The sequence below is a fragment of the Galleria mellonella genome, unplaced genomic scaffold, assembly GCF_026898425.1.
Source record: "Galleria mellonella isolate WM207_F2 unplaced genomic scaffold, CSIRO_AGI_GalMel_v1 utg537, whole genome shotgun sequence".
Taxonomy (NCBI): Eukaryota; Metazoa; Arthropoda; class Insecta; order Lepidoptera; family Pyralidae; genus Galleria; species Galleria mellonella.
In genome coordinates, this window is record NW_026442112.1 from 1,198,739 (window position 1) to 1,320,634 (window position 121,896).

At 32.2% G+C, this 121,896-nt stretch overlaps 4 protein-coding genes across 5 annotated transcripts in view; 1 reads left to right on the forward strand and 3 right to left on the reverse strand.

Moving 5' to 3' along the window:
* Nucleotides 1-5,035, reverse strand: part of LOC113512493 (uncharacterized) — a 9,526-nt gene extending 4,491 nt beyond the window's left edge. Inside the window, exons 1-4 of the mRNA XM_052898793.1 lie at nucleotides 4,616-5,035; nucleotides 3,098-3,244; nucleotides 1,414-1,566; nucleotides 365-527 (exon numbers count right to left, since the gene is read on the reverse strand). Coding sequence (XP_052754753.1) covers nucleotides 365-527; nucleotides 1,414-1,566; nucleotides 3,098-3,244; nucleotides 4,616-4,741 — 589 coding nt within the window. The 5' untranslated portion in view covers nucleotides 4,742-5,035. The remainder of the gene's footprint in view (nucleotides 1-364; nucleotides 528-1,413; nucleotides 1,567-3,097; nucleotides 3,245-4,615) is intronic.
* Nucleotides 5,036-10,767: 5,732 nt separating this feature from the next.
* On the reverse strand, nucleotides 10,768-22,369 carry LOC113512434 (ell-associated factor Eaf). Of its 2 annotated transcripts, XM_052898755.1 has the most exons (10): nucleotides 22,160-22,369; nucleotides 21,017-21,146; nucleotides 19,247-19,339; nucleotides 17,319-17,457; nucleotides 16,476-16,603; nucleotides 15,708-15,828; nucleotides 14,658-14,791; nucleotides 14,581-14,621; nucleotides 13,701-13,809; nucleotides 10,768-13,523 (listed from the first exon to the last, which is right to left on the reverse strand). In XM_052898755.1, exons 2-10 carry the CDS (start codon nucleotides 21,111-21,113, stop codon nucleotides 13,444-13,446), a joined length of 942 nt encoding a protein of 313 aa, XP_052754715.1. In that variant the 5' UTR covers nucleotides 21,114-21,146; nucleotides 22,160-22,369; the 3' UTR covers nucleotides 10,768-13,443. The 2 variants fall into 2 exon arrangements, with proteins under 2 accessions (XP_052754715.1, XP_026752124.2); XM_026896323.3 differs by having other exon boundaries at nucleotides 14,581-14,791.
* Nucleotides 22,370-25,304: 2,935 nt separating this feature from the next.
* LOC113512406 (PIH1 domain-containing protein 1-like) lies at nucleotides 25,305-30,002 on the forward strand. The gene is made up of 5 exons (XM_026896288.3): nucleotides 25,305-25,510; nucleotides 25,910-25,991; nucleotides 26,616-27,196; nucleotides 28,130-28,273; nucleotides 29,424-30,002. The coding sequence occupies exons 1-5, from the start codon at nucleotides 25,442-25,444 to the stop codon at nucleotides 29,454-29,456; spliced, it is 909 nt and encodes a 302-aa protein (XP_026752089.2). The 5' UTR covers nucleotides 25,305-25,441; the 3' UTR covers nucleotides 29,457-30,002.
* Nucleotides 30,003-31,564: 1,562 nt separating this feature from the next.
* On the reverse strand, nucleotides 31,565-118,031 carry LOC113512492 (dnaJ homolog subfamily C member 10-like). Its single transcript, XM_052898805.1, is given in 27 exon segments — nucleotides 31,565-32,380; nucleotides 32,493-32,580; nucleotides 33,536-33,670; nucleotides 34,365-34,489; nucleotides 36,667-36,809; nucleotides 38,410-38,575; nucleotides 39,122-39,231; nucleotides 39,774-39,986; nucleotides 40,518-40,638; nucleotides 41,136-41,330; nucleotides 41,856-42,053; nucleotides 42,982-43,077; nucleotides 43,643-43,755; nucleotides 44,377-44,590; nucleotides 44,894-45,053; nucleotides 51,508-51,716; nucleotides 55,354-55,509; nucleotides 56,991-57,091; nucleotides 58,822-58,990; nucleotides 59,682-59,902; nucleotides 60,777-60,891; nucleotides 62,094-62,217; nucleotides 63,258-63,279; nucleotides 63,282-63,402; nucleotides 64,482-64,701; nucleotides 66,207-66,321; nucleotides 117,566-118,031. Coding segments are annotated over 27 exon segments (4,110 nt in total). The 5' UTR covers nucleotides 117,744-118,031; the 3' UTR covers nucleotides 31,565-32,098.
* Between the last annotated feature and the right edge of the window lie 3,865 nt (nucleotides 118,032-121,896).

Consider the following 121,896-nt stretch of genomic DNA (forward strand, 5'->3'; position numbering starts at 1 on the left):
AGCCTATGATAATAATGGGCAAAGATTTTCACTTTCTATCAGATGGACCATCTACTTTTTACCAATACAAGTTGAATAAAGGAACATAAATAAAAATTTTACATTTAAATTTTGTACTTTTATGTATATATTTTATGTTATTTTATTTCACTTGAATTGTTCAATAGTCATTGTATATTTTTATGTTTCTGATGCAATAAAGAGTTAATAAACTAATTAATTAAAATTGTAAAAAGAACACGCTACATTGCCAGGAATGTGATCAAACATGTGATCACATAAAATCTGCTCAGTAAAAAAAACCTTATAAACAATACAATAAAGTCTAGAAAAGGTTAACAACTTAAACCATCTTAAATCTTACCTCTGGCAACTTTTGTGTAGTAGTTTTGTAAGTTGACGCTTATGTTATTAGTGCTGTTTAAACTTTTGTCATCTGTTATCCACTCTACTGACACTGTGGGCAATGTTGCGAATGCATACGTCTGGATGGATAAACCGTACTCTGTAACATTCAGTAAACTATCCTGGAAATAGATATATTATAAATATATAAATTAATTTTATAGTGAACTTCTCTATGTATTTCTTACTAGAAGCCCATTACAAGATAATATAATAAATTTAAAGAGAAGAGAGAGGTCTAAATATTGATAACAAGAAAAACAACGAGACTCGTTCTGAGGTACCATTCCCTGAACCTTTAAAACAGGTATACTCTAAGATATCTGACATCCAAAATCCGAAATACAAAGCATATTTGTATTACAAACACGTGCTATTTGCGAAATTTATTCTATGGAAAATCGTAAATCACTAGCAGAAAAATTTATAGAAGCAAATATTATCACAGTAGCTTCACAATACATACATATATGCAAACATTTTGTATATTACACAGGAATCTTCAACTGTTTCTCGAAAACAGCTATCTTAATAGTCTTAACACTAGATACAAATACAAACTTGCTAATTGCTTTAAAAAGTTATTATATTAAGTCTTTTACGAATTTATGAGAATGGGCATTAAATGTTGTAATAAGATACCGAAGGCTATTTATTATGTTAATCAATCATGTACGGGGTCTTTTTAAGCTTTTAAACATAGTACATTTAAATAAATGTATGTAAACTTATAATATATGTTAACAGAGATATTAAAAGAGTAACTGTTGAGTTTTTTGCGGGCTCTTCTCAACAAACCTACTAAACCCTGCAGTAGATTAAAAAATAAATGACAATTGAAAAGTGCTTGTAAACAAGTCTATTTGAATAAAGAATATTTTAATTTAGCATTTGATATGTTTTCGAAGCTTTGCTTGCATCATGAGTTACGCACCAGCATATTCTGCGGTGGGTACGGCTCACCCAGCCCCTATCTACGCCTATGAGTATGAAATCAATAAAACTTACAACTTGACAACACAATTTCTCCTCCCCAAATGTTGCATACTGTGAGGTGCCTGTGCCAATAACTGGACTTGTGTCTGATAACATAAGAGCTGTATTCACATCCCAGGAATCGATGCGCAACTTCTTCATCATTTCACTGTGTAAAGCAATTGTCTGGAAACAAATATAAAATTACTAATGATACATATATGGATATGTATCCATCACACCTGTTTCCCATTGAGACAGGCAGAAACAATGATTTGCCAAATCATCATTATCATATCAGCCGTTAACTATCCACTGCTGAACATAAGCCTTCCCCATAAGGGGAGTTTTGGCAATAGTTGCTATGCTTGGCTGGCGAATTGGCAACTGCAGTTAAGCTTTGGAGATGCTTTAAGAGGGACGCTGCAGCCCATCCCTCGCCCTCCCTTAGTCGCCTCTTACGACACCCACGGGATAGGAAATGGTGGTCTATTCTATGCCGGGACTGCATGGCCTTTTGCAAAATGCTTTGATTTAAATATACCTCTTTTGCTTTCTCCATATTCATCAATCTTTGGTCGATATACATACATCTAGTGCGGCCCCTAATGACCATGAAATTCCGAATTTTCAAACAGAATTTCTTGTTTTCTTTCATACCGAAATCACTCAATAAATAGAACTTAACATTTTGTTCATCATAAATCTTGCCATGAAAGTCCAGAGGAACAATTATTTAACATTTTTAATATTCTTAAATGGTATTTATTATGGAATTTATAGAATCAAATGTGTGTAGGCCCTCTGTTTTGTAATTTTTTTTTTCATCCATCCTCTCCAAATCATTATGTTACGAAAATCTTGACAGAAAAGTATGAGAAAGATAGCAATGTAATTACTGTATATGGAAACATAACACCCCAGTTCTCAAGAACAATAACATACATAGATGTCACAGTGTATTCAGTGACGACCATCTGTAGCTTAACACTTTCCATCAAGTAGGATATCAACATATATTAGAAAGTTATAAGTTTTGAAAGGCATATAACTAAACAAAGCCAATTTAGGGTATAAAGTTGGGGACAGGAGTATTTTGCAGTAAGTAGTAGATTATAGATAATGATTTAACACACAGTAGATAGGGGGGAAAGGGATTGTTAGTGATGAAGACTGAGAATCCCATTGCTAGCAATATACCTAACCAGGTCGACCTCCTTGCGGTTCCTCCTGGAAACTATCATGATTAATTCCTGATAAATTCATTATGATGGGCTAACAGGCCTGTTTTCATTCTCATCTATCACCCTTCACTGGTGTTCCACCAGCGTATCCCGTTAGCACAGGCGGGGTTACCATTCCATTTTCACCCATAAAAAAAAACACTGTAGATATTCATTGTTCCCTCTAAAAATCTACATTAGACTAAAAAAAAACAATAATTTTAGAAAAATCTTACTATTACCTAAAGGTTTGTAAAGGTAGTTGTATGTTTGTTACTCAATAATGCTTAAATGGCTGTACAGATTTAAATGAAATTTTATCATATCTTGACTTCACACACAAGATATAAATTTATTATACACTAACTCATACAAACAAAATCATTAGAAACCACTAATAAATCATATAGAGAAAACAATAAGAGGCCTTATGACTAAAGCAATCCTTTCCAGGCTGGCCTTCCACCCCTTTTTAATTATTATATGCAACTCACACTAATGGTCTGGCGCAGTTTGTAGCTAACATCTTCAGCGAGGTTTGTGGCAGCCTCTGCATTGAGTTCAGCCCCCACTTGTTCTGCCATACACAATATAGAGTCTGCACCAACCCCTGCAAATCGGCCTTGAGATGGGCCTGCATCCTGTAAACAAAACCAAGAAATCATAAACATACAGGTAATATTAGAGATGGATCTCTCCAATAAAGTAAACAATAAAAGATAAAAATACATTTAGTGTGAAGTAGATACATACTGGGTATTTTAATTATGTTATAGTTCTAACATGTTTAGCCGAGATTAGTATGCAAATTTATTGTTTAGCAAACTGTAGCTTTACAAAAATAAATATTGCAAATTATATAATGTCAATAATAGTATAATAATAACAAATAATAATATTTAAAAAAATAAATGTCAAAAACTTATTTAAGTATTAGGTAGTTGTAAATGTCAAAAATTTAAATAATATTCAAACAGAGTGTAATAGCTATATAATTATAAGTGTCTTATTAAAATTTGTCATTTAAAAATTCATTAATTTTGTAACAACAAGAGCATAAACAGATATAACAGTAAAGTTACTCCAAAAAGTGATCTCTTACAAATTTTGGTGAAGTTTCCCTTACAATACTTTGTAAAGCTAAAAAGGATCAACAAAGTAAATTTTATAAAATGTTACACACATATAACATTTTATATGTATAAAATTATTTTATACACACAATAACAATAGATTCATATTCCTATACAAAAACTACACAACTGTCGCAAATTAAAAGAAATTAATAGTTATCATAGGAAAGGATAAAAATAATGTTTAATATTGACCATAAATATAAAAATGCATGTAATTCCAAAAATACAAATGGAACAGATAAATGGATACTCTTTATTGTTTCCTCTAAAAGATTACAATAGTATACTTATTATAAATACAAACAATTATAAGAAATGATCACACTGAGAAAACAATGGGCAACCTTATCGCTAAAAGTGATTTCTTCCAGGCAACCTTTGGTTGTAGAGGAGTAGTTATAATTTGATCAGAGGCACAATGCAAACAGTCTTCTTAATTTAAATAAATAATGGATACTGAGCAACTTAATCTTTAGTAAATTATTACGTAGAGCCTTACCTTTAAATGTGAAAAGCTTAGACAGGAAAAAATATGCAATGTATATTTAATGTAGGAAAAAAATTACCTTTATAAAGTTGACTTAATGATTTTGTGTTGAGTTCTATAAATTACCTACATGATATCAACTCACATAGAAGTATGAACCGCCCCTAAGCCTGCTAACCAAAAATCATAGAAATCATAAAATTTTTCATAATGGGCAACTGATCTGCCTTCATTCTCACCTATCATCTCTCACTGGTATCCCATCAGGGTAACATTATATTTTAATCCATTAAAAAGAAGCCTACCCACTGACCTAATTTTAAAGTTACTCTTTCAATAGTGAGTACGGTCAGTTGATGCTTTTATTTGATAATATTTAATTCCCTTACCTTATCATTGAGTGGCGGTGTGTCACACTGGCTGGACCCTCCAGACTCGGAAGCAACAGACTTGTTTCTATCACGCTCTCGAGACGAATTCGACTTTTTATTTTTATTACTCGATGAATTAGACATAACGAGAAACGTGTGACTACAATAACATTTCAAAGGACTAAACAGCAATGCACAAATATTAAATTAAATCTATTATAAAGAAGCAAATATTTTTTCAAACACTGAACAGATATTTTTTGCAAAAAGCACTTTTTTAAGCATTCACCTACGTATAATATATTAAGCTAAAAAAGAACATTAACTTCTTTAATATTAAGTGATTTTTTTGTGTTTATGGGTATTTAAAGAAAGAAAAGCAATTGACGGATAAATTATACAGATTAATGAACTGACCAAATAATAATTTTTAGTGATGTGCCGAGTACTTTACCCCTAATACTAACTCAATGTATTATAATATTCGAATTGGTTTCGAATATCTGTAGTGTTTAAATACTACTCGTGTTTAACATAAGTTTTTCTATTTCTAAACTTTAAATACTTTCCTTAATTTATAAAAAGCATTAATTAGATTACTATGCATATTATATTATCGTCTAAAAGTAAACATAAAAAATCAATAGAAAAAATTCTCAAACACTTATTTAAGTATTCTTTTTGAACGTATACTTAAATTTTTTAATACAAAAACGCACATCACTAATAATCACTACGTGTTTTAAGAGGTAGCACTATTCTTATAAAAGAAAATTGGAAAACATAACTGTGCAACCACTAAGAAGTGTTGCACAGTTTGAAAACATTAAAATCATATTTACTGCGTTATATAATGGTTTATTTAAAATATCAGTATCAGTAGACATCACAAAACACTAACGCCCTTATTCTTAAAAACTAAAATTTCCTACAAACCTGTTTTAACTATTAGAATATTTTGTCACTTTTAAGTCTGAGAATTTAATGTAATAGGCAAAAATAAAACAGTTAAATAATTAAAATAGGTTTATGGAAGATTTAACATTTTTACCAATAAGGGGGAAAGTTAATAGTGTAAATATCTTAAATTAATTTAACTTGTCACATACAGAAATTTTTTTAATGATATGACCCCGGCGTGGTTGTATTTTAAATGTAAAAAGTCAAAATTTTAACGTCAAAACGAATAGCAGTTGTTGCCAGATACGACTTTATTGTCCCCAAGTTTAAACTGATATTTCTCTAAAACAAACTATTATTTATTTAATATATTGTAATATGTTTTTTTTATAACAGAGGCAGGTAAAGAGCATATGGTTCACCTTATGGTAAGTGACTACCGCCGTTCATGAGAACCTGTAACACAGAAGGCATTGCAGGTGTGCTTCCGGTCTTTGAAAAGTATACTCTTTTCTTGAAGGTTATGATGTATCGGTTCGGAAATACTGCTGCTGAAAGCGTGATTCCAAAGCGTGGTTGTGCGTGAAAGAAAGTTCCTTGAAAAACGCATGGATTTGATTGATTGCACTTAGACAATGTAAAATTAGAGGCTATGACGATATAATATACTGAATAAATAAATAAAAAAATGGATATCATAATCGCTTACGGAAAATAAAATTTACTTTTAATAAATATTTTTTCTTTTAGATACTATCATATATACTTTATATTTGATAACGAACTGTCGTATATACTTTATTTTTAATTGTAATAATGTGTACTAAGGGTATAAAAAGTATATGTTCTATGAAACTTGAAATAGCGAACAAGCTGACAAGAATGGAACGATAAACTCTCTGAGTCAATATTTATTTGTTGCTTCTCCTAGTTTCTTTTACTTATTTCTCCAATTTAAGCCCTCGTGTGTTGTTAGAGGATATATGCGAGTCAAGCGGAGGCAAGTTAAAAAGAAGAAAAAAAAATACTTCCATATCTGATGAAGAGCCAGATGCTAAGATGAGTATTAAATTTACTCACTCAAAAAGAGGTCTGTTTAAAGATCAAAATTACCTATATTCTGACACTACTAAAAATGAATATTTTATCCTGTTGTTTCCTATTGAGGGCAACAATGTAAATTTATTGCAAGTCAATTCTATTCTGAGGACTGTACCTGGTGTATTATATATTCGTACTATGGGTCCGCATTCAAAATATGTTTTCGATCAATGAAACAGGCTAACGAATTTTTATTAAATAAAGATTTATTAGAGAAACATAAACTTCAGGCTAGGATACCCAATAATCAGCTGGAATCTCAGGGAGTTATAAGAGCTCCTACTGAAATATCTGAGGAAGATCTTTTAAATAACTTAAAGTCTACTGTAGATATCATCGGTGTTAAACGTTTCAAAAAAAAGAAAGAAGATGGAAGTTTTCATCCTCTTCCTACAGTTTTAGTAACTTTCCTCTCTACGCAGCGACCTGATCACGTAACGTATGATCATATTTGGCTGGATGTGCGTGAATTCATTAGACCTCTACTCCAATGCTTCACTTGTTACAAATTTGGTCATGGAAGCAGTTCCTGCAGAAGAAAGCAAGTTTGTTCCATATGTGCCGGTGCCCATGATTATAGATCCTGTATCAACAAAGAGAATCCTAAATGTGTTAATTGTAATGGACAACATGTAGCAGTATCTAATAGCTGTCCCACTAAATCGATGAAATTGTCTCAAATCAAAGATAAAATTCTAGGCAAAACATCTTATGCATCAGTGACTTCAAAATCGGTTAACTCTGTAATTAATTCAAATACCCCTGTGTCTATTAACAGCTCAACGCAAAATAAATCTCCTCAAAAAAGGGCATTAGTTACTGACATCATTAACTCAGACATTGTACTCAACACAATTACTAAGACTGTTATTGAGCTAGTTAAGAAAGCTCAAACTAATTCTGATACAATTTCATCCAAATTAATTAAGGAAATACTCATATCTAATTTTTCAACATGACCATTACATCTTTAACCCTAGAAAGATACTCTACGTCCGCGAGACGTACGCAGTCGTTAAATATTGTTATTTCTTTTTATCTACAATAAGCAGCGCACTGTCCGTCTCAGTCAACTCAGTTGGCTGTCGGAGCTAACGTTGGATGGTTATGTCGCAGCGGTAAGTGATGTTGGTACCTAGATACAGATATGTCGTACGTCCACGAGACGTATGATTATCTTTTGTGTGACTTTCGCGAGATTGATATTTTTTTTGTTTATATGTTTGAATGTATATTTTTTTATATTTAAGGTACATGTAATATAGCCATAAAATGATTAGTCAGAGAGATATTATTTAATAATATATTATATTATTAAATGAGGAGGAGATTGTGCAATTTTTGATGGGAAATGATGATGATTCTGCCCAAGAAAGTGATAGTGAAGTGGAAAATCAACTGTTCGAACATGATGTTCAAAGTGATACAGAAGACGAGTAGGTCGATGAAGCTGTCAAAGCTACAGATAACCCTTCTAACCAAGTGGAGTCTGTTTAATCGGCATAGTCTACTGTCAATATAATTCTCTCGTTGAACACTCGCATAATTACCCCGCCTCAGCAAACGCTTTGAGGTAAACATAGGTACTGTTGGTCCACTGTCATAGGAATAAGTCACGGAAGGACGTTTTTTTTTAATGGATAATAATGGAATGGTAACCCCGCCTGCGCTAACGGTATACGCTGGCGGGGTAACAGTGAGGGATGATAGGTGAGTATGAAAAAAAGGCAGGTCAGTTAGCCCATCGTGATGAATAAACTTGGAATTCAGCACGATGGTTTCCAGGGGGAACCAAGTGGAGGTCGACCTGCTTGGGTATATTACTAGCAATAGGGCCTTTAGTTTCCATTACTAACAATCCCTTCCCCCCCTACGGAAGGACGTTAGCAATAAATATTATTCGATCAGCTAGGGGACGACTAATAAATGGCCAATGTCGATATTTTATGGCATGCCAAATATATCGTTTGTTAACTCATATGTCATATATTGTCATAATGTACTCATCAAGAATGAAAAGCCATTGAACAGGACAGACTTCATGAAGAAATTGAGCACTGAGCTAATTTCAGCTTAAATGAAAAAAGATTGGAAGTTTCGAACTTGAAAAGGTACTTACGCCACAATATTAAAGAACTGCTACCAGAAAATAGAGTGGATAATAACCCGGAAAGAGAGGAAAAGCCTGCAGCAAAAAAGAAAAGAAATTGTTTGTACTATCCTTCAAGAATATAAAAAAGGTCCAAAATGGAGTGTGTTCTTTGCCAAAAGTCTGTTTGTAGTAATCACAAAAAAGACGTGTGTTATAAATGTACTTAAATTATAAGAGATGGTTGTTCCTGTTATATTAAAGACTGTTTAGCATTTATACCCTCAAAAAGTGCCATTATATTTGTAATTGAAGACTGATAGTCACATAGAAACTTCATATTAAAAAAGTTTAATTATATTTTGTGTACTTTTAAGAGAGTCTTATGTTTATTGTTTTTTCTTTTAATTAATGAATATAATAACTTAATAAATGTTTTATTACTTAGTGCAATACTAATATGTAAGACCCTATAAACAATCAATAAATGCATATATATTAAAATATATGTTAATAACTAGGCGTACGTCTCTGAGACGTATGATTATCTTTACCGCCATACCAAATATGATTATCTTTCTAGGGTTAAAGGAAATTAATATTGTTCATTGGAACTCAAGAAGCTTTCTGTCTAAAATATTTCAATTTAAAAACTTTATTTACAACTTTACATCACATTTTGATATCATTTTACTAAATGAAACTTGGTTTGATTCTAACAAAATCTGTAAATTGTCTGGTTACAATATTGGTTTGAAAAATCTAATGTTTTTCTTGGTAGACAATATTATACTACATTAAGTAGATTGCGGATAGGTCATTGTAAATTTCCTGCACATTTGCGACGTATTAATTTATTGGATAATTCTATCTGTAAATACTGCCAAAACATTTTTTCTCATTTGGATCATATTTTTTTGTTTGTCCTAAATTCTCACTTCAACGGTTACTTTTTTTTTGTCAATGTCAAGATTTATTAAAATGTCAAAATATTCCTACTTCAGTGCAGGATCTACTAAAACATACCATTTTGTATCAAGAAATTTTTAATTATATTACTTCAACAATTGGTGAAATTTAAATATGTAATAGTAACTTATACTTTTCTACTTAACTTACTTTCTTAGTATATTATAATTAATTTATAACTATAATATTTTTTGTAATTTGTCTTGTAATTTTATATTGTTACCTTGTAATTGTTACTTTTTGGCTGATGGCTTTCGTCAAAGTCACAATAAATGAAAAAAAAAAAAAAAAACTCTCTGAGTATAGTCACAGATAATATAATACTATATGATATTATATTATATTGTCTGTGATAGTGATAACCATCGTCTTTAATAATCACAGAATGGAGGGAGGATTGTTAATAAGGGGGTCAAGTAACCCCATTACTAGCATTATACCATCTTAAGTCGACCTCCACGTGTTTCCCCCTGAAAACCATCGTGATTAATTCTAGTTGAATTGGCCAGGATGGGCTAACAGACTAACTTTTATCCTCATCTGTTATCTTTCACTGGTGCCCTTCCAGTGTATACCGACAGTGCAAGCAGGTTTACTATACCATTATCACCTATTAAAAAAATCACAGAATAGGTAGACTGTTCGTCAAATATTTTCCTTCCAAAAGACTAAGATAACACTCTGTAATTTTACTGCATATTTAACCCTTCAAATCGGGGGAAAACAGATTGTTAGTAAATGGATCGACCAGCCCCATTGCTACCAATATATCCCATCAGACTAACCTCCACGCGACTCTCCCTGAAAACCATAGTCGTTAAATCTTCTGGAATTAAACATGATGGGCTTACTGAGCCGCTTTCATCCTCTTGTATCATCTCTCAGTGGTGTTGCCAGCGTATGCCAATAGCGCAGACGGTATTACTACTCCATTCTCACCTATTAAAAAACCCTTCAGCCCGAAACAGCTGCTTAACGACAGAAATCCAAATTGGATAGATGTACTCAACAAACAATTTTTATACATAAATGTGGAAGTATTTCAGTTACTTTGTAAACTCGAAAAACTAACGAATATAATGTAGGTATAGATAACGAAATAAGAATACTGTTTATGTTTCTTACTATACAAATTTATTTAAATCTTCATAAGTAATAATTAAACATATGTATGGTTGCCATAAAAATATAAAACAAACGGTACACGCTTAACTATTATTTATTAAAAACATTTGCATAAAATAAAGACAACTCTGTTTTATTGAGTTTGAGGCACGTTATTATTATTACAATATGTCACTAAGGCATAATCGTAAGTAAATATCTTACTTAAAATCGTGAACAAAATAATGTCAAAAAAAAACATGTGATATTTGTTACTTTTTATTTAATATTATAAAATGTGGCAAGAGTCAAGTGTCACGTGTTATAAAATTATTATATCGTCTTAATTTTATAAGAACAAGGGGTATAGATTGTCAAGTACGTCCGTAAATGGAATGGCGATATATGAAGGAGGAATATAGATAGACTCTGTAACGAGTGTGCAGAATGTACAAGATATATAAGTCAGCGCATTCACTGAGCTGTGTCGAGCACAAAATTGATAAGCTATTTAATAATAATTAGTCCTTAATTTCTTCCTCTATTTAAATCTCTACTAATAATCTACAAACTTACATTGCTTTTGAAAAGTTTTGTCAAGATTTTTAATATCTTTTTAAAGGTTACAAAAAATATAAAAGAAACAATTAGGTAGGTCAACAATTACCAAGTATATTAATGCGGCCATATAAATGCCGGATATATAAGTACTATACGAAATGAAAGCATACGATACACGTGTTTACTACTTCGGATTTTGAATGTTACGTATCAGGTATATATTTTATATGCACATGACCTTGACATCTTGAAGTCTCACAAAATCTTTACACCCAAAAGAGATTAGAGTACAGCGTTTGAAAGCTATCCTTCTAAACTTTTAGGCGCGCATTGCACAATCACTCCCCATTATTAATTTCCATCAATCATGCAGTGTTGCCAGGTCTAATTTGAAAACATTCTAAAAAAATCAGGTAGGTACAGAAAACAAAAATTACATAACATTTCATTGAAAAATAAAATCACACTAGACAATTTATATTGCACATTTTTAATTATGTATAAATATATAAAAATACATATACAGTTTGGAGAATATAAAACAAGATCTGGCAACAATGTTTACGACTTACAAAATGGATAGCAAATCCTATTATCTAATGGACGCCTTACATATACATATTAATGTATGCTTTTTAACGTCAAATGCATACTAAGAATTAAATATGCTGATTGTACTTGGTGCATGTGATAAGTACCATTCTAGGCAACAAAATGAGCATTCTGAAATAAACAAATGACTTGCACCATACATAGGGTTGCCATTTGCAAATCGAAAGATTTAGGAATAACTCAAATTTCCTTATTTCAAAAATCAGGAAACTTGATGGCGAATTTTTACCTTAAAAATACAATAAAATTAAATATACTTACCATGAAAGTAATTAAGAAATTTTATAATCTGGACTATACAAATATCCAGAAAACACCCAATAACTCTCTAAATGTGGATAAATCCAGGGAAACCTGGACAGATGGCAACCCTAGCCTTACAGAAACTTTCATACACTGAGAATTTATTGGCATAACTTTATTCCTCCACAACTAACTATCACTATACATTTACGTTGAGCATTTTAATCATTCCAAGAAGGCCTCTTCGCATTCTAACTTGAAACAATATGAATGTTATCACATTCCAAAGAGAAAGTATAATTGTAAATGGCATACCACAGGCACTGACTTGAATAAAATCAAAATTTATATACATAACAATTACCAATATATTCAGCAGAAGCATAATCAATAAAGTATATACCGTCGAGATTTCCAATCGATCATTATTCCATTTAATCGATCAAAAATAATAAATAATGGACTTAGTCATAGATATAAATATATATATTTCTGCCTAACATTTTATATTTGATTCAATTTAATATTCTTTATTATTTGATAAACATCAATTTTATCCAATATGTGCGGGTATTTAATAAAAGAATAATAGAATATTTCATTAAAGCTAATAAAAGAACAAAAAAAAAAATTTAGTTATGATAGAAAGGCTACAGAAGACTTATTACATTTCAAGAAGTGATTACGAATTTCAGTGTCTAGAATCCAATTAATGAGCCGATTTTAAGAGATTCCAAACTAGAAGATCTCATGCCATTAATAAGTTTATAACCATTGAGTATCTGCGAACATGTTAAATCTTGTATAAAAATAGAAGGAACCATGGAGCCTAGGATGCTGATAAAGTATTTTTTACAAATTTAATGTCAAAAGTGGCCCATTAACTAGAGTTGAGTTACAAGTGACAATTGGTACCAATCTAAATATGTTTACATTACGCAGACTTAATAAAAAACGAGACAACATGACAGTCATCTCATTCATTTTTAAAATATGGGAGATAAACTGATTTTGTTTTTTAGATGTCAAAAATAAACATAACATATCCTTGTTATGGCGTAGCATAAACATATTTATAGATGTTTTTCATTTCCACATATCTACAGGCACTTATATGTTTATAGATTTTTTCTAAAATTAAGAATACCAAATGATCTATATTTCTGCAGTTGAGAATGTCCTCACAGTTAATATATTGGTAGTATAGAAGCGATAGAAGTATAGAACGATACCCAAACCCGAATAAAGAAAGATGTATGTCGTGAGGTCAGTCGGAGTCGCTGCCCGACTCGGAGAGGCAGAGATCATCATTGAGCACGTCGGGTAACGCCTGGTTGCTTACGTTGCCTGCGTCACAATATATCAAATTTAATAACAACATTTTTGTATGCAAATAAAATGTGCAAACAAGCTGATGGATCACCAGATGGAAAATCGTAAAAATGATCTCTAAACATGAATAGCAACATGGATATCAAAAAATGCACTGTGTCACACATGGTACATCTCTCTGATGGTGCTTACCATTGGTATGCGCGTGGTAGGCTCCGGAGTTATCGTCGCTCTCGCTACCGCTGTCGGAGTCACTGTCGCTGTTACTGGACGAACTCGACGAGCTATCCTCTTGCTGTGCCTGCATAAGAAAGAGAATTCATCAATCGACTAATCAATTTCACTTAAATTCAGCACTTCACTTTCATTGAAGGGAATACTAATTGTCATTCATTAATTCAATCGACAATATTTTTTCTTTTGAAAATTGGAAAGTGGTAGGGAAAATGTAAAAGGCCAATTTTTTTTATAATAACCGTAGACGGTCTGCCATATAAAGTTATTAGTACATTACTGCAGCGGCCAGCAACAGGCATTGATGGACGAACGTGAAAATGTGGGCCCAGGCGTAGCCGAGGCATACATACGTGAGTCCATCAATGCCTAGTCGTGGCCAAGGCTTGTATAGTACTTTTCTCAAACAATGCGCGGAAATCAAAAACACAATTTTACTTTTTAAGTTCAATGACGAATAACGAACAATAATAATTTTTCACGCGCCATAATGATCCTTTGTTTAGCTTTCTATTTGCAAGCCAGTTCGAAATTTAAATAAAACCTTTTATTAGTTACCTCCTTGGTAGCCATGTTTCGAAATAAAAGGTCATTCCATTTTTAAATTACAGGACAGATATGAGTTTACATAGTAATTTATCTGGCCGCAAAACACGACAGATATGGATTTTCATACAACTTTTGCCGGCCGCTGCCCGCATGTATCTGGACAGTACGGCAATTTTGATTTATCTCTAAGAAGATTGTCAAAATAATGCTCACATTTCCAAGCATGTTTGAGAAAATATATATGGCAGTCCAATAGCTTTTACGGTATTAGTAAGGACATGTAACGTACCGCTGAGGGCACATGTTCCGGCGGCGGCGCTCGCTCGTACGCGGGCCGCTCGGGCCGCTCGCTGCGCTCGAGCCGCTCGGGCCGCTCGGGCCGCTCGGGCCGCTCCAGCCGCTCGGGCGCCCGCGCGTACCCGTTGTGCGCGGGCGCAGGACTGTCATCCAAGCCGATCATAGGCAACGACGCTAACGTACTGTTACCACCGCCCGACCACCTATATGTTATATAAGATATAAGTAAAAATTATGTCATAACAGTAAATTATATGTCTATGTAAATATGAACTCACTGTGTTTCTGTCGTTTCCGACAATTTCGGCACTAAACGCCCCCTGAAGAAGACTTCTGGATGAAGTCGAAACAATTGTCGGAAACGACAAAAACACAGTGAGTTTATTAATCTACCTTTAATAGACTTTGAAAATAGTAAATAATATGTTATATTAAAATTGCTTTCTCTATCATAAAAATGGCAGAACATATTATATGGATTTTTTTTATTATAAATAAATAGTTCTGGACATATCATATATAAGCACCTCCTAGTCCTAAAGTAAGCTGAGCGTTTGCTATGGGTACTAAAATATTAATAATTGAACCTTATAGAAATTAGTCTGTTTTCGACAATTGATATATAATTTTGATACTGTCAGACTTTGATACGAATAAACTCTTTTAATGCGATACTGCATTTTAGTTTTTTATTTAGTAATTGAAAATGAATGTTAATCCTGTTTGCACTATCGGTATATACTGGCGAAGCACCAGTGAGAGATGAAAGGTGAGAATGAAAGCAGATCAGCCAGTCTCCCATGAAGAATTCAACAAGAATTAAACACAGTAATTTCCAGAGGAAACCATGTGGATATCAACCTGATAGGGCATATTGCTAGCCATGGGAATTTTAAACTTTATTATTAACAATCCCTCTTCTCCCAATCCAAGTGTTTAAAATGGTCAATTTGATACAAACGATGGAGTTAATAATTAAAAATTGTGCTCTTATTATGTTAAATATTCAAAATTAAATTTAAAATATTTCAATTGACAATTGCATCAGTACTATGAGATTATATATGCTAGACTATGGTATGAATACTCTTAATAAGTTTAGCAGCAGTCTATACTCACGGTGCCTGTGGAGGCGACGTTTTCACTCTAGGTGGTGACCTCACCATGTTCTGAGGGGGTTTCTGCATCGGATTTCCATTGAAACGAGATTGACTGTTGGCTTGTGGAGTGCCAGCAGCGCCTGTGTTGATAAATATATACTTAAATAGTATAATTTGAATGATAAACCTACGACCCATTTGGACAAAATTAGGTTTTTTGTCCTAAAAATACATTCTCATTGTTGCATTTTATATTTTTCTTATTATGTCTGCATACACAGTAATTTATTTTTACCTAAGAAGTATTTTATTATATCAGCCATCTCCTATAGACATAAAAATACCATGAACATAATAAGGTATACTATGTCACCCATGATACCCATCATGAGTTACCTTTCCTAAGGACTTAGGTGTTATACCTCTGTACACTGTAATTTCACTGCTATATTTTACCCTTCAAAATACAGTCATGCTTTACAGCAGAAACACAAATGATCAAGCAAACGGCTTTTGTACTGTCTGTAAATTATTATGTAAGGAACCGCGTGTATGTATACACACGCGGTTCTAATAATTCCATTTGTGTTATAAACAATCTCGAAGTATTTCAACCAAAAAAAAATTATGACCAATATTACAGTGTGCATTTAGGTTTAGTAAGTTTATCTTAAAAATACTAATTTAAACCTTGTTTGTTTTTTTATTTTTGTTTTAAAATAAATTAAATTAAATAAAAAATCACAGTGTAGATATGAGTATGCATAAAGTCTGTATGTGGACCAACCTGCATTAGGGTTAGGATTGGCCCGTCGGTTGGTAGTGACGCGCGTCCGCGACGACGAGCGCTGCGTCGTGTTCGTGAAATCCGCCGTGACAGGCGTCAGCGGCCGCGGTTTCAGTGACGACTCTTGCCTGCGAACCGACCACACGTTCAATTAGTGTTATTTACGCAACTACTATTATGTTCCTTTGAAATATTTTTTAGAATGCTAGGAGACGAAACCATCCATTTATTATACTAGTGATTCGACCCAGCTTTGTATAGATAGATAGACGGATAAATAAAAAGATAAATTGGTACTTTATATTAGTTATAATGGACAAATTTTTGGTATCTTGGATTATTTACATTATTGTAATTTTTTAATGTCTTGCTGATAATAAAACTATCTATAGGTGAAAGAATTTTTAAAATTGGTTAAGCAGTTTTTGTGATTATCAAACAAATAATTAAATCTTTTCTTTTTATTAGTATAAAAGTATAAATTATAATTTAATTGTGATATAATATGAGTTTTTTCCACAATGATTATAACGAATTCAAAACTCCACCATGTGTCAACTATCAACATTGACAATACTAATATTAATTCTCAAATTTATCAAAAGTACTATGTTCAAAATAAACAAATAGCTAAGATGAAAAAGTTTCAATATATTTATATATTATTGTCAAATTTTTAATTGATTTATAATTAATATATAAATGGTTAATTAACTTCGAAAATATCAAGTATGGCAAATATAAAAAACCTACTGCTTTGTTTTTAATAACAGTATTTTTGTATAGATTTTATAATAGTTTACATACAGGAAACCTCAGTAGTTGTAGTTGTAGTTGACTCACCTCGTCTTTTTCACTTGAATATTACTTGACAGCTTCTCGAGGGTCATTTCACCCGTAACTCTGTCTATAATGAGCACACATTCCTTAGTATAAGGCCTTTGACTTCCTTTAAATACAGTCTGAGGAACTCCAGCGCCATCTGGAAGCATATACAACAAATTCTTGGCTCATTTTCTAATTTATCATCTGTGGCAGAAATTTAGAGATGTTGGATTTTATATTAAAAGTATAATGAAAGTAGTAATATAAAGGGTATTATGTCTAAAGATTTTCATGACAAGAGACAACAACACGCGAAAGTTGCTTCTAATATCTGATAAGAGTTCATAATTCATGAGCTGCACTGGGCACTTATAATAATAGCAATACCTAATATAGCGATTGGGGGAAGGAATTCTTAGTAATATGGACTACCATTCTAATTACTAGCAATATACCTTCCCCCGACAGGGAACGTCCGATACAAACACATCTATTTGGCCTAAAGTATGTGTACATTACTCTCCTACAAGTCCTACACCTGTATGTAAGTGAAAGTTCAACTTCAAGGACATTTCATAGAATTTCTTACAACAACAGGTGTGCAAGCGCCAGGTAGGCGGTGAATCACAAAGATTTTCAATAGAAGAAAGAACAATAATCTGTTCTCCTTTAACTAAAGGTTGTCTGTACGAGATTGCCCTAGCGATAAGACCGCCTTTTGTACCTTTATGTGTATATTTCAATCTGTATTTATGTTACTGTGTTTCACTTGAATTATTCACTTGTCATTGTATATTTTTATTTATGGTGCAATAAAGAGTTAAATAAATAAAAAATAAATAATGCATAACGATCCTATTTACTCGGCGGCATCCCAAAGGTTCTCACATGCCGACAAAGGACGGTGTTTACCAAGCATGGCTACAATTCAAGCATTTAATATAAATTTGGTGTATAAAAGGGAACTTATTTCTAAATAAATGTTCAAAATGCAGGGGGATTTACTTCGGGCAACGGCAATACCCTCCCTAACTACATCTGTGCGACTCCCCGATCGCACGGGGACGGGGGTCGCACCCGGCAGGCGAAGACCGCAACCTTCCAAACCACTTGTCTTATTTAAGTACCCAAGTAAATTATAAATACAAGTAAATAATCCAGATCATATAATTCATTGTATAAAAAAAAACGAAATTTGACCTCAAACGGGAGAGAGGGAGTGTCAGGTACAAACATATCTATTTGGCCTAAAATTAATAATACATTATTGTCCTAGAGAGTTGCCCATATGGAAAAACTTAAAGTTACTCAGCGAGCTATGGAAAGAGCTATGCTCGGAGTTTCTTTATGTGACAGAATCCGAAAGGATAAGAAAGCTGAAAAGGCAATGGGCTAGTCACATAACTCTAAGAACCGACAACTGATGGAGAAGAAAGGTTTTGACGACCCCGTACAGGCTAACGCAACATAGAACAGCCCACTAGATGAAGTGACTTCGAATGCATTGCAGAGTCGGTGGATGTAGGTGACTCGGGACTATTCTTTATGGCAGTGTATAGGGAAGGTTTATGTTCAACAGTGGACAGATAACGGCCAATATGATGATGCCGATATGTACATTATTGCGTCAGCATCATCAGAGCCATAACAGAAAACTAACTAGAATATTAAGAAAATTCTAGAATAAGGTTATGTACATGTTAAATGATTTTCTTTTATCAACTAATGAAACCATTATCAAATCATTATATAACAAAAAAAAAATAATGAACTAATTTTAGCACCAAGTAATTAATGGCTATTATTTAATAACAATTTATGAAGTCTAATTTTGGTTACATTGGCACGTGCGAGTAATTCGTTTGTTCATTATACTGTGAAGTAGGTTGTGTTAAGTATGTATAATCGCAGTCCTAATGAAAATGCAAGTAGTCTAATGAACTCACCTAAATGCGGCACAGTGACCGTCACTTGATTATTAGTCCCAACTTCCACCGTCGCCATTTTGTTCACATCTACTGATGCAGGTTTGAAATCATCTGAAACAGAACGCAGTACAAATACAGCAATGTTATAAGGTTGCCTTTAAAATGAAACCTCAATTTAATTAAGACGGCACACATCCTATTACCGTGCCGTGTAGTCCCGGCTTAGAATAAGCCACCCCTTCTTTTACCGTGGATGTTGTAAGAGGCGACTAAGAGAGGGCTAGGGATGGGCAGCAACATCCCTCTTAAAACATCTCTAAAGCCTAATTGCGGTTGACAATCCACCTATCAAGTGTGGCAACTACTGGAAGATGCTTATGTTCAGTAGAGGACAGTTATAGGCGGATATGATGATGATGACACTCTAAGACACGCAATATCTGCATTACATTATCATATCTAAATTACATTAAATTGCAGTAATCCATTTCACTAAATAGAGGATTGCATAATATTGGATATTTTATAAACTTATTGTAAATATTATTTCCGCCGATTGGAGGATTTTTTTATCGTCACACGATTAGTCTTTTTCTGAGTATGAGCAAATATGATGGCAAATGTCGCGTGGAGTCGAGCCTCCTTTGAGAATCTATCTTCATAAAATTCTTTCACTGACCAGGTTACTGAAGTCTGGTATTTTGCGCCTCTTCAACTGTGCCACACAATCTGGTAATGTTAATTGCACAGCAAGTTTATTCGGATGATTATCCAACTTAGCTTTATACTTTTGAGATTCCGTTTTTATACTAAATAATAAATATTTCTTTGCTTTAAACATGGTATACAGTGATGTTATAACATGTTTAACAGAATTGATTTGGAAAATTTCATGAACCTCTGATGTAGATTTTTTAAATTTTATTTATATTAGAAGCACTTGCAAAACCCTTCAATGGGAGTGCATTAATCCATATCAATTTAAGGTTTATATTATATATGAGTACTTACTCGATAAATACATTGTCTGGACTAATAATTAGAGGATTAATATTATTTCATTTATGTCATGGTGTTCTTTAATTTATTGAATGACTAATAGACAAATTTATTTGTATCTCTTACTTAGGTAACAATAACACAAAATAAAAATTATACAAAAAAGAATTAAGATAAGCAAGAAAAGGTCATGTGTGTTAATTGCTGACTTCATTCAGTTACAATTAAAACATGTGTGAAACTATAAAAAATAATTGTCAAGTTAATCTTATTTAATCTGCTATTATTTTAATCAAAGTGTAACCACATAGTCCCTGTTGAGTGTAGAAAGTGCATGGTCAATGAATTGAAACAAAGATTGTAATGTAAATTGGAGTCCAATTTTCGCACTAAGCCTTTCATTTGAGCCGTTGTATATGTGAGTCGTAGCTAATACAGCCTGCCGAGCTATGCTTCAAAACACAGAAGCTTTCTAATATCTTTACAGGGTTTAGGAGCAACCACACTATACCGAGGATTTAAGAATGTTGGGGGGGGGGGGGGGGGCACAGCTATATATTCCAGGATTATCACATTGATTAAACAGTTCCTTTCCCGTGGATGTGGGAAGAGAGGACTTAATTATTTAATGATTAAGGAATGGGCAGCAATTTCCCTCTTGAAATACAACCAAAGCCTAACTGTGGTTGCTAAGCATGGTAACTACTGACAAAAGCCCTATAGGCGAGTCCTATATTCAGCAGTGGACACCTAACAACTGTCATAGACTGAAATTTAGATATTACTTACATTTAATCGTGTGATATTGAGAAGTTTTATTGTTTGTAAAACTTGCTCCCAAATTCAGCTCTCTAACATTGTAGTTTAGGCTATAATTGTCCGCCATTGTGGAATTATGCCATAAGTGAGTGTCTGCTTCCTGAAACCAAAGAATATTCATCAAATTCAAGAGAATTAGATAATAGAAATGTAATGAAAAGATAGTGTAGGAAAGACTAGTGATGCCAAGTGTAGCACATTTGGCATCTTTAAAATCCAATATAACAGGGGATAAGGTATAGCCTATCGAATTGATATTTCCTAAAAATAAATTATAATATATGATCAAACAAAGTCATGTTCTCTTTTCTGAAAGATTTCAACTCAAAACAGTATATCTAATACTTATTAAAATATGAGATATAATAGTTTGTCTCAACTGAATAGCATGATCTTTGAAGGTATAATGCTGACTTTCAGATCACTGGAATTCCCTACTATTTATTAACATTTATAATGATAACAGAGATATATTTTATATATAATAATAATATACCAATAAACAAAAATAAATGAATAACTTAAGGAGCATAGAAAAGACTCTTATTTGATAAATGCTACTTCACAAACTCCCTTCATTTTTGTACAAATGACTAGAATTTATTAATGTACTTCTGTGAAACAAAAAGTATCCAATGATAAAATTGTGATTTTTTAATTTTTGGAAATTAAACTATAAGAGTTCGGGGTTGTGGGGCATACTAAATCTAATACAATATGTATGGCAATCAATTATTTAGAGTTACAAACTGATAACTGAAAATAAAATTACTTTAGCTTTTTAGAATAGGTACTATATCTAGAAAATTAATTATGTTCATTAGTGAATAGCTTTAGAATATTAAAATTAGATAATATATTTGTATCATACATTTAATGATATATGCAATCACAGGTACATTCACTACGTACCGTGATTTGTGGTACAGTACAGCTGACTAGTAATCTAAAATTTTTCATCATATCATTAATTCACATGACAGAATTTAAAAACCCCTCCTGAACTATAAAATACCACAAGAAAATACTACCACAAATGTAAACAGCAATGAATATTCGTTAAAAGAAGTATAAACAGATAAAATATGGCAAATTGTACCGTGGAGAACTTACCGTTCTAGGCTACCCGAGGTTATGTGCAGTTTATCCTTTGCAAAAAATTGGCATCGTTGGAACAACTCTCAATTATGCTCCAACAATAATGATTTCATGGAGAAGAATTACAATATTATTTTAATAATGAAATAAAATTAGAGATCGACCATTTTTTACGACCTAGTTCTCATGACGTTTGACGTACTTAATTGGTCCAATAGAGATGTGCAATGATTGCAATATAACGTACAAATCTATTTAGTGTTGTCCATATAACAGAAAGAGTCGATATTTTAATGTCAACCTAGACATAGTACCTGGAACATACCTACTCACCTAGATACAACTTTTTTTTTATCATTGATCTTTTCCATATTATAAGTATTTATTTTAGAGAATATCTTCTCAGTACCGTAAAAAAGAACAAACGTTTAACGATAATTTTTATTTTTTACGTAAAATATCTCTAGATCTCTAGTCTAAATATAGAAAGAAATTAAAAGTAAGCAGTCGTTGATTATTTATAGCAAAATCTGAACATCCCTATTTATACTGAATCCGGGGTGATCTCCTTATAAATCCTACTATAAAAGTCCAAAGGAATGATATTATAAACAGTACGTATTCATTCGTGTCAGTCAGAGTGACTTATTGTCAACCAGACTATTTATTTTCCATTAGGATAAGTGTCTTATAAAGTTGAGCAGTGTGATTATGGGAGTTACAATGGATGATCTAATGGTTAACTGTCTGCTTTATGCAGACAATCCAGTGTTAGTGGCTCCTTCTGAGATAGATATTAATGTTACTTCAGAGTCGGCAATGCACACCGACCGCCCTAGTGTTGCAGGTATCCGTAAACTACAGTAACCATTTATCATCAGACGTGCTATATACACATATAGTGGTAAAAAAGCATAATCTTGTTTTTTGTATTATAAAAACAATAATTTGCAAATTCAAGTTATTATAATGAAAGATGATCGCATGAACCAAGACTTAGGCTTTAAGGCAAGGATTTGAATTTAAACAAAATTAAAGGAGCAATCTTTGAAAGAGAACATTCCAAACTCATATATCATAAAACATACACTTTTTTTTTTTTTTTTTTTTTTATACAATTTAGAATGGCAAGCAAGCTGACGGCCCACCTGATGGAAAGTGGTAACCGTCGCCTATAGACATGAGTAGTACCATAGATATAACAGAGTATACTGTTTCGCCCATGATACCCCCCATGCGTTGCCATTCCTGAGGACTCAGGTGTTATTCCTCTGTACCCAGTAAATTCACGCCATATCCCACTCTTCAAACCGAAACACAGCTATGCAAATACAACTGCTTCACGGTTGAAACACGAATGAAACACACAAATATAAATATACATACATACTTATACAGTATATACTATAATGGCAATCAACAATGATAGAGTTCAAATGTAATGACGATGAAGATGACGAACTGCTTTCACAGTTCCTTCAAAAGATAATCGTAGATTTTTTCTTAAAAGTAAATGTGTTAGACACTTATCTTACGTCGATGGCTAATGTATTCCAGAGTCATGAGGCTTGAATTGTTGAAGGAATTGGAAAGAAAAGCAGTACGATGTAGAGGAATAGAGAGAACAATAGAGTTTGCTAGAGCAAAGTTCGCGTGTATAAAAATCATAGAGATAGTTAAATGTACATATTGATATTGTAGATTTAGTACAAATAAAATTTAGGTAACATAGAAGTAAAGGATGATAGGTGAGATGAAAGTAGGTTAGTTCGTCTATTATGAAGAACTTATCAAGAATAATCACGATTAAAGATGATTAACAAATTAATTTACGGACAGATAACATAACGATGTTTGACTAAAACACATACATAAAAGGTCCAGTCTCAATATAAAATTTACCGTTCCTATTAACCTCTTACCTATTCCTACTTACAAAGAATAATGTTCTTTCAGTCATATAGACGATCCTATTCTATGGGCTAATGTTTACTATTTCTATTAACTCCATATTGCCATCATTATTACTGAAGTTAAAATATTCTAATTTGATATCAGAAAGTACACAAAATCTCGACTTAATTCAATTAGTGTACTTCCAGAAAGTATTACATATCTTAGTAAAGATTTCTAATAAACATACGTTTAATTTTGTTGATTATACCGTATAAAAATAGTATCAGTGCCAACCTATGAAACTTTACATTATTTTGGTGTGAAAGAATAGGAGATTTATTATTCTACTTTTGCCCAATATTCATATATGAAACCAATAATATTAATTTTCTTTACTCCAAATCCCATTCGTGGTTTCGACTCTATTTATATCCCGATGCCTATTCTCCCCATTTTATTATTTCAATGCCGTCATAATACGAATTGAACAAGATTTATTACAGCATTTGATTGATTATATTAATTGAAACATAGATTAAGAATTTAATAGTATTTATTATATTTTTATGGTTAATTAATAGGAATAGACCAATCTGACCCGTGTTTCTTCAAACAAAAAAAGTGTGTATGAAAATTACTCAATTATTTTAATAATATCATGAAATAATGAATAATAAAATAGCAGAAAAATTAAATGAAATTACTAAAAAATTGAACTATTTATCCATTCCTTTTTTAATATTCTTATTCAATTTATTTTAAACACACCACGTGAATATTATGTTTATCATATGTAACAGGAAATTAACGAACTCACCGTGTTTTCCTTTATCTTCCGGAATCTTCGTTTCTAGCACTTTCTTTAGGGTTTTGCGTCACAGAGTCTCGCCCATAGAACATTGTACCTTACGAGGTCTCGCTTTGCGTTGGGCCACAACTTGCTAGCATAGCTGGTGAGGACGTCGGTACGGGCGGGGCTGGGGCGGAGACAACGGTGACACGAGACAATGGTGTTGTCAGAGATGAGTGTGTATCTCGTGTAGTTATCGTTGACTGTAAAACACTTTTATCTTCGCTGCTGCTGTCTTCTATCTTTAAAAATAACGTGAATATTCATTAATGTTATTGTATAACGATACTTACAGATGGTTGCATAGACTTATTTTCCAATTTCCCGATGTAAAGGTAGTGCCATTTATTCAAATACAAATTTTTTTTTTACTCTGTGGGCGACCGACAGTGACAAACCGAAATTTTACTCTCCTTACTCTGTGCTCAAAATTGAAAGATAATCGTAAACGCAATCTTTGAATGTGTTTCTTTGATGTGTTTACATATTTGTCATTGATTATATTTTAAGAAACAAAAATATTATATTCCCATAGAAACTATATAAACAACATGTCTAAAAAATCAATCACTTTGGATATTGATCCGACGATAATGGAGAGAAATATGAAAATCATTAAAGTAAGTCTTTCAATTACAGTTATGCTTTGAGTAAAGTTTATAAGTTAATTGATAATTCTGAAGATATTCTCTGTAGGTTAGTGGATAAACTTATTCGTTTTCAAATATGTAAATAAAATTTACTATGGGTACATTATATTTAAAAAGTATAAACAAATACAATATTTTTTCCATGGTAGTCACGTCATTTTTTTATTCTTAGTATTATAGGTACCTATTTTTCTTAGGAAAAATAGGTATTGTCAAAAACTAAATAAAGTTGGAGTATGGACATTTTCGTTTAAATTTCATTCCTGCTCATATTGGATGCTGCTTTAGCAAGAGTGTCAATGGGTAACTAGATTTATTAAATTATTATTACCTATCAGGAACTGTCATAATAAAACTTGTATCTTGCAGGACAATCCAGTGGAAGAGGAGTTCAATAAACTGCTAGCTTCTGTAGAAACCACCCCATCAAAGCTTGTTAAACCAAGACCAGGTACTTAATAGTTTAAACATGTCTAATATATGTATGTAGGTACTTGCATATTGTAAACTTGAGAAAAAATAATATTTATAACCAGTTTTCAAAAGTAATAGCTTTTTAGTTCACTTATATATTTTGTGTATATCTTTATGCAATCTGGATCATCTTTTTTGTCATGTTAAATTTGTCATGATTCAAGTGACTGTTTTATGGTTGTAGAGAAAAATCTTAAATAATTCTTTGAGTTTTGAACCACATTTAATATCTGTGAAAATGACAACAAAAACAACAATCTTCACTGTCAACAAAATCAAAATTGGGAAAATGGAATGGTATCCTTACCTGCACTATTGATATACACTGCCAAAGCATCAGTGATGGATGAAAGGCTAGCATGGAAACAGGTCAGTTGGCCCATCATGAAGAATTCAATAAGAGGCAACCACAATGGTTTCCAAGAGGAATCCTGTGGAGGTTGACCTGATATGGTACATTGTTAGTAATGGAGCTATTTGACTCCATTACTAACAATCCTTTCCCCCCCCCCCCCTAATGTATGTTCATACTGTGCAGTAAAGTTTAAATAACTACAACTGATCAAGAAAATAATTGAAATGTTATTCTTATATTTTACAGGGTTTTGTGTGAAAACTTATACAAAGCCAGATAACAAGAAAGTTTTTGTGAATATATGTCTGACAGAAGCAATACCATGTCCTAGGGATATCACAAATAATGAGCTTATGCAAATTCTCAGTTCAGATGATCCATCCAGTTATAGAGTACCTATGAGCCTAGGTGAGGGCAGGACTGAGCAGGACAAATCCGGAGCACCGGCTACAGTTTATGATGTTGCTATAAATCCAGAATTCTTCAAGAAAATAGAAAAGGATGATTTATTCCAAACATTTTTCCTCACTGTCGTTTTTGAAGGATTACAAGATAAATACCAGTTTGAAATAGACATAACTAAATACACTATTTTGAAACACAGGAAATCTATAGGTACTCTGCAATCTCACAGGATTCAGATTAGGGATATCAAAACATGTGAAGAGAAAACAAGATCACCCTTGATAGAGGAAATTCAGGATAAGCCAGCAAAAGTTACTGAAGTGAATGTGACAAAAAAGAAAGAAATAGTTTATAGACTAAGAAGGGAACCACCCACAGGAGAAATAGAATATTTATTAGCAGAATTCAGGATACCAGCTTCTGTATGTTATTTGACATTTTTCTATCTTTATGCCAAGTTTATATGGTAGGCAAAAAAAACTGATTGTCAATTGTCTCTATACTTTTGTACATAGTGCCTTTAACTCAAAAACATAACTTTTCAAATGCATAAATATATCTTATTGGAGAGAAATATTTGTTTGAGAAACTGAATTGTATATAGGGATAAATAGAAACATTGTATGTTTTTTATTTAGCTTAACATAATAATAGCTTAGTCTTCAGGAATAGCAAGGCATGAGTGGTATCATAGGTGATACCATATACTCTGTTATGTCCAAGGTGTGGTTCATGTCTATAGGCAATGGTTTTTTTAATAGGTCACATGAAATGGTAAACCTGCCTGTGTTATGGTATATGCTGGTGGAGCAATAGTGACGGATGATACATGAGATGAAAAGGCAGATCAGTTAGTGCCTTGTGGGGAATACACCAGGAATTCGGTACAATGGTTTCAGGGGGGATTACATGGAGATTGACCTGACAGGGTATTTTGACAGGTTATTACTTTCCATCAGCCAGGCTGTCAGCTTGTTTGCCATTCTAAGTTGTATGAAAAGAATTAATTAATTTAGCACTAGGTAAATTGAGAACCTCTTTTTCAAAATTGTTTAAAAAGGTGTTAGTTTGTATAGTCTCTTTATATTTTTAATTATTAAGTTCTAATAAAAATGTAAACAAATAATTAGCCTGATGTACATACAACAGTCTGCTGATGTCCAATAGTTACATGTTTAGATAGATAATTATTTTGTATTAGATAAACATACACAAAGTGAGTAAATAATACAGATAAATAAATAACAAATAAACACAAACATTAGACAGTATTTCTATGATCATTACAAACTTAATAATTCTTTCATTAAGGTCTTATAAAACTCGCATTTTATTATGGATTATCTTTATTACAGATGGAGCTTAAAGATATGAAATTGGAAGTAGGCGAGGACCGTTTAGTTCTGGATTCGAAAGGTGCATTCGATGTGGTCGACTTTTTCTTGCCCTGCAGTGTAGATCAGGATGTTATTGACGCTAAACTCAATAGAAACAACGATGTAAGTAGTTTTAATTTGAGAAGTTGTATCTTATCAATTATGTATTATGTCATTTGTCAAAATTTTGTATATACCACAAAGGCGGCAAACAAGCTTACAGCTAAGTATCACGTGCGCGTTATCGACCCCGAAAAAACCTTAATATACCCATTTTGAAGAACTCCATATTGTAGTCTCTAGAGAAAAACAGGAAGCTCATCACCTCAGCAGGGAGTTCATTTACAATATAATATGTTCGGGGGGAAAGGGATTGTTAGTAATGGAGACTGAGAATCCCATTGCTAGCAATATACCCAACCAGGTCGACCTCCTCGCGGTTCCCCCTGGAAACTATTATGGTTAATTCCTGATGAATTCATCATGATGAGCCTGTTTTCATTTTCATCTATACCATTCACTGGTGCTCCGCCAGCGTATCCTGCTAGCGCAGGTGGGGTTACCATTCCATTTTCACCCATAAAAAAAATATAATATGTTGATTTTTGTCTAATCTATCAAATTTATGAATGAGCATTATCAATTTGTAGTAATTATATATTGGGGCCAGTTCTGAGGCGCCATTTTTCTAAACTTATCTCTAAAATTTTAATTTGATAATTTTGCGAAATTACCTATTTTATGGATCATCAGAAACAAAAATTGTAATTATACTATATACTTGAATACTAATATACTTGAATCTATTTGAAAAATAGTTCATGTTGATCCTTTCCCCGTGTGTGCCCCAGCATAGAATGGGCCATAACTTCCTTTCCCATGAGTGTTGTAAGGGCGAAGGATGGGCTGCAGCGTCCGTCTTTAAACATTACCAAATGTTTTAACTGCGGTTGTTAACCCGCCAGCTAAGCGTGGTAAATACTGGCAAAACTCTTTTTATGGGGAAAGCTTATGTTCAGCAGTGGACAGTTAACGGCTGAAATAATAATAATAATAATAAATTGGTCCTTAAAATAAACATTTTACTGTGATATGATAAATTTTTAGAGAAAATGACGCTTCCCAATCTACCCCAGTGAGACTAATTTATATGTATAACAATAGAAATAGATGATAATGAATGATATGAAATTAAATTTTCTAATATATTGTTAATAAATAAATGTCCCTGTCATAATATGTTTAAGGCATTATTATTTTTTTTGTTTTTCAGATGTTGCTGGTCAAAATGCCTGTTATACATTAGAAATATATAATAAATGTGACCAATCCTTAGCTTCGTTTAACAGACAAGTAAAATCTCATTTTCTTAGTAGTTACTCTTTCCCTTTCTTTATTTCTTTTGTCATTTTACTAGATTCGTCATATTTCCTTATGTGTGCTATGTATATATTTATATGTGTATGTATATGTAGTATACATTATTTGTTATAAGTAGTTTAATAAATAATATGTTCTTGATGTTTTTGTGCATTATAAGTTTTTGTATTTTATGTACGTATAAATTATTTATTCACTCTTGCGCCACCTACCCACTTCTATATGATCTTCTTTTACCACAAGTCGTCTGTAAGAGATTGCTCTAACGATAAGACCGCCTTTTGTACCTTTATGTGTATATTTCAATCTGTACTTCATGTAAATAATTCAAGTGAAATACAGTAGGTATTTCACTTGAATTATTTACATATCATTGTTTATGTTTTCGGTGCAATAAAGAGTTAAATAAATAAATAATTTATATATTATTTTGTAATTTCGTCAATATTTAAAATAAAATACCTATATTGAGTATTATTTTATTTGATATTTAAATCTATTAGAATTGACTAAAAATAGTTAAAAATTTAAACTTTTAAGTTATTGAAGTCGAAATTTTGTGCAATGTTATGGTTCTAGTAAGGAATATGATAAATAATAAGATAAAAAAAAAATAGATATTCTTTGAATAGTTTGAATTCCCAGTCCTTTCCGCAACTGCAGTGGGAAGTGGATGGAAAGGGGGGGACCCTTTCCATCCCAACATAAGTCCCCTATTCCTCTTATTTACCAATTTCCTTTACATATTTCCAATGTTTCCTTCCTTTTTACCGTGGCAGAAACTACCAACAATTGCATTTCCAAAGAGGGTTGACGTCAGGCAGGCGGCCGGTCATAAAATTATAAGCCAAATCTTTTTGTAATATGGATAAAAAATATATTACGCTAACCCCAAATAAATGGGATAAAGATGAAGTTGATTCTTTGAATAGATAGAACTCACGGTCTCTAAGAAATACTTTGAGACATTTCCATATTATCATTTTTTTCTAATATTATAATTTTTTTTATACTATGAAAGTGGCAAACGAGCACCTAGCCCGTCTGATGGTAAACGGCCACTAGCTTATGGGCGCCAGCAACACAACATACTTCACTGGTGCTTCTTCATTCTATTAGTGTTGTATAAGTTGTGATATGGTAACTGAATCAATATAAAACATTTCTAAATAAAAAACAATTTATTAAAAAGCTATGTATATAAAATGATGGTAAGTCTTACACGCAATAATATCACAAAAATATTCTACTATCTACTTATTATGTAGTACAATTTCTAGCATATAAAATAAATTTGTCTACGATAGTCAATATTGAATAAATGCATAAAAAATTATTGAAATTGACAAGAGATTGCTTATAATTTAATAGTTTATCTAAAATTTGATAAAAAATTAATTTATATTTGTGATGATTTTTTTAATTAATGTGATTAATATATAATTAATATTATTTTGTACAACATATGTATAAAATTAAAAATTCAGATACGTTAGTGTCGTTCTTAAAATATCACCAAATAAAGGTATAAATTTTATTAAATTTATAACTTTAATTTTATTTTATTAACATTTAAATTAAATTTAGATTTCTCAATTTGTATGATTTTTTAGTCATTAATGATTTAGCTATTACTGATAAATAATAAGGTAGTAAGTACTTTTTTAAATGTAATAATTAATTTTTATAAGCGTCATAAAGTTAAAATTTTGTTACTTACATATGAATTCTTTTTAAGATTCAAAATAATTATACATATCTAGCCTCATTAGTTACATCAATGTTAGAGAATTGTTCTTTTATTGCCTTATTAGAATTAACATTTAATTTTTTTTTCTTCGTTTATCACTTATTTGTTCTTCTTGTATTTTGATGTAACTAGAATTATCCTCTTCTTAATAATAATGAGTAAATTCTTTGTTAATTAATTAACGATTAATCACTGATTGGTGAGATTATTAAGTTTGACAAGAGCCCTGCAAAGTACATTTGTTAAGCAAAATTTTTATTTGCTTTATTCGATCTGGTAACAGATTCTTTGTTTTTTTTTTTTTAAATATACAGGATTCTCAAACATTACGAGTACCTACGTTGAAAAAAAATGACTGGACTCGAACTCTACCTCGGCTGTGCAAGCCTTCCGTTACTTATTCATTAACATTACGAAATTAGTACTATTTATTTGAGAAACTTAATCTCACGATGCTATCTAAGGGCTTTTTCACATACACAGAGCATACATTTGACGATCCCTATGTAATTGTAGGTATGTAATTGTAGTGGTAGGTATGTTTTGTTAGTAAAGCTAAATGTAAATGCTAGTACTATTGCTAGCAATATAACCAGGTCGACCATCGTGCTAAATTCCAGGTGAATTCACCACGATGGACTGCCCTGCCTTTTCATTCTTACATATCATCCCTCACTGGTGCCCTGCCAGCGTATACTATTAGCACAGGCGGGGTTACCATTCTATTATCATTGATTAGAAAAAATAGCAAGGACTGGATGTCTAAACAAAGGATCTTGAACACCCAAAAGAAATATCACTTGGTAACTTCTTTAACATTAGAACTCATCATGTTTAACATGAAAAGCTTGCCCTCGCACGCCTAGATCGTCCACACCAGCTAGGATATTCTCCTCGTACCTCACCAAGTGTGGTTTGATCTCGTTAATGAGACTTGCGTAGTCTTTAACCTTGAAAGATATTACGCTGCTAAATTGTTGGCGCGCGCTCCTACCGAGGTACAACTTCAAGGAGGGGTAACTCGTAATTTGTTCGTGTTGGCAGACACCGCGTTCCGTTATGCAATTGACTTTGCCCAATTGTACTGCGTTGTCGAGCAACTGTAATTACAATAAAAATAAATTGTTATTTATTGCAAATTTTTATGAAAATGTAAAAAAAAAATACTGACGAATAGAGAATTGAAATCGTGTAAGAAAATCTTATACTCACAATGCCAGTTATCGCGAAATCAGTATACATCTCATAGCACGTGTAACACCGCGGGGAGTGGAAGTATACCAGCCAGGGTTTTCTTTTACTGTAATAAAAAAAAAAAAGATTATAAAAATCTGTTCTACATTCGGTTAAGGTGTTTAGTCACTAAATAACATTGTATACGAAATACTAGGTGGCGCTAGAATCGAGACTTATGGTTTTTGTTGATTATTTTGTGATTAAAGACAATAAAGAGGCAAAATTTCTAAAATGATGAGTGGTTTTTATTATTAGATACTCGTATGAATGTGAAGCAACAGACAACCGTTTTCCTGAACGAATTATAGTACACTTAATTGCAACGCTTCTTGCCAATATTTTTTGCTATTATTCCAAAGTTTTAAAATATAAGAGAATAAAGACAAAAATTATGATAAATTATATCGGTTAAAAAATAGCGATCTAATAATTTGCCTGAAAATGACTAATTAAGAGGTGAAACACGTGCCACAAAATGTGCAGGAACAAAATGGCAGTCGAAGATTGATGGCTAATATGGAAGATTGTGGAACTTCTAGTAGTAATAGTGGTGGTCAATCTTCGAGTGTTGGCAGTTACACATATTTATATGTGTATAATATATATAACACTAGGTTGCGGAATTAAATAATTCTAATCAAATAACCAATACTTTATTAGTTCTGTTCATTGAACGTATTTGAAACATCAAGAACCTTTTTTCTACATAGGTCGTTGATTGCTTAAGCTGTGCAGTTGCTACATCAATTTTAGATCTTTGCTTTGTTCCACCTCATTAATTTTTTTTTTAATTAAGCTGTAATGATGTTAATCTTACTGAATCATTAGTTTCGATATATCTAGCGGAAAGGGAAGTACTTACATCGTAAGGTGTTTAGAGTAGGATCATACTGCAAATAAATTATAAAGGGTAATTTCAAAGGTGAATCAAGTTTGAAACCTAAATATATGTTTTCTACCCTTCGAAAGCAAAACGTTGCTAATATCGCAGTTTATATTATTATCCAGTATTTGCTTACCTGGCAGGATTTAGGTCCTCTGAGATAACATTTCGAGTGAATGTTTGCCAGTTAAGTTTTTCCACCGATTCGTCGATATGGCCCAGCGCCCATTCTAGTATGTAAGGTGCTTCAGATAGATGTTGCAGACTTATTCTGAATAGAAAATTATTTTGTCAATTATCTACTCTTCTTCTAATCTAATTTTATGTATTTAAAACTTTATTGAAATTACGATCATTAATTAGTATTAAGCTTAAAAACAGAATGTCTATGATGTATGTTCATGTCTATAGGCGACGGTTACCACTTATTTGACATTCAAAGTTATATTAAAAAACCGAATCAGGGACAGTTGAAAAATAAAGCAATGTGTTAAACCGCTACATTAAAAAGATTCAATGCTACATTAAAAAGAAAGGACAATTATTATTGGTTATTTTGTTACTTTATATTTTTTCTGTTTTATTGTAAAGTTGTTTTATGATGTCTTCTTGTTACTTGTAAAAAATATTCAATACAATGTAGTATTATTTTTTCATTGGTGAAAATGGTATGGTAACTAACGGTATATGCTTGCGGAGCACCAGTGAAATGTGATAGATGAGAATGAAAACAGGTCAGTTAGTCCATCATGGTGAATTCATCAGCAACTAACCATGATAGTTTCCAGGGAGAACCGCGAGGTCGACCTGGTTAGGTATATTGCTAGCAATGGGATTCTCAGTCTCCATTACTAACAATTCCTTTCCCCCCTACAATGTACTATTGTTGCGAATAAATGGAATTGAAATTGAAAGCCTTAGAAGGACCCTTTAAAAAAACATCAATTAATGATGACGTTGCTTACGTGTAATGTTGCGCTGCTGCCAGTGGATACAACCTTGCGCTCGGCGAGCGAACGTTAGAGCACAGTCCGCTCGCGCCGCGAACGCACCGCAATATACCCACGCGTACAAAGTCCAACGGCCGCAACTACAAGTTTTTTTTTTTTGTAAAGGCAATACATGGAGCCTTATGGAGCTCAATCAACGTACACTATACGAAAATAAAACTAATCCAAAGCACATTTGAATACATTACATCTACGTACTCTTAGTACCAGAGGGACTAAGTCTGACTTTGTACAAAAGTCGCTTGCTTGGCCACCTCTGTCTCATTCGTGTTTCTACCGTAAAGTAGTTGTATTTGCATGTCTGTATTTCGCTTTGAAGGGTGGGATATGGCAGAGAATATACAGGGTACAGAGGAATACTTTGAAGTATTAATAAAGTTATATTACAAAATATTGCATAGTAAAATCTTAAATTATAGAATACAGAGTTCTTAAGAAAAGAATATATATATATATATATATATATATATATATATATATATATATATATATATATATATATATATATATATATATATATATATATATATATATATATATATATATACTTTTTTTAATTGAAGGTCGTAGTCAGTGGCATGCCTTGGGAGAGGTCTTTTTTTATACAATTTACAGGGTGGCCCATAAGTCCTTAGTAATGAAAAAAATTAATTAAAATAAAACTAATTACACTATGAATAATAATATTTTTATTTTTTGTAAATAACGTCGTCCAAATGTAATCCGTTACAGTCACGGCACTCTTGCAAACGCCTTCTGAAATTGTCGATGACTGCGCGGCACGTCACTGCTGAAATGCTTGCCATTTCTCTGCGGATGTTTTCTTTTAGGTCATTAATTGACCGCGGGTTAGAGTCGTACACTTTAGCCTTAAGGTAGCCCCACAAAAAAATCCATTGGAGTCAGATCCGGGCTACGTGGTGGCCAGGAAATGTCTCCTCTCTTAGAGATAACTTTGTTTGGAAAAAGTTGACGGATAACGGGCATAGCAGTATTGGAGGTGGGGGAAGTTGCTCCATCCTGTTGAAACCATGTTCGGGCATTAAAGCCTGGAAAGTTTTGCAATTTTTGTGTGAAAAACTCCTCGATCATGGCCACATATCGCTCCGAAGTAACAGTAACAGCACGCCCTCTGCCGTCCTCAAAAAAGTAAGGCCCTATGATGCCATGGGCTGACATAGCGGCCCAAACTGTAACTTTAGGGCTATGTAAGGGCTTCTGGTGCTTAAGTTTTGGATTAATCGGGCTCCAATAGCGGCAATTTTGTTTACTAACATGTCCGTTAATGTGGAAGTGTGCCTCATCAGAGAACATTATGTTATTGAACGAAGTAAACCGATTAAACATTTCATTAGCATAATTCACTCTCTGAATAGCATCAGTCTCTTTTAATTCTTACACCAACTGAATTTTGTAAGGGTGCATAAGTAAATCTTTCTTCAAAATCCGTTGTAACGATGTCCTGGATACGTTTAATGCACTGGAACGCTTACGAGTTGACTGTGTAGGATTTTCACGAATAGATTGTGCCACTGTGTCGATGTTTTGTTCCATACGTGATATCCTTGGGCGACCCAACCGCGGTTTATCTAACGTCGAACCGGTCTCCTCGAACTTAGCAACCCAATTCTTAATCGTTTGGAGAGCTGGGGTGTCATCAAAGTTGTGTAAACCTTTGTGTTCTCGAAATTTACGCCTCGCAACGGTTGCCGAATTGTTGTTTTGATAAAACTCGCGCACACAAAACGCACGGTCCGCTCCGGTGAAACGCTCCATCGCGACTAAATTCCCAGAAACCGAAGTTACTGCCCCCGCTACCCCTGCACCGCTCACGCGCGCCGTTTTCGTTTAATTCAAATTTTACTTTTCTAAAGATTTTTGGGCCACCCTGTAGAATGGCAAACAAGTTGACGGCCCACCTGATGGAAAGTGGTAACCGTCGCCTATAGACACGAGCAGTACCATGGACATAAGAGTATACTGTTTCGCCCATGATACCCCCCATGCGTTGCCATTCCTGAGGACTCAGATGTTATTCCTCTGTACCCTGTAAATTCACGCCATATCCCACCCTTCAAACCGAAACACAGCCATGCAAATACAATTGCTTCACGGTAGAAACACGAATGGTACCCAAGCAATCGACTTTTGTACAAAGTCTCCCTCTGGTAAAAGTCTATGTCCAGCAATGGTCTGCAGTAGGTTAATTATGCTGAATAATACGTTTTGAAGAAATATACAAGGAGTAATGAAGTACCTTCTGTGCAACAATACGCCATTCGTGTTCTAACTGATCGCATACGCGTCCGCACTGAGCCGGGAAATATGCCACCAGCCAGCTGTGCTCACGACTGGACGCATCCAAGATTTCCAGCGCCTGATGCTCATCTAACTCCAAGTCTATCAAGAACAAAAACTTAGTCATTGTACCCATACAAATTTAACCTTATCTTGAATATCGTTTAATTAAAAACGGGTCACTGTTGAGTCGAGTATTCTGCGGGTTCTTCTCAGTGGATAACATTCCAATCCCAGCAATCGAATCATAAAAAAAAAAAAAAAATTAGATTTAAAAGACCTTGTAAACAAGTCTACAAATCGACTTGTAAATAATTTTTATCTAAAAATAAAGTTAATTTCTATTCTATAGGATATTGACGGTTTATAGGGTTTTTTAGAGTCATTAACATTGTATTACATAGAATTCATTCTATTAAACTAATATTTCAATTTGTTTTTGCGATAATATAACAATGACTACAAGTTTATTTCAAGTAGCTTAAGTCTTAGTAAATACTTCTATTATGCGTGTATCATTGTCCCACAGCAGGCATAGAAATAGATAAATAAGTTTATATGATTAATTTATAACATTAGGTAATACATAGGAATTAAATAGAAATAACTCATACTAGTTTATAAAATGAATAGTTTATTAATAAATTGTATAGGAAATAGAGAAATAAAGAGATTAGCCAGAGCGGCTTTCTTGTCCAGCTCACACGCATTCCGTCTCTCTCGCACTCTCGGAAAAAGGATGTACTTTAATTGTTACGATACTGTCACGCTTGACGAGGTCCAAACGTTAGTCAAGAAATTATCTACCAAAAAGTCTCTCAGTCTACATGGAATCTCTAACAGACTCGTCAAAACTCTGCCCACCTATCTCTTATTACTTTTTGTCGCCATCTTCAATGCAGCACTATCCAAAGCTATATTCTCAGATAGCTGGAAAGAATCAGACTATACAGCCCATATTTACCACCATTGTGGTATAAAAAAAAGACATATTACCCAAATAGTGTATTCAGGGCCTTAGAGTTCGTATTGCGACACGAGACATTTAGATAATATAGAAGCTATTAAAATTCTTTATAATGCTTTCGTACGGAGTAAACTGGAAAATAACGCTATCATCTGGAATCCATATTAAACCAAATATACACAGATGATAGAAAAATTACAGAAAGTTTGTTAGATGGTTGTACTGTAAACAGTATGTGTATCACATAGGTTATTCTCGTATATAACCGAGCATTTTTCTGTTAGGTATAGTGGAATATAATTCCCTAGAGGTAAGGCGACTTGCCTCTCTGCTAGAGTACTTCTTTAATATAATTAGAGTAATAAAGTAAAATACGTCTATCTTGAACTTTATAGGCATGTCTGTCCCAGAATTTAGTAAACATGGTCGTAATCACGTAATATTTGTTCTACCACGCAACAGGACATTCCATGCTGATCAAGCATCACTCACGAGGGCGCTACTTACTACTATCTGCTCAATGAGGTAGTTGCAAGTTCACAAATGGATTTATTTTATTGTAGTGCCATATAGTTTCGCAAAGTGGTAACAAATTACGTAAAATTGCATTTTTAGTGTATTTTTTTATATATTTATTTATATTACCATTAACATATTAGGAAATCAGTAAAGTTTACCAAAAATATGTATGTATATAATAAATTAATATACAAATAAGTAAATAAATATATCTACCATCGCTGTCCATAATCAGCTGTATATACTCCAAAAGGTTGTGCTCGTCAATTTTCCCGCTGTACACGTGTCGCTTGCGGCCCTCCTGCAAGTATACGGTGGGCTGGCTAGGGGCGAATTCGCGGCAGATTTTCTCCGTATCCATGGTACACGACATTATGCCGAACTGAAAGAGAAAATAAATATAAATACGTTGAATATGTTCCACAGCGCCATCTATTCCTAAACTATGAGGAGTTTGTAAATAATTAAAGATTGTACAGAAGATCATGCTTCATTTCACAAGAGAGCGCTTAGATCCAGTGACCCGGGGGTAGTGGCTGCCGTAGTTAAAGCCGGGGCAAAGGGACCCGTCTCGAGGCCACCAACTAACCCTCCCACCAGGAGGGGCAGAAGACCTGTCGCCGTCGTCAGATTGTGTCCCACAAAAAACCGATCAATTCTAACAAAACCAGTTTTTTTTTTTTAATTTAAAATATAGCATACTGAATCAATTTTGATACAAATTTTTATGGGATCCATCTGTAAATTATCTTTTCATATAAAAACAAGACTTTTCCAAATAAGTTAAGAACAGGTGGAGTTATAAAGTAACAATTTAAAAATGGAACTGAATTGAGCATCTCCTTCATTTTGAAGTTGGTTGAAAATGGTTATAAATATTTAAAATTTTAAGATGGTTAACAAACAAAAAAAAAATTATAATACTTACATTCATTTCCTCTGAATTGTCGTAGTGTAAGCTTATACGCGTGAATGTTTGAGCTATATGATCCCATTGGACTTGATACGGTATGACGACTAATATCCAAAAGCCCATTTCTGTCGAAAAAAAAACACATAAAATGACATATATTTTTGCTTGTTTTTAATGGAAGTAAGAGCTATTTTAAATTTAATTTCATTTACATAATTTTTAGATTTTACAGTGTGAAAGTGCTGTTGCTTTACTTAGCTACGTGTCCCTTAATGATTCAACTAATTGTACATTTTGGGTATAAAGTACATGCATATATGCTTTGATGCATGCATCGTACACGTGCACGGAATGGGTTCTGTAACGTTTTGCGACGTTTACTTTTCATCACGGTGACAGCCCTATTAATTATGTTGAGTTGTATAAAAAGGCAGTACATCATCATAACAGCCCTAAACTGTCCACTGCTGAACATAAGCCTCCTTATTTGGAGGTATTTTGCCAGTAGTTGCTAAGCTTAGCAGGCGAATTGGTAACCGCATTTAGGCTTTGTAAAATATTTTAACCCAACTCTCGCCTACCCTTAGTCGCCTCTCACAACACCCATAGGAAAGAAAGTGGTGGCCTATTCTATGCCTCATCTATGTCCTAATTAATTATAACTCACCTCCGTCGAGTATCCGCGTCAAATCAGAAGCCGACAACGTGTGTAGCCTGGTAGCCATTACGGCGTTTCGAATGAAGTTCTGAATGTCCTGTGTATCGGCGGCGCGGTGGTAGGCACCGCCTCGCTTGAGTGCACCCCATACCGCGTCCTCCCGCGGTTCACCCGCCTGTAGTGACGCGCATAGTTCGCCCCATTTGTCGCAGTCGATTTCACCTTGAATATACAAGTTCATATTATCCTATTAGATGATAGATGAAAGACACGTGACAGAAATGCGAATGTCGAAATGGATGTGTAAGGTGACAAGGAATGACAAAATATGAAACGAGTATGTTCCGGGAAGTCTAAAAGTTCCACCAGTAACGGATAAGTTGCGTTAAATTGTTGTTAAGGTTGAAATGGATGGGTGTAAAAAGAAGGGGACGACCGAAGAAAAGGTGGATGGACTGTGTGAAAGATTATATGTATAATAGAGGGACGAGCTTGGAAATCACAGTTGACAGGATTTGTGGGAAAAAAGGACATATAAGTAAATGCAATGATAATGATTATTTATCCTATTAGAGCCTTGACCGATTTCAATGAAGTTGTATATTTGTGTATTTTTGATAACTTGCAACAAACATACACTTATAAGAATTGAAAGCACGAAATATGATTATACATATTTTGAAGTGCTGCCTTAGTTAAACATAAACAGTGTGAATAGATTAATTAATAGATTCCTGCAATAAAACAACTTACCAAAATGCAAATCAGGGAATTCCAATCTCATTTGATTTAACAAAAGTCTATTATGATTTTTGGTAAAGAAATACAACACCCATGGTTTCGATTGACCATTTCGAAGTTTGTTCCTTATTTCCTGCAAGTTAAAATTTAAAATTTATTGTGATTCAGCGATAATATTAATTAAATTAAACCACTATCCCCAAATAATGTGTTGAAAAATAAAAAAGAAAATCGAATATCTGACACTTACGTGACCGCGCGGTTTCAGTTCGTATGTATTTTTTTTATGTATGTTAAGCAATATTTTCACCAATTTTATGTTATTATTATTTTTTAAATTCTAGGTTTGCACATATGTTCGATAGTCTATATTCAAATTTCAAATCATTTGTAGGCTTTTAAAATGGAACTTATTTCAACATCAGTAACTCGAATTACGTTGTTCAATCCAAAATATTTTTTTTCATACTATATTTCATACAATAAACATAGTATAAGGAGGTGTTTTGATCAAACAGCTTGTACTATAACACCTTTGTTATATTTGATGATTGTATTCCAATATATTAAAATTATAATTATGTTTTTTTAAATATTACAAATAGATCAAATTAAGTACAATGATTTTACCTTCAATCTATTCGGGTTTATCGATTCTGTCTTTGGTAGAGCATCTACAATTTCTTTAAGGACATCTTTCTCTTCTGTGCTTTTTATTTCTATAGTATTTTCTTTATACCTATACACAACTGTTGTATACTCATCACTTGTCAGTTTCTCACGTAGGCTATCGTCGTCGATTATGACAAGTGTGACTAGATTTTTCTGTAAACATACATAAGATATAGTGTATAAAACAAGGATGTGTTGTTAACCATAAAACACGGGAACGGCTGGACTAATACAGAAACTTTTTTTATGAAAAGATTTTTTTTTATATCGACAAAAAATAGTGATTATCAATATATATTAATAAAATAGAAAATATATTATAATATTTTCTATTTTATTAATTATTATTATTAGATTTGAAAAGGTTAGGTTAATGTCCCGGTATGGTCCCTTCCTTTCCCGTGGGTGTCATAAGAGGCGACTTATTAATGGTCGAGGGTTCGGCAAACCAAACACTGGTTGGCAACTCGCATACCAAGCGTAGCAACTACTGGAAAAACCCCCCATAGGGCAAGGCCTATGTTCAACAATGGAAGTTGATGGCTGACATGGTGATGATATAAGTTTATACTCAATTCTAAAAGAACAGTACATTTTAGCGGCATCGACACACAATAAAGAAATTCTGTAGTTTCCTACAGAATTTCTTTTACCCTTCAAGATATGTTAATGACGTACCAAATGAAATGCAATCCTGGTTAGCGCATTTCTATCGATCCTGTTAGTGCCCAGCACATAAGCCATTGGTGCATCTTTACTCCTCAGTTGCGAGACAGTGGGTACGTGGACAAGGCTTCTCAGGTATGACATGATGAATTGGTCCAAGGCATCAAGGGTGCGATCACCTCGGTAGTATATATAATTACCGTGTTTACCCTGCAAAAAAAAATTTAATTATAATATATAAATACTTTACAGATTAGACAGCAGCACCTAGTTCCAAGCTGACAACATTTGGCAACCGATAGATTTTAATTAAACATTTTTTAAGTAAATAAATTAAGAATGTTTGTATAGTGCAAGGATTGATTCCGCAACTATAGAATTAGATCACAGATTTTGTTAATAACTCACATAAAGCTAAAAAGAGTGTATATCAAGACATTAACGTAAAGGCCAGATCTCCACTATAGTGTCATATTCAGTTCGCTATTGCACTGCTCTCAATATGGTCAGTAGTTGTAGAAACAGTTCGAGATAGATTGGAACAGGACTGGATTGTAGTGTGAATACACACATTATTTCTCAGATAATTACTAGAACGAGAATGGATTAAGAGTGATCCGAGACTGACTCTGGAGTGTGGATCAGACCTAAGGCTTCAAATCATTATAATAAAAACAGGATTGGTCAAAAACAAATATCTGTGAATTTGTTCTCCATCTTATACACTGTTATATTGTTTTGTACCATTAGTTACTTTGTATGACGATTTGGTGATGAAAACGTTGGTGACACATTTTGCACAATTACCTTATCAAATACCTTAATGAAAAGGTACCCAAGTTTTATTTTTTTAATTATAAAAGAAATATTTTTTAAATTAAATTAGTAACAAATCGAAATTTTTTATTAATGACTTGTTTTTAATTTATGTAGTATAAACAAGATATTATGGACAACAGCAGTCTATCTTATGGTTAGATCAATTGTTTATTTATTGACAGTTACGAATTGATACATATGCACCTTTTAGGTATTGTAATAGGAGAGAGACAAATAGACAAATTAAAAAAATAGGATGATTTTTTATATTTATGTATATTTTCACTAAGTTCTATTGAAATAGACTATAAGTACTTACATTAGGATAAAACAGTAGTGAAGGATAACTGCCTATTCTCATTGAGTTGTAACAGAATGAATTATGGTATTTACAGTTCACGGCCCCGATTTTAACCTGTAAGAAATTAATTATAATTTTATACATAACAGGGATTTATATATTGTGATTAATTTATTTTTTATATGCCAATTATATAATTTAAAATTTCACACACAACAATAATATTAAGCTATCAAATGTGGACTAAATGTACAGGGAGCATTTTAAATTATTTGTATCTTTTTAAGAGAATGTTTTACTAAGGAAACAGATTTTTTTTAAAGAAACATAAGCAGAAAAATAACAATAAAATTTTAACCTTCCATATTAACATAGTACAAATAAATCTATATTTCTTAGGGAAAAATATTCTATTCGAAAAATTGCAGTGTGGTACCAGGATAGAAGTGACCACCACTTGCTGACCCATGAGTGTCGTAAGAGATGATTAAGGGAACTTAATGGTCAAGGGATGAGCGGCAGTGATTCACTTAAAAGATTATCAAAGTTTGTCAGTTAAGAGCTAATATAATAAAAAATTGTAAACATTCTTAGTAAGATGACAATGATTTAGATGTCACCCTGCATAAAATATTAATATATTACTAAATTGTATAATAAAATTATTATATCCACTTACAATACCCTTATATATTTCTGCCAACTTTTTCCAGTGATCAACTAATTTCTGACATGGAGGGCAAAATGGTGAGTAGAAGTTAATGAAGTGAAAGCCTTCATTTAGATAATTATCTGTAACAATATCATAAGTCTCAATATTATAAGGGGCCAGTATCAAGTAAATATATATATGTAAATATGTAGCACATACATATTATATGTAATATAGAAGGGAGACTAATGGAATAATTTCTTGAGTGATAAAGATTACTTTTATTTATGCTTTAATTGGTGCAATATACAGTTAAAAAATAAATTGACTGCTACTTTAGACAGCCTCATGAGAGCTAATTCTGTTCATGAAGTTTGCACCAAATCATACTTAAGTAAAAATTTGATGTACATCTATAAAACTCCTATCAGATGATGTTTATTCATGCTAATCTCTAAAACTGTTAAATTTATTTTATGGAGTTTTATAAATGTATATACTTATCTAATGAATATGTTTATGCAGTGTATACAAATCATATGACTGTCTATTTTTATACTTATATAACAATTCAATTTACTTGAAAAGGTTTGCTAGAAGAAATCTCTTATTAGAGATAAGTTCGACATTTTAAATTAACTGTTATTAATCAATATCTTCATGTATAATGAAGAAATGTGTATTATTTGCTTTAACTTGAGGAATAAAAATAAATTATCCTAGCGACTTATAAAATAAAATGCATATTATAATATACTCACAAAAATTTTGTCCTGATAGTGTATCTACATAAGGACTGTCATGGTATAATCCATTGTAAAACAAATTGTCATACTCAGATTGGGACTGATAGTCATACTTTCTTGTGTACGAAGAGAATGTTCCATAGAGATCATAGTTCCGTCTCTTTTCAGGATCTTTCAAAGTTTCATATGCTTCTGTGATTTTAAGGAATTTTTCTTGCTCTCCTTTATTCTGAACGAAAAAAATAAAATATTTTATTATAATATTTAGGTATATTATGTTAACAAATTGATTTAAAAAGAGCAACAGGCAAGTTTCTTGCCAGTTCTTTTTAACTAGAACTACTTGATGGTAAACTTATCATCTGAGCAGATGATAGTGCAAAAACTTATATATCTAATTAACAAAAAAGTCCTATACAAAATAAATTATATTGATTTTTCTTTTTATTTCTTATATTTACCATGTCAATACATAAAATTATTACTTAACTGAAAAAATATATAAATATAATTAATTTAATTTAGTGCTTACCGAGTTTTTGTCTGGATGAAATTTTATTGCCAGTTTCTTATAGGCTTGTCTAATCTCTTGCGTTGAAGACTGCTTTGAAATTCCTAATATTTGGTAGTAATTTACATCTGTTAGGTTAACTGTTCCCATTATTGCTAAACTTACTAAGAGTAATTTGAACCTGAAATAAAATTACTATTTACATCATGTTTATTTTACTTTAAATCCAGACACTGAAAAAAATTATTATATTATTAAATTCAATATAAATTTTAAAGTAAGGAATTTACTTACATTTTTAAAACACTACTCGGAACGACTGACAATTTCTTATGGGTGTACTTATCTTGGTTGTTTAGTTAACATACAAATTAATTAGGTGACGCTAGAACGTTCAACTTTTTTAATAAAATTAAGTAAGAAGAGATAAGACTGAATAAAAATTGCAGTTCAATGAACTTCAATGTTTATATTTCGCGTAGGTGTCAAACTGTCAAATTTGACAGTCTCCACTTTTTTTTAATATTCGATCATCTTTCTCTAGATGGAGTAGGCAATGATCATTTGACTATACAGACTAGTCTTATTTTGTAAGTTTAGATCCGAAAACGCATTACCATAGACATATAATAATGAAGCAAACAACGCTTAAGTTGAAGATATGGGTAAGATATTTCTCTTTTGTTTGCTTCTATTGTAAAATTAATCTTCACCGTATCAATAAATACCTATACAGTTTTGTTATATTAAGGAAATTTTCAAAAAAAATTCTACCTCTTATTGTAAGGTGATGGGTAAGTTCTGTCGTCACCATATTTTATCCTTAGGGTTTTATAAGAGAGGTAGTCTGGTCTGCGCTATCAGTATATACTGGTACTGGTATATGTATATAATCTGTACAGAGTTGATTGTATAGTACAATAAAATCGAAAATAACTAATGAATAAAGATATATTAACGCTAACGTTTTAGTTCATAAGCATTAAGGTTGCATATAAATCTATCATTAAAATAAAAACATATTTTGTATTGGAATTTTTTAAATAATTTTTACTATCAAAATCCAAATTTTTAGTGAGAACTTAATAATTTACTACATTATATAATATCATCTTATAGTTCATAAGCATAGCATTTTTTATTTATGACTTTGTCACCTTTCGTCAAGCTAAAATTATAAACGATCTTAAGAAAAAATTTGCTTATTGATGTAATCGTGTATCCTAAGTTCGTCCCTGTATTTGTATTACTGTGAGTGTGTTAATAGTTGTGTGAGTTTGGTGTTCCTTTTAGTCCTTCATACTTAGTCTGTTTTAATAACTATTTTTATCTATGTCTCCAATCTTTAAGACATAGATTAGGATAGTACTGGTCACTAAAAAAAACAATGATTCCAATATCTTTGAATCACTTAGTGGCATAGGTTAAGAATAATATAACAATCGTACTTGCAGTCGAACTTACCGTCACAATTTTTTTTTTAATTCCATTATCATCCATAATGGATGATAACCTCGCTTGCGCTAACGGTATACACCGGCGGGGCACCAATGAGGGATGATAGGTGAAATGAAAGGGCAGGTCAGTTAGTCCATCGTGATGAAAACACTTGGAATTAAGCACCAGGGTGAACCACGTGGAGATCGACCTGATAGGGTAAATTGCTAAAAAATAGGATCGGTAGATCGCAATACTAACAATTCTTTCTCCCCGTAAACTAAATTATAACTAAGTGAATCCTTCATAACATCCTGATCATTTATACTAATATTAGTAATAATAATAATGTAATTAATGCTGATGCCTTTACCTAAAGGTTGTCTGGAAGCGATTAACTTTGCGACAAAAGCCGTCTTTTGTGTCACTTCTCATAAAATTTTACCGTATTTATTATTTAAAAAAAATGCAATACGGTGTAAATAAATAAATAAGCATATAATCATGTAGTGATTACTTGCTCTGTGGTAAATAGTTTTAATAAATTACCATAGATTACGATATTTTTTTTCATATGGCACGGCACATATTGTGTTTTTAAAACTTCCTTTTTAACTTCAGTATTTGTATGTTACCCTCTTTGGTTACCCTTTAGACATAGTCTCTCTAATCTGTGATGTTATTTAGATACATAAATGTGATTAGCGAGCGAACGTTGAGGTTGTCTTTAGAGAATAGGAAATAAAATTACTGTTATGGATTAGTTCTGTCTTTTAGTACTGGCGTTGTTTGTGGGAGAAAAATGTGTTTAATCATCAAACGACTGGAAAGCAATCGTGTTATATAAAATTTCAACAAAAAACATTTTTTTTTTATAATATTTAACGTAATTAGATAATTTTAATAGGTATAATATTTGTCAATTCCGATTCTTCAAATAAAAAAAAAAAGAAGAATGCTGGCACAACTATTTTATTGCATAAACAAGAGTGTGATAGAAGTATCCATGCAGACTGCTTTTGTACAAAGTTTTCTTCCTGATATAATGGAGTAGTACTTACTTACCTGTATCTAAAGTTAGACGGGTTTTTGTTTTAATGTGTGATAATGGAAGAGTAACCCTGGCAGAGCTCTAGTCGGATAGATGATAGGCCATTGCGACAAAATCAATATAGCAAGCAAGATTAGATTAGCAGTTTCAACCTCAAACAAAACGTCAAAAAACCTACTTAAATATGTATATAATCACGTAAAACTTGTATCGTACGGTATTGCTATCGCGTAATGACTAAGGAAATAAAATATCAACGGTAAACTGCGAGTTACTCCTAAGTAATTTTATAATTTCTCAGTAAATATTCAAAATAGTCCCTCTATCAGTTCCTTCAAGTCCTTTCCAATGTCATATATATATTATATATATATATAGATATACATACATATATATATATATATATATATATATATATATATATATATATATATATATATATATTGGTCATTTGGAGAGGATGGATGAAAGAAGAATTACGAAAGAGATTTATAGAGCAAGAATGAATGGAGATGTCGGTAGGGGCCGCCCTAGACGGACGTATGTTGAACGAATAGGCGAAGTGCTGAAGAAGGGCCAAATTAAAAGTACCCGTAACCGGCGAGCGTGTATGAAAAGATTGATGAATGTGGAAGAAGCGAAAGAGGTTTGTTTGAATCGAAATATTTGGCGTTCCATTGTTTCTGCCTACCCTAATGGGAGACAGGCGTGACAGATATGTATTATATATATATATATATATATATATATATATATATATATATATATATATATATATATATATATATATATATATATATATATATATATATATGTATGTATGTATTAGTATACTTCAAATATAGATATAATAATTTGTAAATTATGTAAGTACTTATTACTGTTGTTTAAATTTCTGTTTTGGACTATTGCTGCCCACTTGCTACTTTCTATACCATTGTGTTAGATTCACTTAAAAACATCTCTTTTACATAAGTTCACCTTTGGTTACATTGTTTCTAAATTGTTATTATTACTGTAAGTTTCAGTACAATAAAGACCATTATATAATTGAATATTTATCATATTATTTTTGTGTCATATATGTTATGTTTATATATACAAATCCTATAGATACTTTTTTTTCGGGTTTTCAAGGATGACTGGAAGAAATCCCTTTAAGGAATAAGTCTGCTTGTGTACATTTATCTATCGTGTTGAATTCCAGGTGTATTCATCACGATGAGCAACTGACCTGCCTTTTCATTTTCACCTATTCACTGGTGCTCCGCCAGCGTATATTGTTAGCACGGGCGGGGTTACCATTCCATTATTAGCCGGTAAAAAATATTTTGTTAAAAATGAATGTACAAAAGCATATAAATAAATAACACGGACAAAAGTTTACTGGAATCACAAAAAAGCCTAATTCTGAATTTATTTCTACGATAAAATAAAAAGTAATTTGTTTGGTTTTAATACCAGATATCAATAGTTTCATTGCTGTAAAAATATTTGGAAAGAGACGGGTAGCTTAGTTTAAAAAATATACTATCATATCAACTGTTAACTGTTCACTGCTGAATATAGGCTTCCTCCTATTGGGAAAGCTTTGCCAGTAGTTGCCACGTTTGGCAGGCGGATTGGCAATCGCAGTTAGGCTTTGGTGTTGTGTAAAGAAGGACGCTGATGCTTATTTCTCGACTGTTAAGTTCATTTATTCGCTTCTTACGACACTGTAAAGGCCACATGACCCATATGCCGGGATAATGTATATAACTACATATTTTGTAAATGCTAGTTAGAAAGTATATATGGTTAATCGTCAATATACTTAGACTAGGAAAATATACCAAATTTTAGATATTCACATCATTCATCTTTATTATACAAGATATATCAATATTTGACGCTATTCACAGCCTTATTGTATTTTTATAATTACAAACTAACATACTATAGTGATTCAAACGAGGTGTAGCTAAAAAATTGACTTTGGTACAAGAATAGTATTTATCTGTGCTTTAATTGTGTTCGATATTAATTAGAAATAAAGTTACCTCATTTGCATCTTTTTGGTACGGAACCCTAAAAATAGGCTAGGCATTGATTAAGGATAGGATAGTATAATAATACCTATAATAATTAAAGATGGTATTCATAATTTATGATACCAACTATCCAAAATTTCTACGGCTAGGCCTCGTTTGAATTATTTTATTTAACACCGTTTATATTTCATTATAAAAAAATGAATCCCAGATTCAATAGATGTAGGCAGGGTCCGATCTAGGGGCGTATCAGGTGGGCAAATTCCCAGGACGGCAAAACAAGTATATTATTATTATTATATTAAATATATATAAAAGGTACAAAAAATTTATTTTTGCCCAGGATGGCAGAACACATAGATCGGACACTGAATAAAATAATTAATAATAGTTTATTAATGCAATACTCCCCTTACTTATGAAATTTATATACAATTACCTAATTAATATAATTATGGTCTCGACGTAAAAGCCAGGGGGAAAAATTGTTAATAGTGGGGACTGGAAGATCCATTGCTAGTAATGTATTTTTCAGGACTATGTCTTTGTGGTTGCTCTTGGATACCGTCATGGTTAATTCAATGTAAATTACTCACCGTAGGCTAACTGACTTGATTTGATTCTCACCTATCATCCCACACAGTTACCCCGCCAACACAAAACAATAGGCTAGATTATAATTTTTTTCGTCATTAAAAAAGATATAGAACTTTAGACAAGAATTATAATTTCATACCGTTGCATAGACACCCCCATACAAAGATGAATAGTAGATATTAAGGAATCGATTAAAATTGCCACTTAATGCCCCTCCCCGCCACCCCCTAGCTACGGCCATGGCTACGAGTATATACATGATACGAGGTTATGAACCTTTAAATTTACTAACTAAAGATAAAATATGACTAAATATAACGATGATTGGTATAATATTAGTCATACTTGTGGTCAAATATTGAATAAACATGCGATTAGATATATATTTATCAGTAAGTTATCAAATTGCTTTTATATAATAATAATATATTCATATATTTATTTTGTCAGAAAATCTTAATTATGTTATAATTCACAATTTGTTGTGGTATTGTAATTGTTGAATTAAGTACCTAAGTTACACTACAATTAAGTAGAACTAAAAATACAGTAATTATATTGACAAGATTAAGTTTTGGCCTTCGAATTTGCTATCATCAAATATACTTAGATCATATACTTCTAGATGGAGTATAAAGCATCAAAAGAGACTTATAAAAAGTCAGCCAATTATTGACTAATGCGTTCCGTATTTTGTCATAACGAGCGTTCAAATGTCCAAACTCTTATGAAGGCATAATATTAATAAATACTGTAGTAAATGAAAAAAAATAATAATAATGAGTTGCACTATAAAAGTCATAAAAAAACAGTTTTAAAAGTTCGTCATTTTAAAAAAAAATATAGGCTGTTTTGCAGGAAGGCATTCTATCTAGATGTAATTGATCTAAGCACACAAATAATGCTACAGCTATTTTAAATATTACATTTACACGCTTTTTTTAATCGTACGTCTAAGCGTTAGATACGCGATTATCCTTAACACAATGTTTTCTGCAAGTAACACCATTATGTCACTCCAATAGTTACCCGGTGTGAAGCTGAAGATTTGCATAATTGTCACTGGATGTCTGTAATATAAAATTTTAAGATTAATTATAATAATAATAAAACATAATTTAATATACAAAATCCTCGTGTCACGTTGTTTGTTACCAAACTCCTCCGAAACGGCTATACTGATTTTTATGAAATTTTGTGTGCATATTGGGTAGGTCTGAGAATTGGCCAACATCTATTTTTCATAGCCCTCAATGATAAGGATGGCCCACCCTATTTCGCCCATGCCACCCCCATGCGTTGCCATTCCTGAGGATTCAGGTGTTATTCCTCTCTTTAAATATTAAATTTAAAATATCATTCCTTCGGATTTTTATAGTAGGATTTATGTATTTTACAAATTAAATATTAAACTCCATTTACTGAGTTGATTTTGGTATGAACAAGAACACGAAATTGAGTTTAAAAATTTTGAACTTTATTTCATGGTAGACTCCCTGTTTATATCGGAATAAGCTTACCTTATGTGACAGTAATCTTTTGTGGTGGGACAAGGCAGTGGTTTCCTTCCATAAGAGTATAATGCCAGCACCATACTTTCAAACCCGAACCTCATGAATGAGATATAGGACACTTTGTACATTATAGATCCCATATCTTTTAACAATACCAGGTAACCGGAAAATACAATCATAGCGCATGTTGTTACAGCGGCGAAGAACGTGCCGTTCTGAAAAAAGAAACATATTAATTATCACATAATTATTTATTAGTCAATTATTACTTAATGGTCAATTATTACTTGGTAATCATTATTATTTAATAGTCAATTATTACTTGGTAATCAATTATTACTTAATAGTCAATTATTACTTGGTAATCAATTAACACTTAATAGTCAATTATTAATTAATAGTCAATTATCACTTAGTATTAATAGTTTACGTTTAATTATCAGCTAAATACATGAGTATGATACAGTATTTCAGTTTTTATTATAATTTGTTTCACAAAAAAATACCAACTTCAGTTGTCGCAAAACCAGTTAGTTTTATTTCAAAACTAAACTACTGAACCGATTTGATAAAATTTCAAATAAAAAAAGAATTTTTCAATTCGGTTTACAACTGACAGAGTTATGAGGTAACAAATATAAAAAGAAAACATACAAACAAATTGACATCCTCTTTCTTTTTGAAATCGGTTGAAAATACACACATCAAAAAAGTCTAAGCAACACATACAAATTTTAATTTTACAATGTGTTTTCGCGTTAAATCCTATTTTCTTATTTATATTATTTTTTAATGCTTTTTTGATATTAAACAACAATTGTTTTTTATTATTTTACAATAATTACGAGTAAGTACTATATATACGTAGTACAAAGTAAGGTGCCTAATCAACTAAACTTAAACTAAAATTAAATGGTTGTACAAAAATTGCAAAAATCCAAATTTGTTCAAAACTTTTTTCAAATTATTGTTTAAATCATAAAATTTATACAGAATACTAAATTTTTTTTAAGCAAAGAAAACTGTATAAAATTCGAACAAATGCATTCGCTTTTGAATTTATGAAAAAAAATTATACTCGATTTTCTTTTACAACCAGCCAGTATGTCCTCTAGATCAAAAAAGTTTACATAGCTATAACCTACTTGGGAAGAAATGATATAATAATTGATTAATAATTTGAAATCGTAGTTATGTGTTGCTTAAACTTTTTTGAGCAGTGTATATACAGGGTGGAACTAAAATAATTGGAAATGAAAAAAAAAATAGTGTTCTACCAGTAAGACTGATCATTTTACCCAAAGCTATATATGGGTCAAAAAATTACAAAAAATGGCAATGCTAAACACACAGTATACTCTGTTATGTCCTTGGCATTGCTCATGACTATAGGCAACGGCTGCCACTTGTCATTAGGTGGTCCGTCAGCTTGTTTGCCATTCTAAGTAGCATAAAAAAAAGTAACTAGAGATTTCCATGAGAATTTAACACCTAGATGTTCCGTGATACCACTTTTTTACGAGTATAACGATGATTCTATTTCCTATCAGATGGGAATGTCATCTTATCCACCATTACAAGTTACATATCAAATTAGCGTGTTTATTATTATGAATCTACGAACCTAAGTGTAGTTTATTAACATTGTTTGCGTTGCGTGGTAAGTTTACAATGAAACAGGATTGCATGATAACAGTAAGATTTCCTCGTACATAACTAATCAACGTAGTTATGCAGCATAAACCTATTTTTATATTATGCAACATTTTAGTTCATAGATAACTTATTTAATCATTCTTCTCTCTGTCTAAAGACCATAGACCAAATGATTATGGATCGATATGCGTAAATACTAAAAAATCAGAATAGAAATAAATTTTATGTAAGTATGTAAACTTTTTTGCCGTGTGCTCCCAGCATAGAATAAAAGAAAAAAGAAAAAAAAAGAACTACCCCTTTCTTCCCGTTGGGTGTCATAAGAAACAACTAAGGGAACATAATGGTCGAGAGATGGTCAGAAGCGTCCCTAAAACATCATCAATACCATAACTGCGGTTAGCAACTCGCCTGCCAATTATAGCAATTACTGGCAAACCCTCGCCACCGTTACAGGGGAGGCTTACGTTTAGTATTTTAAGCATCTTTGATTAGGCTTTTTTGGAATTTCACTGCCCACTTCCAAATGCAATTGCTGCGAAGTATAGATATTTAACTATTGTTTTTTTTTTAAACAGAAGTTCAAATTTGCACTGTTTGGTGGGTACTATATATTTTATAATAACATTTTTAAGTATTGTTTTTATTTAGCAAATATGATTAATTGCCATACTTCCTATTGGAACTCATTTTGCCATTTTTGTTTGTTTTTTTTTCAATATTGTGATAATGTAAATGCCATATTTACATGAGATTTGTGTAACAATTTGCAATATAAATCGCATTTATAAATGAACAAAGTGTCTAATTATTATACAGGTGGCCCAAAAGTCCTTAGAAAAGTAAAATTTGAATTAAACGAAAACGGCGCGCGTGAGCGGTGCAGGGGAAGCGAGGGCAGTAACTTCGGTTTCTGGGAATTTAGTCGCGATGGAGCGTTTCACCGGAGCGGACCGTGCGTTTTGTGTGCGCGAGTTTTATCAAAACAACAATTCGGCAACCGTTGCGAGGCGTAAATTTCGAGAACACAAAGGTTTACACAACTTTGATGACACCCCAGCTCTCCAAACGATTAAGAATATATATCGACACAGTGGCACAATCTATTCGTGAAAATCCTACACAGTCAACTCGTAAGCGTTCCAGTGCATTAAACGTATCCAGGACATCGTTACAACGGATTTTGAAAAAGATTTACTTAACCCTTACAAAATTCAGTTGGTGCAAGAATTAAAAGAAACTGATGCTATTCAGAGAGTGAATTATGCTAATGAAATGTTTAATCGGTTTATCAATAACATAATGTTCTCTGATGAGGCACACTTCCACATTAACGGACATGTTAGTAAACAAAATTGCCGCTATTGGAGCCCGATTAATCCAAAACTTAAGCACCAGAAGCCCTTACATAGCCTTAAAGTTACAGTTTGGGCCGCTATGTCAGCCCATGGCATCATAGGGCCTTACTTTTTTGAGGACGGCAGAGGGCGTGCTGTTACTGTTACTTCGGAGCGATATGTGGCCATGATCGAGGAGTTTTTCACACAAAAATTGCAAAACTTTCCAGGCTTTAATGCCCGAACATGGTTTCAACAGAATGGAGCAACTTCCCATACCTCCAATACTGCTATGCCCGTTATTCGTCAACTTTTTCCAAACAAAGTTATCTCTAAGAGAGGAGACATTTCCTGGCCACCACGTAGTCCGGATCTGACTCCAATGGATTTTTTTTTGTGGGGCTACCTTAAGGCTAAAGTGTAACGACTCTAACCCGCGGTCAATTAATGACCTAAAAGAAAACATCCGCAGAGAAATGCAAGCATTTCAGCAGTGAAGTGCCGCGCAGTCATCGACAATTTCAGAAGGCGTTTGCAAAGTGCCGTGACTGTAAATTACATTTGGACGACGTTATTTAAAAAAAAATAATTCCCGTTTTTCTAGCTATATTTACAAATAAAAATATTATTCATAGTGTAATTAGTTTTATTTTAATTAATTTTTTTCATTACTAAGGACTTATGGGCCACCCTGTATATAGATTTTAACGGTTCAACCATGCGTCATGAAAATATGCATGCTACATGCATATATTTGATATCGAAAAAGGGAAAGGCAATTTTTATTTCTGTCACGCGGATGACTTGCACAGAGGAGGCAAATCTAGTAATTAAATATTTAAAAAAATGAATACGTTACCACAGGATCGGTGCAGCTACCAATAACGTTGCCAATGCCATCAGATAAAACTGTCACGTTAGACAACACCAGAACAAACATCACGAAACGATAAAACTCAGGAGGCTGCCCAGTCAGAAAGTATGAAGGAATGGAAAAAACAATGCTGTAAAATATCTGAAATAAATGAACAAATGTCATTAATTTAATATATTGTAAATTAATAATAATCATAAATAATTAACAATAATGTCTTCCCATTAACTTAAGCAGAAATAATGGAACGCCAAATGTTTCGATCTTTCGCTTTCTACACACTCATCATACTATTTATTCATACACGCTCACCGGTTTTGTTTATTTTTAATTTGACCTTATTTCAGCACGGCAGGGTAGTTCCAGGGCAGTCCTTACCGACATCTCCATTCATTCATGCTTGATTTATTTCGTAATTTTTCTTTCATACAACTTTACTTAACATTTACTATCTATCCATGCACATTTAACTCTTATTATACTGTCATTATTTATATCGGCTTTACTTATGTATTAAATACATACAATCATAAAGGCTCTTAATGAGTCCGAAAGTAGTTGGGCAAACTCAAAGTTAATACGTAAGTAAAGCCGATATAAATAACTTACTTCATCTCACGGTTTCGCCCGTGGTCGTTTCGAGATATTGAATAGGCTATAACCTTCATTAAGAAACAAGCTACCAAATGCCAATAATGGGGTTGCTAGTCCCCATTAGTAACAATCTTTCTCTCTTTTGGACTATTTTTTTCTAAATAGGTCTAAGTATCACAATGAAATGTTCACTAGGTAGTGTTATAAGAATAGTTATGTAGTAGGTACTAAAGCTCTAATAACACAAATGTAAAAAATCACAATTGTATATAATTTTGATGCAGTTGTTTAGTGTAGTTTTATTTGTACCTACAATATTGTTTTTTTACTTCTATAATTGTTGCTTTTTTCCCTTAACAAAAAACAAAGACTTGAATTTTTGTTCTTACACTTTGTTTCGACCTTTGTATTTTGTTTTATTTTGTATTATTAATTATTATTAAATTTGTATTATTTTCTATTATGTTAGGTATTTGTATAAGAAATCTGTATAGAAAATTTCATATTTCTATAGTAGTATCACTTTGCCTTGATCAGTTAGTCAGTCAGTTATATTATACTAGCAATCCACACACACGATGTTTTTTTTTAAATACTATCTTATTCGCTGATAATGTAGTTTTCTATAGGTGAAAGAATTTTGAAATAAGGTTAGGTATTTTTGTAAATGTTGGGACACTTGATAGGACACGACGAACTTATGAACATTTTAATAGAAGGCGAACATTTAAAATGAAGGAGAGGAACGAGGGACCAAGGCATAGTTATATCAGGCAGATCAAGGAAGAAATTGGTGTCGTGTCGTATCAAGAGATGAAGAGACTTCCTGAAAATCGTAGTGAGTGGCAAGATTTGCACTGACAAGAGTGCAGCTCTTAAATAGGAAATAAAAAAGTATTTCTGAGTATATTCATCACATAAAAACCAATTTTTTCTCTTTATAATATTTGTATAAAAGTATACAGACATTCATAGATGACAGAAAGAAATAGAATATTCTAATTTAATTAAATAAAAATATATATTACCTGCATAGGTATGCCGATGGCCAATGCAGCCGCATAATACGTTTTTAAATTGTACCAATTGTTAAAGTTTTCCTTCTTGAGAACAGCTAATTCTGATGGAACTAAAATAGAACAACAAGTAATAGGTACAACAGTGGTGTAATTAGTTTATGATTATTAGTATACTCATTGTCGTATTGAAAATTTTCCTAGTCCCTTAAGCAATTCGCACATTATGTACTCTCAGACATGTCTTTGCAGTCAAAAGCTCCGCTCGCATCCCACCATAAATACAAATATGAGTATTCTGTAATGTTCATGGATCTCGTGATCATGGAAACCACTTTCCATCAAGTGGGCCATCAGCTTGTTTACTTTTCTGAATTGCATTACAATAATTAAATAAAAAAAAGTTGTATTGTATTGTAAAATCTTTATTGTACACAATTTATATTGGATTAGATTTAGATTTAATATACAATGGCGGATTTATTCCATAAAGGGATCTCTTACAGTTAACCTTTGATAAGCTGAAAGAAAACTGTAGAATTTACAAGGGTAAAAACCGTACAGCTAAAGATTGGTTAGTTATTAGTCATTGACTCTTGTTATATATATATATATATATATGTACGTATTAATTTTATTTATATTTACTCAAGTATAGATATACCTAAAAACTCTAGATTCACATTCTCATACAAAATTATTGCAAAAAGTGTTATGAATTAAAAAGGAAAAAAAGGAGTGATGGTGATCGTAAATATGAAACTCGATGTTTCTAAGAACATTCCGAATACATCGCAATATACTCTATCAAGCCGACCTCCACGCAGTTCCTTCTGGAATCCATCGTGGTTAATTCTTGTGAAATTCATCATGGTGGATCAAATGACCTGCATTCATCTTCACATATCATTTCTCACTGGTGCCCCGTCAACGTATATCGATAGCGCAGATAGGGTTACCACCCCATTTACACTTTTTTTTATTTAATTGAATAAATCCTACACAATACATTTTTGACGCGTAATTTTTTTTTTATTTGTTCGTAAAGGCATTTTAATTGACAACTAGCATAGCTAATTATGACTCAAACAAATTGGCAATAAATACAAAGTAGTTAACATTTTATGCGATTACATAATGTGATTATTAACATACCGACCATATCACATCATAGCAAATACAAATAGGTGAATGTAATGTTCATACATTACTATGTATGTATGAACATGTACATACAATCACTTTATACTCGTCTTGTACAAGTAAATATTGTTTAAAAAAAATTGGTTTAATTCGTAGCGAAACCTGTTCTTTCGATTTAAAAATCGAATTACTGAACACACTCTGAAACAATTTCCGTGAGACTAATCTGAAAGTAATATCCTTTCAGATAAAAAGGTAAATTTCGATATAGGTTTCTAAGTATATACAACCGAATTAAGAATATCCTCCTTTTTTAATGACAGTTTTTTTTAATGAAAATGAAAATTTTATCAAAATAATTTTGACATGATACTATCATCTTAATTTTTTTTATACATATATTGTTAATCTTAGTAATCTGTATCATGTATTTATTCATTCATTTATCTTATTTTTAATTTAATTATATGGTTTAAAAGGATATGTGAATCTTGGTTTATTTTTTTATATCAATGAAGATCGTAATATCTTGTTCAGACAAATTAGAAGAAACACAATCATCAATTTATTTTCAAGTTGTTTGCACTTTGGATATTTTAAACGTTAGATAGTAACTAGCATTGTTTGTTAAATTATAAATACGTATATACAAAAGAATTTGAAAAAATGTAGACGGAAAATTAAATAATCTTCAACTTACATTTGAGCACCGCAGGCATAGCTGAAGTGTAGGCAAGGTATGTCAATGAGGTAAGTATGTAGCCCATGTTGCTCAATGTCTTAGAACCATCGCTACCAGTGTTGTCGAAGAAGAAGCCCAAGAAAATTCCGATCACCAAGTGTATTAATATTCTTAAATGTGTTGTAGTCTGCGGAAAAAAAAAGAATACATACAAATATATTGAAACTACGAAGTTGCAATGATAATTCAACCGTTCGATATTTTAATTACCTACTAGTATTTATAAAAAGGTATCTAAAACTTGTTTCCTTAGATGTCAATGTAAATAAAAAAAAATTAATAATTGAGTCACCCATAAGACAGTCCGCCGGTATTCAACGGCAATATGAATAAATAATCGATTTATTGCTTGTATGTTACGAATTGTTTTAGAGATAAAACATTTATTTTTTATTTTATACTTTATTGGACATACTAATATTACATAAAATGTACTTTGTACAACCTTGCCCCTGTCATAAAAGGTAAGCAAACGTATAAAGGCTAGCTTAACTTTACAAGATTTTTTTTCCAGTAAATCCAAAGTGGAGAAGAGTATCAATGTCAGCGAATACCATTAAAGACTGTTTCTGGGATAATATCAACAAAAATTGTTTAACTTTTCTCTAAGTTATATTAACAGTTTCCCGCGATTTTGCTCGCGTGAATCAGTATATATATTATACTATGCTTTAAGTTAGGATATAGCCTAAGTGTGTACTAAAATTAATTCCAATCGGTTCAGCCATTTAAGCATGACTATACATAAACGTTCCAACATGTTTACAAAATATTAGTAAGATTGAAACAGACTATTATAGTTACCCGCTATAGCTTACCCAGTCTCGATGTTGTTGTAATAAAAATCTCTTGGTAAGTATGAAGAATTTGTAAAGCTCATGAGGAGGACTGAGAATGACGTCAATTTTTTCACCAGAATCCTTTTCAGCTATAGTTGCGTTATTATTACTAGCTGTGGTGTGAACTTTTTCCAATTGACTACATTTCTCTGCTAGCATTTCGTTAAACTTTCCATATTCACCATTGGCTACTTCTAGAACTGAAAATTGAAATATATTTAATTATGTCAATTTCATCATCATCATCATCATCATATTAGCTGTTTACTCTTCACTGTTGAATACGGGTCTCCCCTTGTTGGGGGGCGGGGGTTGCCAATAGTTGCCACGCTTGGTAGGCGGGTTGGCAGCCGCAGTTAGACTTTGGTGATGTTTTAAGAGGAACGCTGCTGCCCATCCCTCGACCTTTAAGTTACCTTAGTCGCCTCTTACGACACCCATGGGAAAGAAAGGAGTACCCAATTCTATGCCAGGATCACACGACGCATTGTAATTTTGATTTTGATTAAAGATTTTGAGCTGTAAAAGGGGGAAGGGATTATTTTCTCTAATGGAAATGATAACCCCATTTGGGCTCTCAATATACACTGGCGAGGCACCAATAAGAGATGATATAAAACCAGGTCAGTTAGCCAATCATGACGAATGCCACAAGAATTAACTATGGTAGTTTTCACAGGGAACTGCGTGGAGATCGACCTAATATATTGCTAGCAATGGAGCTATTAGATCCCGTTATCAACAATTCCTTTCCACAAAGAAGAGATTGTTAGTAATCCTGTCAGGTCGACCTCCATGCGGTTCCTCTTAGAAATCATCGTGGTTAATTCTTTATGAATTCATCGTGATGGTCTAATTTAACTAATTTTATCCTCACCATCATCCCTCAGGGTATCTCGTCAGTATGTATCGTTAGCGCAGCCAGTGCTACCTTTCAAAACTTTTAAATAAATGAATCAATTATCCATTTATATAAACATAGGTATAGTTATAAATTTGATGTTGTGTTTCGTAAAGCTAATAAAAATACCCTTTATTAATCTAATCTAATCAACCATACATCCAGATACATACTATAGTCTGCAGGATTATGGTATTTGGGGCATTGTAGACCCACCGACGCCAGATACGGCACTGTGTTATCACTCGGGCCGCGGAATACACACATGCCTTCTGCTAATATGTAGACCTGTCGTAGTAATACAATAATTTTAATTAACATATATCTTATGAGTGTAATCTTTGCATATATTAATCTCTTAGATTGTATAGATAGAGTGTCTCCATTCGAGTACGAATGCTACGAGAAAAGCGGGTCAACTTTTTCATACAATTTTGCGTGATAAATATGTAGTTATGAGAGATTCCTTTATAACTTCTATATTTATTATGTCTTATAACTTCTGCATCTTTTAATGCGTAAATGCTTATTTTATTTATTAAATAATACATCAAGATACATTATGTGCGTAAGTATATAAAACTGCTAGACAAAAGTTGACCTGTTTTTGTTTAATTCCTTGTTTTAGCGTTTTTGAGACTCGAAGTTTTCGAGCTCTATTTATATAATCTAAGATTAATTTGTATTATAATTAATATTTAGATATAAATTGACAAATCGGTTATATATAAATCGTATAAGTGCTTAATATGAATTATTCCTTGTGATTGCGTTCGCTCTCACTCGATTTTTTGTATAAAACCCTGTATTTCTAAAAATCATACACTAAAAAGCAATTAAGTTTTCAGCATACATTAAATGGGTAGCCACAGAACAAGTAATCCTTTAAAAGACTTAACACGAAGGCGGCCTTATAGTAAAATTTTATACACCCACAGATACACTATTATAATATCACAGTATAAAGAACTCCGTACACTGCGATAATAATACTAGTAGTGTAGTAGTACAACTCTTACTAAGCACTTTATTTCATTAGTTAAAAACTCTATTTAAATAGGTACATGTTACAACTTGTGCATACATATTACTTATCAATTTTTAGCTTTAAATTATCAAACTGAAAATATTGCACTAGTTTTTTATGCAACTTAGAATGGCAAATAAGCTGACGGCCCACCTGATGGAAAGTGGTAAGCGTCGCCTATAGACATGAGCAGTACATTGTTTTAACAGAGTATACTGTTTCGTCCATGACACCCCTCATGCGTTGCCCTTCCTGAGGTCTCAGGTGTTATTCCTCTGTACCCTGTAAATTCACTGCCATTTCCCATCCTTCAAACAGAAACACAGCCATGTAAACACAACTGCTTCACGGTAGAAGCACGAATGGGACTGAGGTACCCAAGCAATCGACTTTTGTACAAAGTCTCCCTCTAGTGAAGTTTGTTTGGGAGTTATGTGTAAAGTGAGTATATCAAAAATCTTACCTGATCGAACATGGAATATATTGATGCCGAAGGCTGATGTATAGTGCACACTACAGTGCGGCCGCTTCGTGCTAGGCTCTTCAACATCTCAACGCATTGTATCGTTGTCAAACTGTCTAAACCTCTATAATCATAAAAAATAAAATTAAATTCTTTAGCTGCCCTGTTTTAATAGCGCAGAGATTTTTTTTTATATAATTTTGACATAGGGTTAGTGTTGCTCATTATGCCTAATAATAATAAACTAATAGATAAACGAGACAGAATATTAATAATAAACAACAAAGATTGTGGTATTAGTGATAGTTATCATCATATTAGCCTTTAACTGTCCACTATTGGACATAAGCCTTCTCCTTAAAGGGCTTAGGAGATGTTTTACGAGAGACGCTGCTGCCCATTCCTCGCTCTCGTTTACTCGATTCTTACGACACCCACGGGAATGGAAGGGATAACCTATTCAATGAGTGACTTAATAAGTGAGAAGTATTTGTGTAAGGTTATATCTACCACAGATGATATTACAGATTTACTAAGAAATAAAAAAAAAAATAATCCTTTTATTTTATCGAGAATACGTAGATTAAAAAAATTTACTTAATCAACTAGGCTGTAGGAACTGCGTTTCCTTTGTCTATATATTTCACAAGAGAGAAAAAAATATATAAAGTTTAATCATGTAGTGTACTTATAAATTTATTTTACTCTGTATCCATTGTAAGTTTTGGAACACAATAAAGTTAATAAAGTTATAATTGATCAGATCTATACCACTGAACCCTCCTGAGTCGCCTGCATTCATCGATTCACTGTTAACACCTTTAAGGTTGTCGATATACATACGAGGAATGGAGAGATTCTAAATAATTAAAAGTTTTATTTTTAAATTCGATAAAAACTCATGCTGAGTTCCCCTTTCTTTTTCCGTGGGTGTCATAAGAGGCGACTAAGGGCATTTAATGGTTGTGGAATGGGCAGCAGCGTTTTTCTCTTAAAACATCAACAAAGCCTAACGGTTGCCAACCTGCTTGCTAAGCGTGGCAACTACTCGTAAATGACCTCTTATGCCTGTGTGCAATAGTGGACAGTCGTTACTGATATGATGACGATAATGACGTGCTGATTTTATTTACCAAGTAAAAAAAAAAGATTATAAATACTAACGTAGTCGGCTCATCCAAAAAATAATTGGTGGATTGTCAATGAGTTCTAATGCTATAGACAACCGTTTCCTTTGTCCCCCTGAGAGGAACCCTGATCTGGTTTGCCTGGTGTGTGATAGTCCCAAGGTTTCTAGGATATCATTAATCTGTGAACAATGTGTAAATACATTAAGTTAAATATAAACAAGAGATCTAACCGGTTTGACATTCCCAATTACCTATCTCATAATTTTGATTATTTTATTTTCATTTGTATAAAGTACCTATAGATTTGAGGTCACAGAGATTATTTATGACTTTTATTTTAAATACATACCTAAATACAGACTTTATGTAATGTCGGAGTAAGATAGATAGATAGTTTATTTGTATAATATCACACAAATAATACCAAACACAAATAGGCATGCACAAAAAGAGAGAAAAAAATACAAGACAAAAATAGATAAAAATGTAACAAAAAAAATTGCCACAGTAACGCAATGGCATAACTCAGTTTATTGCTTCGCGCTCAAAAGAGCAAAATAGTGATTTTCTTTTGTAGCGAATTCTGTAAGAAATGAATGTGTTACTATTAGTTTTTATCCCCAGAAACTCCTGAGAGGATAAATAGGTAGACGGATAACTCATAGAGTCTCTACTAATAGTAATCAGGTTTCAGTATTCTGTATCAAATGTAGTCGCATAGAAATGGTAGCGGAATTGAACAAAATTATTATAATTAACTGACCTATCTCAGGACATTGTAAAAGGCGACTAACGGAATGAAGCATAATATACCAAAACAGGAAAAGGCGAATAAGAAATAAAATCCTAATGCCGCGCTGGTAAGACGAGTTTGTAAAGGGTTTATTTTTATGTTTTATTATTCCACTCCTTGCGCTTACGCAAGCTCTTGGTACGAATAACTAAGCGAATCACTTCATCATTTCTATATGATCAGTTAAGAGTAGAATTCTCCTCCGGCATCTATGACTTCTCGATTATTTTAATATGGAGTTTTCATGCGTAACCGCAGACCTCATCGTCACTTAACATCAGGTGAGAATGCAGTCAAACGTTGAGCTAATCTAATAACAATTGGTAGAGCCGTTAAGGGCTAAAAGTTAATAAACACACTTTCACATTCACAATATTCGTAAGGAGATCATTTATGTTATTTAATGACAAAAGTGGAATCACAACTCATAGTTTGAACCCGAAACTAGTAATTATTTAAACGTACCACAGATTGCTTTATCTTGTCGGTGAGACCGTTACCAAGTTTCATATCGGCCGCGAATTTCATGTGCTCGGCGACTGTAAACAGCGGATCTAGTCTGTCATCTTGCAATATGTAACACGATTTCTTTCTATATTTTTTTAGAGCTTCTGTTGGGTTCTTGTCCTTTCCAAATTCGCATACATGTTCGCCGCCGCGTATCGTACCCGTTACGCCTTTGGTCCTGTAATTAATGATGTACTCGATTGAATTACTTTTGTAAAGGCAAGAGACATTTTGTTAGCACACAATTTTTTTTTTGCTTGCCATCTAGAGATGGTCTCACTTTTAGGTTAGACGAGAGATAATACTTGCGATGAATTTTAGTCCTATCTTAATAAAAGCCATAAAATTGCATGCATATGTGTTATATATATATATATATATATACATACATATATATATATATATATATATATATATATATATATATATATATATATATATATTCGTATGTATGTATAGTACCGCATTCGGGTATTCTGATGTGCGAATAAGCCCTATGGTTGGGCTGGGACTTGGACTGGGAGAGAATGCTTTTAGCATTAAGTGCGTCATGTACACATATATGTACTAATGAATAAATAAATAAATATGTTCATCGTCTGCTCAGTACTTTATACTAAGCATGGGCAATATGGATATGAATCCGATATCTATATATTGGGTTCCACAGAACACTGATGGCGGAAAAAAGTTTATCGCCCATTTCGATATAGTCCATATCGGTCGGATATCTATTTTTGAAAATGTTAAACATCTTGCTATATATTATTCACCCCTATTTTATACTAATAAGTGCCACAAAATCACACGAATTGCAAGTTTCTCGAGCTAGGTTACTCTATGTTATAAGAAACCAGGCGAACGTTTAGAACTCCAACCAAGAATATCAAGACCCGAGCCAATACAGAAGAGTTTGTTTTCTAATTAGGCCCGACAAGGAATAGACTTGAGACTTAATTTATACCTCAGTTTTATACATAGTAATGTGCTCACCTCTGTGCCACGGAAGTTGTTAATCATTTATGATTGTATCTAACGCATTAAAGTGGTGGAGAGGAATTGTTAGTAATGGGGACGTTTATCCACATTGTCAGCAATATACTCTGACAGATCGACCTCCACGTGGTTCTCCTTGGAAAACATAATGATTGATCCTAATGGAATTCATCACGATGGGCTTTTTTGTGCAATTTATAATGGCAAACAAGCTGACGGCCCACCTGACAGAAAGTGGTAACCGTCACTTATAGACATGACCAGTACCATGGTCATAATAGAGTATACTGTTTCGCCCATGATACTCCCCATGCGTAACTAATTGTTCTGCTCATCCTCACCTATTAACTCTCATTGGTGCCTCACTAGCGTATATCGAATGCACATGCGAGGTTACTATTCCATTTATCATCCATTAAGAAAACCCCACCAAAGATAAAAAAAACGCCAGCATTACGTATTAAAATTGTGTACAATTGTTTAAATATAAGATTTCCTGTTAATGTCACCTATCATGCTGTATGCACTTATATCTGGCCTTGCAACTTGTCATGATACACATAGTCTGTATTGATGGCGTTAAATGTTTTGTTGTAAAGTTGTCTAATAAATATCGGCACCGTACCGTCAAATGTATATACATTAAAGTATAAATAAATAAATAGAATAAAAATAATTATTACTTACGAGAAACCAGTAAGAGCATTCAGAAGCGAGGTTTTTCCAGCACCCGAGGGTCCCATAATGACTGTAAGTTCCCCTGATTTGAATAACCCAGAAACACCATGCAGTATCGTTTTCTCTGAAACAAAAAAAAGAAAAAGAAAATAGAGTAATAAATATACATAGAAATAAAACCTTAAATAAATGATCTGTCTCATTCTGTCTCGTACATATACATTGCGGAACTACGAGTAGGTATATGACTAAAAATATTATAATCAAAAGTCGATTGCTTGGGTACCTCTGTCCCATTCGTGTTTCTACCGTGAAGCAGTTGTGTTTGCTTGGCTGTGTTTCGGTTTGAAGGGTGGGATATGGCGTGAATTTACAGGGTACAGAGGAATAACATCTGAGTCCTCAGGAATGGCAACGCATGGGGGGTATCATGGGCGAAACAGTAAACTCTGTTATGTCCATGGTACTGCTCATGTTTATAGGCGACGGTTACCACGGTTTCCGTCAGGGTGGGCCGTCAGCTTGTTTGCTATTCTAAGTTGTATATAAAAAAAAATATCTATCACGTACATATACATCGCGGAACTACGAGTAGGTATATGACTAAAAATATCAATGAATTATTAATTTGATAATTATTATTATAAAACAAGAAACTTGTCGTTGAAGAATATTTTGTATATAAATGAAATAATAATATTTACCTATTGTAAATAAAAAGTGGTAATCGCTTTACATAAAGTGGACCGTCAGCATGTTTGCCCTTCTAATATCATAAAGAAAATTATTCAAATACAGAATAAATACTGATTTTCTTATTGCTTAGTATTCTAAGAAAAAATTACTGAATTTATTGTGAAGATAATCGTTCTTTATTATATATATTTATTATATAATAAAAAAAGATTTTATTTTATAAATTTATTATATATTACATATATTTAACTCCGACTCATTCTGGTCAAGCGTATTCAGACTTTTGTCGTGACTGCAATTAGATTATAGAAAACACTTCATCATAAAATTAAAAATAGCCCGAGCATTGTGATTTTCAAATCGCGTCTGAAGAATTATTACCTCTCACAAAGCTGATGTACGTACTTATTATATTTGTATACCTGTCGGTTTTTTTCAGTTGTATAGACATTTTATTGGTATATTTTTAACTACTTATTTTTAACTTTTAAGTCGATTGATACACATGTATGCCTGTAACTGCGAATAAATTGTCAGTTTATTTCAATTTGGATTTTCTGGAAGAAATCTCTTTTAGAGATAAGCTCGTCCTTGTGCACTACGTTATGTCTAATTGTTATTCTGATACAATATCATTTTGTGTATAATAAATAATGAAAAGTAAAGATAAAGTGTGAAAAATGTTTGTATTTAATATAGTTTTGACGGAATGTAATATAAAGTGCATAAAAACTTAGTATATCAAACAGTACTTACCTACATGAGGTATATTTAAAAACGTAAGGTCAAGTCATATGTGGATCTTTAAATTATATTGAATATTATCTTAATAGGTATCATGTTAATTAATTATAAGTGTGCGATAAACTTTCGGTGCATAGTAGCCGCTTATCTGTAGCTAAACTTATATTTTAATTAATTACTGGCAGATTGCGGGATCCGTTCTTACATCTATATAAATATATTTACGTCCAGCTATACTTTTACCGGACAAGACATTGTACAAGATTCGTCTGCATCTGTGACATCTGCTTACTTGATTCGGTTTAAAGAGTGGGTATATGGCAATGAAATCACAGGATACAGACGCATATTATAATGTGTCTTTAAAAGTGGAAATAGGATTTACACATTTCGCTTTGCAACAAACTTTATTACGTATTACGTAATTAATATGGGAGTAAACGTTATCAATTGCAAAAAGATTCATCGTAGGTTAAAAAATGGCTTCGCAGTCGCGTACGTAATCGACTCTATATTCAAATTTGAGATTTTTTTATTTACTCATACCAGTACGGAATTCTTGGTATACGAGTTTCGTTCGCGCTTGACAAGTTTTTTATCTTATCAGCATAATATGCAAAACCGTTTCAAGGAGAAAACCTTGAATAATTAATTAAGTTTTACGCATAGATTCGACACTGAAATAACAATATTAACTCCAGGAATGATTATTATGTTTATTTCAGAATATAATAGGTATAAAGTAAAATAAAAAAATAGAATGACGTGATTTATTCACAATAGATGTGATTGTTAAATTGCGCAAAAGATTTTTACAGTTTTTTTTTTACAATACAGGGTACAAATGAGTATGCGGCCCACTTGATGGTAAGTGATTACCGCCGCCCCTGAGCATCCGTAACAACGGAAGAATTGCTGGTGTGCTGCTTTTTTCTTTAAAATTACAATGTTGTTTATGGCTGAAATATTTTTTAAACCACTTCCAAAAAGAGGGGATTTTTAGTTCGTTTACATTTTTTGTAACAATATTACGCCATTATATCTTTAATTCTGAACCAAGGTTTACAATTACTCTAATACTGAAATAAAATGATTTTAAAGAAGTCAGTAAAATATTAAAACAAGTCACAATTATTTTTGTAATCAACACGGTTACTTTCTTGTTAGTTTGAGATGATTGAAGCTGCCGTTTTTCTTTGCGGAGCGAAAAATGTTTACATATAAAAGTCTATAGGGTACTTTACCGTCGGCTCCACAATTATTAAATTATATTGAATTAGTTCTACATTAAAATATTTTAAATGTTTTGTGTACGCATGCGCGTGCGCATGCGCTTGATTAGATTGCTAGTAATTATCTTTGGCTCCTTGATCACTGTCAATTAGATAACATGTAGGTACATTTAACATTATATTTAGATAGGTAAGGGCATCACTTGATATCGTGTAACAATTACTGTAACGCATATTTAGACTAGTGTTTGATTGTTGTGTAATTATGTTAATATACTATATATATATATTGTTATTATATATTACATAATTTTATCCTTACTTAGATGCAAACTGTATATTGGAAGGTATTTTTTTTTATAGACGATAATGAAATGGTGACCCCGCCTGCGCTAACGGTATACGCTGGCAGTGGGAGATATTAAAGTGATGAAGATGAAAAGGTCAGTTAGCCCATCGTGATGAATACACCTGGAATTCAGCACGATGGTTTCCAAGGGGGATGTGGAGGTCGACCTGACAGGGTATAGTGATAGCAATGGGACTGGTAGTCTGCATTACTAACAATAACTCCCCTTCCCCCCAAATTGGAAGGTATTTATAATATATACCTACAAATGAGACTAAGAAGTGTATTTAGGTAATAGTCAAACCCCCCCCCCCCCCCGATCCATCGGATACACGGTAAAACTAAACAATCGTAATGTTGTATCTGTATTATGTATAAGCATGTTATAACCATATAATAAAAAAAAAATCGCAAATTAAAAGATACGATTTCATTACCATTAGATAATCTAGGGATTTTTACGACGCTCCATACATACAAATCTGTTCAGGCATTTAGAAGTTATGGTGGAATAAAGAGACACACAAATATGAACCCTTTATGTGCAGTCACGTAAAAAGCCATATTAGGACTTCTCTTTACTAATATAATACGACAGTGAATTTGTTTGTGGTTCCTGCTGCGGTTCCTCCGCGGTTCTCCCTGGAAACCATCGCGGTTAATTCTTGTGGATTTGTCGCGGTGGGCTAACTGATCAGAGGGCCTACCATGAAATATTTTCCGAAAATTCGGAGCCAAAGGAAACAGAAATTTGATGTTAAAATTACATAATACATGCCATTTGGAAATATTAAAAATGTTAAAACATTGTTCCTTTGGACTTTTATGATAGGATGATGACGAACGAAATGTTAAATTCCATTTATTGGTCCGATTTTGGTATAAACAAAAACACAAAATTGAGTCCGAAATTTCGGAATTTCATTTCATGGTAAACCCGCTGTTTTGATTCTCACTTATCATCAGTGCCCCGCCAGTGTATACCGATAGCGCAGTCGGGGTCACTATTTCATTTTCACCTATTAAAAAAACCAAGAAATAAGTAGGCGGTGCATTATTAAATTGAAGGAATATAAACATTAATACTTAATATATTCACATATTATAAACATATAATTAGACTAAACATATAAATAATCTGTTTAATAAATAAATATATACATACATAAATATTACTATAACAAACAATTAACTGTAGAAGAGTAAATGACTTAAACAAAGTAATCAGTAAGATGAAGTTTAAAAGGAAAGAGATAAAAATAAATAAAAAGGACTAAAAAAGTATTTTTAATAGATAAAAAAAGATTTTCTAAATTGGTTTATAAATAACGGAGTTCTGAGGTGAAAAACATAGTAAATCCAAATAGAGAACGTACTCTTTTTATTAAGTCGGTTGAAAACTAAAAATATAACGTTATAAATTAATATAATCGCAGCTTGTTATCTCCCCTCCCCATAGATAACAATATTATCTACAACTTCTACATACCCCTGAACCGAATCTATGCCAATTAATTAGTGAATGACAAAGTGCAAATCATGGCCTTCCTAGTGCAAGTGTTCGACTCGCTGAAATATAATAATAGAAAATATAATGTAGGTATCATTACTAAGGTTATAAACGGTATAGGAAATGAGTATATCAAATATACAACCAAATGTTTAAACGTCCATATATTTTAAAAAGAATGACAATTTTCAATTTATACTGCGCGCGCAACCTCGCATGCGCTCTGTTATTTATTATTTATTTTTCTACAGAAATTCAAAAGGTTTAGTTATATATAAAGGTTTGTTATATATACAGTATATATATATATATATATATATATATATATATATATATATATATATATATATATATATATATATATATATATATATATATATATATATATATATATATATATATATATATATATATACGCCACAACGGTATGACTGTTTGTTATCTCTTGCTAAATTCATTAAAAATTAATCATCATCATAATTTTAGCCATTATCTGTCCACTGCTGGGCATAGGCCTCCCCCATAGACTGCTATAAGGAACGGTCCTGAGACACCTGTATCCACTGACTCCATGCAATGCTTTTCAGGTCGTCACTCCATCTAGTAGGGGGAGGGAGGGGGGTTGGTTGGTTGGTTGGGGTTGGTTGTCCTATACTGTGTTTGCTCGTACGGGGTCACCACTTAGGAACCTTTCCTCCTCATCGGTTGTCGGTTCTTCGAGATCGTAAAAATGAATAATAATAAATAATAATCCATTCATTGCCGTGTGGTCTCGGCATAGAATAAACCACCTCTATGGGTGTTGTAAAAGGTGAGGGGGTAAAGGGGAGGGATGGGTAGCAGCGCCCCTCCTAAAACATCTCCATAACTAACTGCCTAACCGAGGTTGCCAGGGGTGGCTACTACTGGCGAAACCCTCCAAGGGGGAGACTTATGTTCAGCAGTGGACAGTTAAAAGCTGATATGATGATGATGAATCCATTCATAATTCAAGAAATTATTCTTTGCTATTAAGCAATGAAATTTGGTATATATGTACTACTTCGGATGAAGAACGACTTGAGATACTTTTCATCCCAATCTCACAATATATCGGTCACGCGGAGGAAGTCGCGGGTAAAACTAGTGAAAAATATAATTGATTTTTTTTATACCACTGAGGTGGCAAACAAGCACACGGCCCACCTGATGGTAAGCGGTTACCGTAGCCTATGAACGCCTGCAATACCTGCCTGCATATTTTATGGTAAACCCGCTTATGCTATGTCTAACAGAGCGACAATAAACCTGTAAGTCAGGTAATTTATCATAATTTACCTAAGAGATCGCGTTAATTTCTGTTTCTTCCTATAAACCATAGAACATACAACACGAACTTGAATTTGAAATCGAGTACTCGTCTAATTACTTCATAAAGGTTTCCAAGATAGGATTTTATCAAAATTTTACCATTTTTTATCTAAAGAAAACGAATTTGGCGAGTGAGTTCAACTCACACTGTTTGCGTTAACGGCATACGTTGGCCTCACCGTAGCATACACCGTTGAGGAATCATAGGTGAGGGTAAAAAGGCAAGTCAATTAGCCCATCGTGATGAATTCACTTGGAATCGAGCATTTTGGTTTCCAGGGGGGGAACCGCCAGGAGATCACTCTGACAGGGTATATTGCTATTGCTAGCAATTTCTATCTCAAATATTATTTGTATACTAAATTTTATAGAAATTGATTAGGCTGTCAGAACGCCAAAAATTAACAAACAAAAGAACTGTTTGCTTGTGTGTTCACTACAATTATTTGTAAGGATAATCAGTAAAATAAGGAAAAATTTCAATCCTAATATTGATTGATAGCCACTAAATATATTATCATAATAATTTTATTAAATCGTTTACTCTGTCATTAAAGTAAATAAATATATATAATAATTATTAACAGGAATGATTTAATTGTTTGTTTGTAGTAGTTAAACTTCGAAAGCTATGTTACCAGCGGAGTTACACAGGCTATATTTTCATTTTAAAATTTCTATCTACTCGTGCGAAGCCGGATTGAATTGCTAATATTAAATATTTGAGGCAATACAGGAAGTTGATAAATTAATTATTAAAAAAAATTATGTAAATATTCATGATAAAATTAAACAATTTAAGACAAACAAAGCCTAGGAAAACGGCAAAGCGCCAGATTATTATCTATATACAAAAAAAGAAAAATATTGTCTCGCAAATAAAGTCAACATTTGACTTGTTAATGTATGGGAAAACCGTTCAGTTTGAACAACTAGGACTGTACAAATAAATTACCAATATACATAAATACATTAGATACCTATGAATAGGCACTGTAATAATCAAAAAGCGAATTATAAAGTGAATTTGAACACGCACATATATTACGTTATATTAATAGACACATCGACCTTCTATATTACGTAGGTATTATTTCTGTTCTAGAAAAACTAATATGGAGTTGACAAGATTATGTAGTACTTGATTTATGTAGATAAAAATATAAATGCTGTTTCTTTGGTATAACCACTCATTTGAGAACGATCGATATACATAGATCGATAGATGGTAGAAGGAGACACTTATGGTGCGAATTTGTCCTCCCGTCTGTCATAACGCTGTATTTCAGCGATTGTTAAAAATATCGATTTGAAATTGGAAATAGTCTTACATATTGTTGGCCCACACATATTGCAAGGGCAAAAACTACTTTAAAATTAAGTAGCCCTTTTGGATTCCTAAAACCTTTGACTTATTAGTTCAAATGAGATGTCATATGAAAGGGTTTCATTTGTAAGTTTGTAAAACTGAATTTTATTTATTTGAATGCTGAATAATTTTTTGGTTATGATCGAAAATGTAAAAAATGACTGTTCTCCTCTTTATCTCCGTAGTTTATGAAGTGAAAAAGCTGAAATACTTACAGTTTATAAAGGTATGAGTATATTTATTTATTTATATTTATTTGCATACCATATGAAATAGGTCATTTATTACAGTGTATATATATATATATATATATATATATATATATATATATATATATACAGTTAGCAATTAACGGTGTACAATCTTAAAACAATTACTTAGTTATAAAGCTTATTATAGTCAATGTAATGTGAATTGTATTACTGTTGCCGTGTATAAATAAATAAATATAAATAACAGGTAAGTGCATAAGTGCATAAGACATGTGACACCCCATAGGGCCACCGCGACTTACAAAGAGAGAACCGACCACTTTTATAACAATTGTATCTATTAATATTAATATATACTGTATCATGCTTTATTTATTAATTTTGTTAGTAGATTTTGAATTTTAATACAACTACATATGAACATGTATATTATAGCGTAGTCTGTTTTTTTTTATAATAATACGAATTTATTATTAAAATAAAATAAAATACGGTAATAACATAAAATTTTAATCATAATTACTTATTTGAAGATTTCGTGTACAATATATCAAAATATCAAATTAAAATTCTTTTCAAGTCAGGTAAGATTCATAAGCAAATTCACAAATGGTAATCGGTAAGTATTTAAATATTATACAAGTCTGTTTATAATTAAGTTTATAGTTATCATAGATACAACATGTCGTGTAATTAAATACGGCAAACATAATGTGTGAGTCACATGTTTTATAAAATAAATATATAATTAATCATATTAATTGCAAAATCTTGACATCTAATATGTAAAAAAGGAAATACGCTGTGTTGGAACCGACAGGAATATATTAACCAACAATAAAACTCTCCTATTGTTTTATTTTTTCAGGCGCCTCTTATATACACATATTTACATTCACATCTTAAACTACATGTATTTATTATATTTTATCAATTCAAAGATATTTTATTTTTATTTAAATTTTCTCTGGTTAAGTCATAGTTTTTTTTGTGATCGTACTATAATTTTTGTGTGTTAATTACACAGAAACACTACTTCTACAATCTTAGAAAACTAATAGTTTTTTATACAACTTAGAATGGCAAACAAGCTGACGGCCCACCTGATGGAAAGTGGTAACCGTCGCTTATAGACATGAGCAGTACCATGGACATAACAGAGTATACTGTTTCGCCCATGATACCTCCCATGCGTTGCCATTCCTGAGGACTCAGGTGTTATTCCTCTGTACCCAGTAAATTCACGCCATATCCCACCCTTCAAACCGAAACACAGTCATGCAAACACAACTGCTTCAAGATTGAAACACGAATGAGACAGAGGTACCCAAGCAATCGACTTTTGTACAAAGTCTCCCTCTAGTAATATGTGTTATAGATATAACAAAAGACACCAACCAAACTAGTTTTAAGATTTACAAATATATTTGTATAATTCTGCTATTTTAACTAATTAAATTCTATCAAAAATGTACACGAGTATATTTTTATAAAAATTCAATGCCATCAATGCAAACGAGCCCTGATGTAAATGAATTCGCCACGAGTAATTTTTTTAATAAAATTTACATGTTCTTCTTATAAATCTCTTTTTAACATAACTGGTTTTTCTTTTTACAAGCTTTTAATTAACGCGATAATATAAAAAATAAATGTTTTCACTGCGCTGTCGTTCACGCCTACAAGGAACACGTAACAAATTATATACCACATATGTACTCACTCAGAATATTTACAATGTAATAAAGTGAATGCGTCAACAATGTCTAAGGGGGTGGCGGGAAGGGATTGTTAGTAATTCGGACTACCAGTCCCATTGTTAGCAATATACCCTGACAGGTCGACCTCCATGTGGTCCCCCTTGGAATCCATTGTGCTGAATTCCTGGTGTATTCCCCACGATGGACTAACTGACCTGCCTTTTCATCCCACCTATTATCTTTCACTGGTGCCCCGTCAGCGTATACCATTAGCGCAAGCGGGGTTATCATCCATTGACATCTATTAAAATAAAAATATCTGAGACTAACGTATATACTTTATACGTCAATGAAAAGTATAGTTTAAAATCCATACAAACCGCAGGTAGGTGCTATCCTAAATCTAATAAAAAAATCAAATAATATCATCAGTGTCAAAATGATATTATGGTACATCGCTTTAATTAACGCATAGACTAAGCACAGTATCTGTGGACAGAGGTCTTGGAGTCATACCTCATTTTTTTAAGCAACTTTGAATGACAACAAGCTGACGGCCCACGTGATTGAAAGTGGTAACTGTCGCCTATAGACATGAGCAGTACCATGGATATAACAGAGTGTACTGTTTCGCCCATGATATCTTCCATGCGTTGTCATTCCTGAGGACTCAGAAATAATCATGCCAATAATCAATCAATACCGCAGCAGTGACTTTTAGCTAATATATATATTTATTTCTAAACATAGCGTGCCACTTTCGTTGTTGCAAGTAATTTTACTAAAAATCCCCCATATCAGATTATTTCTACTTTTTGTCAGCTAATTGTCCAATTAGCTGACTCGTTTTTCATCAGTATCGTATTTTTTTTATGCAACTTAGAATGGCAAACAAACTGATGGCCCACTTGATGGTAAGTGGTAACTGTCGCATACACATGAGCAGTACCATGGACATAACAGAGTGTACTATTTCGCCCATGAGACCCCCCATGCGTTGCCATTCCTGAGGACTCAGATGTTATTCCTCTATACCCTGTAAATTCACGCCATATCCCATCATTCAAACCGAAACACAGCCATGCAAACACAACTGCTTCACGGTAGAAACACGAATGGGACAGAGGTACCCAAGCAATCGACTTTTGTATAAAGTCTCCCTCTGGTATTTAGGCATAAAATGTGTCTTGACGTATTATTTAATATATAAAAAATATACAGAAATTATAAAGGAATCACTCATAACTATTTATTACACAAAATTGTATAAAAAGTTGACCCATTGCTCTCGAAGCATTTTTATGGAAACACTATAATCGACGCTCTTTACTTTATATTTTAATTTGATAGACGCAAAATTACTTATTATGGACTATTATAAATTAAATTTATATGAATTTTTATTTAAATCTTATGGAAATTTAATTAATTTAATCTTTAGAATAAAGATTTCGCTGTGATAATAAAGTGAAGCTAAAATTTTATTTTTAGAAAAGTGACGCTTCAGAATTCACTCCAAAAATAGATAATTCGGATGAATTGAAAACTTTTGAAATCATTAAAAATGTTTTCATTAGATAACATTTCTTGTGACATATGATGAGAACATAATTTGAATGATAAAACATAAACAAACACGATCAAGGTGAAATAAATCAATAGCGTATCATAACATTTGTCGGTTTTGTGCGGATACCTCAAAATACAACGAGAGTTTACCCAGGCGTCGATGGAAATAGATAACGCAAGTACCTCAGTCTATATGAAAACTGAGCGTGCTACTGTTATAGTTCTAGCTGTGATGTTACAAAATGTATTTCTTAATAAAAATAAAAAAAAACACTTATTACACTGCAGTTGCTTTAAAATAGCAAATATGTTGCTTTTTTAACAATCCTCTGTCATAACTTTTTACATATTGAAAAAACTTGGAATTGAATTTAGTTAGAGTATATATAGGCTCTTTCAAGTCAAACAGTGACTTCTATATAGCGACATTTAATTAAACATACATCTAAAAAAGGAACTATCGCACTGTCTCACAAAAAACGTTCAGTTAAGCAGTTTTTCAATTTTATTTTTTAAACGTAATATGAAGTGAAAAGATATAATTTTGAACAAAACTAAAATGCGTATATTTTATAAATTCACCCATATAGCCATGCATTACACTAAATATAAAAGAAAATACATAGCTAGCTCCTACTTAGGGTAAAAAATTCAAAAGTAATTGCGACTATTTGCGTCATCTATTTGCATTTCAATCAGTATCTGTTTTCATAACCTCGCTATAGTTTTAATATATATCGCGGTGTCATTAATGCACTAAGTACTTTTATAATAAAATTTATCTTCATTAATTATACATTAAATATAAGAAAAAATAATAATTGCCACAGATATAAAATATTTTACGACATATAAAATAAAAATAAATATCATGTTAGACAAAACATGATATCAATATGACATTAGCTTTTGCTCGTGACTTCGTTTTCTATCAACGCAGATTGGATCGAATATTTTAATTGACAAACAATATTTTTGAACTTACGATCATTGGAAATTATAGTACATTTCATGATCATTTGTCGATCGTTGTTTACAGTCATTGAAGTATCAAACAAACAAAATCACTCACATTTATAATATCAGGAAAGACAATGTGTTATTGTATTGACTGAACTATAGAAAGAACCAGTATTTCATTTATAGAAGTACAACTTATATAATTACATACAAACAATTACAACTCTATTCATAGATGCTCATAAATCTGATTGTTGACTATGCAATAATTATAATAGGGGGGAAAGGGATTGTTAGTAATGGAGACAGAATCCCATTGCTAGCAATATATCCAACCACGTGGACCTCCTCGCGGTTCTCCCTGGAAACTATCATGATAAATTTCAGATGAATTCATCATGATGGGCTAACTGGCCTATTTTCATCCTAATCGATCATCCTTCATTGGTGCCCCGCCAGGGTATCCCGTTAGCGCAGGCAGGGTTACCATTCCATTTTCATCCGATAAAAAAAAAATATATAATAAAAATTGTGTCACAAAAAACCAACTTCAATTATGACAAAACCAGTTATTTTGGTCTAGAAACTAAACTACTGAACAGATTTTGATAAAATTTATAAGGTACCAATCTATATTTATATCCTTTCAGATAAAAAAAGAATTTTCCAAATCGGTCTAGAACTGACGGAGTTATAACAACATAACAAAATATAATCGAATTGAGGACCTCTTTTTTTGGTAGGTTGGTAGAAAAGAAAAAATGTGTGAGAAGTATGCTTCGTTTGTATTTTTTTTTTAGAATACCACTACAAAATAGCAAAAATAACAATCTCATATTCACCAATTCAAAGTTATATGAATTCTCACTGTAACATTATAAATTTTAGAATTAATTTGTTTAATTGTTTCTTTATATGCGCCATTCGCTAGGAAATTTGGTAAACACGTTCTATATGGGATGGAGAAGGATATAGGCTACATGTTATCTCAGTCACGTGGACTAACGCAGGTAAGGACTTGTTTTACAACATTTTTTTTTATTAAGAGACCAAAAAGGATGTGAACGCCGTAGGCTGCAAGGGAATTATTAATACCGGTTTAAAATTGTTGACGATATGTTGACTCCCAACTGTTTTTGGCCATGGCGACCGCTTTGACTTTGCTATTATTAATAAATTGTCTGTTGTTATTGTTGTTGGCGGTGGTGTTGGTGTGTTTGATTTATTAAAAAGATTAACTATGTGGCTTACTTAGTTAATCTTTTTAATAAAGATCCTTGCACACAGCGGACTTGCAAGCACACCATCCCTGAGAGATTCGAGACTTTATTTCGTCTCTCTTTGGACTTAGTCGAAAAAGACGTGACATTTCAAAATTATTAATATTTGGTATTGTATTGTATTGTAAAGTCTTTATTGCACGTAATTCAAATTGAGCACTGATAAATGATTTAATATACAATGGCGGACTTGTCCCATAAAGGGATCTCTTACAGTCAACCTTTGAGAAGCTAAAAGAAAACTATAGAATATATAAAGGTAATAACCGTACAATTAAAGATAAACTAAATAATACCCAGTAAAAAATTTAATATATAATACAATTTGGTTTTGTTAGAGCTCTCCATTCTAGCCGATTCTTAGTTTGTTGCTCCCATTGGGAAGGCTCTATTTTACAGCTTTTCACGTACCACTTCAACGTATTCTTGTAGTTGAGGAGTTGCTCACCAAGCTTACGCTTAGGAAGGCAAGAGTGTTGCAGATATAAGTGTAATACAATGGAATTAAAAATCACATGAAAGGTGCATCGCAGAAACTAATAACTTTTTAATTTAATAGTATTTATTTTTCTTTTTTATTTTGTCGTTTCATATTTATGTGGGATACATATCAGCCTATCAAGCTTTTATGTTTTTCAAATAATTAGCTTTTACCCGCGAATTCGTCCACGTGGACGGGATATGTATTTCTCATTCATCCGAATAAAATGTCTATATCCTATGTCTATGTCCTTTTTCATTCTAAATAGTACGTGTATAACAAATTTTGTAGTGATTGTTAAAAGCGTTTAAGCGCTAAGCTATAATAAGGTTACTACTGGCTGTATCCCGCGACTTCGCCTGCGTAAATTAGTACATAAATATTTTATGTGCTAAGTTAGGATATAACCTAAGTAATTTCAACATGAAAGATTAACAAACACCCATGGATCCTTACAAACAGGGTCGGTAACGCGCATGTGGTAGTGGTGGTGGTGATGGAACGTAGTGTTGCAGGCGTCCATAAGCTAAAGCGAAGGCGGTCAACCGGTCGATCGCGATTATTGATCCAGTCGATCGTGGCAAGGCAAAAAATGTTATATTTTGCTAATCTAGCGGCAGATATAAAGACACAATGCTTACACTAATATAAATAAGTAGTTACTAAGAATAATTTTCATTTTTATGTTTTCCTTCTTATTAAAATAAAAAATACTACAATATTACATAATTGTGTACTGAATTATGTTGTTTTATTAGAGATTTCAAGAAGTATGTAATTGGTAGATCGCACAGGGTTTTGTAAGTAAACAGCAGATCTTGGCTCTAGTCAAGTCGGCGTGGTATAAAAAAAAACTCTCGCATTTATAATATTATTATAACATATATTCATCATTTAGAATTCAAATTATTTATAGAAATGATCTGTTTTGATATTTCTTATAAAAGTAATAAAAAACTGAATTGATAAAATACCTGTTTGTCTTTTCTTTTCTTTTTATGATGACGTAAATGAATTTTTGTCTGAGTTTATCGTCGAAGTCAAGTAATTTGCTATAATTATCTGATTGTTATTTTATGCGCTCTTGCTGTGTAAACATCAATACAAAAGTCGTCTGTAAAATATTAGGTATAATTATATATAGTATAGCTTTTATTATTTTTGGGACCATATTTATATAAAAAGGCAAATAAGGAATTATCTATATATTCAAAAACTAAACATATATACAAAAGAATTGTTAGTGATTGGCTATTAAGTAAGACATATGATGAAACTGAAGATTTATTGTTAGTAGTATCTTAGGTTATAACTGCCATTTTACAATAACTCATCCATTCCATATATTCACAAATTACACAGTCAAGATTTCATTTACAAAATATTATTTGGGCAAATTAAATTATTACTGTATTAGTACCTTAACTTGTATTGTTTCTTTTTTTTATATAATTTTGTGTCATTATGCCGTATAGGGAAGAGCACTGCTTATCCTAAAGTACAGGATTTACCTATTTAGGGAGCAGAGTTTTACCTATATTTAAAATGTAACATTTATTTTGAAATAAATTATTATAATTAATTATAATTATAATTAATTAATTTATTATAAAATGTGTTCCAAAAAAAAAAAACCTACTGCAAAATTCTAGTTTTATTTTGATTTAAGAACTACTAGATCGTTTTTATAAAATTGCTATTGGACCAATCTGTAAGTATATCCTTTCAGATAAAAATAGAATTTTACAAATCGGTTTACAACTGACGGAGTTATGAGGTAATAAAGATAAAAAAACCAACCGAATTGAGAAGTCCCTTTTGAAGTCGATTACTAATATATCACTTACTATTTTCTCTTTCTCTTTTTGATAATCTTTACATACAAAATTTCAAACAAATTCGATTCTTACAAACATGTAAACATCTTTCATACATCATCACAATTTCATATAGGTATATATATATATATATATATATTACCTACAATCAGTATAATTCAGGTATTGTATACAATACTTGATATCCCTGATGAATAGTAGTCCCAGCCTAGAATAGGCCACCCTTTCTTTCCCCGTGGGTGTCGTAAGAGGCGACTAAGGTAAATTAATGGTCGAGGGATGGGTGCCAGCGTCCCTCTTTAAACATCACTAAAACCTAAGTTGTCAATCCGCCTGCCAAGTACTGCCAACTACTGAAAAACCTCCCTTTATGCAAGACAATCAGTATGTTTGTTCCGATCTTATGCAAAAGCTGACTTTAGTGCAGCAAATAAAAAGCGGTTTCATTCCTGAGCTTGTGTAATTTCAATATTGATTCGCAATGTGGAAGTAGTTTGTTTCACCGGTTTTTCTACTTCCATAATCGATGCGCACGAATAAATAGAGTCTTCTAGTCTGTAATATTAATAGAATGAAGCAATGCGCGAGTTTATTAATACTACTACTAATTATTCGACTGAGTCGTTCATTCGAATTATTCGAATGATTTTCTACTAATTTCTTTAACTATACGCTTCTATTAATCGATAAAATCATTCATTAATGTACGAGTCGGTACGAATGTAGCCGAGTCGACCCGACCGCTGGAATGTCCTTTTTTGGTAACGCTCAAGAATGTTGCCAACTTAGTACATTAACACTAATTAAAAAAAAATTAACTAATTATTAAAATCAATCGAATACGAAAATTAGTATGTTACTAATGTAGTAGTCGAATTATAAAATTGCTAATTGTTATTTATTCGAATGACTAAATCATTCGGATTCGTGCACCGCTAGTAGAATGCAATACCTCATTTGCAGTAATTACCGAGTACAATGTCACCATGCTTTATTACCATTACCGTCATTTGTACAATCCGCGTTTATGCGAGCGCAGATAACGCGACAAATAGATAAACAACCCGGAAACATGAGGGACTAGACCGTGACTCGGTATCGAAATATTTATCTAGTACAAGTGTTCTCAAAGTTATATGAGTGAATCTTCTCTTTTTATTATAGAATATATATTAATATACATTCAAAATACTACTTTGTATCTAGTTTCTAGTTAAGTATCTATTCAGCCTGTTTAGATACGTTGCAAATGATCCTAGCGATAGATACGTTATCGCTACTGTTTTTTTGTAATGGAATAAGATAGCACTGCACTAACGACACTAACATTAATTATGACATTAATTACACAATTAATCGTCATAACAATTATGTTATTCTTTTTTTATTGCTATTTATATCATAAATGATATAGTAATACTAAATGTAATAAATAGGTACAACACATTTTTTACACAAATATGTTGATGAATAATAGGTAAAATGGGTAATAAAGTAACATAATATTTGTTTTATTTTATTCATGCATCTATTACCTATTGGTACTACCATTAGTTTGGGGAAAGGTACTGATAGTAATGCTGAATACCAGACTCATTATTAGCAATATATCTTGTTAGATCGACCTCCACGTGGCCCCCTGGAAACCATCGTGCTGAAGCCCATCTTAATGAAAACCAGGTGTTTTCATTAAGATGGGCTTACTGACCGGTCTTTTCATCTTCACCTATCATCCCTTATTGGTTCCTCGTCAGCATATACCGTAAGCGCAGGTGGGGTTACAAACATGTACAGGCTTAATTTTGTGACAATTATTCTCAATGCAAACTATTTATCCACATTTTTACAATATTATTGTCTAAAAATATATTTACGTAGGTGAATGACCGGTGTGAAGGTCTTAAAATATCTTTTAGATCAAGTGGTCAAAGTATGAAGTTACGCGTGGTGCACTTTTATATCCTTGATTGCACAATAGTCCGATAAAGGTATTCTTTTGATAACAAAACAGTCATAAGATTATTTACTTTTCTACCGGCTTCAACAGGCTTAATATAATATAATAAAGTCTCAATACATTTATTATATAAATAACATATAAATTTAACAAAAGTTTTATGCAAATATTTCACTCGGTCGAACCAAATGTGATTCCATAAAAATACCAAAATAAAAGTTAAAATTAGTTTTCTATAATTTTTTGTATGGAATGTATGATGTAGAACAAGACTATTACATCAATTCCACATTATTGTATGTATATAGATGGAGTAACTGATAACTGATGGGATAGAAAGGTTTTCCAGCGACGACCCATCCAGAAGAGGGCGACCTCTACAGGACAGAGTGTCGATTTCAAAGACCGGTGCAGTGAGTCTTTAGGCGCAGTGAAGAATCGTACTTCGTGGCGGAATATGTAGGAAACATATCGTCACCTCTATGGCAAATTTATGAATCTGCAGTTTTTTCAAATATGACATTTTTTTAAAAATCTACATTTTGCGTCATACTAATTATTGTGGCTTATTTTCAAATTTCTACCTCTAACGGTTAAAAAAATCGAGTAGCTCGAATCTCCATATTTTTGTGATATACACAAGGTAAACTTACTTAGCATATTTTTATAGTATTTTCTATAATAAACACTTTAATTTGAAAATTTCAATAATTATTTTATCAAGTTTTCAATCTTAATTTAGTTATTTTACATGAATGATTGAAATAACGTTGTTATTTAAACTGAAGTTCTTTCCAAAACACGTGATTTATACCTTAGTATATTTACGAAAGTGGCCCTTTCGTTAGTTTGCCAGATGTTAAAATAAATGATTTTCTTTGGCAACTTACGAAACTGCCACTTTCATAGATTTGCTGTTGTACGAGTATAACTGAATACCTAGGAACTCTCATGTATGGAGGTGCAAAGTAATGAATATGCATTTATATGTGATACCTACTTGTAATATAATAATAATTAATTAAGCGTATTCAATAAAAAACAGGATTTTAAAACTAAAATGTTAGCATGATCTTTTACAGTAGTCTTCTATCAAAAGTTATTTGCATTCCAATGTTTCAAAACGTTCCCCTGTAAAATGTATCTTTTTCAGTTTCGTAAGTTTACCATAAAGGTGACGATATGTTCAAGAGTGAACGACGGATGGGTGGTAATAGTGCTGATAATTGTGTATAGTATTTAAAAAATATCAAATATGAATCAATAAATAAAAACTCTTTGTTCCTTTTAAATAATGATACAGATTATAAAGATTAACAATAAGTACACAAGCAAAGTGAATACGTAATTACATAAAAGCAAGATAAAGAGGCAACAAATGGTGGCTTTATCGCTAAATAGCCATCTGTTAACTACACATGGTGCACACATTGTGTTTCAAATTCCATATTGGCCCGTCAAAGCCCCGGTCAAAAGTTATCTTCGATTGTGATTGTTTAGAAAGAAAGAAAGAAAGAAAGAAGAAAGAAAACATTTATTGACAACAACAAAAAGTTACATACATTATGAATTAAAAAAAAAAAAAACTTTACATTTATTATTGCCAACATGGTCACCACTCAGCATGTGCTGCAGCAATTTAATTGCTACAGCGCTGATATTCTGTGGTGCCCATACGTGACATTACGAACGACGACAGCAAACATACGCATACATATATATACACACACATACACATACATATATGATACATATATATATATATATATATATATATATACACACATACATACATATACATACATACACATACACACACACACACACACACACACACATACATATACATACATACATACACTTAACTGACAAGATATACCCATATAGATATGTACAACAATAATACAATAACAATACAACAACACTATATTATACAACGAAGCAGCAATGTTATGCAATCACAAGGAACATGCTTTTTGTAGATTTAAATAATAGTTTTTAGCATATTTTTTAAAAGTATAAGTTGTTTTTAAATTTCGTATGGGAGGCGGGAGGTCATTCCAGATCTTGGAAGCTGCATATTTGAACCCTCTCTGAAAACTTGCAGTTCTATGTCGTGGTACCTTTAAACGTATAGAAGCTACTCTTAAATTATATATACTATGCTCTTGTGCCCACGATAATTTATCGTAAAGGTATTGAGGTTTACCTGTATTTATTATATTAAACACTAAACATGCAAGATGCAACTTCCTACGTGAAAACATTTTCATGATACCGGCATTGTTTAAGAAAGGAGTAACGTGATGGCGCGGAGGAATGTGATAGCAAAACCGGGCACATGCATTTTGCACTCTTTGGATCAGTCGTTCAGTTCTAGACAACAAGCAAGGGCCATACACTACATCACCATAGTTTAATTTGGATAAGACAAGAGCCTCACACAACTTTTCCCTAGTAGACACAGTTAGATATTTCCGAAATCGATATAGCAACTTAAGACGATAGAAACAGACTTTCACCGTTTGCATAATATATGTTTCAAAACGAAGATGAGGATCAATGACTAATCCTAAATTACGTGCTTCTTTTAATTGATCAATAGGTTTATTATTGATTTTAATACATGGTTTATGTCTTTCTATATCAGCTATCAACTTTTTTGTCCCAACAACCACAAACTTACATTTATTAGGATTAAGCATCAAACAATTTTTATCCGACCAACTGGAGATACGAACCAAATTTTCATTTAGTTTTTTAATGGCACATGCTATGTTACAGGGGTCAAAATGAATATAAATCTGGAAGTCGTCCGCGTACATTTGGTACTCACAGCCTTTAATACAATTAATAATATCAAAACAATACAAAGTAAATAAAAGTGGACCCAATATTGACCCCTGGGGTACTCCTTAGTTACATATTTAGATTCTGAGTAACATTTTGTACCATCCATTCTTTGAGTTTCTACAATTTGAGATCTAAGAGTAAGAAAACTTCGAAACCATTCTATTGTTTTTGAATCTAATCCAAGGAACGACAATTTTGTAATAAGTAGATTTAAATTTATGGAATCAAATGCTCGTGTATAATCAAGTAAAACCAAGATCGTACCCTTTCCCTGATCTTGAGCTGCGAGAATGCTGTCAGTAACGTCTAATAGAGCTGTAGATGTACTAAATCCAGGGCGAAATCCTGATTGTCTGGGGGGTAATAATCCATCTCTATATACCGATATAGCTGTTTATGTACTACTCTTTCTAAAATTTTAGATAGACAGGGTAGTAAATTTATAGGGCGAAGGTCCCCAATACTAAGAGGAATCTGTATTTTAGGAATAGGTTTTATAATTGCTGTTTTCCAAACTTCTGGAAAAGTTGAAGTTAAAATAGATTTGTTTATTATGATTGTAATAATATCCAATGTATGCAGAGTTAAATTTATCATTTTTAAACTAATTTGATCTATTCCTTCCGCTTGGGAATTTAATGAATTTAAAATACTAGCTACTTGGTGTTCATCTACAGTTGTTAAAGTAAATGCATTTGTAATGGTTTTATTGAATTCATAGTATGTTAAAGCCGATATTGTAACCTGATTATTACCTGGAATATTTATAAAATGTGCATTTAACGCATCAGGATTATCACAGAAGTCTGACAGTTCTGTTGATCTTGTTTTCATCAATACAGAATTTCTCAAATTATTCCATAACGTTTTCGGTGTTCTTAGACATAAGTTTATATTATTTTCAAAGTAAGCTTTTTTTCTGCTTCTATCGAGCTACCGTTTGTTTCATGTCTTTATAGTGTTTTTACATCCTGAAGCTTTATACCTTTTATGACTTTTATTTCTAAGATGTATCATTTCTCTTATAGTATCAGTTAACCATGGTTTGGGGCAATCCTTAATACATATATATTTTTTAGGTGCATGTAGATCAAATAAATTAGTAATACAGGCATTGAAGGTGTTTACCATTTCATTTATATCATCTAACTTACGAAAATGACTCCAATCTATACTTTTGAGATCTTTGTAGAAAAGTTAATCAAAATATCATTGAAAGGCCTGATTTTAAGTAACTTTGGAATTATTTTGTCTCTTTTAAGATCTAGCTTTAATGTTATAAAACTATGGCTGCCCAGCTCAGGTATATGATTGACACTTACTTGTTTTACTCTTGTGTTTGTGCATGCTATATCAATAGAGTCTCACTATGTTTGGTAAAATGTGTAGGCTCTTTTTTATGTTGTGTCAAATCAGTATAATCTAGAAATTCTATCAATGATTTGCTCTTACTATCTTTAAGATTTAACAGGTTGACGTTAAAATAGTAATACCATATGATCATAGCAAGAGAAAAAAGCACATGATTCCGTCAATGCGTCCAAGAATACATTAACATCAAGCCACGGAGGTCTGTAAGCAGTGCCTATCACTATGCTAATGCCATTCAAGTGCAAACTAAGCCACATTTGTTCGATTTCTGAAATTGGATTGAGACATGTTTTGACACGTAAGCCTCGTTTCACATAAAAACCTACGCCACCGCCTCTTCCACTACGTATAGTTGACGGACGAGGAGTATGTCTTAAAGTATATCCAGGTACAACCGGAGCCCTACCCTCTTCTCCCTGTTTTAACCATGTCTCATTTATTGCAATAATATCTGGGGCCAGCTGGTTAATAGTTACAATAAACTCATCGTGTCGAGTACTTAAAGAACCTGCATTAAACAAACCCAATTTAAGAAATTTTTTAGTGAATTTTACTGTAAATAAATTCCACAAGAGATACAACATTCAGAAAAAAGACGTATAAGATATATTATATGCGGATGTAAAGTTATCATTCTAAGTGCCAATATATACGACTTTTACCGTAGGTGATAACAAAGAATTGTAGTATAATATACCAGTACATCATATTATAGAAAGTTGGTAAATATTGGTATTTATATTTATACATTAAATAACATAAGTTGCTACTCCACAATACCTTATGGCTAAAGTTGCTTGACGTATTATGTATTTTATTCGAATCATCAACCACCAATTTATGATTTATCATGTAGTAATTATTAATATTCATAATTTTAAAGTTATGAAGTTTCATTTTAATAAGCACATACAATAGTGGTGATAAAAAAAATTTTCCTTCTATTCTGTTCTATAGACCACTTATTTTTAAAATTACAAATGTATGTATGTATAGTTCTTAACAAATTCATAAATAATCAAATACTTATTCAAGTAAAAATCACAATACTTAATAACAGGCAAATAAAGTTTCAAAACTAAAATAAAATTTTAGCTTATTTTTTTGCATTACACCCAAAAGAATCTTTTCATCTTTGTCAGTCAATCTGTAATTGAACCAAATATTCGATCAACATCAGCAAAGTTGAAACACCTGTTGTCCGTCTGCCTTCCTAGCGAAAATGCGACCTCTCTTTGTCCAACAGTATCTCCACTTGATCTTGCGACATTCTTCACGAACACGAACGAAGAGTTGATGGTTTCTCCGCGTAAGGCGTTCATTCAGGTAAACGCGCCCGCCCCCTGCGGCGGTTAGTGAGCGGCGCACGCGGGCTGCCCGCAGCAACTCGTCTCGTATGCCATGCCGTGCCAGTCGCACGATCACTCGCCGCGGACGCCCATCTGCCCCGCGAGGCGACACTCCCACGCGCTCCGCGAACACCACGTCTGCTTGTCCAAGGACACTCCCAGCCGGTCGGCCAGCACGCAGACCTGGTGAAACGTGCTCTCGCCTTTTTCTTCAGGAAGTTGTCCAATCTCAAGGTCCGAAAGCATAGCATCCTGATCACGATCATTCAACTCTGCCTTCAGAGTACAGACCATCTTCTCAAGTGCAGTCACTTTCTCTCCTCCGCCGTTAATCATTTCGACTCTATTTTGTTCTATGGTCTCAAGTCGCCGCTCAATATTGTCCATGCGAGCCGTGATGCCTGAAATGGACTCGCGGAACTCAGCCAACTCTTTACGTAATTCTCGCATTCCAGTCATCCACTCAACAATCTCAAGACGGAAATCGGAGGTGCTAGGCAAATTACTAGACACCTCCGTTCCCTTTGACTTTTTTGACTGTATCGTACCAGTCGTTTCTAACGATTGGCTAGCTGCATATTCACCAGAACATTTCTCCATTTTTTTACAATCCATGCAGACCCAGTTCTTAGTAATTTTGCCTTTTTCTGATATTCCCACACAGGAGCGATGATATTTTGTACTGCATAAATTAAGTAGCGGCACCTGTCGGTAACAAGTTTTTTTCGCATGTCTTGCAAAGTAACATAATAGTTTTACTTTGATGGCTATTAATATCAATAAAATCAAAACCAATACAAAGTTGAGACGCTAGATGATGCACTTTGTCACTTTAATAGAACACAATAATTGAATTGGTCATAAATTTCTTCATTTACAAATTTTATCGATTTTATTTCACTTGAGGGTAGATTTCTTGTCATTACACTGTTTTGTTTTTGTTCTGATGATATTAGCTATAACGTTATCACATTAAGTCCATACTATATACTACACGGCTGTAAGCACTTTAAATCTTAAGATATATCAATTATTGGACATAAGTAAACGGTCTGTATATTTTTAAAACTACAAAATTTAACAACCACTTAGTTCGTGTCGTCGTCCGTGACATGACATTACTCCATATATGTATATATGTATGACATGACAATACTCCATATATTACATGACACTACTTGTTTACTTATCTAGTGGTCGTTATGGGCTTGAATATTGAATAAATTCACGCTATTTTTCCGCTAATTATTTTAGTAACCTTGTACGCCTAAAATTACTATAACATAAAAATTGGTCAAGGGCGGAAACAATTCGCCGGTCGTTGTCAACATATTCGTGTTACGTCAATCCCAAATGATACGGGATAGGAATAGGATGATATGTATTTGTTAAACTGTACAGTACAACAATAATAATTATTGTATCAATGTCAATGTTTATTACTCATATGGCTATAACTGTTAAACAAGGAAAAATAATATAGGCAAGTGCTGTTTTAATCATTGCAAAATCCTTTATTCTTGTTTCTAAATTAAATGACGGAGTTTGGAATATTTCTATTAAGTACTTAAGATTGTACTATCACATATGGACATATGTATATATAATGTGCATAATTTGTTGATACATCACTGTTGTTTATAGTTATTAAACAGATCAAACAAACGTATAGCTTTTTTAATGAAGTAATAAAAATGTTACTTAGTCCACTAATTATGACATTAATATTATCACAGGTTATTTATTACACTAGGTATAGGCAATTTTGATTGATTAATGAATAGTTGTGATATAGAACAGTTGGTTTGGTTCTTCTATTGGTTTTTAGAGTTCTGTAACAGTTACAAAGTAACACTTAATTTTTTTTATGCAACTTAGAATGGTAAACAAGCTGACGGCCCACCTGATGGAAAGTGGTAACACATATAATACGACTTTGTCTGCCCGTCTATCCGTTCGTCCGTCTGTCACGGCATTACATTTCAGCTATTACAAATGTTATCAGTTCAAAAATTGAAAAAGTTTTATTTGTCATTAGCCCGCATCATAGCAATATGCTATGAAAATAATTGAAAAAATAATTTTATTTTCTTTGCTAGAGACTCTAAAACGTATACACAAAATTTTAAACTATACGCCATTAGTTTAAGTGGAATATCATAAGGAAGAGTTTCATTTGTACATTTTAAAACTGATTTATATTTATTTTTGACTTATGATTAAAAATGTGAGAAAAATTATGCTCCCATATCTTCAAAGTTAGTGAGGCAAACAATTTTATATTATGATTATACTTTATAAAGGTGTACGTAAGTATTACTGGGAAGATAAAACAATATTTTACTAGCACTGTTTTTAAGAAATCGTCAAAAAACCACCAAAATCAAACTTATTTTTGCGGTTAGATTTCTAGGCAGAATTATTACCTAAACACGAATTCATAACAATAATACTTATTATTAAGCTACTATTTCAGATATTATTATTTACATATATGTTTAAGTTTTAATAGATTTTAGTGCTATAATCAATAGTTGGGTTATTAAACAATTTTATTGTAATATAATGTTTTTATAAAAAGACTTTCTTCATGTACCGTACCGATTGATTTTTCAATGCTAATTGTGACCTTTTAACATGTTTGTCATGTAGTGAATAATTAATTGGTTATTGTGTGGTTCGGTGTATTTTAAAAATAACAGCGAGTGTGAAGCAAGTATTTATGAAATATTATATGAAAACAAAACCTTAAAAACCTTTTAAAGATATTCTATCTACGGAACCTTCGGCGAGTGAGTTCAAATCATTCTTGAGCAGTTTTTGAAATAAAAATTATTCTACCCGTAAGTCTGGAAAATAGTCAAAAATTAATTTAGGGCAGTGAATGTGTTTGCGTTATAGCATTGCAATATAATTGATATAGGGATATTATTTCGAAATTCCAACTAAGATTCATTTTTATTGAATCCGTTACAATGGGCTAACTGACCTGCTATTCCTGACCTGACATCCTCGCCTAAATCTATTCATTGGTACCCCGCCAGCGTATACCGATAGCGCAGACGGGGTTACCATTCCATTATCATCCACTAAGAGCCGAGATTACATATATTGTATAATAATATATTATGTTCATAGTATAATATAGCAGATGGTTTAAATTGCTATTTTATTTATTTGTGTATATGTTATATTTAATATAGATGATAGGTTATAACGAAAATGTACATAGGCGGACTTATCCCTTAAAGGAATATCTTCCAGTCAACTTTGAGAATCCGAAAGGAGAAAGAATCTATTTAAGGTTTGTATATAAAGAATAACATATACGGTGCAAAAATAATGTGTAATAATAAACTTTATTATTAATAGCTATATAATTCATAACTGAATATAGATACAAAAGATGTATGTATATATATATATATATATATATATATATATATATATATATATATATATATATATATATAAACATTACTTTCACAAATTTGATGTTAAAATTATATAAAACATACCGTTTAAAAATGTCAAAATTACGTTCCTTTGGATTATCGTGGTAGGATTAATGACGAACGAAATGTTAAGCTCAATTTTCTGGACCAATTTAGGTATGAACAAAAACATTATTAGTTCTCAAGAATGGCGACACGTGATAGGTACTATAGTTTATTGTGCGATGTTCCTTGGTGCTACTGTGGTCATCAGCATGTTGGCTATTTTAATTTTAATAATATAGAAACTTATCATACACTTAATTTTCTCGAGTTCTTTGACTATTGGGACTAATACCTCTACTACCGCTCCCAATTAGTTCGATAGATAATGACAACAATATATATATATATATATATATATATATATATATATATATATATATATATATATATATATATATATATATATATATATATATATATATTATATATAAAATGTCGCGGTGTTTGTTACCAAACTCCTCTAAAACGGATTTACCGATTGTTATGAAATTTTGTGTGCATATTGAGTAGGTCTGAAAATCGGCCAACATCTATTTTTCATACCCCTCAATGATAAGGGTGACATATCCCTAAATATTTTATTTTTTATTTTTTTGACGTATATTTTTATTTTATTATGATTTAGCATTGAAAAAATATATACAAATTAAAATTTTTACGCTTTAACGATCAACCATTGTTTTTTAATAGCGATTTTTATATACCGCAATAGAGTTGCAAGATGGCAATCGAATATAATAATTGTAGTAGGATAAATTTCCATGTATAGTTCTCGAAATAATGTATATAGTAAAACATCGTTTGCAGAGTCAGATAGTATATATATAATATATTTTGTTGACTAATAGACGCCGAGTCAGAGGTATCGATTTTAAACTTAGACCCTTGTCAGATAATGAGCAAGGTTACATTAAAAAATATCACTGTAACAAATAAATCAAGTCATGTAAATATTAATTATACGAGACTTTCAAAATAATGAGATATTAAATACGTCATTATTATTTTGGAGCTATTTTTATGGATCGATTTTCAGAATTTTTTTAATCAATAGGGTTTGCGATGCAAAAATGTAGTCGTAGAAACGCGATTACGCGTTTCAAATATATTCATAGTGTATATAGTATATTACAATTATGTCTTACAGAAAACAAAAAATCGACTACAATTTATTTATTCTTTATTGTACAATAAAAATTGTACAAATGGTGAGTTTAATGCTAACCATTAGGTAAAAAAAAGGGTTTGGTGCCAGTGGTAATAAAAAAACTAAATGAACTTAATTAATAATTAATAAATTAATGAATAATAATTAATTAATACTTGAACCTAAATGGTCACGTACAGTACGGTTTCAGAGAAATTTTCTCCCACGAACGCTCAGGCTGTGGAATGAGCTCCCTGCCGAGGTTTCCCCTAGAGACTACAGTATAAAGATCTTCAAAAAGGGTATATTAAGGGTTTTTCAGGACGCACGTGATAGTGTTGCAGGCGTCCATGAGTTACAATAATCGTTTACCATCATGGTATGGGATGGGCTGTATGCTCATTTGCCACCTTTATGGTATAAAAAAACACCTATTAATCTAACTTGGTATCATAATAAGTATCATACCGAGCAGTATTATAAATATGTACAAAAAAACTATATATAAATATAACATATTAACACATAGATAAATATGTTGTGATAAATCTATCCAGATATCAACTAATACGTAGTAAGAACTGATTTGATGATTCAACAAATAACTAGCAAGCTTGTATTGAAAAAAAAAAAAAAATTCAATACAAGCTTATTTAGCGTCCTGTGCAGATCTTCAATTATGGCAATACTAATTATTTTCATTTGAAATCTAAACTACTGAAGTGATTTTCATAAAAAATATATGGGACGTAAATGCGTTCTTTCAGATAAAAAAAAGGATTTTCCAAATCGGTTTGTTACTGATGAAGTTTTGAGTTAACAAACGTAACTTAGCAAAAAAAAAAAAACAACCGAATTGAGAGTTCGGTTATGTCAACTTGAGGACAAGAAGTTTCTACTGACTTTTGAGAAAAATCTCGTTATTTATCGCTTTGTGTACACGATTTATGTAACTTTTTTTTTTGCAGACAAAAATGAACTTGGTACTAATATCAGATTTGTGAATGAGCGTTCAATCAAGCGTTCCCTTGGATCTACAATCAGGATCCTCTTTAATCCATATATAAATCAAGGAATAGTTCATGAACATGTTTCTTTACTGATCGTTCGTAAATCAGATAGAATGAATAAGCTCGCTGATTCAGTTTTTTTGCAATTAATCATATTTATTCAATTGATAATGAATATCAAAGATTATATACCTATATGATTAATTAGCTCGCTAAGGGAGCATCGATTGTAGCTGTGTAATAAAGATAAATCCTTAATTTTACAAATTCCAAATGATAATGATAATTTTTGCGCGTTTAATTGATATTGGGGGCAAGGTTACGTTTAAATTGATTATCACGTACAACAAAGGAGCACAGTGTTGATTATAATTATTAATTTTATGAATGATTAGGAATATTAATGCGTCATTCTAGCATGATCGGCTGCTTTACTTGCACTAATTATGTATCTACTTGTATGACTGTCCCATATGGGGGATAAGGTCCATCGTTTACACTATCTAGGTGTATATATATTAAAGTAAATATTTTATAGAATTACCATAAGAGTAAATAACCTAGTTCTTATTGTTATGCAATTACATTAATTGGCATTTTGTAAAATACCATACCAGGACAAAGCTAAGTTGTTATATAGGATTTAATGAACTTTATTAGAAAAATAAAAACAAAAATAGCAAAGTATAATAAAAAAAAGCAACGAGAGAAAAAATATAAACATTATTATTTTCAGTCGTTAAATGTCCATTGCTGAAGATAATCCTTCCCCATAAGGGGAGTTTTGCTAGTAGTTACCACGCTTGGCAGGAAGGTTGGCAACTGCAGTTAGGTTTTTACAGATGTTTTAAAAGGGACGCTGCTACCCATCCCTTCACCATAAGTTCCCTTAGTCGCCTCTTACGACACCCACGGAAAAAGAAGGGGCGGTTCATTCTATGCCGGGACCTATACAGCGAGTATATAAATATAACTAATATATGTATGTATATAAGTATTTTATATAACTGGCTGATTATATTTGAACATATTTGAACGAACGCAATGATGGCCGACCGATCCGTTATACACGTGACCGGGTGATGCTTGTGGGGACTAATCTCCTTATGTTTGCCTATTTATTTTCCATTTTATAATACATATAAATAGAATTTAGGGCTAATTATAGTCGTAGTAGGTTCTCATACAAATGTAAAATTAGCTTATATTTAATAATTTGAAAAGAGTAACTGTTGAGTTTATTTCTTCTCAGTAGATAACAACATCCCGAACCCAATAGTACAATAATAAAAAATTGTCATAAAAATTGACGAATTGAAAGAGCTTGTAAACAAGTCTCTTTGAATACAGATTATTTATATTTTGTTCTATTCTATTATAATCTGTAATTTGGTTTTATAATTACTTTAATTTTACGTTATTTTCTACATGTATTCTTATTTATTATACCTGTTCATGTTTACAATGTATATTGCGATTGGAAGTAGTATGGGAATTTTATATTTTATTTTATTTATGCTTATATTAATAAATTATTATTAATATTTGATATATTCGTAGTATACGCTACTATTTGTCCCGGACGATGTCGCGAGTAAAAACTAGTTAATGGACGGTTTAAAGATTATATTGATACTCTTTATCAGTTTCCATGAATTGTTAAATTAAACATGATTTTCAAATTTAGTAGGATTACTTGTTTTTGTTAATAAGTGTCTAAATGCGTAAGTACTTACAATAGAACCAAACATGTACCTAATCATTGCGTCGGCGCCAATGTCTGACTGTTGACGTTATTTGCATACTTAATTAAATTTTTCAACATGTTGTTTAAACTCTCTAAACTATTCTCTTTAAATTATTGCCTATAATATATAAAATCAAAAAATGACAATTACAAATTTTTAATATCCATTTATTTATTATTATTGACTATTCAACAATAGGTTGAATTAAAACATTGAACGCATTTTATTTCGTAATTGAAAAGATTAAGATGTGTGATATTTTTTAAATTTATATTGTGGTTGAAAAAAATATATGGACATTGCATCATCAATGAGCATATCCTGGTTTTGAGGATGAAATCGCGAGTAAAAACTATTTAATTGATAGTTTAAGGAAGAGTAGGAGAAAAGAAAGAGTTTTAATTATTCTTTTTTTATAAACATGCTTATTATAAAAATTTCTTTGCTTGAACGTTTACGATTTTTAAGAAGATTTTCCATCTTGATCTTAGGTAGATAGAGATGGAAAATGTGCTATCAAACATTCTTTTCCTTTACCATGGTAGGTATATTAGGTGTATACCAAAATGTACAGTGATTCATTGAACTATTAAAAGTTAAGTTAAAAGTATTAATACAAAGAAACTTACTTTATATCAGTAAGAGAAAATATTACTAAGCAAGATACATACCGCGTCAAGAACTAAATGGCAAGAAGGAATATAAAAAAAATATAAAAGTATAAATTCTATATCGTCCACATAATACATACATATACGACATAAATTTAAGTATATATACCTATAAAAACGTTATTTTATTATAAGTACTTTAATATTAATATTATTGTCTCAGGGTATTTTTGTATTTTATTTTAAAAAATGAATGGTGGCAAAAATGGAAATAACACGAGTGTAGACTTTATTTTACTTGATTATAAAATGAATTAGGAATATCGATTTAAAATTCACACGTAAGATTGGCCACAAGGAAGTTAATTGAAAACCTCTCTCTGCACGAAAACAGTTAAATTATAGATTTTAAAAATAGAACAAAATTGGTGATTATATCACATAACATAGGTATATATAAAACACAGAAAAAAAACAACACAATGTGACTAAGTCATCCTATTTAAAGTAATTAAAAAAAAAAAAACTTATCATGGTTTTTCCATTTTTCCACTCGACGTAGTATTGGTGTTTTCCGTTTTTCATTGTTGATGACTAGCAGCCATCATACCTGATCTCATACAATTAATTACAAATAATTATTATTTGTAATAAATTGTATGAGAAATGTTAAAGAATGAGGAATCTCTGAACGATAATAGTATGGAAAACTCACAGCTTACGGTTTTAACATTATTAGACCTAAGTAATGCTTTTAATACTGTCGATTTTGATATATTATTAGGAAGATTGCGTTCTCTCAACATATCTCCAGCCGTAATCGAGTGGTTTCAAAGTTACCTGAATGGGCGCCAGCAACGCATTCGTACTGAAGATAGCTCTTCATCATGGTGTCGCACGCTAGCTGGTGTACCTCAGGGTGGCGTCTTATCTCCTTTACTTTTTTCGTTATTTATTAACACAATCACTATTCAACTTCGCTCTTCCTACCACCTTTATGCAGATGATCTTCAAATTTACTCACACGCTCCATTTCATGAGTTAGACTCTGCGATATATTCAATAAACAAAGATCTGGCACACATTTCGAGCTGGTGTAAAATTTGGATTAACTGTAAACTAATAAAACGCAGGCTATTATTATCGGGAGCCCTAACTATATTTCAAGAATTTGCTTGGAAAATCTGCCTAACATAATGTTACGGGATATCTGTGGACTATAAAGATTTTGTAAAGGATCTCGGTATATATCTTGACAGAACGCTATCCTGGAGCACCCAAATAACAGAGATTAGTAGGAGGGTCTTTGCGATTGTGGGCTCACTCAGAAGATTACGTAATTTTTTACCTATGGCCACTAGAGTTGCGCTTGCTCACTCCCTTGTCCTTCCCGTCCTTGACTATGCTGATACCCGCTACATTGATCTCACCGAAGACCAACTTAATAAACTTGAGCGTCTCCAAAACCTGTGTATTAGATTTATATTTGGACTTCGTAAATACGACCACATCTCTAATTTTCGCACTCAGCTCAAGTGGCTCCCAATACGTCGACGCCGAGATTGGCATATATTATCTCTTCTTTATTCCATTCTATTCAATCCTCTTACACCTCACTATCTTAAAGAGCGATTTATATTTCTCGGTGAAGTTCAGAGTCACGCTTCGCGTACCTCAAATAGTCTCCGTTTAAAAACCCCAGCACATACCTCCGTGTACTACACCAAATCCTTTTCCGTTCAGGCAGTGCGCCTATGGAACTCGCTGCCACCGTCTATAATCGTTTAAAGGACAAGTCAAATCACATTTTCTTTCACTGTAGTTACTCTTTTCCACTCCTTTGTAATTTTTGGACTAGATTTGTCATATTTCCTTGTGTGTGCTATGTATGTATTTATATGTGTATGTTTATGTATTTTGTATGTATGTTATATGTGATTATGTATGTATATATATATGTATGTGTATGTGTATGTATGTATGTATATATATTGTTATAGTAAGTAGTGTAATAAATTATATGTATTTGATGTTTTTGTGCATTACATGCTTTTGTATTTTGTGCACGAAAATTGTTGATTCACTCTTGCGCCACCTGCCCTTTTCTATCTGTTCTCCCTTAACTAAAGGTTGTCTGTAAGAGATTGCCCTAGCGATAAGACCGCCTTTTGTACCTTTATGTGTATATTTCAATCTGTATTTATGTTACTGTATTTCATTTGAATTATTCACTTGTCATTGTATATTTTTATTTATGGTGCAATAAAGAGTTAAATAAATAAATAAATAAATAAATAAATAATTATTTCTTGAGGAGCCTCAAATAATCTTCCTGTAGGAACGCCTCCTTAGACTTAATTAAGATTTTTAATCGTATAAGAAATCAACAGAAAACAGCACTACAGAGCCAATATTCACTCTTAAATTTTTTTATGCAACTTAGAATGGCAAACAAGCTGACGGCCCACCTGATGGAAAGTGGTAACCGTCGTCTATAGACATGAACCGTGCCATGGATATAACAGAGTATACTTTTTCGCCTATGATACCTCCATGCGTTGCTATTCCTGAGGACTCCGGTGTTATTCCTCTGTACCCTGTAAGTTTACTGCCGTACCCCACCCTTCAAACCGAAACGCAGCCACTCTTAAATGCACATAATGAAAAACATATTTGTGGTTGTACATGTTTTTTCCTATTATGAAAGTGTATTTGCGTGTTTCATCAGATTATTTGATAGGCATTAAAATTAAAAAATGTGCACCTCCGATACATTAGAGACATATATCATAATTTCCTAACTGATAACAATTCTTGAAATTAATATCGTCAAACAGAGGGCAATGAAATAATTTATATTAAAACTGAAAATACACTGCTCAAAAAAGTCTAAGCAATACATTTTTTTTATACCATTGTGGTGGCAAACAAGCATAAGGCCTACCTGATGGTAAGTGGTTACCGTAGCCTAATACATACTATTTCAAATTATTTATCAATTATTATATCATTTCTTACCAAGTAGGTTATACCTATGTAAACTTTTTTAATTTAGAGGACATACTGGCTGGTTTTATTTTATTTGTTGGTTGTAAAAAAAAAAAACAATTGTTGTTTAATATAAAAAAAATATATTCCCAAAGAGGGTTGACGTCAGGCAGGTGGCCGGTCGTAAAACTAAAAACCAAATGTTTTTGTAATATGAATAAAATCATATTACGCCGACCCCAAATGATTGGGATAAGGGTAGGAAGATGATGATGATGATGATGTTTAATATAAAAAAAAGCATTACAAAATAATATAAATAAGAAAATACTAAGGATTTAATGCGAAAACACACTGTAAATTTTGAAATTTCTATGTGTTGCTTAGACTTTTTTGATGTGTGTACATTTCAAATTATTTTTCCGAAGACCGAAATTCTACGAGATAGTGAAACGCAAAGAGCATCATTGTGGCTATTTTGATTTGTTACCTTGATAATGTTGTGAGGAGGAAATCGCTCAGTTTAACAGTATTTTATATTAACAGTACTTATTTTCATTAATAAAAAATGTGGTTATATAATTATTCAAATATATTCGAATAGCACTGATTTACTAATCGAATATAATTTCTGAAATTATATATATATATATATATATATATATATATATATATATATATATATATATATATAATATAATATTTGTTAGAGTAATATAATAAATATTAATCAAAATATAAAAAATATACAACAGATACAGTGTATATATATAAGAATAAAAATGTCGAAACATAAAAATTTGTTCTTGACATTGATGTACATAAAGGTCATCGACTTGCGAACAAGCGCTGACATATTGACAAACGTAACATTTTTATTCTTCAATGTAAAATAAAACGTTTATGAATCGAAATCTATTTTTGCATATTATATCAAGAAAATAATTGATATATACACATATATTTTTTGATCTACCCACCCCGTCATATCTAAATAACAATAAAGACATTTTTTTATGTGAAAGTATGTTTGTTGTATACGAAACATAGATAGTGATTAGGAAAATGATTGTAAGTAGGATAGAAATGGATTGTCAATGACAGCGACTAGTGACCATATTGCTAGCAAGGAAGGAACTTGAAAGCCGTCCTGGTTATTCCCTAATGAATTCGTCACGATACGTCAGCGTATACGAATCTATTGATTGAGCTATTGCTCCATCAAGGTTACCATTCCATTATCATCCTATTAAAAGAAATTTATTGTTCCTCTTATATCCAAGGAAACTCTGGCTGTCGTAACCTTCAACCTGAATATAGTTACTGATGTACGCGAAGCTATTTATTTTATGTTAAAAACTTGGCACGCATTGCTGGTACACGATAGAAATAGCTAGGAAAGTAATATATTATGTATATAGGTACGTACGCTAGTGACTCATGCAAATTCTCATTTTAAAATATAAAATTTTCCATATTTGGTAATAGCATTTCAGTATCTTATCTTGTTAATCTTGATTTCAGAATAAAAAAAAATCGTATTGTTTTTTTATAAAACGATTCATAGGAATATTAGAGAATGATAACACATAGTAATCTGTTATCGTAATGAATATAATTAATATTTACGGTTGAATGATGACGATAATGTATAATCTATGTTTATAAAAATGTGTACCTAATCCTTATATCAGGATTACCACCCGGACTCAGAAAGAAGCTTGGGCGCCAAATTATTCTTTCTTTATAGCAACTCGACATCCGAGGACCTACCATGTTTTCCGAAATTTCGGGGTCGAAGAAAAACGCATATGTGATGTTAAAATTACATAATATAATACATACCGTTAAAAAATGTTAAAATATCGTTCCTTTGGTCTTTTATGGTAGGATTTACAACGTACGAAACGTTAAGCTCCATTTACTGGGTCGATATCAGTATGAACAACAACACGAAATTGACTTTGAAAATTCGAAATTTCATTTTATAGTAGGCCCCTTAGCACCTAACTATATAGTTTTAGGTGGTTAAATTAACGTTTTTACATACAATAGTGTACTTAGTTTATTTCCCGTTTATATTAGACTACCTAGCCAAAATTAGTATTAATTGACTAACACATTTTTCATGGACAGGTTACACGAATTGTTGGCCTTTTATCCCCCAGAATGAATACGGTAAAAATAATCTAGATTAATAACATAAAAGAGAAAATTTGTTTAACGGTTGGTCGCTCTATACCTACAGTACGTTAGAACAATCCAAGGACAGGTATAAAGACACGTGACACGTGAAAGCCTATTATACAACACGTTGCAATATAAATGTAAAATGATACTATTACAATGTTTTAAATTGTTGTTTCCTATTATAATATAATAGAATCATTGTAGAGTTGTAGAGAGTATAGGTATTTGGTTATTTAATACTCATCATTCTCATCATCATCATCATCATTATAATAATTGCAGCCATTATTCGTCCACTGCTGAACATAGGCCAATTTGTTACTCAATTTGTTGTTCAAGGTTGTTCATCCTTTTAAATTTGATCTGGTGTAATTTTGTATAGATATGTAAATATTTTATATTTTATTTTACGCCTTAACTTCCGCAGGCAAAGCCTATTGCAAAACTCTGGTAGTAAAAAGAATATTATTATCTACTCTCATCATATCTGTCGTTATCCGTCCACTGTTGAACATAGGTCTCCCCCATAGACTGCTATAAAGAGCGGACCTGAGTCACTTGCATCCACAGACTCCCTGCAATGAATTTGATGTTGTCGTTCCATTTAGTAACGGGTTCTATTTCACTACGTTTGCCTGTACGGGGTCGCCACTCAAGAACCACAGCAAGAACAAACAAAAAGATATTAGTCTTAAATCAATAATTAGTATAATCAATCTTTCTTTGTCAGTTAAAATAATTAAGTATGATAAAAATGAATCATTATTACAGTTAATAACAATGCACATTCAATATCTAATCTAAATAGGTTGTTACTTAATTGAAATATATTTAGTAATCAAAATTAATAATTATTTAAGACTTCATCATGTATATACTGCAGGTAATTGTATAAAAAGCAAGTACATTCTGCTTCGCAAAAAAGGTGACTTTCATCACATCACACATCGACGAACAATGAGATATTTTGTAGACGTATGAGATTAAAAATATTTAAATTTAGAACGCGGAATCGTATATCTACAAGGAAACTGCATTGCAACAAGCAATCTTTTGCTCTGTAAAGAAAAAAGAAGCAGTTTTAATCGTCACAAGATTATGGGACCGAAATATCAGTAAACTCTATACATCGTAGAAATGATTGGCATAATTAGAAAGCAATAACGAAAATTAAAAGAATCGGACGAATCGGATGTCGTTGAAGGCTACTGTAACCATTTACCATCAGGTGGGCCGTATGCTTGTTTGCCACCTCAGTGGTATAAAAAAAAAAGAATAAATAAAATTAATTTTTAGCACTTCGTCGTCTTACATCCAGGTGGCCTCTAATCCTGTAACAGTTGTGTTGAGCAACACTGACCCATATTGTTATCATTATTTACACATATTGCGTGTATTGGGCGATTCATTAACAATATTGTAGGACCAGCACAGTCTGATTTGATTAGTAGAATAAAATGGGCACAATGCACTATTTACGCCGCTTTTCGGTCAAAAGTGACAATTCATTTTGTGTATAGTTGGATTTTTTTTGTCTAAGAGACTGGAAGAGATTTCTGTCAGAGATAAGTCCACCCTTGCTCACAATATTTATAAATGCATTAACAATATAATTTACAAGTGCAATAAATAATATATATATTTTCTTTTTTACGTTTAATTTCAGATTTGTTTTGCAAAAAACAATATATTCAATCGTCACAAAATTAACATTGGACCAACGCAAGAGTAAAACTTATTGATTGCAAAATAAAACATACGATAATCGATTTAGAATTTGCGAAGATATCGCTTACATAAAAATACAAACGGATTGGGAACCACCTTTTTTTTACATGACTGCCCAAAAATGAAGTGTAATTTTTTTAGGTTTATGCGTTTCTTTATTTTATCATGACTTCTAAATGCTTGAATAGTTTTTTTATGTATGGGACATCGTTAGAATCCTTACATCATCTTGAGTGGCATGTGTTAAATTTTTTTTTGTAATAATTCGATTTTTGGCAATGCTATCGTTTTTTAATTTATGGGGCATAATTACCTGTTAAAGTTAACACATGTACATGTTAACACTATGTACACACCTTTTTAGTGTTATAACGGCTAAAGTTGCCTTGTAGTCCTGCCATAGCCTCCCCTTTCTTTCCCGTGGGTGTCATAAGAGGCAGAATAAGGGAACTTAATGCGAGGGATGGGTAGCAGGGTAAAATATTGCCAAAAGCTAAACTACGGTTGCCAACCCACCTGCCAAGCGTGGCAATAACTTACAAATCCTCCCAATGGTAAATTTCCATAAGTAACTGCCCCAATAGTCTAAGGGGAAGTCATATGTTCATCAGTGGATACATAACGGCTGGTATCATCATTATCATCATATCAGCCTTTAACTGTCCACTGCTGGACATAAGCTTCCCCCTTGGGGAGTTTTGCCAGTATTTGCCACGCTTGGTACGCGGATTGGCAATGGTATGATGATGATGAACGGCTAAAAATGCCGTTGTTATAAAACCCTGACCTATTATACCATTATGATTCATAATCAATTTAAATTATATACCTACTTAAATACATAGTCATTTATATATATATAAGTCGTCATTACACCGACTTATTTGTTGATTTATATTATGTATGTTCTTATCTTTGGCTGTCGTTCATACACGTACCAATTAAAAAAATGCCTATTAAAATAGACTAGCGGTATTACGGCGACAATTTAAAATGTTCTTTTTTAATTCTCTTGCACAGTAACACGCTTATTGTCTAAATTCGGCGGAATTATTAACTACTAATTTATTCGTATTTTGCAACATCTTAATACATATATATCGATAGGGAGTTCACCTCTTATTTTAGAGCTTAGATGGTCGCGGTTTCAGAGATGTTTTCTCGAACGAACGCTCAGGTTATAGAATGAGTTCCCTGTCGAGGTTCTTCCAAGAGACTACAGCATAGGATTCTTAAAAAAATGTTAAAGAGGTTTCTTTAGGGTCGGCAATGCACCTGTAATATCCCTGGTATTGCAGGCGTTCATAGGCTACGGTAACTGCTTACCATCAGTTGGGTCGTATGTTTATTTGTTTGCTTAGTGGTATAAGGAAAATATATAATATAGGAATATTATAATAATAATTAAAATAATAATAGTACTTATAATATAGAAACCAGTAGGAACAGTTTTTATATAAATATTTCATATATGAATGTCAATTTCATGGACGGTTATATAATTTGTAAACTTTGATAATCTTATCCATTGTCTGACGGTCAAATAATAATATAAATCTGGAAAAAATCATTAACAGATTGCAGTTTGATTAGATTAGATATATAAATGTTAAAGAAAAATAATTATTTCTTATATTTTCTAATAATAATCTATATTACAAATACTGTCAAGGTTGACAGGAAGATACCGATCTTTATTTAGACATTAGTGATGTGTTTGCGCCCATGCATGTTGTGTATTTTTTTTTAATATGTAATTTCTTGTATAATCATTAAACGCAACAGTATCAAAAAGTTTTATAAATGTGTCAGAATGTCATTGTGTGTGTTTCTTATGCTTTTATATAGATAGATTACCGTTAGTTTCCACCAAAAGATTACAATAGTAAACTTATTATTGATACAAACAATTACAAGAAATAATCATAGTGAGAAAACAATGGGTGACCTTATCGTTAAAAGCGATTTCTTCCAGGCAACCATTAGATAGATAGGAGCAATTAATTATAAACATTTTGATCGATTAATTGCTTTTAGTGTTTAGTTCAAACAAAAAAGCAATACGGGAAATAATTTGTAAATTACACATTTTGACCCGGATGCTTATTATTGTCATATTAGTTATTCAAATTTATTTTTGCGAAAATTAGCTAAGTTAGTGACCAAATATTTTAAAGTCGATATATATAAATAACTAAACGGGTTTCAACTAAATTTACACATAATAATAATTTATAATATTTATTTTATAAAATACCAGTTCGATGAAATACCGGAACGTACGAACACACGGTAGACTGTAATCATGTAATGTAAACTTGGGTGCTGCAATGTAAACACAGACATGCGCAGTACCGAAGGCAGGGCAGTGTTTGTGGATTTATAATCATATAGACACTCAAAAAGAAAAATGTATTAAGTGCCATTATAATGCTGAGTTATATATCGTCATAGTCGTAGATACTGATGGATCTATATATGTAATCTTTGTCAGATCCGTCAGTATTCTACGACTATGACGATATAATTGAATTAAGTAATTTCTACGTCGAATGGTACAGTTAAAAATATATAGTCAAACATATAACCTCCTCTATTTTTGAAGTCGGTTAATAAATTAATTTGAAAATATCAGTGGCGATTTAGCCTAGACACAAAATAGATAATAATAAACATTTCTTTGGTTTATACTCTGCAAATTATGGTTGTTTTGCATTTTTTAATATAAAACATATAATAAATGAGTGAGTTTGCCTTTTTGTTTAATTTTATTGCTTTATTTTTTTTATTTACTAAATGGTGCTTAACACGTTTTGCGATTTCAGTGTCGATTTCTTATTTAAAATGCGGCACTAAACTACTCCACCCACTACTAAAGGTGTCATCTGCGTAAACTAGTGTAAAACGTGTCACATAATTTGCTCGTACCGGTTTTTATGCTACTTCGTAAAGGATGAGACTCTTAATACATACGTCGACGTAAGTTTGAATTATTTGTATGTTACATAATTTTTTTATGATGGTAACAATGACAAACAAACTATAGGCCTGCCTGATGGAATGTGGTAACTGTCGCCTAAAAATGTGGACAGAATATGGCCATGGTACCCCTCACGTGTGCCATTCCTGAGGACTATGGTGCCTCCGTACTAGGCATGGGTAATATCAGGGTAATATCAATATAACTTCTTCGACATTTATATATTGGATTCCTCTGGAAGTTGATAGCGGAAAAAAATTCATCATCCATTTCGAAACCGCCAATACCAGTCGGATATCTCCATTCGTTTCAATCGGATGTTTTAATTCAATATTATATTTTGGGAATCCAATATTTAAAATATTTTTAATGGACCTATACTTTTATATATATATTGTAACATTTATTATATAAGTAGGTAGGTATTATATGTATTTAATGTGTATGTATGTATGTAATGTATATGTATATTATAATATTATTTAACTGTGTATTAGTTTATGTATTAATAGTCGTAGCACTTCAGCTGCCCGCTAACGAAATGCTTTCTTACTGTATTGGGTTGACTGGAAGAGATCTCTGTCAGAGATAAGTCTACCCTTGCTGACAATATTTATAAATACATTATTTTCTATGTAACTTACAAGTGTAATAAAGAATATATCAATCCCTACTCCGTATTACTCCGTCTCTGTAATTTAACTGCCATTTCAACCTTCAAAAATTTCACCCTTCCAACCAAATAGGTTAGAGGTACCCATGCAGGTGATTTTTGTACAAATTGATTCGTTCTGAATTTGTTTGCAAAACAAAATTTATTTATCAACACGCGATTCGGCGTTTTAAATTAAATCGAATGTGTCTACGAAAAGTCTTGCTACATCGGTTTATGTTAATAGAGTTCATAACTTCAGTTTGACGAAGTGTGGCAACGGCACAGTTACCATATTTGTCAGAAACAATTCATAGTTTACAATATTTCTGCTTAATTATTTCAAAAAGTGCTCTAAAAAGTTAATTATGCAATTGTTTACTTATTAAGCTGTCGCTAAAACTTTGATTTTGATGGCAAAAAAGTATTTGGAAAATTCTAAAGCAACATAATATGAAGTAGGTGTGAAGTTTTTAGCGACTGATGTACGAGTATATGCCACGTAATGTAATAAATTGCTTTATGTAAAAAATGGTACGCGTCTTTACGTAGACATATCATTAACACGAATCTGTAATATACAACTATACATGCAGACATGACGAAAATAAAAATGTACCGTTTAAGCCATTGCTTGTAGATTCCTATAAACATTTATTTACACTATTATTTCTCAACCTATTCAAATGTCACCTTGACTATTTAGCAATATGCTGAAAATGTTACAACCCTTATTTGATATTTATTAAAGTTTTAAATAAATGTAGAAATTGTCTTTTGTCACTGAAATATTCAGCTTCTGTGTATTTGTAATGATTTTATCAAGCACAGAAAATTTTAAATCAAAACCGAAATCAATAATTAATTCACATTTTTCAAATCAAATCAAATTCAAATGTAATAATATAAAATTATGCTTCATTTAATTATATTATACAATATTTGACATTTGATTTTAAATTATGTATTAATTTTTAATCGATACAATACTTGAAATATTACGAATTTTTAAAAAGTTGACAGATTTAAATGGCACGAGTAAAACTGTTCTGTTTTGTCTATGATTTTATTATCAATTTGCAGAACAAGGACCGCAGGTAGGTACTATTCTTGATCTATTATTAAAACTGTCCGATTTGAAGCATTTATAAAAAAATCCAAATTTTTTATAAAAAAGGTTATATCTATTAAACACATTGCGTTCCCCTGTAATATTCATTCTTTCCAAATTTTCAAACGTCGAAAATATGAGATTGGCTCGAGTCCGCCATTATGGGTTAACTTTTTTCACGTGTCTTATTCAAAGTATGTAATAGAAATTTGCCAATAACAATATGTAACACGATACTTGAGTAAAATACGAAACAATATCAAAACTCATTAGGTCATAATCATCATCATACTTCTATTACGCTGTTTGTCATAGATGTGTATTTATGGCGATTATGAAATCGTAAATCGCAGCCACGTGAATCCGGTGTTATCATTTATAAATATATTGATGTAATCTAAATTAGTGTACAAACTTCACTGTTTGCAAGATTTGTTATGTAAATAGATAATATTACTTATATTTCTTTGTACTAATATAGATTTCTAAGTATACACGATGTGGTGGAAAAGTTTGTTAGTAGTTGAGATTAGTCAAATGGCTTCACTGCTTTACTAGCACTACTAAGTAGTAGCTCAGGTTGACATGCATGCAGTCGTTCTAGGAAACCATCCTGGTAATTTTCTTGATGAATACGTTACTCTATTACCTGCCCACAGCTGAACATAGGTCCCCCTATTGGGGGGTTTTGTTAATAGTAGCCACGCATTGCAAACGGGTTGGCAACCGCAGTTAGGCTTTGGTAATGTTTAAATAGGGACGCTGCTGCCCATTTCTCGACCATTAAGTTCCCTTAGGCGCCTCTTACGACACCACGGGAAAGGAAAGGATTGTCCATTATATGACGAGACCAGACAGTGAATATGATAGGCCAACTGATCTGTTTTTATCCTCACCTAACATATCTCATTGGTGCCCGGCCAGTGTATACTGGTAATGCAAAGTGGGATTGCTGTTTCATAATTTTATGTACATTTTAAAAAAAGTAATACACGTGCATTGTGCGAGTTACTGATCACTAAAACATACATACATACATACATATCTGTCACGCCTGTCTTCCATTAGGGTAGGCAGAAACAATGGAACGCCAAATGCTTCGATTCAAACAAACCTCTTTCGCTTCTTCCACATTCATCAATCTTGTCATACACGCTCGTCAGTTACGGGTACTTTTAATTTGGCCCTTCTTCAGCACGTCGCCTATTTGGTCGACATACGTCCGTCTAGGGCGGCCCCTACCGACATCTCCATTCATTCTTGCTCGATAAATCTCTTTAGTAATTCTTCTTTCATCCATCCTCTCCAAATGACCAAACCAACGCAACATTCAATACTGGAAAATGCACTAATTACTGTGCACTAGCTTTTACCCACGACTTCATCCATGACCGAGACATGGCGGTCGAAGGGAACAAATAATAGCCTATATCTTTCTTCAATTCAAATAGTAATTGTGTATGAAATTTCAAGATAGATTGAGTCGGTTTAGGCGCTAAAAGGTAGCAAACAAACTCATAATCAATTCAATAATGCACCGCCTACTTATTTCTCGGTTTGCCCAATAGTTAACGGACTTTTTTTTTTTTTTTTTTTTTTTTTTTTTTTTTTTTTTTTTTTTTTTTTTTTTTATAGAACTTAGAATGGCAAACAAGCTGACGGCCCACCTGATGGAAAGTGGTAACCGTCGCCTATAGACATGAGCAGTACCATGGACATAACAGAGTATACTGTTTCGCCCATGATACCCCCATGCGTTGCCATTCCTGAGGACTCAGGTGTTATTCCTCTGTACCCAGTAAATTCACGCCATATCCCACCCTTCAAACCGAAACACAGCCATGCAAACACAACTGCTTCACGGTTGAAACACGAATGGGACAGAGGTACCCAAGCAATCGACTTTTGTACAAAGTCTCCTCTGGTAAACGGACTTATCACCGTCTGGTGTTAAGTCCGCTAAATGCATATAAAATTTTACTGTGCATTAAGGTTTAAATAAATAAATATCCTAATCGAAAAATTGAATTTTGAAATTAAACTTCAACTTTGATCGAGATAGGTAAAACCTACCTCCACAGTTTATAAGTGGTAGCTCAATTTAAAAGAGTTCACTCCGAAGCATAAATTAATTGCACAAGGAAATTTTTAAATGAAAAATAAAAACAACACAATCATAAAATCTTATAAGCTCAATAGGTAGTTATTTAACTATTGTATGTCATTGTTTCAATCGATGTTAATGAAAATGACTTTGATGCTCAATCTTGTTTGACTTTGTGTACCAGAGTCCAACTGAAAATGTTAATTGGTGTCAAAAGCACAAGGAAAATTTGAAGAAAAAGATTGTTGTAATTATTAATGTCATAAAACCATATAAATTATGGTTAAACCAAACAGAATATATTTCGGATTGGAATAGCATTATTTTGTAAGTACCTACCTACATTGACGAGGTTTAGGCTTCATGTATTCCTAGCTTACATTGGATTATATTACATATATTATAATAATTTATAAGGCAAAAACAGTACAGACAAAGAGGTACAAGTTCAGTCTTGGCTGAGGTTAGCATACGATAACGTTGGTTTTCAGCCTGCACCTCTGAATCTCTAAATGTGTAAACTCACTAGTTGACCCAACACGTTTTTTTGCCCGTCTACTTTCAACCTATCAGTATTTTACCTCAAGTTGGAACATTTACAAATAAATTTTATTAAAATCCATTAAGCTGTTTCAGAGATTAGCGTGAATGAACATCCTAATACGGGGTTTTTAAATAAAAGTACTGTACAGAACTTAACACAATTAGTTTACAGACAAAAAATGAAAGAAATTAAGCACAAGTATACCAATATAATATATATTGTCATTGTAATATAGTCTAATCGCCGCGTAGTACCGGCATAGAATTGGCCACCTCTTCCATTCCCGTGGGTGTCGTAAGAGGCGGCTAAGGGAACTTAATGGTCGAGGGTTGAACAGCAGCGTCCTTATTAAAATATCACCAAAGCCTAACTGCGGTTGCCAACCCGCCTGGCAACCTTGGCAACTACTGGTAAACCCCCCAATGGGGGGAGATCTATGTTCAGCAGTGGACAATTAAGGGCTGATATGATGATAAATATAATCTAATATTGACATGGGGAGTCTCAATAAAAGCAATAGAGGTCTAAATAATAATTTTTAAAAATGTTGTATATCTGTCTGTATGTAAGTTAAGTAAAAATACATAAATTAAATTAAAAATCCAGGAGCGCTGAGTATGTTAAATTTTAACAGGTTTCTGTTGCAGGTTTCCATTTTATTGATGTTCTAAAATGATTTTCCTTGTTTTGATTTATACGTAGATATATACTTGTTAGTGGCACGTACGTAGTGACAGCTGTAGGTTATTTTGTATCTTTGACGAAAATCTGAAATGTATACTTGAAAGTACATAGTACGTATCACAATGAAGTCAAGTAAATATATTACCTTTGGTGCCAGTTGGTACCAATTGTTTGTTCACGCTTAAATTGTTTTCTGACATTGCGCTGTCGAACATTATATTTAAGTTATTAGGTCAAGTTCAATAAAGTCGAGTTCAAGATTAAAGGAAGGTCAAAAGAAATCCTTAGTTTTGTATGTATAATTTCGCCGTCCCCGAAGTCTAAAATAGTAATTTTTTCCAAAAACTTATTTTTTTCCAAAAAAAAAGAAGAGATCTTTTTATATGTGAAACTTAGAATAAATTAACTGAAGGGCTACCTGATGAAAAATGGTAACCGTCGCCTATAGATATGGACAACTATATAACTTAGAATGGAAAACAAGTAGACCGCCCACCTGTTGATACAGATATGAAAAGCATTATGGACATCACTCTTATTAATCAAAATGGCGGCCGCTTTTAATTATTCTGATAATGAAAACATTTTAAGTCTAATCTTAGATATCGATCATGTAAACGGTGAAGATAAGTATCATTATGAATTGTTTACCCCGTCCTTTTAAATATAGATTTACGAAACTTATATATTATGTGTAATATATCCATAATATATAGATTCTGGTATCCCTATTCACGCAACTAATATAATTGTAATCATACGATATCTTTACATTAGAGGTATTCAAGAAAAAATAATATGGGGCTCTTAATAAGAACAATAGATGTCAAAATAATATTTTTCATAAATTTTGACTGTCTGTCTGTGTGTTTGTTCATCACGCAAAAACAATTGCACCGAATTGGTTGTTTATACAGTGTGTTCTTGAAGATCGAGCTTACAATCAGGCGGTTATTTTATATTGATATATTATCTGGAAGTAGTATGTGCATCTGATGTTTTAAACGAATAGTTATAGGCCCAGCAGGTTTCCGCTGCGTTATGCTGTTGTAAATTAATAATAGAGTCTATAGACATAGACATTTACATAGGTGAGCTGCGGCTTCTAAGTCATAATTATCAGTATTCAGAGTAGCAAAGTCAACTGAAACAATTTAACAAGAATATTGTCGCGTGAACTCAAGGTATTTTTTAATTGCGATTCACCTCTATGATGTAAAAATATTATAATATAATAATACGAAATTTATACGTACATTTTGCTGCGTAAAAAAGGCAATTACAATCGTGAACTCACACGCGCGCATACGCACGCACGCACGTATGTATGAACACACGCATAACCACAGAGAGACAAAGAGAGAGAGAAAAAGAAACATGGATAACGATCTCTCTCCTAGACAAATTAAAACACGAAATTTTGGGTCTGAAAGTTTTTTGCTCCGCAAAAAATAACTAGTTACTTCAACCCTAGGTTGCGGTTTTGGATAACTAAGGGCATGCAACGGGTGCAACGGCATTATATTATGTTTTCGCTCAACTTTTATTTAAATTAAGTTTTATTAAAAAGTTTTATGCCTGCAGAAATCAGTGGTGGGTTCTTAGACTATTTGGACGATCTGTCCTTTAGCAGACTTGAGAGATTTGGAATATGAAATTAACATTCTTATGCGACAAATATGAGTTCAACCTTGATGCGATGCGATTTTTATGCGATTTCCAGAAGTTCTATATTTGTTTATATTTTTTGTAGTCATTGTAGGTATGTGATTGCATCGCCAATTTTGAACCGATTCTTTTTTGCAAACAATCGTGTTTCGGTATTTCCCTGTTGATGTCATATTAATTTTATGACAATTGATACTGCTGTTTTTCTTTACGGAACTAAAAAAGTTATTTTTTTTTTTGCGTAGCAAAATATGTGTTAACACACGATTCAGTATTATAAATAGCATTGAGATAAACAGTTGCATTGTTATACGTAAATACATTTGCAGATTATAACATTTGAGACAATACACTCCAAAGTCATGGTTATAATATTAATACCTCTTTTTTTTTTGTCCTTTGAAATTTTTATTTTTTATAGTTTGGTTAAATTATTATTGACTAGCTTTTTGGTAAAAGGTGTTTGGTAAAAGGAATTCACTGGTGTGAATTCCTCCGCGTGACTGGGATATATTCACTGATCGGGATAAACAGTAGCCTACCTTCTCCATTCCAAAATTAGTGATTGGTATACATATATATATAAATAATTTACATAATATAGTACGAGTACGTATATTATACCAAATTTCATAGGGACTGATTAAGCCGTTAGGGCGCTATAAGGTAATAAAGAAACAAATTAACTTTAATCGAAATACAGCCATGCAAACACAACTACTTTGTGGTAGAAACTCGAATAGGACAGCTAATTTGACAATTAGCTGACAAAAAATTGACCCATTGTTGAGACTCGATGCTCTATATATATTCTAAGGCTGTATATTACTTTCGAAAATCTGTTTATAATTACTCCTCTACACCTAATGGTTGCCTGAAAGAGAACGCTTTTAGCGATAAGGTCGCCCATTGTTTTCTCATTGTGATTATTTCTTGTAATTGTTTGTATCTATAATATGTTTACTATTGTAATCTTTTGGAGGAAACAATAAAGAGTATCTATCTATCTATCTACCCGCGCGAAGCTGAGCCGGATCGCTCGTAATGTAACAAGGACACAAAAATAGACACATCACAAAGGCATCGACAATTAAATCTGCAAAATATAAGTACCAAACTCATGCAAGTCTGGGAATGGTGATAATTAAAAGAACTATGGACATTTGCATACACTATGACGTAAATAAAAAAAATGTAGCCGTCTTATTTATTTATATTATTTTCAATAGACTTCAAAAAGAAGAAGGTTCTCAATTCTGTTGTATTTTTTTTTTATATTTGTTACTCATAACTCTATCAGTTCTAAACCAATTAGGATTTTTTTTTATCTGAAAGGATATACTTATAGATTGGTCCTATAGAAATGATGCCAAAATTGGTTTAGTAATTTAGTATTTAGATGAAAATAACTAATTTGGTCACAATCGATGTCGCTTTTTTTTTGTGGGACACAATCTATAATTATAATGACTCCTTTTTCAATTATTATATTTGACAATATTGACACTTTGGTGAAATATCTATTTAGGTGTATAGGGTGAAAGGGATTGTTGGTAATGGTTCTAACAGTCTTATTGCTAGCAATACACTCTACCAGGTTTACGTCTACGCGGTTCACCCTAAAACTATTATTATGTTTTGTCCATAGTTATTTTTTGATGAATTTATCACGATGGATCTAATTACATTCTCACCTATCATTCCTCACTCACAGGGTACTAGTTGCTAGCGTAGGCGGGGTAACCATTTAATTTTTATCTTAAAAAAAATATACCGACGAACATATAACCTTCTATTTTTTTTAAGTCGGTTAAAATATCTATTTTTAAAGTGTATACTCATAACGTATCTTCTTTAAATAATCATTGGTCGTAGAGAAATGATGGTAGATGTCAGTACGTTCTTCGTCTACGTTTACTAGATTTTTTTGCGTCGCTGGTAATTTTTAAATATTGAAAATGATTATTTTAAGGGTTCCGTACCAATGTGAAGAAACCCTTATGATGTGGCTTCGTATGAGCGTTTGTACATCTGCTACAGCGTAATATTAGTGCTACTATTAATTTGACATGGTTTTAAACATTCTTAAAACATTCTTATTGTAATGAAAATTTATTCTTTTATTAGATGATTCAATAGCATAGCATTCCAGAGATTCAAGAGATGTCAGGCAGGCGGCCGGTCGTAAAATTATAAGCCAAATATTTTTGTAATATGGATAAAAAAACATATTTAATAAAAAAAACATACATAACAATACAGCACAATAACATAACAAACACCGACCCCAAGTAATAATTGGGATAAGGGTAGGAAAATGATGATGATCCTATGAGAGTATAGGTATTGAAAATTATAATATAATCTTACTAGCTCCAGTAGTATAAATAAAAAAAAAAAGTTTTATTTCTTTTCACACCGCGTAGTTTTAGAGAATCATGTAAAAAAAAACTACAACCTGTCTCTTACATTCGAAGTTTGTGAAGCAAAAACATTTAAAATAATTATGATTTATAAAAGTATATGAAAAGAGTATTACAGGAAAGATATAAGGATGTTAATAATTGGCATGATTTTTAGAAAAAATTAAATAACTATATAGTATATAAATATAATTATGCGGTCCAGTGTTCCCCACTTACTTATTTATTATGTGTCCAATCAAAAATAGATTTATATTTTTGGTTACGTGCAAATATACATGTAATGTAGTAAAAAGTTTTATATACAAAATTCGGTGTGTGAGTCCAACTTGCACTTCACCGGTTTTATGTACTATTTTTTCTCCTTTGACCAAAGGTTGTCTGTAAGAGATTGCCCTAGAGATAAGATCGCCTTTTGTGTATTTATATATATGTAAAAAGATTATATATATTACATATTAAGTTGAATTGTTTAATTCATTGTCTATAATCAATAAAGAGTTAAATAATAATAATAAAATTATTATATATGATTACAGTGAATTCCTTCTTCTTAACACTTACACTCAAAAGTTAACTCATAAAAAAACCGTTATAAAACCCGTTATTTTCAGATTTTTTCAAACGTTGTTAAGAGCGTTCATAACTTTGGCTTATCGAAGCGTGGCAACGATGCATTATTGTCTGTATTATGTGTTTATTAAAAAAAAAAAGAAAACAATTGAACAGTTTTCAATATTTCTGACTGATTATTTAAAAAGTGCTTTGCTAGCGAACTAAAACGTAAATTGTAGAATATTGAAAATATATTGTGTATAAATCTACCATATAAAATTTCATACCTACTTTACATTTTGATTCGGAATATTTCAAATAATTTTTTGCCATCAAGATTGAAATTTTTAATGCCAGTTTAATTAGAATATTATTGCATGATTAACACCTTAGTTCGCTAGCAGAGCACTTTTTAAATAATCAATCAGAAATATTGAAAAATGTTTTATTGTTTATGAAATTTGACAGATAAGTGTTACTTTGCTATAATACGTTATAAACAGTAGAAAAATTCTATTTAATCGATTATTGTATTTTTATATTGTTATATTAATTTGCATTAGGAGTACAATATCGGTATGAATCCTATAAAAGTATAATAGGTTATGTAAAAAAACATTTTAATGTAATAGTTACCAGTTCAACTTACATGAAATTAAATCGAGAAAACTCTACTAGTTTCGGGATTAATTGGAGTAAAATATAATAAAATAAAATGTAATTAGTAAAATAAAATATGATTTGCGCTTACGATACTTTTAACAATAAAAAAATATAATTAACCTGGTACCGGTAAACCATTTACTTAAAACGGAATGTGATGATTCAGTTTATTCGTAATTCTTAATTTTTTTTTACCTAAATTATAAATAGTAAACAATCAAAATTGAACCTTAAATACTTACTCTTAGACATCAGCCCCATTGACACTATCAATTTAATGTCAGTGAACTCGATGTCCGCTGGTGTATGGGAGACGTTGGTCATATTGACCTGAAGCATCCTGCATTCTGCATTTTCTGTCTCCGTCATCTCCGTCGCCTCCGTTGTTACACCCTGTAGAGCCTTCAGGACACTAGCCATTGTTATTAATTAACACAAGTTCCTTTTAAACACGCTTTATAGTTAATAAAAAAAATATTAATTGTTAGATTCAGATTCTTTTAATATATTTTTCTATTTCACTTTATATGTTGGCATTATTAGTAAGTGCGTGGAGCGACGCGAGCGCGACCGGCGACTGAAGTTCGAATACTGCAAGTTTGTTAATACCAGCAATTTGTATACGCAAACAATGTGACAGCATATTGATAATGTTTATTTCGTTACTAATAGTCTTAATTAGGTTTTATCATATTATAATAGCATGTAATTGCATTTCTATACACGATTAAACTGGATGTCGAAGGGCAAGTGGATATAGTTTGGCTTGTTTACCCATAATGTATATCATCCTTCTGATAACACTAGAATGAATAATCCATGAAAAAATATAAAACAACAAATAATGCCCGCTGTTTGAATAGACTTGGATTTTTTATTGTACCGGAATATTTGGTTATAAATGTTTTGGAAACGAGGAGGTTCCCAATTTATCTATAATTATTTTTAGTTATAGGTATTATGTGATTAATTCCGGATCGATTTTGATAACTCTATTCCATTTGCCATTGGTAGGGTTTACGACCGTGTTAGTCTCGTATTATTTCTGTGTTCACTCAGGATGGTATATTCACATGTCGTGCTATATTAAAAAAAAATTGTGAATTAATTATTATTTTGGGGGAAAAACCCCCGATTGTAGAAATATTATTTGTAGACACGATTTTTCGTTCCAAATTAATATTAAATACATCATTTATTTACATGAAATATTACCATTGTTAGTTTGTATGTTTTGTGGATTAGAGAAAATGGCTGTTTTTTGTTTTCTTTTCTTCTTTTTTTGCGGAGCATAATTTATTTGGATGTTGTTATACAAGAAGAAGAAGAAGACAAAGGAGATATGATAAAATAGAATGGCAACGCATGGGGGGTATCATGGGCGAAACAGTATATTCTGTTGGGTCAATAGTACTGCTCATGTTTATAGGCGACGGTTACCACTTTTCATCAGGTGGGCCGTCAGCTTGTTTGCCATTCTAAGTTGTATAGAAAAAAAAAAAGATATATATATATATGTATATATATATATATATATATATATTTAACTGAAATTATATTTGACATGTGCTTGATAACGTGATTTGTCATCTAGCTCATATGTCTTCAGAACGTGCGTTAGTATCCGTAGCTGAGCGTATACATACCTTGACACCAGTGTTCTGTGGTACTATCACTAATACTATTCTTACCCGCAAGGGTTTTTTTAATGGATCCTAACGGAATGGTTACCTTGCCAGCGCTAACGGTATACGCTGGCTGGGCATAGGTAAGGGATGACAGGTGAGAAGGAAAAGGCAGGTCAGTTAGTCCATTGTGATGAATACACCTGGAATTTAGTATGATGGTTTCCAGGGAGAACCACGTAGAGGTCGACCTGTCAGGGTATATTGCAAGCAATGGGACTTTTCCTGTGTGGTCCCGGCATAGAATAGGCTGCCTCTTACTTTTCTGTGGGTGTCGTAAGAGGCGACTAAGGGAGGACAAGGGATGGGCAGCAGTGTCTGTCTTAAAACATTTTCTAAGACTAACTGCGCTTGCCAATCCGCCTGCCATGTATGGCAAGTACTGGCAAAACCCCCCTAGGGGGAGCCGGTATATTCGGCAGTAGACAGTTAATGACTGATATGATGATGCTGATGATATACTAATAAGTATCCAAATTATTACCCAAAAGACAAAAAAATATTGAATTTATCCAAATTATAATTTTTATACATAATTAAACGAAAAAAAAAATACCCAATCTGGCAATGCTACCTATTTATGTGAGAGTAGCGTCCTCTGATGTCCATAGTTTCTAAGCCGTCTTCGTTGTATGCCTATGATGTGGTTTACCAGACGACAGCTCTACGTGTCCATGCTTTTCCGTAGTAAAAAATCTTATATTTTTGACTGCCATTCTAATACTATTATAACTGCCAAAGTTTATGAGGATCAATGGATGTTTATTACTCTTTCACGCAAAAACTACTTAACTGATTTAAATATTTGGTACACCGATAGATTATATCTATATTGGGTATATAGGATACTTTATGTATTTGTACAAGCGGGCAAAGGCGCGGGAAACAACTAGTAAAAAATAAGGTTGAATTGAGATTTAAGTCAATTCAACTCTAATAAATTAGTTACAATAGTTTCCAGGGGGAACTGCGTGAAGGTCGACATGATAGGATATATTGATAGCATTGGGGAGTAACCTCCCCTTTACTAACAATCCCTTCCCCCCTAGGTACTACTGTTAGGCTATGGCTACATATCTTTGGCACCTACTTATATGGAAATCGTGATACTGTGAATAGCAAACATATTGTGTATACATATGTATATAGTTTATAAGAAAGTTGTTCTAAAAATTTGTGAAAAATACATCTTTTATAGTATAAAAGTGTTAACTGCCTATAATAAGTACACATTTGCACGTTTTTTTTTTTTTCTTATGTATGTAGCTGTAAGTTTTAATGTTTAAGTTATTGGCTGATAAATAAATAAATAAAGGTACTCAAATGTTTTTAATGTACACACGGACATACAAAAATTACATTTGTAATAAATACGTTTAATGTATCCCGATCTCACTGTGACCTAGATACTTAACTGTTTTTATTAGATAAGTTCTAAGTGAAGATAAATAGAAGAATCTATACGTACTATCAGTAAAATACATTGATATAGTACATCCTATCTACTTTATAATAAAATTAATTTGCCGCAGTGACTGTATATAAACATATTTAATATAGAAGCTAAAAATTAATGTTTAGAATTTTGTTTATTAATGTACTGATAAAAATGAACAAAATTTTAAACATTTATTTTTAGCCTCAATTGTATTTCTGTATATTAACTAATTAAACTTTAGATGTATATTTTATTTTTTTTATTATTTATATCTATACTTATAATAAATCTGTAGAGAGGTCGATTCTGTACATGAAATATATTCCCAAAATAACTATCAGGGGATGATTAGTGATCGATACTGATGCCAAAAATGCAATCAATAAAATTTTTGTCTGTCTGTCTGTCTGTACGTTCGTTATAGAAACAAAAACTACTAGACGGATTTTAACGAAACTTGGTACAATTATTCTTCATACTCCTAGGTAGGTTATAGTGTACTTTTTATCACGCTACGATCAATAGGAGCAGAGCAGTGAAGGGAAATGTTGAAAATGTCCACCCGTGCGACGCCGGGACGGCCGCTAGTTTATTAATATAGATTTATTTAAAAATAGTTGACATAACTTTTAAGTTGAAAGAAGCTTAATTCTAGACTAAGTTTAGGGAATATAAACAAGATACCGGGACCCTGAAATGCCGGAATCTTGCAAGCGTTTCACTTTAAATTGGAGTCTCGATTCGACTGGTATTGTTGACCTCAATATTCGACTTTTTGATTTGATTACATTTGTCTAAATCTATAATCGATCCAAAGATCGAATTAAAATCAATTTAACATAATGAGAATAAATTATACACAGCCAATTTAAATTTAGTGACATATAATTCTTTGATGGCGTCTAACAGCAAGTTTTCTAGATACAAAAATACCTTATTCTGGTACACGGATATGGTTTCAAAATGTCAACGAGAATTACATGTATTTATTCAAATGGAAGTGAACTCTATTGATTGTCAGACAATATCAGGTCAGGGATAATAATTGTAAAGGACAAAATTGTTAACTTTAGAGATAATTGTAAACTTGTTTATAAGTAATGAAATTATTTGAACTTACTACAAATTCACATAGAATATATATATATATATATATATATATATATATATATATAACTAATAATAGCTACATACATCGGTGTGCTCAATAGAGCGAAGCATTACTTCACACCGGATCAGCGATTAATGCTTTACAAATCGCAAATCCGGCCCCATATGGAGTATTGCTGTCACTTATGGGCGGGAGCACCTAGATACCAGCTTGAACCCTTCGACTCAGTGCAACGACGAGCTATGAGAATTGTCGATGATCCCATGCTTTCAAGCGGTATCGAACCCTTAAGTCTTAGGAGAGATTTTGCCTCACTCTGCGTGTTCTACCGCTTATACA

Bases quoted from the DNA above. Each gene is read 5' to 3' on its own strand.
- LOC113512434 (XM_026896323.3), bottom strand. From the start codon at position 21,113: ATGGCGGACAATTATAGCCTAAACTACAATGTTAGAGAGCTGAATTTG. The intron at 15,829-16,475 runs GTTGGTCCACAT...TTATCAACACAG, and splicing joins CAATCCTAACCCTAATGCAG to GCGCTGCTGGCACTCCACAA. The intron at 14,792-15,707 runs GTGAGTATAGAC...TATAACATATAG, and splicing joins ACGTCGCCTCCACAGGCACC to GTGGTCGGGCGGTGGTAACA.
- LOC113512406 (XM_026896288.3), top strand. From the start codon at position 25,442: ATGTCTAAAAAATCAATCACTTTGGATATTGATCCGACGATAATGGAG. The intron at 25,511-25,909 runs GTAAGTCTTTCA...TGTATCTTGCAG, and splicing joins GAAATATGAAAATCATTAAA to GACAATCCAGTGGAAGAGGA. The intron at 25,992-26,615 runs GTACTTAATAGT...TATATTTTACAG, and splicing joins GCTTGTTAAACCAAGACCAG to GGTTTTGTGTGAAAACTTAT.